This window comes from Dromiciops gliroides, chromosome 3, assembly GCF_019393635.1.
Source record: "Dromiciops gliroides isolate mDroGli1 chromosome 3, mDroGli1.pri, whole genome shotgun sequence".
Lineage (NCBI taxonomy): Eukaryota > Metazoa > Chordata > Mammalia > Microbiotheria > Microbiotheriidae > Dromiciops > Dromiciops gliroides.
Window position 1 is genome coordinate 351,570,285 of NC_057863.1, and position 120,899 is coordinate 351,691,183.

At 37.5% G+C, this 120,899-nt stretch overlaps 3 protein-coding genes and 1 pseudogene across 3 annotated transcripts; all 4 read left to right on the forward strand.

Moving 5' to 3' along the window:
- The first annotated feature begins 11,849 nt into the window (after positions 1 to 11,849).
- On the forward strand, positions 11,850 to 12,800 carry LOC122746057 (olfactory receptor 6T1-like). Its single transcript, XM_043991530.1, has one exon. The coding sequence runs from the start codon at positions 11,850 to 11,852 to the stop codon at positions 12,798 to 12,800; it is 951 nt and encodes a 316-aa protein (XP_043847465.1).
- A 3,786-nt stretch (positions 12,801 to 16,586) lies between these two features.
- Positions 16,587 to 61,290, forward strand: LOC122747594 (annotated as a pseudogene).
- Positions 61,291 to 66,837: 5,547 nt separating this feature from the next.
- Positions 66,838 to 67,788, forward strand: LOC122746027 (olfactory receptor 6T1-like). The gene has a single exon (XM_043991500.1). The coding sequence runs from the start codon at positions 66,838 to 66,840 to the stop codon at positions 67,786 to 67,788; it is 951 nt and encodes a 316-aa protein (XP_043847435.1).
- A 43,778-nt stretch (positions 67,789 to 111,566) lies between these two features.
- Positions 111,567 to 112,517, forward strand: LOC122746058 (olfactory receptor 6T1-like). Its single transcript, XM_043991531.1, has one exon. The coding sequence runs from the start codon at positions 111,567 to 111,569 to the stop codon at positions 112,515 to 112,517; it is 951 nt and encodes a 316-aa protein (XP_043847466.1).
- The last annotated feature ends 8,382 nt before the right edge of the window (positions 112,518 to 120,899 follow it).

Below are 120,899 nucleotides of genomic sequence, written 5' to 3' on the forward strand. Positions count from 1 at the left end.
TCCAAATATATCTCTCCCCTTCTGTTACCCAGCTTATATCTTTTAACAAAGAATAAAAAAGAAAAGGACAAATGTTGAGTTATCAAAACTAATCAACATATCAACCAAATTAGATGGGATATTTCACATCGACAGTCCCCAACTTCTTCAAGGATAAGAGAGATTCATTTTTTATCTCTTCTTTGGGGCCAGATTTGGTCATTATGAGTGTTTGGTTTTGTTATATTTGTTGTTACTCTTTCTATTAATATTGCATTGTGTATATTTATAGCTCCCTTATGCCAAGGAGTTATACATGCTGAAGATGGAAGCCTGCCACTAAAAGTAGAAATCTTTGATTGTTTTGATCCAGTCACTAAAAGGGACTAATTTTTTTTGGGGGGGGGTGAGGCAATTGGGGTTAAGTGACTTGCCCAGGGTCACACAGCTAGTGATTGTTAAGTGTCTGAGGCCAGATTTGAACTCAGGTCCTCCTGACTTCAGGGCTAGTGCTCTATCTACTGCGCCACCTAGCTGCCCCTAAAAGGGACTATTTTAAAAAGAGACAGTATTAACTTCCTTTGAACTGAAAAATAAATCTCTGAGAGGAAAAATGTTCAGCAGCATTGGGCAGAAGGGCAAAGGTTGAACTCAGACACCCTGCAGGAAGGTTTAGAGAGAAATTGGAGGTCTATCACCATTCTTGCATACATCTTGTCTCTTGTAAGACTTCTGCAGTACAGAAAAAGAAATAACAATGTGTGACTGTATCTAAGGTATACTTCTTCTTTAATTAGGAGATCAAGCACAAACTGAACATTTCCTACCTTACCATTAGGTTTCTAACTCCAGCATGTATGTCTCTTTAACAAAGGGTGTTACATATTGCTTTCCTTATTCTTTTTACTTTTCCTGCATCACTTCATATATTAAATTTTTCTGAATTTTTCACATTTATTATCTCATATGACAAAGTAATATTGTGTCACATTCATGTGCTACAATTTGTTTAGCCATTTTCCAAACAATGGTCATTTACTTTGTTTTCAGTTCTTTACTAATACACACATACAAAAATTGTTATGAAAATTTTTGCTCATATGAGACTTTTCTTTCTGTCTTTGACCTCCTTGGTTAATATGCCTACAGTAGGGGCAACTAGGTGGCACAGTGGATAGTGCACCGGCCCTGGAGTCAGGAGTACCTGAGTTCAAATCTGGCCTCAGACACTTAACACTTACTAGCTGTGTGACCCTGGGAAAGTCACTTAACCCCAATTGCCTCACTAAAAAAAAATTTTAAAAATATGCCTGCTGTAGAATCTCTAGATCAAAGGGTAGAAATATTTTGGTCTGTTTTTTAGTAATTCCCAATTGCAAGTGAATGTGTCTTTAGGATGGAAAAGACTTGGTCATATTTATAGGCAAAAAAGAAAGCATAAAAATAGATTAAAGTTAAGAAGAAGAGGGAATTTTGAGGGGATGACTTTTTGGAGAAAGGGAGGAGGGGATGGGATCAAGAACATTGGAAAAGGGTTGGCATTAGCAAGGAGAAGGTCTACATTCTTATCAGACACTGGAGAAAAGGGAAAAGGATGATCAAAAGGGATATTTTGGTGTGTGGAGAGACAAGAAGAGGTAGCTTATGAAGGATAATTCCTATTTTCTCATTTAAGTGAAAGATGAGATTTTCTGCTGAGAGGGAAAGAAAAGGAGGTGATATAGAAGGTTTGAGTAAAGAAGAGGTTTGGGATAGAAGTTCTGGAGAGAGGAATAGTCAGGGAAGATAGAAGAATTGTAGCATAATAGAAAGGTCCCAATGGAGATTAAATAACAAATTTCTAGTGAACCCTGTTGGTGAAGTCGTATGACTTTCTCCAACAGTATTTCATAGAATATAAAGAAGAAGGGTTCAGAAGAAGTACAGACACAATGTCATAAACTAAAATTATATAAGAGAAATCAGCCAAGAAAAGTTGGAAAACCCTCAATAGAGAAATTCTGAAGATATAAATGGAAATAATTCTTATAAGAAGGAAAAACAAGAGCTGTCTAAAGAGACACACGTGATAAAGAAAGATAGTGGCTTTAGGAAGAAGCTTTCAGGAGCAAGACCTCTGTTAGAACAGGAGACTTGATATGGACTCAAGAACTATCCCTGGTAATGAAGAGCTAGACTACAAAGAGAACCATACACGAGAAAGGACTTCCAGGGTCTGAAATTCTTGAGTTGTGAGCTAACGTGCTTTCTACAGATTTGCCTCACTAACACTATACTCTAGGTTTGGACCTTTGTTTCTTATGGATACTATGATTTCTGGGAGAGTGTACCAGGATTCTGTAGAGAGAAAAAATACTCTCAGATGTTGCTTCTTTGCCAATAGGCTTTAACTTTTTTCTTTGTCAAAAGGGAGGATTCAATGGAGGGATTACTATCAGAAATGACTGTGATCAAACAACCAAAAAATCAGTTTTGCAAAAGGGAAAGTGTAAGAAAGTGTGGATGGATAAACCTACCCACTTTACCTTGGTGATAGTTGGATTGACTATGAATACTGTGTATAGAAATCCTAAAGCCTTTGTGATCACCAGTTAGACAAGCCACTTTCTCCCCCTAAGACTGAATCTGCCCTATCATTTCACCATTAGTATCTAGGAATGATCCTAAAATCACAGACCACAGAATGTACTTACAAAATCCTAGGAGTCTCAGCTATGATTAGAGCTGACATTTGGTGCTATGTCACATAGAATTGAAATTCAGAAGATGCTGACAATTTTTGCACTCCTTCAGAGGCATAGGAGCAAACAGTATCTAAAGTAATTAGCAAGAGTAGTTCAAATATAAAGCTAAAGATGACAGGCTTCCTCACTACCCATCCCATTGTAGGAATGGTATCTATCTCAGAGTCTTCTCACAGACTCCAATATCCCAAGATTTCCCCTACCATCAGTGCTAGTGTGCCAGGTTCTCACCAAATTTATTTGAGTTTTTCTTAAAAACCTTAGTTAATAGCAGCATTCAAACTATTTTCAATACATTCCACGTTCCTTTCCCATCTTCTCAAAATTACTAGTTATGGCTCTAATAAGACTGACTCTCTTTATGGGTCAAAAAAGATAGAAGTTATAGCAAAAATGAAGTCACAGCTATCACTTACCTTTCCCCCTAAGAGATTAATTAAAACAGACTTGTTTAATGAGCATGGGTCAAGGTGATTTTCTTTGGGGACCATAGCTTTAAAAAAGTTCTAACAAATTTTAATTAATAGATTTGGGAATGAATTAATTGCATAAAGTTTGGAAAACTTCACCTTCTGTTGCTGAAGAGGTTGTTTCAAATCAGTAGGAGGGAGAAGTCCTAACTACAGGCCAAGCTTTCTATCTGAAATACTTATTTGGCCTTACAGTCAGTTAGGTCTCTGAAGCTGAAATTTGTGAAGGACCAGGGAAAGAAACCCAGGAGAGTGAAGTGTTGGGATGGGTGAATGAATCAGATTATTTTAAAAAGTGGGCACTGTTGGCTCTTTAGACTCAGGCTCTATATTTGATTCTAATTCATACTCTAACCAAAATTCAATTGTGGACCACTTTTTGTGGACTACTGAGGTATAAGGACCAGGGAGACAGAAGACTATGAACCATGGTATGCATATGATTTTCAGTAAGTTGCTTAACTTTTGGGGATTCCATGTAATCATCTGTTCAATGAAGAGGTTAGACAAAATGATTCTTAAGGATGTTTTCATCGCTAAAAATCTATAATTCTAAGATGTTAAAATCTAAGTCATCAATTCTGTGAAGATATGTTGAGTTTTCTCCTTGGATCGCTGGTGATTGGGATCAACCATATAACATTCCCTGACTATTCAAGCCTCTATCATTTCCCTTCTATGTTCTAGGAACTGTTCTAGGTACTGGTCATACAAAGTAAAAGTTCCAGAAGTCTCTTCCCTTGACAAGCTTATATTCTGCCGGGAGAAAATGTACAAAGATAAGTAAGTACAAAATAGTAAAAGTAAATATAATGTGATTTTGGATGGGGAAGGGAAGAGGGTCTAACACCTTGGAGGATCAGGCAAAATACGAAATAAGCCTTTATCCATAGGTTGGAGCAAGATTGTGAGGGGTTTTGAATATCAAACCAAAGATTTCCATTTTATCTGGGAAGGAAAGAAGGGAGAAAGGAAAGAATAAGTATTTATTAAGTATTTGCTGTTAGCCATAAAACTGTACTAAGTGCTAGAGATACAAATTGAAAAAAGAGATAATCCTAGGTTTCAGACAGCCAATTTTCTAATTAAGGGAAAGATCACGTTCATAAAAGCTAATATTTATGTAGTGTTTAAAAATATGTAAAGTACTCTACATATATTCACTCATTTTATCATCACTATAATCCTGTGAGGTAGGTACTTTTATTAACATAACTTTACAAATTAAAAAAAAAAACTAAGTCAGAATTTAAGTGATTTCCCCAGAGTCACCCTACAAATAAGTATCAGAAGCTGAATTAAAACTCAGGTCTTCCTGACTCCAAATCTGACACCCTATCTACTATGTAAATTAGTTGCTCATATGGGAGAATTCAACTCCAGGACAAATGGAAAGGCCTGGTGGTCCTTAGGGTACAGATACAGGACAAGTGGTAAGAACCAGTGGCCTATCATCTTACTGGAAGGATAGTGGTTGGTGAGTCACTGCTCAGTCAAGAGGTTTGAGCAGTCCAGTGTTGAGGGAGGATATACAACTGGAGAGACCTATCCTGTGATTTTTGAGGAAAGAGCACTAGACATGAGGGTCAAAGTAGAGCATAAGTTCAGGGACCCTTAACAAAAGAATGGAAATGGAGTTCGTGGTAGGCATCCAGCTTGGAGGAAGAGTTCAGCACTCATTGGAAAGTGGTTAACAGGGGCTGAAGAAAGAGATAGAAGGGTTTTCTCTCTGTCTACTTTCTCTGGGTCCTGCAGCATCTGTTAGGATTTTTGTATCAGGAGACTAAAGTGCTTTAAAGGCAATAAGGGAACCATAGAAATTTTTTGATCCAGTCAGGTCTGTGCTTTAAGAATATCAGTTTAGGGGCGGCTAGGTGGCGCAGTGGATAGAGCACTGGCCCTGGAGTCAGGAGTACCTGAGTTCAAATCCGGCCTCAGACACTTAACACTTACTAGCCGTGTGACTCTAGGCAAGTCACTTAACCCCAATTGCCTCACTAAAAAGAAAAAAAAAAGAATATCTGTTTAGCATCTTGGGGAGAATAGTCTAGTAGACCAGCATAGATGAAAAAATACACTAATTACCTGTGGGCTCTATCTGGCCCAGGATTTTAAGAATTTTGCATATAAAAGCTTGATTATGGATTTCATATTGGGAAAATGTGTCTTTTCAATGTAGTTTCCTTCCTTTTGGAAGGGGCATGTGATTCCTCTTGTTGGGTAGATTATGTGTAGGTATCTGTCTCACTTTATGGTGGAGAATATAGATGATGTATCAACCACTTTACTGCTTTTTTTGCGTGTGGAACCATCTGATATGAGTAAAGAGATTATGGCCCAAGAATCAGAAAACTTTATTTCCATTCCTGGATCTGACACTAGTCAGCATTGTGAAGTGTAAGGGATGTCATTTAAGCACACTGAGATTTTTTTCCTAATCTCTAAAATGAAGGATTAAGCTAAATGATCTCTCAGGCCCCTCCCATCTCTAACATTCTGTAATCCTATGGAATACCAGGCATCCACTACAGTATCAAGCTCAGGGTGAGTTTTGTAAAAAGTCACTTGAGATGATAATGTAAGAGACCAAAAGGTTGTATTGTGATAAAAATCTTGCTAGCAGATGGATCAATTGATCTCATCCTTGCCTAGGAAAAGGGGAATGTGGGAGTGGAGAGTGGAGTCTCTAGATGTCTGACAAAGCTGATAGGTAGCCCTTTTACCCAATCCCAAGGAGAACAAATAAGTCTTTCTCTATAATGTTAGGAAAGTACAAACCACGATAATAATATATGACAGAATTGTTAGAGGGGCCAAGGAATTTAAGAATTTTGCTTATCTGGTATGAGAAGAGGAAGGATTGTAGGCTTGGTAAAGTTGTTCTTGGCTTCCTCAACTCCTTTTCACAGCCCCCTGTTGGTTCAGGTTGTTTGTTCCATCTCCTCTAAGTTCCTGAGGCTTTCTTTGGTGCATCCGGCTCAACTGTGATGTCCAAATTGTGACTTCCAAATCTTGCTCCTTTCATAATCTTCAATTCTCTCTCTCTTTTTTGCAGGGCAATGAGGGTTAAGTGACTTGCTCAAGGTAGCACAGCTAGTGAGTGTCAAGTATCTGAGACCAGATTTGAACTCAAGTCATCCTGAATCCAGAGCCAGTGCTTTATCCACTGTGCTACCAAGCTGCCCCCCAATTCTCTCTTTTAAGTATTCTACTCTCTCTGGAGGAACATTACTTATCACTGAGCCAATGTCCCAGTACCTTTGCTGGCCACATAACATCTGTACTTCTTGTTCAGGTGTGACTTTCCCAAGGACTCTTAGCTAGTAAGTTTCAGAATTGGATTAGAAACTAGGAGTTCTTATTCAAATCCAAGGCTGTTTCCTTTATGCCATGCTGATTAAATATTCTGATAGAGAGCTACCAAACAGGTTCTCACAAAGTAACTGAGAATAAGACTAATCATAGATCATTATACAGGCTTTTAGGGTAACAAAGTAATTATCTCATTGTAATACTTGTAATAATTGTAATTGTAATCAGGTAGGGAGTTTAAATATTATGATCCCCATTTTACAGATAAGAAAATTGAGGCTCATATACATTAAGCAATCATTCAGAGGCACAAGCTAATAAGTGGCAGAGTAAGGACTCAAATATAGGTGTTTTCTTTTCACTTAAACAACACTGGGGGATCAATAACATTTTGCTGAACTGATTTCAATGGATTACAAATTTCCAAAATATTAGAATATGATAAAATATACTAAGCACATAATTCAATATTTCTTTATAGCATTTAGAGCTGAGAGAAAACTTAGCAAGCATTTATTTCAACCATTCTTTTTCCTCTGTGGAAACGGATGGCTTTTGTGCATTACTATCTATCCCATAATCTTCTCTTGTCCTCAAAAAACACATTACATCTCCCATCCTATCTCCCTGTCTTTGTACTAGCCATTCCTGGCACCAGGAATGCAGGTCTTTCTCTCCTTTACATCATAGAATCAGTCCCCTCATTCAAAATTATCTTTTTAATATGCCAATGCAATTCAGAAGACACTCAAGCATCTTGTGCCTACAATAATCCGGAGCACTTTGTATTCTACTTATAATTGGTATGTAAGTGTATGTGAATATATTAATGACTCAGATACAGAGTTGACTATCCATGTGGCATACATGTAGCCATGAGGCCTGCTGAAGGACCTCCCAGCTAAGAAGTATCACCACATTTTTCTGCAGATGATGATATTTCCTTTTAATTCTATTTCAGAAGATTCCTATTACAAAGGCAGACACAGTAAATATTTTCAAATTCATAGAATCTTAAGGTTTGAAGAAACCTGAGGTAATCTAGTCCTATTCTGACATGAAGTGTGAATATTCCCTTATAATCTCCTTTATTATTATTATTTTTTTTTGCAGGGCAATGAGGGTTAAGTGACTTTCCCAGGGTCACACAGCTAGTAAGTGTCAAGTGTCTGAGCCAGCTTTGAACTCGGGTCATCCTGAATCCAGGGCCAGTGCTTTATCCACTGTGCCACCTAGCTGCCCCCCCCCATAATCTCTTAATGCAACAACTGAACATGTTAAGTCATGTGGAAATCATAGAATTTCATAGTTGGAACTCCACCCCCACCCCTACCTTCATAGACCTGTAGATGTTTGGAATGTGAAGACACTTAGATGGAAAGGACCTTAGCATTTCTCTATTCTGGTTGCCTCAGTTTAAAGGGAAGTAATTAGGGTCCAGAAAAGTAAAGGGACAAGATGAAGGTCACTCAGTGAGTGAATAAGTGAGTGAGTGAGTGAGTGAGTGAGTGAGTGAGTGAGTGAGTGAGTGAGTGAGTGAGGAGTGAGCCAACTATGAAACCCAAGCCCCCTTGTTTCGTTCCTAGTATAGTTAACAATTCAGAGTTGAGGCAAAGATATTTAGAGGTTTGTTGCTGTACCTGAACAGTAATCATGTAGACAAAATCCTTAATGACTTTGAGGTGAAGACCTCCTTTAAAGAGGAAAACCCTCCCTCCAGAGGCAGCTCATTTCCCAGCTCTAATTGTTTGGAAGTGATTCCTTACATTAAGTCTAAAATCTTCCTGTTTTCCACATCTACTTATTGGTTCTAGTTCCCTCTTCTGGGTCCAAACAGAACAAGTTAAAATTTTATCCCATGTGACAACTCATAAATTTGAAGGTGGTATCTTGATTTACCCCCCCCCCCCACCCAAATTCTCTTCTCCTGCCTATTTCCACAATTCTTTTACTTGACCAATGCATGGTAATATCTCCAGTTACTTCACCATCCTGGTTATTATCCTATTGATAGTTTATTAATTTCCTTCCTAAAATATAGATCCCAAAACTGAACTGAGATTTAAATTCAACAAACATTTATTGACATACTATGTTACTGTGTATTATGTTGCAATAAGTTCTGGTTATACAAGGATAAAAACAAACTATTCCTTGCCTTTCAGGAACTTATATTCTATTAGGAAGACATAGGATGTGCAGAGATAAATAAACAAAATAACTTCAGGAAGAAGAGAGTATTAGCAACTGGGGTCAGATAAAACTTCTCATAAGAGGTGGAACCTAGCTGAGCTTTGATGGAAACTAAAAATTCTAAAAGGCAGAAGGGAGAAGAGAATACACTCCAGGTAAGGAAAATGGTCTATACAAAGACAGAGATGTGAGAGATAAAAATTTAAATTTAGAGAAAATATAATTAGGTTATTTTGTCTGGGATATTAAGTGTTGATTAATAATATCTATGAAATGTAGAAAGGCATATGAAAGATAAATTGTTGAGCCCTTTAAAGACCATTCTTAGAATTCTGAATTTTATCCTAGAGGCAACAAAAGGTTACCGATGTTTGTTGGTTAAGGGAGTCATGGTCAAGTTTATTTCTAAAGAATATGAATGAATGAATGAAAATCATTTACTAAATGCTTGTTATGTGTCAGGCCTTGTACTAAGCACTGGAGATATAAATGAAAGCAAGGAAAATAGTTCATGCCCTCAAGAAGCTTATATTCCAATGGGAAAGGTAACACATATAGAAGAAGAAGAGTTGTAAAGGAATGTGGGAGAGATTGGCAGATGCCATGCCTAGAGTGGCATGGCTTGGAGACTGTTAAGGAAGTGTCATTGTGGACATAGGTAGGTAAGATGAATCACAAGTCAGAACCTAGGTCCAAGGAATTGGAATCAAAGTTCAGGTAGAGAAGGAGGAGGAGGATAAAAAGGAGACCACAGTGCAAACAGCATGACTTAGACATAAGTAGGAAGTTCTTAGCATGGTGCCTGGCACAGAGTAGGTGCATAATAAATGTTTATTGACTGACTGACTAATGTAGTTTAGTGGATCAAGGACAGATTCGGATAAGGTGAAAACCTGACAAGGTCCAAGGGAATAGGAGTTCACTTTCAGTGGGAAGATATTAAAGATGTGGCTTCTACATGGAGAAAGAATTGAGAACTCTCAATTTGGAAAACAGGGTGATTGGAAAGATGATGCCCACAACCAAGATAGGGAAGTTTGGGAAAGAGGTGGTTCAGGAGGGAAAATAATGAGTTCTGTTTTGAACATTTGAAGTTTGAAATGCCAGTGGAGCCAGATGTGATCTAACCAGGGAAAAGAATTTTGGAAATAATCAATTCCTTCGTTCTTCTTAATGCAATGTAAGATACCTTTGGCTTTTTTGACTGCCATATCACACTGTTGACTCATCTGGTGACCATAATCAATTGAAACACCCAGGTCAAGGGGCAGCTAGTTGGCACAGTGGATAAAGCAGTGACCCTGGATTCAGGAGGACCTGAGTTCAAATCTAGCCTCAGACACTTGACCCTGGGCAAGTCACTTAGCCCTCATTGCCCCACAAAAAAGAAAGAAAGAAAAGAAAAGAGACTCCCAGGTCTGTGTTTTTTAAAACATTACCTGTTTTCTAGTCATTCTTTTTCTAATTTGGGAAGACTATTTTTGAACCCAGATATAGGATTTTACATTTATTTCTACTAGATTTCATCTTAACGGATTTAGATGTTTTTTTTGCCCTTTTGTCATTGTCTAATTTTTGAGTTGCTTCCTTTGCTGGGCTTCCCTGATTGTCCCAGTTCTCAATGACATCTCCATGTTCTGAATTACCATATACTTATTTGTTACTGCCATGAATTTTTAGTGATCCTTTACGTGTGTTTGTCCTGAAGCTCTGGCATTCAGATTTCTGAGAGGCCAAAAGGGTAACAGATGTGGTAAAAGTTATAATAAGCATAATTTCCTTTAAGAATATGTATAATTGTACATTGATATGCCCAATATATGGTCATTGTTTTTAAACATAGTGAGCTGATTACAAGAGTCATAATCCTGCTTCTCCATTACTACTATTATACACAATCTTCCTAACATCAATCATGTGTTAAACTAGCCAGACCTTTAGGACTTACTTCCTATTCCATTACCACCAACCCAATAGTACATCTTAGCTTGGGCTGGGAGGGAGTTTGGTGGGTTCTGGAAGAGTTCAGGATCTGTAGTCAAAAGATTTAGGTTTGAGTACTAGCTTATTATATGTCCTAGTATTAAAAAGGGATAAATACTGTCTTCTCTAGGTATCTCACAAAATTAGGAAAACTTTTTGTTAACATTTAAGTGCTACATAAGCATGTACCTGTGTCTTGGGTTGTCAGTCTTCTAGGCTGAGTGAAACTGGAAAGGAGCCATAACACTTTACATAAAGTAATGTTTGCAGGTGCTTTACCTGAGGTTTTGGCTTTTATATTAAGGAAGGATGTACTTGAAACACAATAGGCTTATCTTCTAAGTCTTCTATAAAAACATATGGGTGAAAAAATATTTTTCAAGATCTACATTAGCAATAATCATACTGTTTCCCACAGAGGTTTCTTCCAAAGCTCTATATCCCCCAAAAGATTGTAAATCCTTAGAAATTCACAATGCACCTTTCATGTCTTCACAATCTATCCTACTGTCCTAAATATGTTAGGTGATTAAAAATAGTTGATTTGAGGGGCAGCTAGGTGGTGCAGTGGATAGAGCACCGGCCCTGGAGTCAGGAGGACCTGAGTTCAAATCCGTCATCAGACACGTAACACTTACTGTCTGTGTGACCCTGGGCAAGTCACTTAACCCCAATTGCCTCACCAAAAAAAAATAGTTGATTTGAAATGACAAACAGGATGACTTCAGAAAGGCTTGGAAAGACATGTGTGAAATGATGTATTGTGAAGAGAGAAGAACCAAGAGAACGTTGTACACAAAGAAAGCAATATTGTTTGATGAAGAACTGTGAATGAGACTACTCTCAACAATCCAATTATTCAAGACAATCCCAAAGGACTATTGATGAAACATACTATCCACCTCCACTTTCTTTCATTTTTTCTTTTAATCAAGTTTGCTTATACAAAATGACAAATATGGTAATGTTTTACATAATCACAGATGTATAATCCATATCTGATTGCTTACTGCTTCAGGGAGGGAAGAGGGGAGGGAGGGAAAGAGGGATAAAAATTGAAACCCCAAACTAGAAATAAAAAAGTTTATTATTAAAAAAATAGTTGGTTAGTTATCTATCACCAAACCTCAAATGATCTCATATGTTCTGTCCCCACAGATAAAGGGAAATGTATTCAGAGAATTGGACTCAGGTAACAGAATTTGTGCTGATAGGTTTCCCTGAAAGTTGGAGCCTGCAGATCATACTATTCTTGGGGCTTCTGGTGACATATATGGTGACAATCCTGGGTAACTTGCTCATCATTGTGCTTAGCTGGTTGGATCACCGCTTGCAAACCCAGATGTATTTCTTCCTGAGAAATCTGTCCTTTCTAGAGCTGGGGTGGGTTTCTGTTGTAGTCCCCAAGATTCTGGTCAGTATCATGACTAGGGACTACTCTATCTCCTTTGCTGGCTGCATCATGCAGTCCTACCTCTATTTCCTCCTGGGCACCACTGACTTCTTCCTCTTGGCTGTCATGTCCCTGGACCGCTATCTAGCCATCTGCCGTCCTTTACGCTATGAGACATTAATGAATCGTCCCATCTGTATCAGACTAGTAATGGCTTCCTGGATTGCTGGCTTCCTTTGGGTGCTCTGTCCTACCATCCTCATGGCTAGCTTACCTTTCTGTGGCCCAAATGTCATTGACCACTTCTTCTGTGACAGCTGGCCACTTATGCGGCTCTCCTGTGGGGATACCCAACTTCTGGAATTTGTGGCCTTTATACTTTCCACAGCGGCTCTTCTGGGCTCTCTGGCACTGACTTCTATCTCCTATGTCTGCATCTTTGCTACTGTATTCCGAGCTCCAACAGCCAAAGAAAGAAGGAAAGCATTTTCTACCTGTGCTTCACACCTTGCTGTGGTTGTCATCGCCTATGGCAGCTCTATCTTCCTCTATATTCGCACATCAGAGACCCAGTCTATGCTCGTTAAGAAAGGGGCCTCAGCCTTGGCATGTATCATCACTCCACTTCTGAATCCATTCATCTTTAGCCTCCGTAATGATAAGGTGAAGCAGGCCCTAGGGGATGCCCTGAGATGGCACAGGAACATAAGCTCCAGAAGGTTATGATGACCCTGAGAAAGGGAGTGAGCATCTCTTTGTAGTTTGGGAGACAAAACCTCCCAGGTAACAGACTACCATTGTCTCCTGGAGTCAAAGAAGAGCCTTAATTCTTAAACGTTGGGGAAGAGACTTCATCTATAAATAATGAAAGGGTATCTTAATTATTTGCTTATGTTTTTAGCCATAAAGAAGGCAAACATGATTTCTGTGGAGTCACCTATAAACTGGAAGGATGGTATTGTGGTCTAGTACAAAGAGCACGAGGGGGCAGAAAACTTAGAATCCAAGATTTATAATTTACTACCTGTGTAATATAAAGTCATGCGTTTCCATCTCTGAACTTGCTTATTCATTTATTTAATTTTATTAATTTTATTTATTTATTTTTTTGCGGGGCAATGAGGGTTAAGTGACTTGCTCAGGGTCACACAGTTAGTAAGTGTCAAATGTCTGAGGCTGTATTTGAACTCAGGTCCTCCTGAATCCAGAGCTGGTGCTTTATCTACTGTGCCACCTAGCTGCCCCCTTGCTTATTCATTTATAAAATGATCTTTGAGTGAAGGGGAGACATGCTTATGCCTTCCAGAGCTAATATTCAAGTCAATATTAAAACTATATATAGGGGGCAGCTAGATGGCACAGTGGATAGAGCACCGGCCCTGGAGTCAGGAGTACCTGAGTTCAAATCCGGCCTCAGACACTTGACACTTACTAGCTGTGTGACCCTGGGCAAGTCACTTAACCCCAATTGCCTCACTAAAAAAAAAACCAAACTATATATAAAGCTATAAAATTATATATTGTGAGAAGCAGGGCACCACCCCCTGTTGAGAAAGCATGAGATGACCTTTCTCAGGGTCATCCCAGTGTCTGGAAGTCATGTCACAATTCATGGACCACCTTCAAGTCATGTCAATCAATGGACTTGAATGCTACCAGACAATTAACTTGGAACTGTATGTGGGGACCGCCCCTCTTCCAGTCCTGCAGGAAGCTTCCACTCGAACTGACTGAGGAACTCTCTCTTTCGTTGGGGAAGAAACTTGTGGTGGCAGAAGAAGCAGGCCAGGGTACTCAGGTTTCCTATATTTATGAACTTCACGTGTTCTCTCTTTACTCTTTAATAAATGCTTAATGTCCAAAGACTTGTACTAAAGCTTCTAATTTAAGGTGACCACAGATTGAGTTTTATGCATCACAATATAAAGCCATAACTAGAAATTGAGGAAGAGAAAGTAGTTCCATGCAGACAGCAGTTAGGGTAGAGAATACTGTCAGCACTGGAGTATAGTCATAATGACATTAGACATAGAAGAGGGGCAAGCTATCCTATTGAGAGACCTGTACTCCTACAAGTTCATGGTAGTAAAAATATTATTGAGAGAAATGGTGTTATGGTGATGGGATCCTTAGAGTGGGATTGTCCAAGCTAATAGAATGATCCTAAGTTGCTGAGAGTCAGCAACTTAGGGTCAGAAATAAAAATCAGAGCTTTGCTGAATGCTACAAGCTAGGGAAATACTTTAAATAAACTAAATCTGTGATATCTACATGGTATACAAATAAATTTTTCTCAGTGATGGGGCTGAAACATCAGCCTTTTCTCTGAAGAGAAATTGTACATGCTGGAAATTGGCATGCTGTGACAAAAATTCAATTTGCCCCCTGTGGTTATGGTTCTAAATATATACATATATGTACATATATCTAGAATAGAGTTGGCAAGCTTCAAAGTATGCTACAGGGAATGCCTAGCAATGTATGTACTTCAGCTGTCCCATCTATGAAATGAAAAGAGTGGCTAGCTGGTGGAAAAGGGCATATTCAAATGGGAATCAGGGTAGCACCGGATAGTAGAAACAGCCCTGAATTTGGAATGAAGAACCTTTGACAACTATGACATGTAAGACAATGACCACTTAATCTTTCTGAGCCTCAGTTTCTTCATCCATCAAATGGGGATGTACTGCTCACTTCCAACATAGGTGTAGGGATAAAATGAAATAGTATATATAAAGAGCTTTGCAAACCTTAAAAGCCCTGTGCAGATACTAGGTGTTTTTATTACCTGAGGTGGTATAAGAGTTTCTAAAGGGAAAGGACTAACACTGTACCTTGCATAATAACTGCAAAGAAGAACATGATGGACATTTAATAGCTTTTCATTCTTGTTATTAACATTAATAAACACATATTGAATTGAATTAAATCAAAGTAATTTTGGGGATCATGATAATTTGAAGTTTTACAAGGAGAAAGTAGAATCAGTAGTTTTATATTGCAAGGAGCATAGAGAATTGGCCTGTTTCTATGCAGACTTTCTGAATCATTGTATCCTCCAGGACTGATAACTATCAGTGTACACTGGGTACATGACAACCAGCCTCATGTTGTGTGAGACACAAGGGTTACAAGGCATTGTGATGATTTTGCTAAGAGTGATGGGCAAAAATGGTTTACTATTTCACCAAGCCTTGATAATTCTCTCAAATTATGTGCTCTTGGAGAAGCAAATATTCAGAAACAAAATTGACTTAGTTATGGAGTGCTTGGCCCTTCCTCTAAACCCTTTCTTGATTTCTGCTGTTCTTGAAGCATGTCAGAGTGATACATATGGCACTGATCCTGAAACGAACTGCTCCTAACCAAAATCACTGTCATTCTTGGATTTGCACAGTTACTGCCCAGACCCCCTTCTGCCATTATGCATGTAGGATTCAATTTTATAATCACATAGTAGAATAGAACTATTCGGGTACTCAGAAGGCCTGGGTTCATGTCCTGACTATTTCACTACCTAAGTGATCTTGCACAAGTCATTTAAACTCTAAGCCTGTCTCCTTATCTCTGAAATAAGGATAATAATCACATTGCCTACTTCCCTCACTTGCTGCAAGTATCAAATGAGAGAAGTAGGAAGTGCTATATGAACGTGAATCATAATTACCACGAGAGTCAATTGTCAAACAAATGATCTGTTTCCTGCTCCAAATAAGTGTCACTTTGCATTGATTTTTGTACTGTCAAGACAAAACATTTCCATAAGACCCAATATTTATTCTAAGATAACCCCCTTCAAAGTAAGTTTCATATTTTATAGACAAAGAGAGATAGGAGGAAATGATGGTCTATTACCCTTGGAAAGAACTAATTATATTGGAATTTACCCATCCTACTTGGTGAAGCTTTCCCAAACCTTTGCACTGCTCAACAGTACATGGAGATTATTGTTTCTTCTTCTTCTTCTTCTTCTTCTTCTTCTTCTTCTTCTTCTTCTTCTTCTTCTTCTTCTTCTTCTTCTTCTGCTGCTGCTGCTGCTGCTGCTGCTGCTGCTGCTGCTACTACTTGTTCTTATTCTTGTTTTTCTTCATTTTTGTTCTTCTTCCTATTACCTACTACTACTATTTAGGTAGGGTTCCTCAAAATTCTCACCTCTAAATTATTCTGAAAGAGCATGAGGCTTCAATGTAGCTTTCTTTGTAATGATAATGATGATAAGCATTGAGACCTATACTATTCAGGTGGTTTTTGTTTTGAGTTCTCACTGTTTTCATGTATTCATGAAATGTGACCTAAAGGCCTGGTGAATGCCCTTTTCAGGGAATGGGAAATTGGGAATGTGATATTTATTGTACAGTTTGTTGTGCTCATAGAATGGCAATCACGCACAAGGTATAACCTGAATGATGGAGTGAACAAAGTCACCCATCCATGAGCCTGCTATGAATATTCTATATAATGAATGGATAGTGCAATGTTTGGGAGATGACAACATAATAATCCCAATATGACATGGCTGGCAGTAAGGATAAGCCCATTGAAATGAACAATAAATTATTTGAAGCAAACCTCCAAAGGAGACGTTTGGATTGCCTGTGAGTAGACTAGGCATTATCCTAGAGCTATTGATGGAGGAGTAGCAGAAGTCCAAGAAGAAAAACAAGGAAAAGAGTGTGTGCATTAGGTGTAACAATGCTTACATTGACTACATTTCTCACAACTGGCATAAAGGACATGTTGAGGAACAGCAAAAAGGAGTTCCCACATCTAGAAGAGAAGAAAAAGAATACATACTGCAACCTGGGTAAAGTTGTCTTTATTCAACTGTTCAATACAGATCTGGAAATCAGCCTGATGTGGAAAATGTGCTGTCAATAGTTACTCTTCCAATATGTTCTACCAGAAAGATCCTCATGGATCATAATAAATATCAGTGTTAGCAATAATTTGGCTATCTGTGATTAGATTAAGGTGTCATAGTAACTGTACAGTGGATAGATGGAATGAGTACTACTAATAGCAATAGGAATTGCTGTTGGCCTCTTCCTTCTCAGCTTTATTATCTGGAAATTCACCATATGCAAGGTCTCCATTTCCATTAATGCTGTGGGCCAATGATGCATTACTATAAAGAGCTGAGCAAGGACTTCTAGAAAAGAGAAGTAGTTACATGGATTGACAAAATTAGCTTCTAGGCAATGACAGTAATGAAGAAAGTGAATTTCCTGTAAGAGGCAGCTAATCTACCCTTTACACAGTGACAAAAATAAATATTCCTGGGTCTTCTTTCCTCAAGAATCTTCCAACCTCTGTTCCTTTAGGACTAAATTGCCAACAAACAGGCAGATAATCACAAGAGGAATGGCAGCACCTCCCCACCCCTAAGATCATCAGTCCTGATTTCAGCCAAAGCCTTATAGCTTTTATCAAGTGAAGCAACCCCTGTAGAGGAAGAGCCAGTCATCCTCATCAAATGCCAAGTAACTGACACACTCAGAGTAGGCAAGCCACCCTAGCTGTAATAGTGGGGAACCACAAGGGAGAAAGAGAAGGCAACATGTACCAAATAATTCAAAATAAAACCACCATCACTTTGACAATCATTTTCCCTCAGAAACTGATGGAGACAGTGCAGCACCCTGAACCATATAGCCTTGGAAACTACAGTGCTCCCAAACTACCAGACATCATTGAAAAATGACATTATTATGTGGAGGGGGCCTGTCTTCCTCATTGCCCTAAGTAATTACTGAAGAACATCTGTCAGCAGTAAGCAGATAAGCATAAGAGCTTTGGAAATGGCAGAACTTCCCCCATCCCCAGAAGACCAGTTCTGCTTCCAGCCCAAATCCCTCCAATTATCATCCAGGAAAGTAATTCTTATGGAAAAAGTACCATCCATTCCCAGGACTTCCAAACAACTATGGTACAAGGCAGGCAAGCCAGCCTAGCTGAAGTAGCAAGGCACCCTGAGGGAGAGACAAGAGGCAACAGGTGCCAGGCAAGTCAAACTAACTCCACCACTTTGACCACTATCTCCCCTCAGACCATCATTAAGATAACTCAGGACCCTGAGCATTACATGGTTGGGAATAGCAAGGCTTTCAACCCAGTGCCCTCAGCAATCATCTTGGCAGCAACACTTGTAGAGGTGCAGCCCAGCCACTGTTCCTCCCTGTGCTACGGCCTCAGCTACTAAAGACCCAGAAAGACAGTTCTTGCCACCAAGTCTTTAGTATTGTCAAATGGCTTAACAACAGAAACTGATATAAATTTATCAGTGGAAAGGATTTTAAGGAAGAGGCATTATTGTCTGCTTTGCTACTGTACCCTAAAGACCATAGAAGCTGTGATGTTTAAAATCTAAATTGTGGTCACCTTAAATCAGAAGCTTCAGCACTAATCTAGCCTAGAGTTCCAGCCTGGTTGGGTTCTTCCTGAAGTCCTTCTCCATGAGCCTGCTTTAATCAGGAACTCTCTAGCAAGCTGATTGTGGAAGCTTTTTATAGGTCTGGAACAGAGGCGGTCCTTACACACTGCTTCAAGCTGATTAGTTGGCGTCATCCAAATCCATTGGCTTTGAAGGTGCTCTCAAGTTGAGTTCACAGTCTAGTTTCTGAGAACAATACCTTCTTAAGGGCTAGCCAGGTGTGATTACAATCCAGTTAACTTGAAGTTAACTGGCTTAATCAGCAGTCAATCACTCTCACTTGATTCAATCAGTATAGATTAATCTCCAGGTGGGTCTTTGAGTATCTGCTAAATCCCATTATTTCATCACAAAGCTTTACATCTGATTTGTAGCTGAAACCATCCACATATGTTATCTCTGCATTAGACTATGAGCTCCTTGAGATCAGGGTCGGTCTTTTTCATTTGTGTCCCAAGTGCTTAGCACAGTGTTCTGCACATAGTAAGCACTTAATAAATACTTTACTCATTCATCCTTTTATCCTAACCACTATTTGCAATGTAATTTTTTTTTGCAGGGCAATTGGAGTTAAGTGACTTGCCCAGGGTCACACAGCTAGTAAGTGTCAAGTGTCGGAGGCTGGATTTGAACTCAGGTCCTCCTGAATCCAGGGCTGGTGCTCTATCCACTGTGCCACCTAGCTGCCCCCTGCAATGTAATTTTACTTAAGTCCAGATCTAGTTTAACCAACTCCAGTGGCTTCCTACTGCCTCTAGGCTAAACTATAAACTCCTTTGTTTAGCTTTTAGGGTCCTAAGGAACCTTAGTCCAGTCTTTCTCTCCAGCCTCACTGTACATTACTCCCCTTCCCATACTTTGTAATCAGGCCCAAATTCTGGTGTTTTCTCTGTTTCTCATATGCAACACTCCAACTCTGAACTGGCCATCCTCCATACTAGGAATGCACTGCCTCCTTCCCTTCATGTCATATTATTTCTCTTTTTCTTTAAGATGTAGCTTAGGGGAACATTTTCTACACAATTCCTTTCCTGATCTATCCAACTGCTAGTGTCCTCCATCCCAATATTATATTTTATATTAATATATATTTGTATTTATTAACTATCTATATATGCATATAATACATATCTTTTATATGTACACGTTTTCTACCCCCAATTACAATGTAAGCTCATGGCCAATAGAAATTATTTCATTCTTTGCACTTCTATCCCTAGTGACCTAATAGGCACTAAATATTTGTTGAATAATGAGTGATTGATTCTTTTTTCTTTTTTGCAGGATAATGAGGGTTAAGTGACTTGCCCAGGGTCACACAGCTAGTGTCAGTGTCAAGTGTCAGAGGCTGGATTTGAACTAAGGTCTTCCTGAATCCAGGGCTGGTGCTTTAACCACTGTGCCACCTAGCTGCTCCATGGTGTGATTGATTCTTAAAACATGTCTGTCTATATTACTCCCCTTCTCAAGAACCTTAATCAGCTCTCTATTGGTGGTGAATAATTGCCACTGGAGATAAAATAAAAACTTTCCAGCTTGGCATTTGAAGAGCTTTACAAATTGTTTCCAGTTCACCTTTTTTATTTGATATTAGTCTCTCTTGTGTTCTACAATACAATTTGTGTTACCTTAAATTTACATTCTATACCCTGCTTTGTCTTTATACAGGCTTTATATTGAATTACATATCCTATGAAAATGTCTTTTCTGAGCTTTATGGTTGTTTGTACTTTCTCATTCTACACAGACATATATGCATATATGCACATGTATATACAGAAAGGAAGAAGAGACAGACAGAGAGAAACAGAAACAGAGAGATAGACAGAGACAGAGAGAGATTATATATTGTCAGGCTCCCCTTGCCAAGACCATTCCTCTCTTTTTACTATTAGGAAACACCTTGTTTCCAGAGCTAAGACTCAGTAAGCAAGCTGTACCCTGAACTTGACATAACAACAATGATTTGTGCTCACCCTCTGGATGAAATCAGTTGAAGCCTAAAATACAGAATTGATTCAAGCCAGTCCCAGGTGGTCCCTGAGTTTGGACAAGCACCTGCAGTAACCACATTCCAGCCCTGTTATGAAAAAAATTTTTTTTCCCACTAGACAAACTTGCTTCTTTGTTGGTATTACTTCTCACTCCTATGGTTACACCTCACTGCTCAGTTCTTTGTCTATTCATAACTATAAGTATCAAGGCTTGGCTTCACTTCCTTGGGTCTCCTCCTAAAGGAGGCCCTGGCACGTGTCTAGTTTCCTTCTTCCAATGCAATAAAGAAGTCTTTAATATCCTTAAATATCTTTAATATCTGTGACCTCTTTGGTTTTTCTTTTTCTTTTTCAGTTAACAGTTGGTGGACAACCTCTGTGAGCTCTTTGGTATATTTCAGAGTTTAACAGTGCATAATCTCTGTGGTTTTTGGCCATTTATTTTCAGAGTTTGACAATATTTGCATATTTTACATTGCCCCTCTCCCGAACAATGTAAGGTCCTTGAAGGCAGAGGTCATTTTCATTTTTCTTTGTACCTCATGTACCCAACATAGTACTTTATGTATAAAGCATCATTTAGCAAATCTTTCTGGATGAGACTGATTGAGTTGGACTTAAATTTTAGTAAATAAATACAATTCTAACAGGGGAGACTTGACAATGTGGGCTGAATCTGGGGAGCATACAAAGTGCTCTGCTGTTACCCATCCACATGAGGGGTTTAGTGAGCCTGCTTCTTTAAGTTTATAATGACATACAATGGAGAGTTCCTGTGCCTTATTCAGAGAACAGGCAGATATACTGTGACTGTTTCTTTGATGCTTACCACGTGCTGAAGAAATGTTTTATAATTAGCTGCTTAATTGGAAATCAGTATGCATATAAAAGACAATAACTAGCCAAATCATTAATTTTTTAAAATTTTATTTTTTTGGGCGGGGCAATGAGGGTTAAGTGACTTGCCCAGGGTCACACAGCTAGTGAGTGTTAAGTGTCTGAGGCCATATTTGAACTCAGGTCCTCCTGAATCCAGGGCTGGTGCTTTATCCACTGTGCCACCTAGCTGCCCCAATATTGTTAAATTTTTATCCTCATTCTATGTAATTTATACTTCAGTGATCCTGTTTCAAGTGGAGACAGTGAGGGACATCTTTAAAGGTGTAGGATTTCATCACTGTGCTTTAAATCAACACCTTTATTAATTATTCAGCAGTCTGTGTATGTGTTTGTCTGTGTGTTTGAGTGCATGTATTTATGTCACCAGCTATCTACTCTCCCCACTCAGGCTCATAAGTGACCTTGAATACACCATACATATGTCTTTCCTTCTTTGTGTTTGTTTTTTCTACTCTTATGTGAATAAGAGTTGCAGACACAATGAACTAAGCTATGACTTTATCAGCTTTAAAAGGTTTAGAGAACCACCAGTGGTCCAGGAACTGAAATTCATTCAGAATTTCCTAGAAGCTGAGCTCAGTGATCCAGGACATCTCTGAGATGTTATTTGACCCAGCCCAACAATAGATCATCCTCAGACTTTAGGTCCTGCAAGCAAGGAAGCTAATTTGTTTGAGTAAATATTTCTAGTAGTCACTTTAAATTTGAAATAATTCTTCCCTAGGGATTCATGCATTAGATGGAAGGCTATGTCCAAATTTGGAGAGATAGGTTTTTACCTCTAATTCTAGCTATATCTTTTAAATTTTAAGTGATGTTAATTGGACCTAAATGAGCTTTCAGGGGTCAAATGATACAAAAAGAGCAAACAATGGTGAATAATGTTGTGAGTCCTAACTGAAATGGAAAAAACAGCTTTTATAGACCAGAATGTAGAACTGAACCATTGGAATTTAGAGAATTTAGATTGGGATTTAGAAAAAAATACCTCTATAATCCTTTAGAGGGACCTGTCCCACCATGACCCTAAAGGAGAGATATAGCTAGTCATGCTCTAGGAAACTGTCACTAAGTGTACATCTGACTTGAGAAACTAAGTCCACAGCCTCCCTGCACAGTCATAATAGTGCTCTTCAGCTCTTTAGGGTTTACAAAGCAATTTACTCATAATCTTGTTTGAAAACAATATAAACAAGGGACAGCTATGTGGCGCAGTGGATAAAGCACCAGCCCTGGATTCAGGAGGACCTGAGTTCAAATATGACCTTAGACACTTGACACTTATTAGCTGTGTGACCCTGGGCAAGTCACTTAACCCTCATTGCCCACAAAAAAAGAAAAAAAGAAAATAATATAAACACATTTTCCCTCATTTTATACATTCAAACATTAAGATATAGGGAGAAAAAGTAATATGCCCTACTCTTTGAAAATGATGAAGATGAAGAATTAGGTAACTTGAAACTGACTTTATTTTACCCAGATAGATAGGTAGAGGTAGAAGTAAAGATAGAGATAGAGAGATATATAGATAGGTACATACATGCATGCATGTATGTTTATATGTATCCTCTGAGCACTGTTTTTTAAAATAACTGATGTTTCTCCACAGGAATTTGTCTATCATCCAAGTCTGTTAAAAGAATATAGCATAAAGATGATCAGAAAGCTGTTAATTTGCCTACCTCTTTCTAGAAATTCTTCATTTCAAAATTTCAGTCATCTTTTGCACAGATATACCCTATCCAGTACATGATAAAATGAATATATTGATTCTTTGATATATATGGACCTCAGGCCACTTGGTTATTTATACCATGATGCCTGGGGAACTGAACCAACATTTTGTTGCTAAACAGTAGGCAGAGCAGGCCTATTTGAAAGTTTCTAGCAAGGGAAACTGTATCCAAAATATCACTGCTAATCCAAAGGTCATTGTTCCAGATAGTTCATTATTAGAAATATATTTCCTCAATCTAAGAATTATTCTTTTCTGTGGTCCTAACTTATATGGAAAAAAGATCTACATCTGGACATGGAGACACATTATATTATTACAGCAGTGTAAATGATTTATCAGATCATTTTCTATTGTGATTGAGTCAGAATAAAATAGGGCATTATAATCCTATTGTTGTAGTTCTTCCTTCATTTTCAAAGAGAATGATATCAGGAGGGTGATGTCTTGACTTGCTAATGAATTAGATTTAAGTGAGGCAGAGTTGCACAAAGTTGTTAGTCTCTCTTTTCCAGAGTCATCAAAATTCAGTGGCAAGACAAAAATCAAAATGACTGGCCATGGCCCAGGATGCTGTAAATGACCTTGATGTCTTCCATGTCTGACCAAGCTCTAGGCACTCCACAGTGTCTGCTTCAACCACCTTCATGGTTATTGGAAAAAATTGTTTTCATCTGCCCATTCCACCACTAGATTTAAGGCCAGTTGGTTACCTTAAACCTGGTTTAACTCATCTGCCAAGAGTGGAGCCACTACACATGCTACCAATTCTTGGGGTCACAAGTGAGAGTTGAGTGATGGGTGGACATCAAAAGTGGACAAACAGGGGGCTCAGTGGATAAAGCACTGGCCCTGGATTCAGGAGTTCCTGAGTTCAAATCCGGCCTCAGACACTTGACACTTACTAGCTGTGTAACCTTGGGCAAGTCACTTAACCCCCACTGCCCTGCAAAAAAAAAAAAAAAGATAAAAGTGGACAAACAGCCCTGAAAAGGGGTTGGCAAGCACTTACACCAGAGGTAAAAACCCTTCCTGAACACCCCATACACCTCATATTTCTCCTATGGAGGAAATAGAACAGAACAAGTGGGATTTAAAAAAAATGTTGAAATATTTAGTAAGTTTATTTAAAACCAGTTTGAATTCATAGGGCTCTGCCAGATGAATGAATCACATGTTGACTTTGTTGGTTGTGCATTGTACTGAAATGTAAAACTAATAAAAGTAGAGTTAATTTATTGTGTTCTATACTACAGATTTGGACCCAATAAGCAAAGCACATATACTGCTCATTTGTAGTCATCTAAGTGGGATCTGTATACTACTCACTTGGCAGAAATACCATGAAACTAAACTGACAAAGTTCATTTAAAAATTCCTGGTTCTCTACCTGACCTCAGAAAAATCTATTCTGTACAATATGAGCAAGCTATTGTTGTCACCTTCATAAAACTTTGCCTTTACTACCCATTGTCATGGAGATATATGTCCTACTTCTGATCATGTTCCAAGGTTTTGGTTCAGGGGAGGTAACCTTTATGTACTATACTACTGAGAGATCAAGATACCTTAGGAAAGCTAGAAACTACTAGTTGGTATATCTATTTAAAGCTAAAAAATTGGAAGCTCCTGCCAAGCTAATCAAAGCCCCTAGTGAGAACAGTTCACCAGATGTTCATCTAGGTTTGTGCTTGAATTTCAAAGTCCAAAGGTCCTGTCTATATCTACCTTACAAAGAAAAGACTGTGGGAGAAAAGAGAACCTATTAAATCTTCTATAACAGAGGTATAACTTTTCCCCCAATTCTGAATTCAATTTTCCATTCAACTCTTTGCCTTAACTTTTTAAGGACTCCTATCACTGAAATGTGATAAATATTTTTTCCCATTTAACTGATGTGTGTGTATACACATATATTACAGTACAGAGATCTCTGAACTAATTAAGTAAAGGCCTTGATGTAAAACATGGTGATGAAATGCTAGGTGTTTAAACATTCAGACATTTTCTCTCCCTAAAACAAACTCACTAAAGTAGTAGTTATACATAGGATTAGGAAGGTAAAATTCTAATTATATCTAATAATCTGAAGCAATAAAGAGCATCTTTTTAAATTGCTTTGTTCTAAGTCTATAAAATATGTTAGGATGTTAAAGAGAAACAAAAATTTTAAACAATTACTCCCACCATTAGCCAAAGGATTAATCATAATGTCCCCTACAATAAGTAATTACATGAATAGCCTCTAATTTGTGCTCCATGGATTTTGAGAGGGAGCTAACAGGATAATAAACATGAGTATGATATCAACATCTCATTCAAATTAGACAGCACATAGATGGTAAAGATTACATTTCAAACAACTTACCTTTAGCCAACTTTTCACTACCTGGACCCAGGCCAGGTCCTTCTGATAATGACACAATTATTACAATTAGAATGGCAGAATTATAAAACTGGAAGGGACAACAAATGTTAACTAGTCTAGTCCATACCTGAAAAAAATCTTATTAACTTATCTGAAAGCGTTCATCTTACCTCTGCTTAAAGACTTCTATTGGGGTTATAAGTGGGGGAAAACAACCCATTCCACATATAGATAATTGTAAATCTTAGGAAGCTCTTCTTGATATTAGGTCTAAACATAGCCCATTGATGGTCATTGATATAAAGAAAGACTCCATAGTTAATAAAATATTTATAGCAGAGTTCTTTGTAGTAGCAAAGAACTGGAAACACAGTAAATGCCCCTGGGTTTGGGAATGGATGAAGAAATTATAGTATATGAATGTTATGGAATATGACTATGCTATTAAAATAATGAATGTGATGACTACAGAGAAGCTGTATGCAAAGTGAACAGATGCAAAGTGAAACAGAACAAAAATATGACTACAATTAATGGAAAGAACAGCAACCACAAAGCAATCCAAATGAATGGTGCATAATTACAAAGAACAAAATTATCTCTAATGAAGTCTTATTGAAAAGAAAATCTTATCCATTCCTTTGCAGAAATGAGGGATTTTTTCCTATTTCTCATTTTCTTTGAAAAAAGTCTTTGTTATAATGGAAGATACTCTGTTGGGGTGAGGGAAAGCATATAAGAAGAAATTTAAGCACTGTGAACACAAGTGATGTCAAGAAATTTCTCTATAGAAATTTGCCTCGTCTTCCTTCTGGGTCTGCCCTTGGAAAACACACTCAAATATGGACAGCCATTTAAAAATATCATTTTTCTTTTCTGTTGCCAGCATAAACCTCATCCAATATCCAGTCAGTCAACAAATTCTCTACTCTTTTTTTGTAATATTTCTCCTCTTTTTTCATCTTTACAATTTCCACTGTTACTATTCTAGTTGTGGTCTAGACTACCTTGAACCTAATCTTCTGTAATAACCTTCGAAAAAGCTCCTATCTTTTTCTTCCAATTTGTACTGTGCACTGTAACCATAATAACCTTCTAACACTGCTTTTATTTTTTCAGTCCTCTGCTTTAAAACCTTTAGTACTTTTCCATTGTCTAGACAATAAAATAAAAAGTCATGATTCTAGTATTCAGGCCATTTTTGCTTTCAAGACCCTCCATGCTCTGTCCCTAAGTAATATTTCCACCTTTCTTGCCACTGTTCCCAAACATATACCCTACATTTTTGTCCACATGAACTATCTCCCATCCCCCCCAATGCCTATATGCAATGCTACCCATTGTGTTTTTTTATGCCATTCTTTCCACATAAAAGTTATTTCTACTTTATCTCTGCTTATTAAAATTAAAAACCCATTCCCAAGAACTGTAATAACATTGTGTTAATATCTCTTTTATGCCCTTTGTCACAGTCTACTTTTTAAAATAGGGTTATTACTGTACATGTTTCAACTGCCCTAATAGACTGTATTATCCATGAGTTTTGTATCAACCCCAACTCCTAGAACAATGTTTTTCACTTGATAAGACAATAAATATGTTACTTGAAGGAATGGAACACAATATAGGCACACAATCAATTCTTTTTTTGTGTTTCCACCTCTTCTTATACAAAGCCTCAAATTCTTTGGAGAATATAGTGTCCTGTTTCTAAGAGATGAGATTAGTTTGACAAACAAGCTTCTGGGGCACTGATTACTAGAAGATTTCATAAATTGGTCTAAACATTATCATAGATAGAACAAGATGACCAGAAAACCTAACTTTCCTGGATTTACTTGATATTTTTGTTCACATGGTTCTCAATACCTAAAATGCCCCTCCTTTATCTCCACCTGATAAAACATTATCCCTCTTTCAATAAACAACTCAAAAGACTTTTCCTTCATGATATTTAGCTTCCCAAACTTCATTTGGCACTTTATATTTGTCATGTGAATTAAATTAATTTGTCACGTGCTCTTTTTGTGAGACCTGTAATTTAAGTATCTTCATTATTGCATTATTGATTCTTAAAGATGAGGAAGATGCCTTTTTTCTTTTATTTCATCCTAAGTATTGAGCACAATAGTTTGCACTTAATAGTAATTAAGTGATTACTTTTAAATGATGAACAGATGAATGACAGTGATAGAATGCCTAGTTTACATTGGAGCTTAAAGCTTGTCTCTTGCTCCCCAGGAATTCTCAACCCCTTCTAATAAAAGAAAGTCAGATGGTAGAGGAAGAAAACTCAGAAGCAAGTCAACCAGAAGGTAGTTTTTATAATGAACATGGAGAAAGAGGGAAAAATCCTACCTATCTCTGTTAATCTATATACCATAAGCAGTAGAAGGTAATGTATGAAAAGGAAAATAGTAGAGGGAGAAGCAGTAATTAAAAGTCTAAGAAGTGAGACAACAAAAAACTCATGAATTCAAGATGTCTATACATGAATGTACAAAGTATGGATAACAAACTAGAACTCCTATCAAATGTAGATTAATTTTATATAACAGGTATCATCACTAAGGTTTGGAGGTATTGGAATCATGATAATAATATAGCTATAAATGATGTATTTAACTCATTTAAAACAAATATATAAGATAAAAGGGACAGTAAGACTAAGAAGATATACTCCTATTAAGAAAATGAAAACCTCAAGGTGGGGGTAATATTTGTAAATTTATATGAGGAACAGTGTGAGTTCATACAAACTTGGAGGAAAGATGCTAGCAACATGCTCTAAGACTCTTTCCTTGGCCTTAAGCTAGTCTATATTTTTATGGATGACCTGTAAGAAAGTATAGATGGCATGCTTATCATGTTTTCAGGTGATATAAAGCTATAAAGGATAGTAAATAATTTTCATGATCAAGTCAATATCCCAATTTTTTTTTACCAACTACAATGGGCTGAATCTAAGAAAGAAATTTAATAAATATAAATGGAAATTCTTAAACTCAAGTTCAAAAAAATTTGATTCACAAGGTAGAAGTGGCAAAAGAACAGTTTGATTTGGTGGTTATGGTAGGCTAACTGGCTATTTGAGTCAATGATATAATGTGGCAGCCAAGAAACATAATCTAAGCTTATGCTATGATATGGTACATATACCATTTGCAGAGGTATAGCATCCATGACTAGGGAAGTGACAGTACCTGAAGCAACAATCTACCCTGGTTAGACTACATCTGGAGTACCATGTTCTGTTCTGGGAATCACATTTTAGTAAGAACATTGATAACCTGAAATATGCCCAAAGAAGGGCAACCAAAATATTGAAAGACCCCAAGTCTATGCTATATAATAGTTTATTGAAGGAACTGGGGCATTTAGCTTGAAGAATAAAGGATTTCAGGTAAATAAAATGGCTAGTCTTCAAATATTTGAAATGCTAACATCTAGAAGTGGGATTATGCTCGATCTAGTTGGCTCCAGTGTGCAGAACTAAGAACATGAGTTAGAAGTAGCTAAGAGTAAAAGTTAGGTTTGATATAATTTCTAACACTTAGAGTTATGAAAAATGTAATGGAATTCCTCTGGACAAAATGTTTCTCTTTTTAAAAAATAATAAATATTATGGGGGAAGCTAGGTGGAGCAGTGGATAAAACACTGGTCCTGGATTCAGGAGGACCTGAGTTCAAATCCAGCCTCAGACACTTGACACTTACTAGCTGTGTGACACTGGGCAAGTCACTTAACCCTCATTGCCCCCCACAAAAAATCAAAGATCCTGAAAAATAATAAACATTTTTATTTATAGTTTTGAGTTCCAAATTTTATCACTCTTTCCCTCCCTTCCCTCCCCTGTCCCTGAAGCAGTAAGCAATCAGATATGGGTTACATGTATGCGATTATGTAAAACATTATCATATTGGTCATTTTGAACAAGAAAAATTAAATAAAAGAAAAAATGAAACAAAGTGAAAAATGCCATGCTTCAGTCTGTGTTCAATCAATATCAATTCTTTCTTTGGAGGTGGATAGCATATTTCAGAAGTAGTCCTTTGGGATTTTCTTGGATCATTGAGTTGTTGAAAATAGTTAAGTCATTCACAGTTCTTCATCAAACAATATTGCTATCTTTGTGCACAATATTCTCTTGGTTCTGCTCACTTCACTCTAGATTAGTTCATACAATTTTTTCCAGCCTCCTCTTAAATCATCCTGCTTGTCATTTCTTATAGTACAATAATATTCTATCACCATCATATACCATAGGTTGTTTAGCCATTCCCCATTCCTTTGATTTCCATTTCTTAGCCACTACAAAAAGAGCTGCTATAAATATTTTTGTACAAATAGGTCTTTTTCTCCTTTGGGGGATGTCTTTTGGATATATACATAGCAGTGGTATTACTGGATCAAAGGGTATGCACAATTCTATACCCCTGGGGGCAGAGCCAAGATGGCAGAGAGGAATCAGCAAGCTGCCGGACCTCTCCTTCTGTTCTCTCAAAAAGAACATTAAATCAAGCCTCTGGACGGATTCTGAAACTACAGAACCTGCAAAGAGACAGAGAGACACAATATTCCAACCATAGATAATTTAGAAGACTTCAGGAAATGTTGGCCTGACTCGGGCAAAAGGGAGGCCCAGCACAGGGCAGCAGCCCAGCACTGAGGGGGTCGGGGCAAGTCAGCAGGAGCTGTGGGCCACAGCTGAACAACTGAGGCCCCTAGAACCTGGATCAAAAATCTGGTGGCCAAGAAGGACAGTGGAAAAACCTACCTGTACCAGCCGAGAGGGCAAGTTGCCAGCTAGAGGGCCACAAACAGGATAGGCATGACCAGGCACATTGATGTAGTGCGCTTAGACAGGAAGTGCAGGGGGGCAAACTGCACACACTATAAAGGCCTCAGAGTAAAAAGCTGGTCACACAGCACCTATACCCCTGCACAAGAAGCCCAAAACAGGGACCCCGGTGCCCCCAGAGCAGACCTCAACTTAAAAAATAAATAAGCTGCAATAATGAGTAAGAAGCAAAAAAGAGCCCTCTCCATTGAGAGCTTCTGTATCAATAGGGAAGAAGCCAACACAAACGCAGATGAGAACAATACCCTCAAATTGCCAACATGTCAAGCCTCACGAGGGAAGTTGAATTGGTCTCAAGAACAAAAAGCCTTCCTGGAAGAGCTCAAAAAGGATTTCAAAAATCAATTGAGAGAGGTAGAAGAAAAAATGGGGAGAGAAATGAAAGCAAAATAAGAAAAATATGAAAAAAGAATCAGCAGCTTGGAAAAGGAAGCACAAAGATTGACTGCAGAAAACAATTCCTTAAAAAATGCATCTGGCCAAATGGAAAAAAAAGTACATAATCACACTGAAGAAAACAATGCCTTAAAAAATTCATTTGGTCAAATGGAAAAAAAGGTGCATAATCTCATTGAAGAAAACAATGCCTTAAAAATTAAAATTGGACAGTTGGAAGATAAAGAATCCATGAGACAACAGTAATCAGTCAAGCAGAATCAAAAGAATGAAAAAATAGAAGAAAATGTGAAATACCTCATTGGAAAGACAATTGATCTGGAAAACAGATCCAGGAGAGACAATTTGAGAATCACTGGACTGCCTGAAAGCCATGATCAGAAAAAGAATCTAGACACCATATTCCAGGAAATTATTAAGGAGAACTGCTCTGATATCATAGAATCAGAGGATAAAATCATCATCGAAAGAATCCACCGATCACCTCCTGAAAGAGACCCCAAAAGGAAAACTCCAAGGAATATTGTAGCCAAATTCCAGAATTATCAGGTGAAGTAGAAAATACTCCAAGCAGCCAGAAAGAAGCAATTTAAATATCATGGAGCCACAGTCAGGATTGCTCAGGACCTGGCAGCTTCAACATTAAAGGACCGCAAGGCTTGGAATATGATATTCCAGAAAGCAAAGGAGCTTGGATTGCAGCCAAGAATCTATTACCCAGGAAAAATGTTCATTCTCTTTCAGGGGAAAAGATGGACATTTAATGACATTGGTGACTTTCAATCATTCCTGATGAAAAGACCAGAACTAAATAGAAAATTCGATCTTAACATACAAGACTCGAGAGAAGTTTAAAAAGGTAAGCAGAGGGGAAAAAAAGGTTACGCAATTAGGTTAAACTGTTTATATCCCTACACAGGAAGATAATACTCATAACTCTTAAGAACTGTAAATGTATTTGGGCAGAGAGAAGGACTTTACACAGAGGGTATAAATATAAATTGTCTTTGATGTGATGATACAAAGAAAATTAAGGGGTTAAAAAGGGAGTCTATGGGGAGGAGAGAAAAGGGGAGGTGGAATGGGGTGAATTATATCATATGAAGAGGTGGAAAAAAAACCCTATTACAATAGAGGGAAAGAAAGGAGGGGTGAATATTGTTTCAACCCTACTCTCATTAGATTTGGTTCAAAGAGGGAATAACATATATGTTTATTGGGATAAAGAAACTTAGCTCATTCTTTAGGGAAGCAAAAGGAGAAGGGAAAGTGGGGGGGGACTGATAGAAGGGAAGACAAAAGCAAGTGAGAAAAGGGTAAAGAAAAGAGAGAGGGGTGATAAAAAGGGCAGATTGGGGGAGGCAGGGGTAAGAAGTAAAACATCGGTGAGGAGGAATAGGGTGAAAGAAGGGGGGGAAAGTACAAAGTGGTTAAATAGAATGGAGGGGAATAGATAGTAATAATAACTGTGAAGGTGAATGGGATGAACTCTGCTATAAAACGGAAGCGTATTGCAGAATGGATTAAAAACCAGAATCCTACAATATGCTGTTTACAAGATACACATTTGAAGCAGAGAGATACACACAGAGTCAAGGTAAAAGGCTGGAGCAGAATATATTATGCTTCAGCTAAAGTAAAAAAAAGCAGGGGTAGCAATCCTTATCTCAGACAAAGCACAGGCAAAAATAGATCTCTTTAAAAGAGATAAGGAAGGAAATGACATCTTGCTAAAAGGTACTATAGATAATGAATTAATATCAATATTAAACAAGTATGCACCAAGTGGTATAGCATCCAAAGTTTTAGAGGAGAAGTTAAATGAGTTACAAGAGGAATTAGACAGTAATGACCAAACAAGAGATAGAGTATATTATAAAATGCAAAATGGATGATTTTGATTACATTAAAAAATTTTTGTACAAACAGAAGCCATTCTCCAATTTGAGAAATGGTCAAAGGATATGAGCAGGCAGTTTTCTGATGAAGAAACCAAAGCTATCTATTTCCATATGAAAAAATGCTCTAAATCTCTAATGATTAGAGAAATGCAAATTAAAACAACTCTGAGGTACCACCTGACACCTATCAGATTGGCTAATATGACAAAAAAGGAAAATAATAAATGTTGGAGAAGCTGTGGGAAAATTGGAACACTAATGCATTGTTGGTGGAGCTGTGAACTGATCCAACCATTCTGGAGAGCAATTTGGAATTATGCCCAAAGGGTTATAAAATTGTGCATAACCTTTGACCCAGCAATACCACTTTTGGGTCTTTTCCCCAAAGAAATCATGGAAAGGGGAAAAGGACCCACATGTACAAAAATATTTATAGCTGCTCTTTATTTGGTGGCAAGGAATTGGAAGTTGAGGGGATGCCCATCAATTGGGGAATGGCTGGACAAGTTGTGGTATATGAATACAATGGAATACTATTGTGCTGTAAGAAATGATGAGCAGGAGGAGTTCAGAGAAACCTGGAGGGTTTTGCATGGGCTGATGATGAGTGAGATGAGCAGAACCAGAAGAACATTGTACACAGTATCATCAACATTGTGTGTTGATCTACTGTGATGGACTATATTCTTCTCACCAATGCAATGGTACAGAAGAGTTCCAGGGAACTCATGATAGGAGAGGATCTCCAAATCCAGGAAAAAAAAGAACTGTGGAGTATAGATGCTGAATGAACCATACTATTTCTTTTGGTTTTGGTGCTGTTGTTTTTTTATTTTGAGGTTTTTCATCATTGCTCTGATTTTTCTCTTATAACATGACTAATGAAGAAATAGGATTAATGTTATTATGTGTGTATATATATATCAAATATATATATAACCTATATCAGTTTACTTGCTGTCTAGGGGAGGGGGGGAGGGAGGGGAGGGAGAGAGAAAAATCTGAAATTGGAAAGCTTGTATAAACAAAAAGTTGAGAACTATCTTTACATATAATGGGAAAAAATACTTTATTAATTAAAAAAAACCCCAAACCCCAAAAAACAATTCTATACCCCTTCTTTAAAGAAAGAATGGATGGCCACTTGTTAGATATGGTATAGAGGAGATTCTTGATAAGTTATAGGCTAAACTAAATGATGTCTGAGAGTCTGTCAATATTATTCTCTGATTCTGAAATAGTACAAATGAAAACAATTTACATGAAAAAGATCTGGACATTTTAAAAAACTGAAAGCAAAAAGATAATCAACTGCATGACTGGATAGCCAAAATAATTAATGCTATCCTGTAAGAAGCACAGTGTTCAGAATGAGGTAGATTATAGTTTCCATAGTGTTTTGTTCCATCCAATTTCTTTTTCATGAATGTTAAGAGAACACAACCATTTCACGATAGAATAGGAGAAAGAATCTAGATATAATCTTACAAGCTTTTTTTAAGTTTCAAAGAACAGATTTTTAAAAATTAAGACAAATGGCAGGTAGAATACCATAAGCTAAAATCATACAAGAAAGTGAGTCCAAGAAGAAGTAGATCTAAATAATAATATAATATAGCATACAACCATGAACAACAATAACAATTATTCCATTATGGAAGTAAGAAGGAAGGGGCATTCTAAAAAGATATATCTATTTACTAAAGACTCAAAATACAAAGCCCTCACTGACCTATTCAAATATAGATAGATAGATATTCCTAAGCTAACTTTCCTTGATTCCATCCTCTGTGTATGCATGTATGTGTGCATGTATGTATGTATGTGCATACATATGTATGTATGTGCATGGATAGATTCAAGGAAAGTTAGGTAAGAAAAGCACAATAGAGTAGTACAGTCATGTGATAATAGTATAAAAAACTCAAAAGGAATTGGAGCTGGTGATGAATGCTAAGAGAAATAAAAAAGGATTTTTAAAAGCTCTATGTGGATAAAAGAGTAGGAAAAAAAGGAAGCAAGAAGGCTCCTTTTGAGAATAGCTGGCAAAATTATAACTGATGATAGAATGCAGAGCTACTGAATTCTTATGTTGTAAACCCATTGAAGGCAGGGACCATTTGATTTTTGTCTTTGTGTCAGCACCAAGTACTATGTCTTTCATGTAAAAGGTATTTAATAAATGTTTGTCAAAGTGAATTAACTTTGGGATATACCCAATGAAGGATTTCCCTAATATCAAAGTTTCTGGGATTCCTGAAAAGAACATAGGGAAAGTAATTAAGGAGAAGAGAATAATGACCTCCTTACACTGGGATAAAAAAAATCAGTGCCCTATTGAATGACTTTAAATGTTTATTTTCAAATTATGATGTTTTCCCAAAGCATTAAATAAAAAAAATTTCTTATATATTTATGTTTCCTAAAAATTTCAAAAGACATTTTTGCAATCTTAGAACAAATTATAATATAGGGAAGCCATTGTGTTTATATTTTTTAAAAGAAAAAAAAATTTGTTTTGGTGAAAGAAATGTGAATGAAGACACTCCTAAGGTTTCAATCATCATTCAACCCATTATATTGACAAAGATGACAAAAAAAGAATGTTACAAATATTAGAGAGACAGTGAGGAAATAGGCACATTTATACACCATTGGTGGAACTGTTTATGAGTGCCACCATTCTAGAAAGAAATAAGAATTTATATACAAAAATTTAAACAGTGCATGTTTTTTGACCCAGCTATACAACTCCTAGGTCTATAACAGAAAGAGATACAAAAGGGGGAGGGGGAAGGTCCTATATTAATAGAATAAAATATTTATAGCACCATTTTTGCATTGTCAAAAATGAGAAAATAATAGGCTGACCATAAATTGGAGAATGGCTGAAAAAATTTCAGTTATTTGGTATTTGAATGTCATGGAATTCTATTGTTCTATAAAAAATGAAGAAATAGGTGATTTCAAAAAGGATATGGACAGACATAAATGATGTAGAAGGAAGTAAGTAGAACTAGAAAAATAATTTATACAGTAGCATTAACTTTACAAAAATGAACAACTTTGAAGAATTTAGTAAACTAGTGTAGAATAAAATTAGTCACATTAAGAGAACAAGTTATATAATAATGACAACACTATAAAGACAAATGACTTTGAAAGCTAGAAGAACTGTGTTCAATGCAATAATGATTCATGATTCCAGAGTGTAGGTAATAAAGTATTCTATCTACCTCCTTGTAGAGGTGACAGATAGATACAAGGTACAGAATAAGAAAAACACATTTTTTTTATCATGACCATTGAGGAAATTGTTTTTCTTTTCTTTTTTTTGTTGGAAATTGGAGGGAAGAAAAATAATTTCTTAAATAAAAAAATCTATTATTAAAAAAACATTCTGGGACTTTTAAACTATGTGGAAAGGAAGAGTTTTTGCAAAGCTTTTTCATTCATCTTTTGTTTGTAGTCCTCCTACAAAAACTATTTTACCTAATTGGTTTCTTTATCAAAGATAATGGAATCATTAAATTTGGACCCTAACATTGAAGTATCCAAAATGTAAAAATGGCATTAAAAGGAACAGAGGTAAGCAAAGCAACCACATTGAAACAATGACATACAGAAGTGATTTATGCTGGAGGTGATAAAATTGTGTGGGTATTGAAGGATTTGATATGCAAGTTGTTTGAGAGAAAAATTCTTAAGACATGAAAAATATGAGACCAAATTAATTCCAAAAAACAAGGGGCCAGAGAACATAAATAATTATCAATATATATGCCTAGTCTGTCATATATACAAAATCTTGATGAATATCATCTTTACACTAATTATCAATGTGGGTATTAGAAGGGAATAAGTGAACATTTTCAAATGATATTCAACAAAGGAAAATAGTTTTACCATTTCATGACTAATTTAAAATGAGCTAAATTCGACTGTGTAAATTTTTTTAATTTTGAAAACTATTTGATTTGGTAGAAGAAAACTTTGCCTTACATGTTCTTTTTCTTTTTTTTTTTTTGAGGGGCAATGAGGGTTAAGTGACTTGCTTAGGGTCACACAATTAGTAAGTATCAAGTGTGTGAGGCTGGATTTGGACTCAGGTCCTCCCGAATCCAGGGCCGGTGCTTTATTCTCTTCACCACCTAGCTGCCCTTTACATGTTCTTTTACAGCAAGCTATTTCCCATCTATATACCAAGATCATTCAAAATTCTTCAGAATATATAACAGAAAGAACCTTGTTCAATGGAATATTGATAATAAACATCAAGCAAAGTATAAAAAAGGAAATATATTCTGCCAAAGGTGTTTGACATTGTACTGGAGGAGATACAGTATCCAGGTTGGGGGAAGGGATAGTTAGTGAGGTCCTCCAAATGTTCATGATTGCAAGAAAATTAGACTGTATCAACACTCAGAGCTTCCTAGAAAATATCTGTGATTATTCAAGGGAGTTTGGTCTGTCCATACACATAACAAAAAGAACATGTATAAAGAATGTTTATTGCCCAAATTTCAATACGCATTTGGTTGTACATCTGTAGATATCATTCAACTGTCCACATATCCGGGACAGAAATAACAGATAAATAATGAGCAAGACCCAGATTTGGAAAGGAGGACAGAAATTTGGATTGATTTTGGAAAGTTTCAAAATGCTTTTCCTGATCCCAGGTTCCCCAGAAAAGAAAGCACCCACCTTTTCTATACTAAGATTTTACTAGTGTTTCTACATAGAAACAAGACTTGAAATATCACCAGCTCTCAAATATTAAAGATGATCATAACACAAAAAGTGATGGAAAGGTGCATGGTAAGGAGGGTGCAGGATATGAGGAGGTAGAAACATAAAACCAGTGAAGAGTCCCAAAGAACAACAAGAGTAAAAGATGCTATCAAGAATCTGTGGTGGAGAGGGCAGCTAGGTGGTGCAGTAGATAAAGCACCGGCCCTGGATTCAGGAGGACCTGAGTTCAAATCTGGCCTCAGACACTTGACACTTACTAGCTGTGTGACCCTGGGCAAGTCACTTAACCCTCATTGCCCCCCCCCCCAAAAAAAAATTGTGGTGGAAAAAAAACTTTGTGGTGGAACCAAGATGGTAGAGGAAAGGCAGTGACTTCTCAGAGCCAAATAATGCCATAAGACAATTCTTGGAGCAACAGAACTCACAAAAGGATGGGGTGAAATCATTTTACAGCCAAAGACAGCTTATAAGCTTGGTAGAAAAGGTCTGTTGCACCAGGGTGAGAGTGTAGCACAGCCCCACAGCTGCTGCATGCAGATCTAGCCCCTGGCCATGTTGCACAGATCCAGACCCAGGCAGGCCACTCCAGAGGAGCCTTTCAGCTGTGGCTGCAACTGCTTCTGGAACTCAGCCCATAGATGGTGAGGGGGGTTGAGTGGTTAAACAGGGGGAGATTGAAGGGGTCTCTGCTGGTGCTGAGGCAGGACTCTGTTGTTTTGCCCACACTTGGACCCAGGAAGCAGTTAGGTGGCAGCCTACATGGAGGAAGGATGCAGGCATGTTGAAGCTTGAAGCCACAGTGAAACAGGATTGTGTTCCTGAGTTAAAAAGCAAGCAGGCCTGTGGTTGCTTGCAGACCATAGCACAGGCCAGGGGGAGTGGGGAATCTGCCCCTTCTTAAATTGTACCACCTGAGACCCCCTGAAGCTTGGGACAGTGCATCCTGGAAGGAGTTAAAAGTAAAGAAATAGGCTAGGAAAATGAGCAGACAAAAAAAAAGGCAGACCTTAGAAAGTCTCTTTGTTGACAAGGAAGATCAAAATACACCCTCAGAAGAAGATAACAAAGTCAAAGTTCCTACATCCAAAGTTTCCAAGAAAAATGTGAATTGGTCTTAGGCCATAGAAGCGCTCAAAAAGGACTTTGAAGATAAAGCAAGAGAGGTAGAGAGAAAAATGGAAAGAGAAATGAGAGTGATGCAGGAAAGTCATGAAAAAAAGCCAAAAGCTTGAAAAGTCAAATGGAAAAGGAGGTACAAAAACTCTCTGAAGAAGATAATTGCTTAAAAATAAGGATTGAACAAATGGAAGCTAAGGACTTTATGAGAAATCAAGACACAATAAAGCAAATCCAAATGAATGAAAAAATAGAGGGCATTGTGAAATATCTCTTTGGAAAAATAGCTTACCTGGAAAAGAGATCCAAGAGAGATAATTTGAAAATTATTGCACTACCTGAAAGCCATGATCAAAAAAAGAGCTTAGACATCATCTTCCAAGAAATTGTTAGAGAAAATTGCCCAGATATTCTAGAAGCAGAAGGTAAAATAGAAAGGGAAAGAATCCACTGATCACCTCCTGAAAGAGGTCCCAAAATGAAAACTTATAGGAATATTGTAACCAAATTCCAGAGATCCCAGGACAAGCAGAAAAGATTGCAAGCAGCCAGAAAGAAACAATTCAAGTACTATGGAGCCACAGTCAGGATAACACAATATCTAGCAGCTTCTACATTAAAGGATCAGAGGTTTTGGAAAATAAATTTCTAAACAAACAAAAAAAATGGATCAGAAGACATGGAATATGATATTCCTGAGGGCAAAGGGACTGGGATTACATCCAAGAACCACCTACCCAGCAAAACTGTGTATAATTTTTCAGGGGAAAAACAGCAATTCAATGAAAAAGAGGACTTTCAGGCATTTGTGATGAAAAGATTTGAGCTGAATAGAAAGTTTGACTTTCAAATACATGACCCCAGGGAAACATAAGAAGGTAAACAGGAAAAAAACCAATGAGGGATATTAAAAGGTTAAACTGTCTATATTCCTACATGGGAAGATGATACTCCTAATTCATATGTGTGTATATATATATATATATATGTATATATATATATATGAATAAGACCAATAAGAGACAAAGCAAGGATGTTGCTTATTACTACTATTAGTGATAAATTCTGGTAAAAAATGCTAGCTATAGCAATAAAACAAGCAAAAGAAACTGAGGAAAGAACCAAGGCAAAGAGAAAAATGATCACATTTTGAAGATAATATACTTAGAAAACCCTTGAACTCAAAATTAATTGAAATAATTGATCACTTCAGCAAAGTTCCAGGGTAAAAGGTAAATTCACATAAGTCATTATCATTCCTATATTTAACCAACAAAACAGCAGAAATGAGAAAGAGAAATTCTATTTAAAATAACTATGAAATATATAAAATAATTTGAACTACATCTACCAAGATTCACTTAGGGACTATATGAATTTATAAATTGCAAAACATATTACAGAAATATGTGTGTGTTTTAGATATTTTGTTCATGATTCCTACAAATGCTACTTCAAGTTGACTTAGGGACACAGCCATATCTGAGAATATGGGAGGTTTGTCAGTTTGTATATAGCTCTCTCTAAACTTGATATTCTTTAATATTTAGAGTAATACTAAATTAAATAAAGTTGTTATTGGGGATTGTGCTGAAAACTTTGCAAATAATTAATATTTTTACTTTGAAGTCGATCAGCAAATAAAGACTACTTGGAAAGAACAAAAACAAGTTGATTCAAGATTTTACTAATTCTTCTCCCTTCCTTGGCCACTCCATAGCTTCCCTTTCCTTGCCACTTTGAGTCTATGTTGATTTAGTGCATATTATGAACTAGAAGAATGGGCATAGCTGTTCTTATCCAATATAGAGAGTGTTAAGTCACTCAGGTACTATTATTTTAGGAGAGCTGCCCCTTAAAAAAACCCCAAAAAAACAACTCCACTGAACTGTCTATACAGGCATGCTTCCTTGTTCAATGGCCACATCCACAAACCCTCTCCATACTTTTACAGTGGCCAACTGTTCAATGCATTAGAAAAATTAAGGTGTCCTAAGGTGTAGCTCCTCTAGCAGCCACACCCCAGATGAGCATTCACCCTTCCTAAGTACCATTCCTTGTTACCTCTTGCCCCAGGCAGAAAAATCCAAGTTATGGCTCTGAATGTGTACCATGTGAATTTAGATAGAGAAAAATGTAACCTGAGAGATATGTGAGAAAGTGAAAACTGGATGCACCTTCTTTGTCTTGGTAATGGTGCATATAAATAAGTCTGATATCTTTATGAACCCCAGCTAGACAAATTACCTTCTTCCCTCCTCCCCCCTGCAATCACCTATTCTTCCACAACCATGATGTGTCAATAATATTGAAGAAGGAATGATCCTAATCACAGTGGTCAGGGCGAACACACAAAACCCTCAGAATAGCTCTGATGCTCCATCACAAATGTAGCAGTTATGGAAATACTAAAATCATAGTCAATACTCATGTTTTGCCTTCAACAGATGAGTTACACTGTTCATATTGAATGAATGTAGGTCAAAGTGCTTAAAGAATCCCTAAGAAAGGGAAAGTAAATTTTAATTGTTTGAATTGGGAATGAATTAATAGTATACAATTTGGGGGACTTGGGTTATTGCTGCTGAAGAATAGACTCTACTTCAAGTCATTTGGAGAGAGAAGTATTTTCTTAGGTTGGAGCATTCCATGCAAGAGATTAGAACAGTGTCCCTTGTGATTGAAACCTCTAAAATGGCCAAGAGAAACAACCCCAAAGAATAAGACATCAGGCAAGATAAGTGATCAGTTTCTATCAGCTTGATGACCCATTTGCCTTTTCAGACTCATTAACTCTCTTTGGTCCTGGTTCAGACCTTGGTCAAATTTCAATGAATATTGGTTATATGAAACTCTTGTGTATAAATGGCAGAGAGGCATGGTGTTTTTTAGCAGAGTGTAAAGTAGACAAACCACCCACATGGTGTAGTAGTGGGGAAAAACTTTAGACTTGGAGTCAAAGAAATCTGATTTCTTCGTTCTGTAAGTAACTTCCTCTGTTACCTCTAGTAAATTACTTTCCTTCTCTGAGCCTAAATTTCTTTATTATAGATTAAGATGGTCTCTGGTCTTCATTCATATCTCTAGTTATTTGGATCAATGACACTGAAAGACACAAAATTTCAGCTATTATATATACTTGGCTTTTTCAGTTCCTTATCACCTCAAACTATTTAGGATAGCTTGCTTGTTAAAGTTCCTTGTAGGTCTTGAGGCTTTTTTTAGTGCATTCAGCTTACTGGAAGCCTCTAAAGACTGCCAGATTTTGTTCCTTTCATAGTCCTCAATTCTCCCCTGTCTCAGGTTAACTCTTTCTGGAGAATTGTTACCCATTATTAGGTCACTGTTAAAATCCCTCTCTTGGGTTAGTACCATCATCTCTAATTTAAGAGGGATAATCTACCCAAGAAAAAATGGTATCAAAGACACAACTGGAATTAGAACCCAAGTTTCCTAATTCCTAGTCCAATGGTGTCTCTGTAATCTTATACTGATTGGACAAACAAACAAGAACTAGCCTTGGTCCCACACCACACTAAGAAATAATAGCTAACATTGATGACAGCCTTTTATAAACAACAAAGGGTTTCTCTCAAAACAACCCTGTGGTTTAGGCAATGCAAATATTAGTGTCCCTATTCTAAACATGAGGAAGTTGCTCAGTTCTATAAAGACCTACAACATCTTCTAGAAATAATACCCAAACAATATGTCACACTCATCATAGGGGATTGTAATGCTAAAGTAGGAAATCAAAAGGTATTTATTTATTTATTTGTGGGGCAATGGGGGTTAAGTGACTTGTCCAAGGTCACACAGCTAGTAAGTGTCAAGTGTCTGAGGCCGGATTTGAACTCAGGTACTCCTGAATCCAGGGCCGGTGCTTTATCCACTGCACCACCTAGCCACCCCCAAAAGGTATTTATAAAATAACAGACAAGTTTGGCCTTGGAGTACAAAAATGAAGTAAGGTAGAGATTCATAGAGTTTTGTCAAGATAACTCCTGGTCATAGCAAATTCTTTTTCAAAAATCCAAAGAGCAAATCTATACATGGATGTCAATAGATGATCAAAATTGAAATGAGATTGATTATATACTTTGCAGCTAAAGGTGGAGAACTTCTATAGCACCAGTTAAGACAATATTGTGGCTAAGATCATGAATTTCTTATTGCAAAATTCAGACAAGCTGACAAAAGTAGGGGAAATCATCAGACCACATAGGTATGTCCTAAATAATATCCCCTGTGAATATGAAAAGAAAGTGATGAATAGATTTAAGGAATTAGATTTGGTAGATAGAGTGCCTAAAGACCTATAGACAGAGGTTTTCAATATTATACAAGAGACAGCAATTAAAAATTTTTTTTAAAAAAGAGCAACAAAGCAAAATGGATGTCTCATGAGGCTTTACAAATAGTTGAGGAAAGAAGGAAAGGAGAAAGGGAAAGATATCCAACTGAATGCAGATTTCTAGAGAATAGCAGGAGAGATATGAAGGTTTCCTTAAATAAGCAATGCAAAGAAATAAAGAAATAGAATAAAACAGGAAATACAAGATATCTTTTTTTGCTTTGAATGGAATTTTATTTTCCAAAATATATGTAAAAACAAATTTTAACATCAATTTTTAAAAATTTTGTGTTCCAACTTCTCTTCCCCCCTCCATTCTCACCCCCCACCTACAAGAACTCAAGCAATTCAAAATAAGTTATACATGAGTAGTCATGGAAAAATTCCCATATTAGCTAGTTGTGAGAGAAAACAGTAAAAAAAATCCCCAAAACTTTAGATTAAGGAATTGTCAAAGAGGAAAAGAAAAAAAAAATTTAAATGTGTTTCCATCTGTTTTCAGATACTATCAGTTCTTTTCTTGCAGATGGGCTACAATCTTCATAAGTCTTTCAGGGTTATATTGGATCATTGCCTTGTTGAAAATAACCACATGCTTCCCAGCAGATCATCCCCCACTAATGCTGTTATTTTGTATACAGTACATTTCGCTATGCTTCAGTTTATGTAGGTCTTTCCAGGTTTTTCTGATAGTATCCTATTCATCATAACCTGTATATAGTACCTTAAGCTTGACAGAGAATTTTCTTCATAAAAGCCCAGCAAAGTAGGTACCATACGTTTTGCCATCATAATCAATCATCCTAACTATTTTCCTCCATCCCACCTCTTCCCATGACATTTATTCTATCTTCTTTTTACCTATTCCTCCTCAAAAGTGTTTTACTTCTGACTATCCCCTCCCTTGCTCTGCACTCCCCCTTTTCACCCTTCCTTCCTTATCCTCCTTCCCTCCTCCTCTCCTGCAGGGCTAAATAGATTACTCCTCCCAATTGGGTATGAATGCTATTCCCTCCATGAGCCCACTCCGATGAGATCAAGGTCCCTGAGCTAATTCTGTGTTCTAAATTTTTCTTCCTCCCTCCCTCCTCAACCCTCCCTATGAGATCGACCAATTCAATATGTCATACTTGTGCAGTAATTCAGAACATCTTCATCTTCCTTGAAAGTGTTTTGCTTTTTACTACTCTCTCCCCCAATCTGCCCTTCCCTCCTTCCCTTCTCCCCCCCGCTTTATCTCTTTCCCCTCCCTCAGGGCAAAAATATATTACTATACCCACTTGAGTATGTATGTTAGTTCTTCTTTGAGCCAATTCTGATGATATTAAGGTTCACTCACTCCCCAACTCCTTCCCCCTCTTCTCCCTATCCATAATCTTTTTTCTTGTTTCCTTCATGTGAACTACCTCTCCCTAGACCACCTCTTCCCTTCTCCCTCCCCCAGTCTATTCCTCCTACACCTCAACCCTATTTTAATGATGTCATCATGGGTTAGTTAGGTGGCACAGTGGACAAAGCACCAACCCTGGACCCAGGAGGCCCCAAACCCAAATCCAGCCCCAGACATAAGACACCCCACCCTGTCTGCCCTACAAAGAACAAAACATAAATGCTTTACAGATATCATCCCTTCATATTTAGTTCAGACCTGTGTCTTCTGTGAATTTCTTACTGAGATAGTTCTTATGATTTCAAAGTATTATCTTCCCATGTAGTAATGCAAACAGTTTGATCTTTTAATATCTCTCATGAAGTCTTTTTCCTGTTTACCTTTTTATGCTTCTACAGGGTCTCATATTTGAAAGTCAAATTTTCTATTCAGTTCAGATCTTTTCATCACAAATGCCCGAAAGACCTCTTTCTCATTTGAAATCCCATTTTTGCCTCTGAAAAATTATACTCAGTTTTGTCGGGTACATGATTTTTGGCTGTAGTCCCAGTTCCTTTGCCCTCTGAAATATCATATTCCATTCCCTCCAGTCCTTTAGCATAGAAGCTGCTAGATCTTGCTTTATCCTTATTGGAGCTCCACAGTATTTTAATTCCCTTTTTCTAGCTGCTTGCAATATTTTCTCCTCCTTGACCTGGGAGTTCTGGAATTTGGCTATAATATTCCTGGAGGTTTTCCTTTTGAGATCTCTTTCAGGAGGTGATTGGTGGATTCTTTCAATTTCTATTTTAGCTTCTGCTTCTAGAATATCAGAGTAATTTTCCCTCACAATCTCTTGGAGGATGGTGTCAAAGCTTTTGTTTTGGTCATGGTTTTCAGGTAGTCCAATGATTTTCAAATTATCTCTCCTAGATTTATTTTCCAGGTCAGCTGTTTTTCCAAGGAGATATTTCACATTGCCCTCTATTTTTTCATTTAATTGGATTTGCTTTACTGTGTCTTGGTTTCTCATAAGGTCACTAGCTTCTATTTGTTCAATCCTAATTCTTAGGCAGTTTTCATCAGACAGTTTTTTAATCTCCTTTTCCATTTCGCTTTTCAAGAGGTTGACTTTTTTCTCATGATTCTCCTGCATTGCTCTCATTTCTCTTTCCATTCTTTCCTCCCTTTCTCTACATCTTCTTTCTATTTCTCCTACTTTCTCTTCAAAGTCCCTTTTGAGAGCTTCCATGGCCTGAGACCAGTTCATATTTTTCTTGGAAGCTTTGGATGTTGGAGCTTTGACCCTGCTTCTTCTTCTGAGGTTGTATTGTGATCTACCTTACCCCCAAAGAAGTTTTCAATGGTCTTCTGCTTTCTCTGCCTACTCATCCTGGCTTACTATTTCTTGGCTTTTAACTCTTTCTTAAAGTGTGGTTCTCCTTCCAGAACACACTATTCGAGCTACAGCGTGGCCCAGGGGATGAGTGGTCTTCTTCTCAGCCTGCCTGGCCTCACTTTTATTTGATTTTAAACTCTCCACTTGGGGGGGTCGTTGGGGGGGACTGCTTCTTAGCTCCACTCCTGTTCCCAGCTTCAGAGGGTCCCAGGTGTTTTGGTTTGAGGGGGGGCAGGTTTGTTTTTTTTATTTTTTTATTTTTTGGGGGGAGGGGGCAGGTTTTATTCTCACCTGGCCTGTTTTCTGGTCTGGAGATAACCTCAAGCCTCCTTACTAAACAACCAACCAGCAAAGCTTTCTGTGGTGTGGTTCTCAGCTTCCGATGAGACTGCTCCCCTGCTCCCCTCCCCCCACCTAGGCCTTCAGCCACTCAGGATTTCTTCCTGGTTCCCCGCTGGGGTGGGACAGTCTAATCCTTTCCCCCAGTCCACTGGTACCCCTGCACTTACCCCCCTGGGCCAGCCATTCAACACGACTGCGAGCTCGGTTCCAGAAGACGTCAGTGCTGTACCCGATTCAGAGGCACTGGGGCAAATTCCTCTGATGGGTGTCTGGTGTGTCGGCCCAATTGCGGGGTTAGGCTTTATTTGTGGCCCAGCACGGCCCCATGAAGTCTATTTATAGCTGGAGAAAACTCTCAGCCCATATTTTTGTGTGTTTTTCTGCTCCAAGGGTTCTTTTATTGCTATTTTTAGGGTGATTGTATCAGGAGCTCTGTGCATTTAATGCCTTTCCTCCACCATCTTGGCTCCACCAAATACAAGATATCTCTTGAAGAAAATTAGAGATATCAAAGGAACATTTCATGCAAAAATGGGCATGATAAAAGACAAAAATAGAAGGGACTTCACAGAAGTTGAAGTGATTAAAAAGAGGTGATAAGAATACGTACAAAAATTATACAAGAAAGATCTCAGCATCACTAATAACCACAATGGTGTGGTTATCAATCTAGAGCCAGGAGAATCCAAGAGAATCCAGGAGAATGAAGTTAAGTGGGTGTTAGAAAGTATTGCTAACTAGAAGGCTAATAAAGGTGACAAATTCCAGCAGAACTATTTAAAACCCTAAAGAAAATAAATTATTGTTAAAGTGCTACACTCAATATGTCAGCAAATTTGGAAAATTAAACAGTGTCCAACATATTGGGAAAGATTGATTTATTTCCAAATCTTAAAGTAGAACAGTGCCAAAGAATGTTCAAATTAATGAGTGATTGTACTCATTTTACATGACAGCAAAGTTATGCTTAAGATTCTGCAAGCTAGATTCCAGCAATATGGGAACCAAGAATTACCAGAAGAGCAGGTTGGTTTTCAAAGAGCAAAGGAATTAGAGGCCAGATTGAGAATATTTGATGGATTATGGATAAAGTGAGGGAGTTCCAAAAAATATCTACTTCTGCTTCATTACCTATATTAAAACCCTTTATTGTGTAAATCACACCAAAATGTGGCAAGTTCTCAAAAAGAAGGGAGTACTAGATAATCTTACTTGCCTCCTGAACAACGTGTATACAGGCCAAGAAGCAACAGTTAGAACTGAACATGAAACAACTGATTGGTTTAAGATTGGGAAAGGAGTCTGGCAAGGCTGTATATTGTCAGATTATTTATTTAATTTATATACGGAATACATCATGCAAAATGCCAGGCTGAATGAGTCAAAATCTAGAATGAAGATTGCTGGGATAAATATCAACAATCTTAGACATGCAGATGATAAGATTATGATCGCTGAAAGTGAAGAAGAATTAAGAAACTTCTTGATAAGGGTAAAAGAGGGGAGTGTAAAAGCAGCCTTAGACTTTAACATCAAAAAAGCTAAGAGTTTGGCAACTGGTTCCATCATTTTCTGGCAAATAGAGGGAGAAGAAATGGGAGCATGATCAGATTTTATATTTCTGGTTTCAAAGATCACTGCAGATGGTGACTGCAATCATGAAATTAAAAGATGCTTAATCCTTGAAATAAAAAATATGACTAATCTGGACAGTATACTAAAAAGCAGAGACATCACCTAACTGACAAAGGTCTGTATAGTAAATGCTATGGTTTGCTGAGTGCTATCGAATCAACTCTTTTGAATTTGAGAGTCCCTTGGACATTAAGGAGATCAAAGCAGTAAATACCTAAAGGAATTAACTCAGACTGAGCTGAAGCTTAAATACTTTGGCCACATAATGAAAAGACGGCACTCATTAGAAAAAGACCCTGATGTTGAGAAAGATTGAAGGCAAAAGGAAAGAGGGATAGCAGAGGATCAGATATATAGAAAACATCATGGAATCAATGAATATGAACTTGTTCAGACTTTGGGAGATAATGGAGGATCAAAGGGAATGGTACACTCTGATTCATGGAGTCATGAAGAGTTGCACATGACTGAACAACAAATTTCTTAGATATGAGCTTTGCAATTTAATCAAGCTACCATGAAGTGGCCCTGTTTACTGAACTATGTGGTAGAAAGCAAGGGCAAGAGAAAATTGAGGAAGGTGTGGCAGGCAGGAATCTGGTTGGGCCTCTGAAATTTTATGAACAAGTTTGTGATTCATTAATATAATTCCTTAAAGTGAAATACTCCTTCTACACATTGAAAAGTAAAGTGGATTGCCCATAGTCACTATGTGTCATAGACAGAACTTGAACTCATCTCTTCTATCCATTAACTATTCACTATGCCATGCTATCTCTCTAACCTTTATAATTTGAGAACTAACCTTGGTCATAGCTTATTTTTAGAACTTCCTAGTATTTTGCAAGCATTTTATCACAAGAAATAAAGACTCCTTGGACCTAAGATGTATACGGTATGCCTTGAAAATCTAAAGTCTATCATAGAAATGTCAAAATACCAAGTCTTGTGCTGAAGCGAGGAAAACAAGTTACCATGACAACTGAGGTGCCTGTTCTCTTAAACATGGACTGGGCATGCGCAGAATGGTGCCAACATATCTGAAAGAGAGCATAATGGTAGTAAATAACAGTGCCAAGGCACCCTGTGTTTTTATTTGTCTGTTATTTGGGGGGCGGCAATAATCTACATCATGGGATTTGAACAAGAGTGGAATTTATCTAGACGAATTTAAAATTCTCTATTTCCAGAATAGATGGGGATTATTAGCTGTGTTGTACATGGTGAGCCTATCTCATTTAAGTACAAACTAAAACTATATGGGTCAGTAAAGTACTTAAATAAGTCAAACTTTCCTCTATGGTTTTCCTGACCCTGTAAAGCTGTAAGAGGGTGAGGGAAGGGAATAGCAGCACTAGATAATTTAGCATCTATATTGTTATTGAATTCAATTATAAAGGCATTTATAAAGCACAGTGCTTGATAAAACATTTATGCAAGACACAGTGCTAGTCACTGATGACATAAATAAATGGAGTAATCCTTGCCCTCAAGGAACTTATGTTCTATTGGAGAAATATCATATACATATAGCTGAATAAATACAAAGTATGTACGTGCTGTATAAATTATTTTTGAGAGGAGAGAGAGAGAGAGAGAAAGAAAGAGACAGAGAGAAACTAGCAACAGGAAGTATTCATTAAGAAAGGCCTTATGGGGGGCAGCTAGGTGGTGCAGTGGATAAAGTACTGGCTCTGGATTCAGGAGGACCTGAGTTCAAATCTGGTATCAGATACTTGACACTTAGTAGCTGTGTGACCCTGGACGAGTCACTTAACGTTCTGCCTCACAAAAAAAAAAAGAATAGAAAAGAAACGAGGGCATAGAAGAAAACATTTTAGCAAAACTAACCAACATATCTGCTCAATGACAATACATTCCACAGCCATAGTCCCCCACTTCTGCAGTGATGGAGGGAGATGAAATTTATTATCTTTCTCTTGGGGCCAAATTTGATCATTATTACAGGGTTCAGTCTTGGTTTTATTGTTGCTTCATTATCATTGTTTTTTCCATTTATATTTTTGCAATGTGAATATTGTTTCTTCCACCAAAGAGAGAGACATGCTGGAGATGAAAGTTTGATGTTCAGAATGGAAATATTAGAATATTTTTAATCCACTGACTACAGAGAGATTATTCTTTATTTTTTAAATAAAGTATTTTATTTATTTTTTTCCCATTACATGTAAAGATAGTTCTCAACTTTTGTCTATACATACCTTTCAATTTCAGATTTTTCTCCCTCCCTCCGCTAGACAGCAGGTAATCCAATATAGGTTATATATATATAAACATTAAACATATTTCTGCATTAGTCATGTTATAAGAGAAAAATCAGAGCAATGAGGAAAAACCTCAAAATAGAAAAACAACATCACCAAAAACAAAAGAAATAGTATGGTTCATTCAGCATCTATACTCCACAGTTTTGTTTTTTTCTTGGATTTGGAGATCCTCCTCCATCATGAGTTCCCTGGAACTCTTCTGTACCATTGCATTGGTGAGAAGAATATAGTCCATCACAGTAGATCAACACACAATGTTGATGATACTGTGTACAATGTTCTTCTGGTTCTGCTCATCTCACTCATCATCAGCCCATGCAAGACCCTCCAGGTTTCTCTGAACTCCTCCTTCTCATCATTTCTTACAGCACAATAGTATTCCATTACATTTATATACCACAACTTGTCCAGCCATTCCACAATTGATGGGCATCCCCTCAACTTCCAATTCCTTGCTACCACATAAAGAGCAGCTATAAATATTTTCGTGCATGTGGATCCTTTTCCCCTTTCCATGATCTCTTTGGGAAAAAGACCCAAAAGTGGTATTGCTGGATCAAAGGTTATGCACAGCTTTATAGCCCTTTGGCATAATTCCAAATTGCTCTCCAGAATGATTGGATTAGTTCACAGCTCCACCAACAATGCATTAGTGTTCCAATTTTCCCACAGCTTCTCCAACATTTATTATTTTCCATTTTTGTCATTTTAGCCAATCTAATAGGTGTCAGGTGGTACCTCAGAGTTGTTTTAATTTGCATCTCTCTAATCATTAGTGATTTAGAGCATTTTTTTCATATGGGAATAGATAGCTTTGATTTCTTCATCAGAAAACTGCCTGTTCATATCCTTTGACCATTTCTCAATTGGTTAATGACTTGGATTCTTATAAATTTGATTTAGTTAACTATATATTTTAAAAATGAGGCCTTTATCAGAAGTACTGGCCAGAAAAATTGTTTCCCAGCTTTCTGCCTCCCTTCTAATTTTGGATGCATTGCTTCTGTTTGTACAAAACCTTTTTAATTTAATGTAATCAAAATCCATTTTGCATTTCATAATATTCTCTATCTCTTGTTTGGTCATAAACTGTTTTCCTTTCCAAAGATCTGAAAGGAAGACTATTCCTTTCTCTCCTAATTTTCCTATGGTATCACCTCTTATGTCTAAATCATGTACCCATTTTGACCTTCTTTTAGTATAAGGTCTAAGATGTTGGTCTATGCCTAATTTCTGCCATACTATCTTCCAGTTTTCCCAGCAGTTTTTGTCAAATACTGAGTTCCTATCCCAGAAGCTGCAGTCTTTGGGTTTATCAAACACTACATTACTAGTGTCATTTACTACTGTGTTTCCTGTGCCTAGCCTATTCCATTGATCTACCACTCTATTTCTTAGCCAGTACCAGATAGTTTTGATGACTGCTGCTTTATAATAAAGCTCCAGGTTTGGTACTGCTAACCCACATTCCTGTGCATTTTTTTTTTATTATTTCCCTTGATATCCTTGATTTTTTGTTTTTCCAGATGAATTTTGTTATTATTTTTTCTAGCTCTATAAAATAATTTTTAGGTAGTCTGATTGGTATGGCACTGAATAAGTAAATTAATTTAGGTAGTATTGTCATTTTTACTATATTAGCTCTGCCTATCCATGAGCAATTGATATCTTTCCAATTATTTAGATCTGATTTGATTTGTTTGAAAAGTGTTTGGTAATTGTGTTCATAGAGTTCCTGGGTTTGTCTTGGCAAAAAAGACTCCCAAGTATTTTATATTATCTACCATTACTTTAACTGGGATTTCTCTTTCTATCTCTTGCTGCTGGACTTTGTTGGTCATGTATAGAAATGCTGATGATTTATGTGGATTTATTTTGTATCCTGCTACTTTGCTAAAGTTGTTAATTGTTTCCAGTAATTTTTGAGTTGATTCTCTAGGATTCTCTAAGTATACCATCATATCATCTGCAAAGAGTGATAGTTTTGTTTCCTTCTTGCCTATTCTAATTCCTTTAACTCCTTTTTCTTCTCTGATTGCTAAGGCTAACATTTCTAGTACAATATTAAAAAATAGGGGTGATAATGGACATCCCTGTTTTACCCCTGATCTTATGGGGAAGGCCTCTAATTTATCTCCATTGCATATAATGCTTGCTGATGGTTTTAGGTAGATACTTTTTGTTATTTTATTATTTATTCCTAAGCTCTCTAGTGTTTTTATTAGGAATGGGTGCTGTATTTTGTCAAAAGCTTTCTCTGCATCTATTGAGATAATCATAAGATTTTGGTTAGTTTTCTTATTGATGTGGTTGATTATGTTAATAGTTTTCCTAATGTTGAACCAGCCCTGCATTCCTGGTATAAATCCCACCTGGTCATAGTGTATTATCCTGGTGATCACTTGCTGTAATCTCCTTGCTAATATCTTATTTAAGATTTTAGCATCAATATTCATTAGGGAAATTGGTCTATAATTTTCTTTCTCTGTTTTGGCTCTGCCTGGTTTTGGTATGACCACCATATTTGTGTCATAAAATGAATTTGGTAGAACTCCTTCTTCACCTATTTTTCCAAATAATTTGTATGATGTTGGAATTAATTGTTCTTTAAATGTTCGGTAGAATTCACCTGTAAACCCATTTGGCCCTGGGGATTTTTTCTTAGGGAGTTCATTAATGGCTTGTTCAATTTCTTTTTCTAATATGGGTTTATTTAAGGATTTTATTTCCTCTTCAGTTAACCTGGGCAGTTTGTATTTTTGTAAATATTCATCCATTTCATTTAGAATGTCAAATTTATTGGCATACAGTTGGGCACAATAATTCCTAATTATTGATTTAATTTCCACTTCATTGGTGGTAACATCACCCTTTTCATTTTTGATACTGGTAATTTGGTTTTCTTCTTTCTTTTTTTAAATCAAATTAGGGGCAGCTAGGTGGCACAGTGGATAAAGCACCGGCCCTAGATTCAGGAGTACCTGAGTTCAAATTCGGCCTCAGACACTTGACACTTACTAGCTGTGTGACCCTGGGCAAGTCACTTAACCCCAATTGCCTCACTTAAAAAAATCAAATTAACCAATATTTTATCTAGTTTATTGGTTTTTCCATAAAATGAGCTCTCAGTTTTATTGATTAATTCTATAGTTTTCTTGCCTTCAATCTTATTAATTTCTCCTTTAATTTTCAGGATCTCTAGTTTAGGATCTAATTGGGGATTTCTAATTTGTTCTTTTTCTAGCTTTTTAAGTTGCATGCCCAATTCATTAATCTCCTCTTTCTCTTTTTTATTTATGTAAACATTTAGAGCTATAAATTTTCCCCTAAGCACTGCTTTGGCTGCATCCCATAGATTTTGATATGTTGTCTCATTATTGTCATTGCCTTGGATATAGTTATTGATTGTTTCTATGATTGGTTGTTTGACCCATTCATTCTTTAGAATGAAATTATTTAGTTTCCAATTGATTTTCATTCTACTTTTCCATGGCTCTTTCTTACATGTAATTTTTATTGCATCATGATCTGAGAAGGATGCTTTTACTATTTCTGCCTTTCTACATTTGACTATAATGTTTTGTGCCCTAAGACATGGTAAATTTTTGAAAATGTGCCATGTACTGCTGAGAAAAAGGTATATTCCTTTCTATCCCCATTCAATTTTCTCCAGACATCTATCATGTCTAAGTTTTCTAGTAATCTATTCATGTCTTTCACTTATTTCTTATTTATGTTTTGGCTAGATTTATCTAATTCTGAGAGGGGGAGATTCAGATCCCCCACTAGTATAATATTACTGTCTAATCCCTCTTGTAACTCATTTAACTTCTCCTCTAAGAATCTGGATGCTATACCACTTGGTGCATACATATTTCATATTGATATTACTTCATTATCTCTAATACCTTTTAGCAAGATGTAGTTTCCTTCCTTATCTCCTTTAATGAGATCTATTTTTGCCTGTGCTTTGTCTAAGATAAGGATTGCTACCCCTGCTTTTTTTACTTTAGCTGAAGCATTATATATTATACTCCAGCCTTTTACCTTTACTCTGTGTGTATCTCTCTGCTTCAAATGTGTTTCTTGTAAACAGCATATTGTAGGATTCTGGTTTTTAATCCACTCTGCAATACGCTTCCGTTTTATAGCAGAGTTCATCTCATTCACATTCACATTTATTATTACTAACTGTCTATTCCCCTCCATTCTATTTACCTGATTTGTACTTTTTCCCCCTTCTTTCATGCTATTCCTCTTCACTGATGTTTTGCTTCTTACCCCTGCCTCCCCCAATCTGCCCTCCCTTTTTATCACCCCCTCCCTTTTCTTTACCCTTTTCTCCCTTGCTTTTGTCCTCCCTTCTATCAGTCCTCCCCTTTCCCTTCCCCTTTTACTTCCCTAAAGAATGAGCTAAATTCCTTTATCCCAATGAACATATATGTTATTCCCTCTTTGAATCAAACCTAATGAGAGTAGTGTTGAAACAATGTTCACCCCTACTTTCTTTCCCTCTATTGTAATAGGGGTTTTTTCCCCCTCTTCATATGATGTAATTCACCCCATTCCACCTCCCCTTTCCTCTCCTCCCCATAGACTCCCTTTTTAACCCCTTAATTTTCTTTGTATCATCACATCAAAGATAATTTATATTTATACCCTCTGTGTAAAGTCCTTCTCTCTGCCCAAATACATTTACAGTTCTTAAGAGTTATGAGTATTATCTTCCCATGTAGGGATGTAAACAGTTTAACCTAATTGAGTAATTTTTTCCCCTCTGTTTACCTTTTTAAACTTCTCTTGAGTCTTGTATGCTAAGATTGAATTTTCTATTCAGTTCTGGTCTTTTCATCAGGAATGATTGAAAGTCCCCAATGTCATTAAATGTTCATCTTTTCCCCTGAAAGAGAATGAACATTTTTCCTGGGTAATAGATTCTTGGCTGCAATCCAATCTCCTTTGCCTTCTGGAATATCATATTCCAAACCTTGAGGTCCTTTGATGTTGAAGCTGCCAGGTCCTGAGCAATCCTGACTGTGGCTCCATGATATTTAAATTGCTTCTTTCTGGCTGCTTGGAGTATTTTCTACTTCACCTGATAATTCTGGAATTTGGCTACAATATTCCTTGGGGTTTTCCTTTTGGGGTCTCTTTCAGGAGGTGATCGGTGGATTCTTTCAATGATGATTTTATCCTCTGATTCTATAATATCAGGGCAGTTCTCCTTAATAATTTCCTGGAATATGGTGTCTAGATTCTTTTTCTGATCATGGCTTTCAGGCAGTCCAGTGACTCTCAAATTGTCTCTCCTGGATCTGTTTTCCAGATCAGTTGTCTTTCCAATGAGGTATTTCACATTTTTCTTCTATTTTTTCATTCTTTTGATTCTGCTTGACTGATTCCTGGTGTCTCATGGATTCTTTATCTTCCAACTGTCCAATTTTAATTTTTAAGGCATTGTTTTCTTCCATGAGATTATGCACCTTTTTTTTCCCCATTTGGCTAAATTAATTTTTTAAGGCATTGTTTTCTTCAGTGAGATTATGCACCTTTTTTTCCATTTGGCCAGATGAATTTTTTTAAGGTATTGTTTTCTTCAATGAGATTATGCACCTTTTTCCCATTTGGCCAGTTGAAATTTTTAAGGAATTGTTTTCTGCAGTCAATCTTTGTGCTTCCTTTTCCAAGCTGCTGATTGTTTTTTTCATAGTTTTCTTGTTTTACTTTCATTTCTCTTCCCATTTTTCTTCTACCTCTCTCAATTGATTTTTAAAATCCTTTTTGAGCTCTTCCAGGAAGGCTTTTTGTTCTTGAATCCAATTCACTTTCCCTCTTGAGGCTTCACATGTAGGCAATTTGAGGGTATTGTCCTCATCTGAGTTTGTGTTTGCCTCTTCCCTGTTGATACAGAAGCTCTCAATGGAGAGGGCTCTTTTTTGCTTCTTACTCATTATTGCAGCTTATTTATTTATTTTTTAAGTTGAGGTCTGCTCTGGGGGCACCAGGGTCCCTGTTTTGGGCTTCTTGTGTAGGTTTATAGGTGCTGTGTGACTAACTTTTTACACTGAGGCCTTTATAGTGTGTGTAGTTTGCCCCCCTGCACTTCCTGTCTGAGTGTGCTAGATCAGTGGGCCTAGTCACTCCTATCCTGTTTGTGGCCCTCTAGCTGGCAACTTGCCCCCTCGGCTGGCACAGATAGGTTTTTCCACTGTCCTGCTGGGGCACTGGATTTTTTTTTTTGTTTGTTTGTTTTGTTTTGTTTTGTTTGCGGGGCAATGGGGGTTAAGTGACTTACCCAGGGTCACACAGCTAGTAAATGTTAAGTGTCTGAAGCTGGATTTGAACTCAGGTACTCCTGAATCCAGGGCCAGCGCTTTAACCACTGTGCCATCTAGCTGCCCCCTGGGGCACTGGATTTTTGAGCCAGGATCCAGGGGCTTCAGTTGTTTGGCTGTGGCCCCAGCTTCCTACTGATTTGCCCCCACCCCCTCGGCACTGGGTTGCTGCTTTGCGCTGCACCTCCCTTTTGCCCGAGTCAGACTGACCTTTCCTGAAGTCTTCTAAATTATCTCTGATTGGAAGACTGTGTCTCTCTGTCTTTTTGCAGGTTCTGTAGTTTCAGAATCCATCCAGAGGCTTGATTTAATGTTATTTTTGAGGGAACAGAAGGAGAGCTCAGGCAGCTTGCTGATTCCTCTCCGCCATCTTGGCTCCGCCCCCTTGCCTTTATTTTACTTGACTTTTAGTTCCTTATGTGGGCCACTGTTTCAAGGCTGCACTAACCCAAGCTTCAGGAGGTCCCAAGTGGCATGATTTCAGAAGGAGCAGCTTCTTCATTCACCTGGCCTGTTCCCTGGTCCATAGATGGCCCCAGACCAACTTGCTAATCAACCAGCTTTGTCTGTTGTGGCTGTCAGCTCTGATGAGCCTGTGCCCCTCCCCCACCTGGGCCACTGCTACTCAAGCCTACCTCCTGGTTCCCAGCAGGGGTGAAAAACCCACGTTCTGCCTCAGGACCAGCAGAGACCCCTGTAATCTCCCCCTTGCCAAGGGCTCAGCCCTCTCACCAGACTGTGAGTTTAGTTCCTGAAGACACTGCTGCTGCAGCTGATTCAGAGGCTCTGGTGGGTCTCCTTCTCTGGTGAGGCTTTACTGGGCCTGGATCTGTGTCAGGGTGACTGTGGGGTTGGGCTCCACTCCTGTCTCAGCACTGCAGCTCCCTCCTTTTGATGTTCCAAGCCATCCTTGGTTGGAACATTATCTCAGCACATTCTTCTGTGGATTTTGCCGCTCCAGGAATTGTCCTATGGCATTATTTGGATGTTTTTTTGGAGAGATTATGTTGTGAATTCGAGAACTCACTGCCTTTCCTCTGCCATTTTGGCTTGGCCCTGAGGGCATCTTTCATATTTCTTATTCTCACTACATTCAGTGTCTCTTTCCCAATTTGCCAAATTTGTTTATTATAGCTGTAAGAATACTAGATCTCTTTTGGGGTCAAAAACATGGCAGTAACAGCATCACTGAAGTAAGGCAAAGCCAACACTTCCCTCTTCCCTCAGGAGGTTAATTACAGCATTCTTGTTTAATGAACATCGGTCAAGATGCTTTTCTTTGGGGATCATAGCTCCAAAAAAGTTAAAACAAATTTTAATTGATGAATTGGGAATGAGTTAACTGTGTAAAGGTTAAGAACTTTACCTTCTGCTGCAAATGAGCAGCTTCCTCAAGTCAGTAGGAGAGAGAAATCCTAGCTACAGCTCCTTCTGTCTGCTTGGGAAGCTCATTTGACCCTAGAACCAGTTGGGTCCTTTGAAGCTGAAACTTCAGAATGACCAGGGGAATAAACTCAGGGGAATGAAATGTTGGGATGCGTAAGTGAATCAAAATCTTTTACCCCATGGACACTGATGGTTTTTCAAACTCAGTGCCTATATTTGATCCTAATTTAGATTTTACTAAAGTCCAATTGATTATGTGAACCTCTGAGCCAAAAGAACTAGAGAGACAGAAGACTATGAAGCATGGGACCTATGTAATTTTGAATGTTACTTAATCCCTTTTAGACTCCATGAAATCATTTGTACTATGCAGTTAAACTAAATCACCCTGAAGGATCCTTCAGTATCCAGGATTTTATGCTTCTGAGATATCAAACAATAAGTCATCAGGTCTGTGAGGATATATTAAGGGTTTTCCATTTAGTTCCCTTATGATTGGAATCAAGTATTTAACATTCATTTATTCATTCACTAAACCCCTATTATGCCCCAAATTTGTTCCAGGGACTATTCTAGGGATAGTTTTAAGCACTATATTATGGTAGCTATCATTTTGTCTTTAACTCCCCTAATTAGAAGATGGGCTTGAGAGCTAGTACTAGTTATACAGAAACAGAATTCCAACAGTCTCTTCCCTTAAGAAGCTTATATTCTACTGGGGAAAATGTACATAAATAAGTAAGTACAAAATAATAAAAGTAAATACAATGTAATTTTCTTGAGGGGGGAACAGAAGATAATACTAACATCTGGGAAGATCAGAAAAGGTCTTGGGTATCAGTGGCACTTGAACTGAGCTCTGAAGGAATCTAAGGATTCCAATAGGAAAATATGAGAAAGGAAGGCATTCCAGGAAGGGGGAATAGACAATAAAAACTTAGAGATAAGGAATGAATTGTGATAGATGTAAAATAGCAAGCAAATCAGCTTAGCTAAAACTTTTTTTTTGTTGTTATTATTTTTTTATTTTTTGGTGAGGCATTTGGGGTTAAGTGACTTGCCTAGGCTCACACAGCTAGTAAGTGTTAAGTGTCTGAGGCTGGATTTGAACTCAGATCCTCCTGAATCCAGGGCCAGTGCTCTATCCACTTAGCTAAAACTTTGAATCTGTGAGGGGGAATACAATGAAATAAGCCTTGACCAATAGGTTAGAGCAAAACTGTGAAGGACTTTGAATGTGAAATGAAAGTATTTTTATTTTGTCCAGAAAGAAAAAAGGAAAGGCATGCTTGAATGAACAAATGAAGGAATAAAGTAATTAATGTTGATTAAACATTGATTGTTTGCCAAGAACTGTACTAAGTACTAGGGCTAAAAATTTTTTTAAATTAAAAAAAATATTTTGGGGGGATAAAAATTTAAAAGGAAAATACTACTAGCTTTCAAGCACATCTTCTAATTAGGGGAGTTAAGACATATTGATAGCTACCATTTATATAGTGCTTAAAACTATGCTAAGTGCTTTGCATTTGTTATCTTAGTTCAGTCTTAGGGGATATAGATATTATTATTCTCATTATAGATATAACGAAAATGAGGCTGATAAATTTAAGTAATTTACTCACGGTCTCCCTGCAAGTAAGTATCTGAGGCAGGTTTCAAACTCAGGTCTCTCCAACTCCATGTCTGGCTCTTTAGCTATTATATCATCTAGTAGCTCTTATGGAAGAATTCAGCTCCAGGGCATATGGAAACATCTAATGGTCTACCATCTTAGTGGAAGGATAGCCATTGGTGATTCACCGAACATCTAAGAGTTGTGAGAAATCAATATCCTCCCATTTGGGTGAGGTAAGGGGTACAACTGGAGAGATATACTGTGATTTTTGAGAAAAGAGAACTGGATATGAGAGTCAGAGTAGAGCATGAGTTCAAGGGCCCTTTACATAGGATTGTGAATAGAATGAGTGGTCAACATCCAGCTTAGTGTGAGAGTCTAGAATTCATTAGAAAATGGTTAATGGAGTGAAGTAAGAGAAAAGCAGTGCTCCTTACTGCCTACTCTGACTGCACCCTTCAACATCTGTTGGGATCTTGGCATCAGGTAGGCAAGCATACTTTAGAAACAAAAGGGAGCTAGAGAAACTTTTTTATCTAGTTAAATCTGTGCTTTAAGAATTTCAGTTTGATTTTCAGCAATGCAATTATCCAAGACAATCCCAAAGGTGTAATGCAGAAGCATACTATCCACCTTCAAAGAAAGAACTGATATTGATTGAACACAGACTGAAGCATGCTTTTTTCAATTTATTTCTTACATCTTTTTCTTTTATTTAAGTTTTCTTATACAAAATGACCAATGTGGTAACGTTTCACATAATTGTAAATGCGTAACATATATCTGATTGCTTATTGCCTTAGGGAGGGGGAAGGAGAGGGAAAGAAAAAGGGATAGAATTTGGAACTCAAAACTTTAATTTAAAATGCTTATTATAAAAAAAGAATATCAGTTTGGCAATTTGTGAAGAATGGCCAAATTGGGCAATTTAAGATGAAATATATGCTATTTACTTTAGGTTCCATCTATCCCAGGGCTTCAAGAATTCTGCAAATCAAGATTTGTTTATGGATTTCGTATTAAAAAAGGTGTCTTTTCAATGTAGCTTCCTTCCATTTGGAAGTGATGTTTGATTGCTGTTGTTAGGTAGAACATGTTTGTATGTAGGCATCTATCTCACTTTATAGTGAAGAATATGGATGATGTATCAGTCATGTTACTGCTTGTTTTGGTATGAGTGAAGAGAGTATGGCAACAGGAATCAGAACACTTGATTTCCATTCCTGAGTCTGACACTAACTAGCACTGTGAGGCCCAGAGGATTTCATTTAACCACTTTGAACTTTATCTTCCTCATCTTTAAGATAAAGGACTAAACTAAAAAAATCTCTAAGGTTCCTCCCATCTCTAACATTGTGCAGTCTTAAGGGGTACCAGGCATCATCTTCAATATCAAGCTCAGAGTGAATTTTATAGGGAGTTGGAGTCACTTGAGATGATAATGTAAGAGGTCAAAAGTTTCTGTGGTGATTAAAAAAACCCTTACCAACAGATGGATCAATTGGTCTCATCCTAGGCTGGAAAAAGGGGACAATTCTGGAGTGGAGAGAGGAGTCTCTGGATGTCTGCTAAGTCTGGCAGGTAACTCTTTTGCTCAATCCCAAGAGAACAAGCAAGCCTCCCTCTATATGTTATAAAAGTACAAACCAGAATAATAATATATGACAGAATTGTTAGAGCATCCAGGGAATTTAAGAATTTTGCTTATATGACTTCTCTGAGCATCTACACTTAAGGTGTGGGGAGAGGAAGGACTGTAGGCTTCCTAAAGTTGTCCTTGGCTTTCTCAGTTCCTTTTCACAGCCCCCTGATGGTTCAGGTTGTTCCATCTCCCCTAAGTTCCTGAGGCTTTCTTTAGTGCATTTTGCTTAATTATGACTTCCAAATTGTGACTTCCAAGTCTTGCTCCTTTCATAATCTCCAATTTTCTCTTTTAATAGTATTCCACTCTCTCTGGAAGAGCATTACTTATTATTGAGCCCAGTACCTTTGCTGGCCACATAACATCTGTATTTCCTGCTCAGGCATAACTTTCCCAAGGACTCTTAGCTAGTAAGTTTCAGAATTGGATTAGAAGTCAGGAGTCCTTATTCAAATTCAAGGCTGCTTCCTTTATGCCATGCTGATTAAATATTTTGATAGAGAGCTACCAAAGATATGCTCTCACAAAGTAACTGAGAATAAGAGTAATCATAGATCATTATACAGGCCTTCAGAGTAACAAAGTGATTATCTCACTGTAATAATATCAGGTAGGGAGTATAAATATTCCAATCCTCATTTTGCAGAGGAGGAAACTGAGGTTCACATACATTGAGCAATTGTTTACAGGAACAAACTAGTAAGTGGCAGAGCAAGGACTCAAATCTAAGTGTTTTATTTTTAGTTCCAAGGTTCTTAAAAAGAACAATAATAAACAACAATAGTGACTCAAAACTTTTTCCTGAATTTATTTCAATGGATTACACATTGTCAAGGAATTGAAATATGATAAAATATGCTAAGCATTTAATTTAATATTTCTTTATGACATCTAAAGCAGAGAGAAAACACAAACAATTTCATTCAACTACTCCATGTTTCCTTTATGGAAACTGATGGCTATTACACATTACAATCTGTCCCATATCAGTGTTCTCTTCTTCCCACACAAAACACTATATCTCCCAACCCATCTCCCTGTCTGTACTAGCCATCCTTGGTGCCAGGAATGCAGGTCTTTCTTTCCTCTACATCATGGAATCCAGCCCTTCATTCAAAATTATCTTTCCACTGTACATAAGCAATTCAGAACACACTTCAGAATGTTGTGCCTACAAGAATCAGGAGTATTTCATACTCTTGTAAATAGTATGCTAATGTTGTAAATATGCAAATGAATCAGATATAAAGGGCTAAATATATATAATGCATGTGGCCATGAGGCCTGCTGACACTACCAGCTAAGAAGTCCCACCATCTTTTTTTTTTTTTCCTACAAAGGATGGCATTTCCTTTTAATCCTATTTCAGAACACTCCTATTACAGAAGAAGACAATAAATCTTTTAAAATTTATAGAACCTTAGGGTTGGAAGAAAACTAAGAAGTAATCTAGCCTATTCTGTTTTTGTTTTTATATTTTTTTTCTGGGGCAATGGGAGTTAAGTGACTTGCCCAGGGTCACACAGCTAGTAAGTGTCAAGTGTCTGAGGGACGGATTTGAACTCAGGTCCTCCTAAATTCATGGCTGGTGCTTTATCCACTGCGCCACCTAGCTGCCCCTCTATCTAGCCTATTCTGATATGGAACATGAGTGTCCCCTTATAACCCCTTAATGCAACAACTGATTGATTAAGCTATACAGAAATCATAGAACTTCATAGTTGGAACCTGCCCCTTGTCTTGCTGTCTTCATCAATGATATGCACTTTATAGACTTGTAGATGTTCAGAATGTGGAGACAACTAGATGAAAAAGACCTTAGCATTTCTCTAGTCTTATTGCCTCAGTCTAAAGGGAAGAAATGGAGTTCTAGAAAAATAAAGGAGCTAGATAAAGGTCACTCAGTGATTGGGTAAACCAATTATGAAAGCCAAGCCTCCTTGTTTGGTTCCTAATACAGTTACAATTCAAAGTTGAGGCAAAGACATTTAGAGGTATGTTGCTGCACCTGAACAGTAATCACTTAGACAACATCTCCAACAACTTTGAGGTGAAGACATCCAATGAGGAGCAAACTTCTCCCTCCAGAGAATGTTTACTTCCAAGCTCTCATTTTTTGGAAGTGATTCCTTAAATTAAGTCTAACATCTACCTCTTTGACACTTCTACATATTGCGCCTAGTTCCCTCTTCTGGGACCAAACAGAACAAGTTTAAATTTTATCCCATGTGACAACCCACAAATTTGAAGGTGGTATCTTGACTTACCCCCCCTCCCAATTTCTCTTATCAGGGCTATTTCAACAATTCTTTTACTTGATCATTGCATGGTATGATCTCTAGTTACTTCACCATCCTGGTTGTTATACTGTTGATAGCTTATTAATTTCCTTCCTAAAATATGGATCCCAGAACTCAACTTACATTCATATTAAAAATACTCATTGACACATTAGGTTACACTGTATTTACTATGTATTATATTGCAATAAGTGCTGGTTATACAAAGATAAAAACAAACTACCTCTTGACTTTCAGGAACTTATATTCTACTAGGAAGATATAGGATGTGCAGAGATAAGTAAACAAAATTACTTCATGAAGAAGACAGTACTAGCAACTGGGGTCAGTTAAAATAGAGATGCCACCTAGCTGGACTTTTTTTTTGCAGGGCAATGAGGGCTAAGTGACTTGCCCAGGGTCACACAGCTAGTAAGTGTCAAGTGTCTGAGGCTGGATTTGAACTCAGTTCCTCCTCAATCTAGGGCCAGTGCTTTATCCACTGCACCACCTAGCTGCCCCCCTTTTTTTGCAGCACCTAGCTGAACTTTGACAGAAACTAAAGATTCAATGAAGCAGAAGGGAGGAAATAATACATTCCAGGTAAAGAAAATAACCTAAACAAAGGCAAAGATGTGAGAGGTGAAATAGCAAATGTAGAAAAAAACTAATTAGGTTAGTTTGTCTGGGACATCAAATGTTGAAGAATAATATCTAGTAAGTCTAGAAAGATAGACAGAAGCTAAATTGTTAAGCCCCTTAAATACCATTCTTAGGATTCTGTATTTTACTCTAGAGGCAATGAGGAGCCAGTGAAGTTTGTTGATTAAAGGACTGACATGCTCAAGCCTGTTTCTAGGAGTATGAATGAATGAATGGATGGATGGATGGATGGATGGATGGACAGATGGATGAAAATCATTTACTAAATGCTTCTTATGTGCCAGGCCCTGTACTAAGCATTGGAGATACAAATGAAAGCAAAGAAAACAGTCCAAGCCCCAAGGAGCTTATATTCTAATTGGGAAGGCAACACATATAGAAGAGGAAGAATCGAAAAGGAATGTGGGAGAGATTGGCAGATGCTATGCCTGGTGTGGCTTAGCTTGGAGAATGTCAAGGAAGAATCACTGTGGACACAGGTAAATGATATTCATTATTACCAATAAGAACCTGTATCCAAGGAATAGGAGTCCAAATTCAAGTGGAAAAGGAGAAGGAAGAGACTGCAAAAAGCATGGCTTAGACATAACTAGGAAGTTCTTTAGCATAGTGCCTGGCACAGAGTTGGTGCTTAATAAATGTTTATTGACTAATGTAGCACAGTGGGCCCATGACAGGTTGGAATAGGGTGAAAGCTTACCAAGGTCCAAGTGAATAAGAATTTAGTTTCAGTGGGAGAACAATGAGGATGTGGATTCTACATGAAAGAAGAATCAAGGGTGACTTTCAAGTTGTAAAATGGGATGACTGAAAAGATGATGATGCCTACAATCAAAATAGGGAAGTTTGGGAAAGTGCTGGTTCAGGAGAGAAAATAATGAATGTTGTATGAGAAATTTTGAGTTTGAAATGCCAATGGAGCCAGATGGGATCTAGACAGGACAGAGTAGTAGTAGTAGGCCTCCACTAGTCGCGGACGACCATGGATCAGCGCCTTGAAGAGCCACAGGCCACAGTGTGGCTGTGTAGTCCAATATGGGAGCCACAGCTCCTGAGTGACTTAAAACTGGTAGCTGCCACATCCCGTGTTGTATCTACCCCATAAGGAGTAGCTGGAGTGTCCTCTCCAGGGTGCTGGCCTGGGCAGATCAATATGGAAAACAAGCTGTTGCCCATGATATTGGTGGATCCAAAGGAGAGGCAGAGCCAATGCAGTTTGGCACCAGTGCTGCCGCAGGAGTTGCCAGAGGGATGTGATGTTCAACATCCAACTGCCTGATTTTTCCTCGGGGTTAACTCCCGAAGCCTTTACCATATATGGGTATAGCCACAAGGCAGCAGAGGTTTAAAATCAGGGTTCCTTCCCCTAGGCGGGTTGCCTGCCCAGGCTAACGAGCCCCACCTGCCCAAAGCAACTGGTTTTAAGGCACCAATGACTCACCTTCGCCCCTTCTCCTGTTAGTGGAAACAGTTCCACCATGAGAAGGCCAGGAGTTGGGCTTCAGTTGTCAGGACAGAGTATTTTGGAAATATCAATTCCCTCCCTGTAGATACTACTTCTCTTAATGTAACCTACGATACCATTGAGTTTTTTGATTGCCATATCATACTGATGACTCATCTGGTAACCATGATCCATTTAAATACCCAACTTTGTGGTTTTTAAATATTACCTATTTTCTAGTTATTCTTTTTTTCTAATTTGGGAAGTTTATTTTTGACTCCAAGTGTAGGACTCTACATTCATTGATATTCGATTTCATCTTATTATATTTGGATTTATGTTGTCCTTCCTTCAAGGTCTAGTTGATGAATTGCTTCTTCTCCTGGGCTTCCCTACTTGTCCCAGATCCCAATAATACCTCCATGTTCTGAATTCCCATATAATTAATTGCATATGCCACTCACTTTGAACTTAATTTTTGCTGCCTTGTATTTTTAGTGATCCTTTAAGTGTGTTTGCTCTGAATTCTTGGCATTGATGAGATTGCAGAGGGGCCAGAAGGGTAAAAACACATGGGCAAAAATCATAAAAGTTCCTTTTTGAATAGCTTCAATAGTAAATCTCTATGTCTAATATATGGCTCACCATTTTTAAACATAGTGAGCTGATTACAAAGATGATAACCCTGATTCTCCATTACTAGTATTATACACACTCATCCTAACTTCAGTCATGTGATAAACTAGTCAGACTGTTAGCACTTCCTTCATATTCCTCCCAATAGTGCATCTTATCTTGGGCTTGGAGGCATGTTGGGAGGCTCTAGAAGAGTTCAGGATCTGGGATAAAAATTTTTTTTTGTTTGAGTATTAGCTTATTTCATGTTGTAGATGTGGGATTTTGAAATTGGCATTGATATCTTCTCTAGGTATCTCACAAGATTAGGAAAGCACTTTGTAAACATTTAAGTGCTACATAAGATATCTATTGGATTGTCAGTCTTCCAGGCTGAGTGAAACTGAAAAGGAGCCTTAACACTTTAACAAAAAGTAATGGGGCAGCTAGGTGGCACAGTGGATAAAGCACCGGCCCTGGAGTCAGGAGTACCTGAGTTCAAATCTGGTCTTAGACACTAACTAGCTTTGTGACCCTGGGCAAGTCACTTAACCCCAATTGCCTCACCAAAAAAAAAAAAAAAGTAATGGTAGCAGGTGCTTTATCTGAGGATTTGGTTTTCTGTTAAGGGAGGCTGTACATTTACCACAATAGGATTATCTATACAAAACATATGGGTGAAAATTTCTTCAATATTCAAATGAGCAATAATAATCACAGGTTCCCATAGAAATTTCTTCCAAAAACTCTATGTACCCAGCAAAATAGTAAATCCTTTGAAATTCAAGACATTGTTTTACACCTCTCATTTCTTAACAGTGTATCCCAGTGTGCTACATATATTTGGGGATCAAGAAATACTTGATTGATTAATTATCTGTTACCAAATCTCAAATGATCTCACATGTCCTTCTATCCCCTCAGGTAAAGGGAAATGTATTCAGAGAACTGGACACAGGTAACAGAATTTGTGCTGATAGGTTTTCCTGGAAGCTGGAGCCTGCAGATCATACTATTCTTGGGGCTTCTGGTGACATATATAGTGACAATCCTGGGTAACTTGCTCATCATTGTGCTTAGCTGGTCTGACCACCGCCTGCAAACCCAGATGTATTTCTTCCTGAGAAATCTGTCCCTCCTAGAGCTGGGGTGGGTCTCTGTTGTGGTCCCCAAGATGTTGGTTAGTATCCTTACCAGGGACTACTCTATCTCCTTTGTTGGCTGCATCATGCAGTCCTACCTCTATTTCCTCCTGGCCACTGCTGACTATTTCCTCTTAGCTGTCATGTCCTTGGACCGCTACCTGGCCATCTGCCGTCCATTACACTATGAGACTCTGATGAATGGTCCCATCTGTATCAGACTAGTAATGGCTTCCTGGATTGCTGGCTTCCTTTGGGTACTCTGTCCTACCATCCTCATGGCTAGCTTACCTTTCTGTGGCCCCAATATCATTGACCACTTCTTTTGTGATAGCTGGCCATTGATGCAACTGTCTTGTGGGGATACTCAACTTCTAAAGTTAGTAGCCTTTATACTTTCCACAGCTGCTCTTCTGGGCTCTCTGGGACTGACTTCTGTCTCCTATGTCTGCATCTTTGCTACTGTATTCCGAGCTCCAACAGCCAAAGAAAGAAGGAAAGCATTTTCTACCTGTGCTTCACACCTTGTCGTGGTTGTCATTGCCTATGGAGGCTCCATCTTCCTCTATATTCGCACATCAGAGAGCCAGTCTATGTCACTTAAGAAAGGAGCCTCAGCCTTAGTATGCATCGTCACCCCACTTCTGAATCCATTCATCTTTAGCCTCCGTAATGATAAGGTGAAGCAGGCCCTAGGGGATGCCCTGAGATGGCACAGGAACATAAGCTCCAGAAAGTTATGAGGACCCTGAGAAAGGGAGTGAGAATCTTTTTGGAGTTTGAGAGACAAAACCTCCCAGGTAACAGACTACTACTGTCCCCTGGATTTAAGGAACCTTAATTCTTAAACATTGGAAAAAAGACTTAATCCATAAGTGATGAAAGGGCATGCTGATGCCTTGCTTATGTTTTTAGCCACAAAGAAGGGAAAGACAATTTCTATGGAGTCACTTTTAAATTGGAAGGATGTCATTGTGGTCTAGTTCAAAGAGCACCAGGGGCAGAAAACTTAGAATCCAAGATTTTTCAATTACTATCTGTGTATCATAAAATCAAGTAAGTTTTCCACCTCTAAACATGAGTCAATTTGGTAGGTGGGGTCACCCTTGTGCCTTCCAGAGCTAATATGTAATTCTGCAATTCTGATCTTAAAACTACATGTAGAGCCATAACTAGAAATTGGGGAAGAGAAAGTAGATGCCATGAAGACAGTAGTTGGAATGGACTGTGCTCTCAGGACCATGGTAGAGGATGGTCAAAATGGCATTGAACTTGGAAAAGGGGCAATACATCCTATAGAGATAACGTCTGTGCCCCCACAAAGGTCATGGTGGTAAAAATATTATCAAGAGAAATGGTGTTATGGCCATGGGATCCTGATAGTGGGGTGTTCCAAACAAATGGGGTTGTGCTGTGTTGCTGGAAACCTGTGACAATGGTCAGAAAAAAATCAGAATAGAACTGAATATTACAAGCTGGTGGAAAACTTTAAAAAATATACCTGTGATGTCTACATGGCATACATATGGATTTTTTTGAGTGATAGGGAAGAAATAACACCCTTCCTTTTATAGAGAAATTGTTCACACTAGGTGTTGTCATGCTGTAACAAAAACTCTATTTGCTTCACTGTAGCTATGGCTTAAAGTATAAGCAAAGTAAAATTTTAATGTGCATAGATCTAGAATAGAGTTGAAATGCTTTAAAATACACTACAGCAAATGTGTAGCAATCTGTGTACTTTAGCTAATCCATCTATGAGATGAAAAGAGTGTATTTCTGGTGGGTAAGGGCATGTTCAAATTGGAATCAGGGTAGCACTGAGTAGTAGAAACAGCCCTGAATTTGGAATGAAGAAGCTTTGAAAACTATGACCTGTGAGATAATGGCCACTTAATCTGAGTCTCAGTTTCTTCATCCATCAAATGGGGATAATATTACTTGTACTATCCACTTCCAATATAAGTATGAGGACCAAATGAAATAGTGTATATAAAGAGGTTTGTAAACCTTAAAGCCCCATATAAATACTAGGTATTTTTATTCTTTCTATTTATTTATTTGTTTATTTGTTTATTTATTTATTTATTCACTTATTTATTTATTTATTCATTCATTCACTCATTTATTTATTTATTTATTTGTTTGTTTATTTGTTTATTTGGGGGGGGAGCAATGAGGGTTGTGACTTGCCCAGGGTCACACAGCTAGTGTCAAGTTTCTGAGGCTGGATTTGAACTCAGGTCCTCCTGATTCCAAGGCCAGTGCTTTATCCACTGTGCCACCGAGCTGCCCCCACTAGCTATTTTTATTGACCATGGGGATATATGAGCTTATAAAGGGAAAGGATTGTTTTGTCTTCATATATCTAGTTTTTAACACTATACCTTGTATAATGGCTGCAAAAAAGGAACATGATGGACATTTAATAGCTTCTCATTCTTATTATTATCATTAATAAGCATATATTGAATTGAATTAAATCAAAGTAATTTGGTGGATCCATGGCCATTTGAAGTTTTACAAGGAGAGAGTAGAATCAGTAGCTTTGCATTGCAAGTAGCATAGAGAATTGGCCTGTTTCCACGTAGACTTTCTGAATCATTGTATCCTCTAGGACCAATAACTGTCAGTGTACACATGGTACATGCCACTCAGGCTGATGTTGTATGGGACACAAAGGATATAAGACATTAACATGATTTTGCTAAGAATGATGGGCAAAAATGATTTACTATTTCACCAATCCTTCTTGATAATTCTCTCAAATGATGTACTTTTGGAGAAGCAAATATGAAGAAACAATTGACTTAGTAAGTTATGGAGTGCTTGGCCCTCCCTCTGAAACCGTTCTTGATTTCTGCTATTCTTGAAGCACATTAGAGTGATACATATGGCACTGATCCTGAAACAAACTGTTCTTGACCAAAATCACTGTCATTCTTAGATTCTCAGTTACTTCCCAGACCTCCTTCTGCCATTATGCATGTAGTATACAATTTTATATTTACATAGTGAAATGGCACTACTCAGGGATTCAAAAAGGCCTGGGTTCAAGTCTTGCCCAGATTTTTTACTTTCTAAGTGATCCTGAACAAGTTATTTAATCTCTGAACATGTCTCCTTATCTAAGAAATAAGGATAATAATCAAATTGTCTACTTCACTCAGTTGTTTCATGTATCAAGTGAGATAGCCAGAAAGTGCTATATAAACAGGAAGTATAATTACTATGAGAGCCAATTGTCAGAAAATGATCCTCACCTGTGTCCAAATAGATGTCACTTTGGATTCATTTTTGTACTGAGTCATGAGAAAAGACTGTCAAAGGACCCAATATTTATTCTGGGAAACCACCCTCCTCAAAATAACTTGCACATTTTGTAGACAAAGAGAGATAGGATAAAATAATGATGGTTTATTACCCTTGGAATTTACTGGAATTTATCTATTTACTATTTACTACTTGGTGAAGCTTTTTCAACCCTTTGCAGTGCTCAACAATACTACTACTTCTACTACAGTAGAGTTCCTCAAAATTCTCATTTCCAGATTGTTCTGAAAGATCATGTGCATTCCTCATGTAGCTTTTTAAAAAAATGATAATGATGATGAATATAGAGCCTATATTATTCAGCTGATTGTCATTTTGAATTCTCACTGTTTTCATGTATCCATGAAATGTGACCTAAAGGACTGGTGAACACCCTTTTCAAGAAATGGGAAATTGATATACATTGTACAGTTGTTGGATTTATAGAATGGCAGTCATATACTCAGTGTAACTTGATTCATGGAGCAGACAAAGCCACCCACACAGGAGCCTGGAGATTACAACATAGGTTCCAATGTCACATGGTTGGCAACAGGATAAGCCCATTGAAATGAACAAAAAAATTATTTGAAGCAAATTTCCAAAGGAGATGTTTGGGTTGTTTGTGAGTAGACTAGCCATTATCCTAGAGCTATTGATGGAGGAGTAGCAAAAATCCAAGAAGGAAAAAGAGGAAAAGGAGTGTGTCTGGCATCTGGCACAAGAGGGTTCATATTGAATACATTTCTCATAATGGTCATGAAGTAGACAATGAGGGACACTTAAAAAGAGGAGTTCCCACATCTAGGAGAGGAGAAAAAGAATACATAATACCGCCTGTGTAAAGTTGTCTGGATTCAACTATTCAATACAGAACTGGAGATGAGCCTGGTGTGGGAAATGTGCTAATTCAATAGCGACTCTTTCAATATACTCTCTACCAGAGAGATCCTCAGGGATCGCAATAAATACCAGTATTAGCAATACTGTGGCTATCTCTGATTAGATAGAAGTGTCAAAGTCTTTGTGCAGTAGATAGACAAGATGGCCATTACTAGTAGTGATAGGAATTAGGGTTGGCCTCTTCCTTCTCAGCTTTATTATCTGAAAATTCATTTTATGGAAGGCCTGTTTCCATTAAAGCTATGTGCTAATGCTCTGTTACTGTAAAGAGCTGACCAAGGCCTTCTAGAAAAGAAAAAATACATGGATTGACAAAGTAGCTTTAGGAAATTACAATAATGAAGAAAGTGACTTTCCTGTAAGGGCAAGCCAATATACCTTTCACACAGTGAAAAAAAATAATCTTGTGTGATCTTCTTGACACAAGTATCTTCCAACTTTACATCCTTCAAAACCAAATTGCCACTAAGCAACTGATAATCACTAGATGAATGGCAGTACCTCCCCACCCCAAGACCATCAGTCCTACTTTCAGCCTAGGCTTCATAGCTATCATCCAGTGAAGCAACTCCTATAGAGAAGAAGCCAGCCAGTCTTACCAAATGCCAAGGAACTATCATACTAAGGGTAGGCAAGCAATCTAGTTAAAATAGAGGCAAATTATGAAAGAGAACTAGGAAACAGCATTTGCCAGATAAGTCAAAATACCACCACCACTTTGACCATCATTCTCCCTCACACCCTGATGGAGATAGATCAGGACCCTGAACCCAACAACCTTGATAACTACAGCGCCCCCAAACTACCAGACATCATTCAGGAAGGACATTATTGTATAGAGGGAGCCAATTTTCCTTATCACCCTAAGCAATTATTGCAAAACTGTCAGCAGTAAGCAGTTAAGCACAGGGGCTTAGGGAATGGCAGAACTTCCCTTATCCCCAGAAGACCAGTTCTGCTTCCAGCCCAATCTCTACAATTATCATCCAGGAAAGTAACTGTTATGCCTAGCTGAAGTAGCAAGGCACCCTGAGGGAGAGACAAGAGGCAACAGGTGCCAGGCAAGTCAAACTAACTCCACCACTTTGACCACTATCTCCCCTCAGACCATCATTAAGATAACTCAGGACCCTGAGCATTACATGGTTGGGAATAGCAAGGCTTTCAGCCCAGTGCCCTCAGCAATCATCTTGGCAGCAACCCTTGTAGAAGTGCAGCCCAGCCACTGTTCCTCCCTGTGCTACGGCCTCAGCTACTAAAGACCCAGAAAGACAGTTCTTGCCACCAAGTCTTTAGTACTGTCAAATGGCTCAACATCAGAAACTGATATGAATTTATCAGTGGAAGGGATTTTAAGGAAGAGGCATTACCATCTGCTTTGCTACTGCACCCTAAAGATCATAGAACCTTTACATCTGACTTGCAGTTGAAACCTTCCATGTATATTATCTCTGCATTAGACTATGAGCTCCTTGAGATCAGGGTCTGTCTTACTTTCCCATTTGTGTCCCAAGTGCTTAGCACAGTGTTCTGCATGTGGTAAGCACTTAATAAATACTTTGCTCATTCATCCCTTTATCCTAACCACTATTTGCAATGTAATTTTACTTAAGTCCAGATCTGGTTTAACCAACTCCAGTGGCTTCCTACTGCCTCTAAGGCAGTTTTGTTTATCTTCTAGGGCCCTAAGGAACCTTAGCCCAAACTTTCTTTCCAGCTTCAATGTATATTACTCCCTTTCCCATACTTGGGTGTTTTTTTTTCAACAAACATTTATTTTATTTTTTCCAGTTATATGTAAGGGTAGTTTTCAACATTAATTTTCATAGGATTTAGAGTTCCAAATTTTTTTCCCTCCCACCCTCCTTTTCCTCCTCTCTCCACAAGACAGCAACCAGGTTATATATGTATAATCCACAAGTGCTCTTTTTATCAGTTCTTTCTATGGGGGTAGATAGTATGCTTTGTCCCTTGGGATTGTGTTGGATCATTGTATTGCTGAAAGTAGTTAAGTCGTTCACAATTGCTCATTGAACAATACTGCTGTCACTATGTACAATGTCCTCCCAGTTCTGCTCACTTCAGTATACATAAGTTCTTGAGTCTTTCCAGGTTTTTCTGGGATCATCCTGTTTGTCATTTCCTATAGTACAATATCATTCCACTACAATCATATACCACAGCTTCTTCAATCATTCCTCAATTGATGGACATTCCCTTGATTCTCAATTCTTAGCCACCACAGAATTGCTATAAATATTTTTTGTCCAATTTTTCCCCTTTTTTCTTTTTCATGATTACTATTGTTAGCTGTTTCTCTTCCATCCATTCCCTTCCCCATGATATTTATTCTATTATCCATCTTCTTTCATCCTATCCATCTTCAAAAGGAATTTGCTTCTGTCTGTCCTCTCCCCCAATCTGCCCTCCTTTCCTTTGCCCCTGCTAATGCAGTCCCTCCTAAACTCCCTTGTTTTAAATAACTTTTTACATTTTTGTATTTGTTAACCTTGTATTATACACATACTTACATATTTCCTTTTTTCCCCCCATTACAATGTAAGCTCACTGCCAGCAGGAATAATTTCACACTTTTTATTGTATCTCTAGAACCTGGTATATAGTAGGCACTAAATATTTTTGAGTGACTGATTTCTAAAACATGTCTGTCTATAACATTACCCTTCCCAAGAACTTTGGGTGCCTCTCTATTGCCATGGAATAATTGCTACTAGGGATAAAATGCAAACTTTCCAACTTGGCCTTTGAAGTCCTCCACAAACTGGTTCACCTTTTTTTACTTAATATTAGTATCTTTCTTTTGTTCTGTATTACAAAGAAAGTGGATTATGTGTGTTTTCCCCAATTGATAATACATCTGCTGCTTCTCTCTCTGCACAGGCTCTTTAACATGTGCATCATGCTTTTCTTTCTTACCAAGTTTCTGAAAATTCATACTCTCATTCAAGGATCATATTAAATGATATCTCAGACCTTTAATGATCCTCTAGCTTGTTTGTGCTTTCTTATACTTCATATATATAATATATTTATGTATCTCTGTATGTATGCATATATACACAATACATATATACTGGCATATATATATATATCAAAAGAGATTTGCATATTTTACACTACTTATCCCCAGAATAATATAAGGCCCTTGACAGCAGAAGCCATTTTTCATTTTTCTTCGTACTTTGTGTACCAAACATAGTACTCAGGGTACAGAACATTATCTGGCAAATTTTTCTGGATCAGAATAAATTGAATTGAACAGAATTTGTAGGAAATAATACAATTGCCATAGGTGAGACTAAACGATGAGGGTTGAATCTGGGGAACATACAGAGTGCTCGGTCTACTGCTGTCCATCCACATGAGGGGTTTGGTGAGCCTGCTTCTTTAAGTTTATAATGACATATAAGGGAGAGTTCCTATCCCTGATTCAGAGAGTAGGCAGGTATTCTGTGGCTGTTTCTTAGCTACTTACTGGGTGGTGAAGAAACGTCTTGTAATTAGCTGCTCAACTGGAAATGAGTATGCATATAAAAGGCAATAACTAGGCAAATTATAGATTTCAACTAGAATTTTATCCTAATTCTATTTATATTATGCTTCAGTGATCCTATTTCAAGTGGAGAAAGTGAGGGAAATGTTTAAAGGCCTAGCATTTCATCACTGTGCTCTACATCAACACCTTTATTCATTATTTAGAAATATTTCTATGTATTTGTCTGTATTTGAATGTATGTGTATGTGTTTATTTCCATTAAAGGTGAAAACATCCTCATTGCACTTCATTGAGCAAGAACCATAAGCCTCAAAATGGGAAGAAAAGAATTATTAGTTATTTATTCTTTCAACTCAGGTTGATATGTGACCTTGAATATATCATCCATATGTTCTTCCCTCTTTGTTTGTTCCTTCTACTCCTTGGTGAATTGGGGTTGGAGACAAATTGAAATAGGCCATGCTTTTATCAGCTTTAAAAGGTTGAGACATGGGGCAGCTAGATGGCGCAGTGGTTAAAGCACCGGCCCTGGATTCAGGAGTACCTGAGTTCAAATCCGGCCTCAGACACTTGACACTTACTAGCTGTGTGACTCTGGGCAAGTCACTTAACCCCCATTGCCTAAAAAAAAAAAAAAAAAAAAAGGTTGAGAGACTCATCAGTGGTCCAAGAACTGAAGTTTATTCAGAATTTCCTAGAAGCTGAGCTCAGTGATCCAGGACATCTCTGAGATATTATTTGACCCAGCCCAAAAATAGATCATTTTACCCTCAGACTTCAGGTCCTACAAGCAAGGAAGGTCATTTGTTTGGGTAAATGTTTCTAGTAGTTACTTTAAATTTGAGACCACTTTTCCCTAGGGATTCAGACATTAGAGGGAAGGCCATGTCCAAGTTTGGAGGGATGTATTTTTACCTCCATTTCTAGCTATATCTATTAAGTGCTAAGTGATGTTCATTGGTTCTAAATGAGCTTTCAAGGGGTTAAATGATAAAAAAGAGCAAACAACATTAAATGATATTGTGAGGCTAGACCAGAATGGAGAACTGGAATTTAGAGAATTTAGGGAAAAAAATCCTCTATAATGCTCTAGGGGGACTTATACCATCCTGACCCTGAGGGAGAGATAAAGCTAGCCATGTCTAGAAAATTGCCTAGCAATTGCCCAGAGAGACAGTCCAGAGCCTCACTACACAATGACAATAATGCTCTTTATTCTTCTCTTTATAGTTTACAAAGCAATTTACTCATAATTTTAGGAAAACGGTATAAACCTATTTTTCCCCATTTTATATATCCAAACATTAAAATATAGGGAGGGTAAGTAATGTCCTCTACTCTTTGAAAATAATGGAGACAGGGGGCAGTTAGGTGGCACAGTGGATAAAGCACTGGCCTTGGATTCAGGGGGACCTGATTTCAAATCCAGCCTCAGACACTTGACACTTACTTCCTGTGTGACCCTGGGCAAGTCACTTAACCCTCATTGCCTTGCAAAAAGAAAAATAAAATAATGAAGAGAAACAGGTAACTTGAAACTGACTTTATTTTACTCATACACACACATGTATATATCCATGTATGTGGGACTTTAAGGTGTTAGCAACAGTATAGTGATAGTTTGACAACTGGCTCTCCAGCAGAGAAAATGTAGTCAAAACACATATTTAAGTTTAAGCTTCATTATTAACATTTCTCCATCACTTTATGAAGTCGAAACCATCAACAAAATAGTATAACATGCTGAAAATTTAACAATCACCTCTCATAAAGAATAATTACAAAGTTAGGTACCTGATGGAATGGAACAACAGTGGTCCTCACAAGAGGAAAATGAAGAGTTTGTAGGAGAGATGGATTTGGAGGAAAGTGAAAAATTGCGTTTGGAAAGTATTAAGATATGCATGGGACAGCCATGTTCACTTGACCATCAGGTAGTTAGCATTATAGGAGGCAGCTTCCCATGAAGGAAGCAAGGTCTATTAAGGAAATCTCACTTAAGTCTTCAAGTGAGGTAATGGTTTTAAGAGCAGAGAAGAGGATAAAGATTTTAGGCATCATAAAATGACTGTTCAAAGATACACAGTCAGGAGACAAGATATAATATATGGAAAACAGCAATAGTTTGGTTGAAATAGTCCAGTCTGTCTGGAACACAATGTGTGTGTGTGTGTGTGTGTGTGTGTGTGTGTGTGTGTGTGTGTGTGTGTGTGTCTAAGTGTTTCTGTGTTGGCAGGGTGGGGGACATGTGTAATAAGCCTGGAAAGATAGGCAAAATCTAGCTTTAGAAGGGCTTATAATGTCAAAAAGATGATTTTGTATTCTATCTTACAGGCAATAGGGAGCCATTGAAGATTCTTGAATAAATGAGTGACATGGTCAAATATGTGTCTTAGGAATATCAGGTTGGCAGCTGTATGAAAGATGAATTAGAGAAGAGAGAGGCTAGACATAGGGAAATTGGTTAAAAAGTTCTTTAAGCAGTACACTAACAAATAAATGAATGAATGAATGATAATTTGAAGAATAGAATATTAAAAAATTGGGAGGTGTAGAATAGTCTTCCCATAGGAAATATTACCTGAACTGAGCCTTGAAGGATACTAGAGATTCTCAGAGGCAGAGATAAGCAGGGAAAAAATCAACAGAACTTATGGGTATTACCTAAAAAGACATCCCTTGTGTATATGAAGTGGAAGTGATAAATAGATTTAAGGAATTAGATCTTATAGAGAGGATACCTGACAAACTATGGAAACTACAGAAAGAGATTTGCAATATCATATAGGAGTTAGCAAAAAAAAGCATTCAAAAGAAAAAGAGCAAGAAAGCAAAATGACTGTTTGATAAGGCTTTACAAATAGCTTAGGAAAGGAAAACAAAACAGAAAGAAGGAAGTGAAAGATATTCCCAATGAAATGCAGAATTCCAGAGAATAGCAAAGAGAGATAAGAAGATTTTATTAAATGAGCAATGCAAAAAAAGATAGAATGAAACAATAGAAGAAAACAATAGAATGGGAAAGACAAAAGATTTCTTCAATATCTGATCACTTGCCACCTCAGGGAAGGGGAAGAGGAGGGAGGGAATGAGGTATAAAAATTGGAACCCCAACCTATAAATAAAAATATTTATTACTTTTTAAAAAAGGAAAAAAAGAAAATAGAGATATCAAGCAAAGGTTTCATGCAAAAGTGGGCACGATGAAACACAAAAATGGTAGGGACTTAATAAAAATAGGAGAAATTAAGAAGAGGCAGCCAGAATATACAGAAAAACCTTCTAAGAAAGATCTTTACATCACTGATAACTACAAAAATGTGATTACTGAGCTAGAACCAGACATCCTGGAGAACAAAATCAAGTGGGCTAACAAGAAAGCTAGTGGAAGTGACAGAGTACTAGCTGAACTATTTAAAATCCTATAAGAGGATACTGTTAAGGTGTTGCCTTCAGTATGCCTACAAATTTGGAAAACTCAACCATGGCCACCATATCAGAAAAGATCAGTGTATGGGCAATTCCTAAAAAAAGGAAATGGGAAATAATGTTCATACTGCTGAACAGCTTTGATCATTTCACATTCCAGAAAGGTTATTATTAATATTCTGTAAGCTAGGCTCCAGTAACTTGTAACCAAGAATCATCAGAAGAGCAGACTGGTTTTCAGAGGGAGAGAAATCAGAAGGCCAAATTGAAAACATTCATTGAATTATGGAGAAAGCAAGGGAGTTCCAGAAAAACATCTACTTCTACTTCATTGACTAAACTGTGTGGATCACAACAAAATGTGACAAGTCCTCAAAAAGAGGGGAGTACCAGATAATCTCTTTTTTATTAAAATTTTTTATCATATATTTATAATTTTCCCCCACCTTACATGTAAAAACAAATAGTAACTGATTTTTATAACTTCATGTTTCAAATTCTCTTCCTCCCTCCCTACCTCCCCCTTAAGAACTCAAGCAATTCAACATAAGCTATTCATGTACAGTCATGCAAAACATCAGAAAAACAAATTCTTAGAAATAGGAACTAACAACAACAACAAAATATACTTCCATCTGTATTCAGATACCATGAGTTCTTTCTCTGTAGATGAATTAAATTTTTTTTTCATAAGTGCTTCAGAGTTGTCTTGGATCACTTCACCGCTGAAAAAACCAGCCATTCACAGCAGTGCATACTATAATATTGCTGTTATTTTGTATACAGTACATTTCATTTTGCTTCAGCTCATGTAAGTCTTTCCAGGTTTTTCTGATAGCATCCTGCTCATCTTTTTTTTTTTTAATAGTAAACTATATATAGTACTTTAAAGGGAAATTTCCTTACAAAACACCCATTAGGTTGATTATTGCAACAACAATATTAATCAACATCTATACAGTACCTTACACCTGACAATTTTCTTCACAATAGCCCAGGAAAGTAAGTACCATCCTCTTCCTCCTCCTCCTCCTCCTCCTCCTCCTCTTTCTGCTCATATTTTAGCGTTCTTGCCTCTGCTTCAATTTTTTCCTGTTACTATTGCTGTTTCCCTCCATCCTATTCTCTCCTAATCATATTCCATTTCTATCTTCTTTTACCCTATCCCTCCTCAATGGTGTTTTGCTTCTGATTTCCCCTCCTTCAATCTGCCCTTCCTTCTTTCCCCCCTCCCCGCCTCATCCCCTTCCCCTCCCACTTTCCTGCAGGGCAAGATAAATTACTATACCCACTTGAGTGTGTATGTTATTTCCTCTTTGAGACAATTCTGATGAGTGTGAGGCTCATTCACTTCCCTACTGCTCCCCCAACTTTCCCTCCACTCCATAAGCTTTTTCTTGCTTCTTTTATGTAAGATATTTTACCCCATTTCACCTCTCCCTTTCCCTTTCTCCCCATGCAATCCTCTCATCCCTTAATTCTATTTTAAAGATGTCATCATGGGGCAGCTAGGTTACATACTGGACAAAGCACCCACCCTGGACCCAGGAGTACCTGAGCAGCTGCATGACCCTGGGCATACTACCCACCTCTGACTGCCCCCCAAAAGATAAACAAAAAATGCTTTACAGATATCATCCCTTCATAATCAATTCCCACCTGTAGCCTCTGTCTAAATTGATTCCTATCATCTGCCTTAATACTGAGAGAGTTCTTATGAGTTAGACGTATCATCTTCCCATGTAGGAAAGTTAACAGTTTAACCTTGTAACATCCTTCATTATTTCTTTTTCCTGTTTACCTTTTTATGCTTCTCTAGGGTCTTATATTTGAAAATCAAAATTTCTATTCAGTTCAGGTCTTTTTGTCACAAATGCCTGAAAATCCTTTTTTCCATTGAAGTCCCATTTTTACCTCTAAAAGATTACACTCAGTTTTGCTGAGTAGGTGATTCTTGGTTGCAATACCAATTCCTTTGCCCTCCAGAATATCATATTCCATGCCCTTCTATTCTTTAATGTAGAAGCTGCTAGATTTTGTGCTATCCTGACTGGGGCTCCACAATACTTGAATTGTTTCTTTCTGGCTGTTTGCAATATTTTCTCCTTGACCTGGGAACTCTAGAATTTGGCTATAATATTCCTGAAAGTTTTAATTTTGGGATCTTTTTCAGGAGGTCATCAGTGGATTCTTTCAATTTCTATTTTACCTTCTGCTTCTAGAATATCAGGGCAATTTTCCCTGACAATCTCTTGGAAGATATCTAAGCTCTTATTTTTATCATGGTTTTCAGGTAGTCTGATAATTTTCAAAATGATCTCTCCTGGATCTATTTTCCAGGTAAGCTATTTTTCCAAAGAGATATTTCACACTGCCCTCTATTTTTTCATTCATTTGGATTTGCTTTATTGTGTCTTGGTTTCTCATAAAGTAATTTGCTTCCATTTGTTCAATCCTAATACTTAGCAATGGTTTTCTTCAGAGAGCTTTTCCATTTGGGTTTTCAAACCATTGACTTTTTCATGACTTTCCTGCATCACTCTCATTTCTCTTTCTATTTTTTCCTCTACCTCTCTAACTTTATCTTCAAAGTCCTTTTTGAGCACTTCTATGTCCTGAGACCAATTTATGTTTTTCTTGGAAGCTTTGGATGTAGGAGCCCTGACGTTGCTATCCTCTTTTAAGGGTATACCTCAATCTTCCTTGTCAGCAAAGAAACCTTGTATGGTCTGCACTTTTTTGCTGCCTGCTCATCTTGTCAGCCTATTTCTTGAGTTTTGACTCCTTCTTAAAGTGAAGCACTGCTTCCTGGATGTACTATCCCAAGCTTCAGGGGGTCCCAGGTGATAATATTTAAGGAGAGGCATGTTCTCACTCACCTGTCCTGTGCTCTGATCTGTAAGTAATCACAGGCTGCCTGCTCTTTAACCTAGAAACAAATCTGGTTCACTTTGGTTGCAAGCATGGGTGTGCCTATGTCCCTCTGCTACCTTGGACTGCCACCCAAGACTATGTCCTGTATATGAGTTTGGGGAAAACATCAGAGTTCTGCCTCAGTGCCTTCAGAGACCCCTGTAATCTCCCCTGGCTAACTGCTAAATCCTCTCACCAGACTTTGAGCTGAGTTAGCCTCAGCTGCAGCCAATTCAGAGGCTCTGGAAGTCCCTTTCTCTGGAGTAGCCTGGGGCTGGATCTGTGTCAGCATGGGTTCGGGGCTGGGCTCCACTCCCACCACAGTACAACTGACGTTCCCTGCCACCTTTCTAAGCTGTCCTTGGCTGGAAAATGATCTCACTCCATTCTTTTGTGGGTTCTGCTGCTCTAGGAATTGGCTTATGGTATTATTTGGAGGTTTTTGGTGTGATCATGTTGGGAGCCACAGGAGCTTACTGCCTTTACTTTGCCATCTTGGCTCTGCCCCCAGAAGTACCAGATAATCTTACTTGCCTCCTGAGCAACCTGTTTACAGACCAAGAAGCAATTGTTAGAACTGAACATGGAAAAATTTATTGGTTTAAAATTGGAAAAGAAGTATGATGGGGCAGCTAGATGGTGCAGTGGATAGAGCACCGGCCCTGGAGTCAGGAGTAACTGAGTTCAAATCCGGCCTCAGACACTTAATACTTACTAGCTGTGTGACCCTGGGCAAGTCACTTAACCCCCATTGCCTCACTAAAAAATTAAAAAATAATTAAAAAATAAAAAGAAGTATGACAAGGTTGCAAGTTTTTACCTTATTAATTTGAATTATATGCAGAACACATGATGTGAAATGTTAATCTGGATGAATTAAAAGCCAGAAATAAGGTTGCCAAGAGAAATATCAACAATCTCAGATATATAGATTTTTTTGCATTTAAAAATGTTATTGTTATCTCCCATTTTTATACCACAGTTATTTCTCTTTAATCTCTACCCACTGCACCCCTTCCACCTAATTGAACCCTTCTTTATAAAAAGAACATTTAACTAAATCCAACAAACACTATGATCATGCCTGACAGTATATACCTCATGCCATATCTGCAGTCACTAACATGTCTACAAAAAGAAAAACATGATTTAATTCTAAATTGTTCATCAGAGTTCAACTGCTTCTTTTTAGCATTGTTAGCATTGTTATTGCTTACACCTTTTTATCCCCTGTGTATATTGTTGTCAAGGTCTACTTCTTTCCTTCTACTTCATTTCATTAAAGCTTTCCTATGCTACTCTGCATTTTTTTGTCATTTTTTTTTTACGGTGAAATAATCTTCCATTCCTTTTATATTAAGGTAAGGCAATGAGGCATAATGTATAGGTAACTGGACTCAGGAAACCTGGGGTTCAAGTATTGCCCCTTCACACCTGGCACAGAGTAAGTGCTTAAAATGTTCATTTATTGGTTGATTGACACATTTGGTCTATGTGACCCCAGGCAAGTAATTTCCCTTTTTTATCATAAAAGTATTTTATTATTTTCCAGTTACATGTAAAGATAATTTTCAACATTTGTTTTAATAGGATTTTTAGCTCCATATTTTTCTCCCCCTTCCTTCTCTCCCCCCTCTCCCAAGGTGGAAAGCAATCAGCTATATAGATTGATACCACTCTGATGTTAGAAAATGAAGAAGAATTAAGAAGTCTCTTGATGAGGGTAAAAAAGGAGAATGTAAAAGCTGGCTTGAAGCTTAATATAAAAAAAAAACTAAGACACTGCCAACTGGACTAATTACTTCCTGGCACACAGAGGTAGAAGAGATAGAAGCAGTGTCAGATTTTATATTCTTTGTCTCAAAGATCACTGCAAATAGACACTGCAGCCATAAAATTAAAAGACACTTGCTCTTTGGAAGGAAAGCTATGGTTAATCTGGACAGCATACTGAAAACAGAGATGTCACCTTGCCAACAAAGGTCCATGTAGTCAAAGTTATGGTCTGCTGCACACTGCAGAATTTACTTTTTTTTAATTGTGGTGCTAGAGAAATTTTTTTGAGAGTCTCTTGGACAGTAAGGAGATCAAAACAGTCAATACTTAAAGAAACTAATTAAGACTATTTACTAGAAGGTCAAATACTGAAGCTGAAGCTTAAATACTTTGGCCACATAATGAGAAGACAGGACTCACTGGTAAAGACCCTCATGTTGGAAAAATTGAAGGCAAAGGGGGTTGGAAGATGATCTCATGTATAGATAGTTATGGAAGAAATTAATATGAACTTGGACAGATCTTGAGAGATAATGGAGAATCAAAAGGCATGGCACACTATGATCCATGGAGTCATGAAGAGTTGGACATGATTGAATGACTGAACAACAAATTTATTATATATAAACTATGTAATTCAAGCAAGCTACCACCAAGTGGCCCTGTTTACTGAACTATGTGGCAGAAAGCAAGAGTAAGAGAAAATTGAGCAAGGTGTGGCAGGCAGGAAGCTGGTTGGGCCTCTGAAATTTTATGAACAAGCTTGTGATTCATTAATATAATTTCTTCAAGTGAGATACCTCCTCTACACACTGAAAAGTAAAGTGGATTGCCCACAGCCAATATATGTCAGAGACAGGACTTGAGTCCTTGTCTTTTAGACTCTGAGGCTAACTATCCACTATGCCTTGCTATCCCTCTAACCATTATAATTAGAAAATTAACCTTAGTTATAGCTTATCTTCAGAACTGTCTAGGATTTTGCAAGCATTTTATCACAAAAAGAATCCTTAGACCTAAGATGTATACAGGATGCATTGAATATCTAAAGCCTATCATAGGAATGTCAGAATATCAAGCCCTGTGTTGAACCGAGGAAAGCAAGTTACCATGACAACCGAGGTGCCTGTTCTCCTAAACTTCAATTGGGCATGTGCAAAATGGTGCCAACATATCTGAAAGAGAGCATAATGGGAGTAAATAACAGAGCCAAGGTACCCTGTATCTTTATTTGTCTTGTATTGGGGGAGAGGGGCAGAGAAGCAATTCTTTCTACATCATAGAAATTGAACAAGTGGGATGTATCTAGAAGAATTTTAAGTCCTCTATTTCTAGAAAAGATGGAGATTATTAACAATGTTGTATATAGTGACTCTGTCCCATTTAAAAGCAGTCTAGAATTATATGAGTGTCAATCCCTGGGAAACTCTGGGACCCCTAGACTGTTATGACTAGCAATTTCTAATTGTCCCCTACATCCAAGGTGAACTCCTGGGAATTTCTGCTGTGATCAGCAGATAGATAGCTCCAAGGACACTTCTGTAACCTCATTCTTCCTACAGTTCAGTTATTTTGCTGATCCGTATAGGTGATTTGCTAAGGGCATGGTCAGCGGCCTGCACCTTCTGGCTATAAGTGGCCTAAACCAATCCTGTGGTTTTTCTAGGAATGTGCTATCACCTGGCAATAAATAACTTGTAACCCATCCACTGTTCCATCTATCTACCTACCTGTCCCTCATGACTATATATAACTTCTATTCATAACTCTCTTCACTGGACTTCCCAGTCTTAATAAGACAAGGCATTGTTATGGATTGACCCTGAATAAATGCCTTACTTTTTTATTATTACCTTCTTGGCTTGATTTTTATACAGGTTTGACAAATTGGTGTCAAGAAATGGGATCTGAAGAAGGATATCCATGGATAGCCACCAGACTCAGCCCTGTGAATTTGGAACCAATAGGGACCCATTGTGTCCACCCAGGGCCCAAGATTAGTACTATCCTTGGTAAATCCCTTTTCAGATCTCTGAGCTCCTGCTTTGGCTGAGTTTTCTGAAGATTTATATAAGTCTTTGGTGATTAGTTACTTTGGGAAACCATTGGTTATTTGGAGACACCAGTTATATGGGGTCGTTGGTTATTTGGTTGCAATTGCAGATACCTGCAATAATGACAGGGAATTACAGAATCTCGCATTTGAGATCATGCCTAGACAAGGTGGAGTGCTCTATCAAAAACTCCTAATGGAATATATTCTTTCTTTGGTATCTAGAAATGTGAGTGAGAATATGAATATATATATATACATATATATATACATACATATACACACACACATACACGTATATATGTGTGTATGTATGTATATGTGTGTGTCCCAGAATTTGACCTGGAAAAGGACTTTCTTTTTTGCATACTAAATTATTTTTAAGTAAGCTGAAGCCTTTTATCTTTGTGGAGTGTTAAGTGTGCTATATTTATATGCATTTTAGCATGATGTTTAAAGTCAAGCTAGTTTTTCCTGAAGCCACTATAACACACCTTTGTATGTAGTTTGTCTACTTTCTCACAGCTGATGATCTATTTGTGTGTCTTTCTGAGCATGTGTTTGTGTGTCTCTGTGTGAATGCAGTTGTGTACAAAGAGCTTAGAAGGAAAAATTTTTCTGGCACATCTCTCTCTCTCTGTCTTACTAACCATTCTGGGAAACTCAATAAATTTTCAAAATAGATCTTTCCTTTCTCTTTATTCTCCTGAACTATGGGGAATGTGAGGATTAGATTAATATTTTTAAGAAATTGTTTTAAGGGAGATAAGAGCATCCCCTCTCCATAATGATTGGTTTATTGCTTTATAGGTAGAAGAGAAAGGTCTAGCTTTACAGCTAGAAGAGAAAAGCAATCTTTTAAGAAGTATTAGACAATCTAATTGAATACTTGGGAGTTTTACAAATTGAAGTAAGAATCAATTTAGGAATAACTTTTGAATTGTGATATGTGTTGAACTTAGAAAGTTTGCTGTAAATAATATACTCCTATTCATTTTTATAATAGATTATATATTTGAATATTAAGAATTATCTTGGGGCAGCTAGGTGGTGCAATGGATAAAGCAACGGCCCTGGATTCAGAAGTACCTGAGTTCAAATCCAGCCTCAGACACTTGACACTTACTAGCTGTGTGACACTGGGCAAGTCACTTAACCCCCATTGCCCCACCAAAAAAAAAAAAAAAGAATTATCTTGCTTCTTACACATACAAGAGGATCTTATTTTAAAAAGCAACTTGAAAATGCTATGTGACACTTCTATGAATAATATACCAGAATTTAATTGTTATTAGAATAGACCAAGTTTTTGTAAAGCTGTAAAAATTTTTATAATCATTAAGAACCTCTTAATGGGTTTTTGGTGACTCCATCTTTTACAGATACCTAAAGTGTAGCAAATCACAAGAAAGAATTAAAGCATAATAGGTAAATTAGTGGAAAAGGTAATTTGAGTTATAAAATTATAAAGAAATATTAAATGGACTAAATATGGTTTAGAATAAGGTTGAAATGTAGAATTCAAGCAAGCAAAAGAAAATTTGTGTAGTCTGTGTAAAGGGTTTTGGCTATTTGGAAAAAGAGACATAAGACAAGTGTTGTTTTTCATCATGAATACCTGAAAGCCCTCTTTTTCATTGAAGTCCCATTTTTCCTACTGAAAGATTATATTCAGTTTTGCTGGGTAGGTGATTTTTGGTTGTAGTCCCAGGTCCTTTGCCCTCCAGAATATCATATTCCATACCATCCAGTCCTTTAATGTAGAAGCTACTAGATCTTGTGTTAGCCTTACTTTAGCTCCACAGTATTTGAATTCCTTTTTTCTAACTGCTTGCAATATTTTCTCCTTGACCTGGGAGTTCTGGAATTTGGCTATAATATTCCTGGGAGTTTTCCTTTTGGGATCTCTTTCTGGAGGTGATAGGTGGATTCTTTCAATTTCTATTTTACCTTCTGAGTCTAGAATATCAGGGCAATTTTCCCTGACAATTTCTTGGAAGATGATGTCTAAACTCTTATTTTGATCATGGCTTTCAGGTAGGTAATCCAATGATTTTCAAATTCTCTCTTCTGGATCTGTTTTCCAGGTCAGCTGTTTTTCCAAGGAGATATTTCATATTGCCCTCTATTTTTTATTCATTAGGATTTGCTTTATTGTGTTTTGTTTTCTCATAAAGTCACTAGCTTCTATTTGTTCAATACTAACTCTTAGGCAATTATTTTCTTTTGTATCTCCTTTTCCATTTGGCTTTTCAAGCTGTTGACTTTTTCCTCATGACTTTCCTGCATTGCTCTCATTTCTCTTTCCTTTTTTTCCTGTACCTAAGTCTTCCCTCTATCTCTCTTACTTTCTTTTCAAAGTCCTTTTTGAGAACTTCCTTGACCTGAGACCAATTCATATTTTTCTTGGAAGCTTTGGATGTAAGAGCTTTAACTTTGTTATTATTTTCTTCTGAGGGTGTATTCTGGTCTACATTTCCCCCAAAGAAGCCTTCTATGGCCCACTGTTTTCTCTGCCTACTCATCTTGACCATCTATTTCTTAGCTTTTAACTCCTTCTTATCATGTAGTGCTGCTTCCAGGATGGACTGTATTTAGTTACAGCATGGCCCAGGGGGTGATTAGGCTTTTTCTCAGCCTGTCTGGCCTGTAAGTAATCATGGCTTGCTTTCTCTTTGACCTGGAAACAGATGTCTGATTGAAATCTGATTCTCTATGGTCAGAAGTTTGGTGTGCCTGTGCCCCTCCCCCACTGGGTGGCTGCTGCTCAAATTTGCTTGTTGTTTCAGAACATGGGCACCCCACCTCAGTTCCAGCAGAAACTGCAGCTATTCCCCCCAACTGCTGAACCCCCTTAGCAGTCTGCAAGTCAGTCTTCAGAAGAAACATCTCAAGAATCCAAGGCTCTAGAGGCACAGCCTGCCTGACTCTCCTTCTGCTCTGCATGCTATGCTCCTCTCTCAGCCTGAATAGCAGGTGATCCCAGTCCCTAATTAAGTCATTTTTGGCTGGAAAAGAGTCTCACTCTGTTTTTTGTGGGGGTTATGCTGCTCCAGGAGTTGGATTATGGCATTATTTTTGGAGTATGTGGATGGATTTGTTGGGAGTGGGGAGAGTCACAGCCTTTCCTCTGCCATCTTGGCTCTGCCCCTTAAGAAAAGTCTTGTTTTTAAGACCACTAGAGGAATAGATAGATAGATAATAGACACATAGATACATACAAAGATAGATATATAGATATTAAAGTATAAGTGATGTTTGTTTTCAAACCATGAATAAAAATGAAAAGGAGGTTTAAGTATGTTGAAAAGGTTTGAGGAAGTTTTGGCTTTGTTTAAGTGGGTTATGAGAAACTATATTTTATGGAAACTATAGTAGTAATAAAAATATTACAGCTTAATCTGAAAGTCAACAGATAAAAAGTTATAGAGGACTAGGGACAAATGGATTTAAAAAATTAGTTCTTTCTGCTATTATAGATCCCAGATTTGAACTAAATTACAATGTGATAATTGGGGGTAGATTAAATATTAATATCAGACTGACACTTTAAAAATCTTTGGCAGTGGATTGACTGGAAGAAATGTACCCCATAATATGAAATCCTGGAATAAATAGCCCTTGCATAAAATATAATACTAAATAATTAAAATTATAAATTGAGATTCTGTGTGATACCATTTGGAAAGTAGATACAGGTATAATTTAATTTATTTTGGTTTCATTTTAAGTGAAACGTGTGTCTCTTAATACAATGTTTATGATAAGTCAAAATTTATTATGCTATTTGGCATTAAGATAAACTGGGAAAATACATAGATCCAAAAATTTGTTAATTGGGTAATATTGTTTTCATTTTTTGGTGGGGCAATGAGGGTTAAGTGACTTGCCCAGGGTCACACAGTAAATGTCAAGTGTTTGAAACTGGATTTGAACTCAGGTCCTCCTGAATCCAGGGCTGGTGCTCTATCCACTGCACCACCTAGCTGACCCTAACTGGGTAATCTTAAGCCAAGTTACCTCAGTTATTATTATCCATAATGTGGATAAAGACTTTGATTTGATAATTCATTATATTAAGACTATTGATAAAATGGTAAATTCCTTTTAGATCAGTATTCATTTGAGTTATAGGGCTGTTAAAAGGTTGATGTTAAATATTTAAAATTGTACTAGAAATTCAATAGATATTTATAATTTTTACTATGAATTTTAGCTATTCTGTTTAGTTCTAATATTTTATACGTCAAGAATCATTGCATAAATATATCTGCCTGAGGAAAAAGGGGGCCTCACCGTGCCAGCACAAAAGTCAATCATCTAGAATTCTAGAGTAAGAAATTCTAAAGCCATTATGGCCTATAACATTTAGCCTAGCATTCTTTAAGCTAACCTAATAATGAAAGGTATCAATTCAAACTAACAAAGCAATAACTTATTCATTGCTTAATCTGATAGAATGTTTAGGATCTGATATTAGGAATCTGTTTCATCTCTGCTGGTGGCATGATATAAAGTCCTATAATGCTTAAAACCTGAGAGCTACAAGACTTACAGGTGAAAGCACCATCTTCACACCTACATAGATTAAGAAAATTTCAGCTTTTGTTAAGAAAATAAGTTCCATCTAAATTTGTTTAGTTGTATCAAAGCTATGTGTTGTAGTATCAATGTTTTTCTGTATAAAGCTAATTTGTAAATGTATTTCACTAAATTAATTTTATCTGATGTAATGATTAGAATGATGCCACCTGCTTTAGACTTACTGTAGGAAAGCCCCCCTCCCCCATGAGGAGAAGGCCTCTGAGGGCAAGGCCATGCGGCTTTTCTTTGGTGTCAGGAAGTGATGTTTGCTTGTGGGGGGAAGAGAGGGTGAGGCTGGTGCTCTTGCTCTCTTTCCTCAGGATTTGGGTGGAGAAGGGAGCTAGAAATGTACTCTCCCTTTAATAGATAAATGAATCTAGGCCTTTCTCTTTCTGTTCACCAAATTCTTATTTTCCTTAATAAATGCTTAAAAGTCTAACTCTTGCTAAAGCTTATAATTTATTGGTGACCACTCATTAGATATTTTAGACAGACTAGCTAGAATTTTATCCCCTTACAGATGGCTGACCATGAAGAGGAAAGCTGAATCTCCATCTTCTGATCTTCCGGTTGGGCAAGATTTCCCCTACTCTGTCCCCTTAAATTGGAAAGTAGTGCTAAGTATCGGCTGTTTTCACTTTAAATTTTCAAATGGATCTTTTAAACTCCCTAAGTACCCTGTTCCTGATTTTAGTCTGTTTAACCAGACAAATGAGGGATAAGATCATGTTAATGCTTTGTTTTTGTGGATTTTCTATTTTTATTTTTATTTTTGTTAGAAGATCCAGCAAAGTGCTCACACAAGGGAATACAAATATTCCCCCCCCTCTCCCAACCATACCTTTTCAGAGAAACCTCTGACTCCTGCAGCTTTTCCAAATTCTAACACTAATTGTTGCTCTAATTTTGCATGCCTGGAGGCAATGACCCAGCCTCTAAAAGCTTTTCATCCCCTAGAAGCAGGGGAAGGGGAACCCAGGCTTGAATTCAAAACCAAGCCTGATTCAAATTGCCCTTCCCTTCCTCTCAGGACCCCACTCCCTCCCCCTCCTCTGGTGCCACCTCCTACTCCTCCCATGGCCAAGCCCCTTTAATCGTCCTGCCAGGGAAGTCCAGAGATCTAAGCATGCACAGCCTGCACTTGCAGCTTCTACTCAGTTACCAGAGCAGTCAGGCTCAGCCCTTCCCCAGCCTGGCTATGATTCTGATTCGGCCTGCTGTGGTTCTCCCAAGCCAACTTTAGAAAACCCTTTAAATTCCAGATATGCTTGTTTTGTTCATAATTTTGTTAACCTGCTTTTGTCTTTGATTAGTAACCTTATAAAGCATTTATATTATGAAAGGACTGACAGAGAAAATAGAGGGGTTAAAGAAGACAAACTTAAGCTGAATAAAAATGACAATTATCATCATATTTCAAGAAGACATATTTTACAGAAATGTAGAAGTAAGCAGCAAGGTATTGATATGAGTATTGGGGATTTTAGATATCAGAATCAAAAGTGTTCTAAATTCGCTCAGAGAAATGATGTCAGTTCAGAGGTTACATAGGATTTCTATGCTTCACATCTACATTTTGAAATTAATGCTATGGGTTTATTTTCATAGATAATTCCATGCTTTTAAGATTGTGTTTTATACTTAGTTAAAAAGGGGAGGGGAGAATATTTGTAAAAGCTTTTTATAGTCATATGATCAAGTTTATATTTTGTAATACTCTTATTAATGTTAAGTTCATATTCATTTAGATTTCCCTAGTTTGAATTTCATTGTCTTTCATTCTTCCATGTGTATTTTGTTTGTTTATCACTATTTTAAAGCAATGCAAGATGGTTTTGATTTCATAATACAATGTTAATTCTGGGAGTATTGTGTTCCCATATTCTGAGTTAAATTTTTTTTTTTTTGGTGAGGCAATTGGGGTTAAGTGACTTGCCCAGGGTCACACAGCTGGTAAGTGTCAAGTGTCTGAGGCCACATTTGAACTCAGGTCCTCCTGAATCTAGGGCCAGTGCTCTATCCACTCTGCCACCTAGGTGCCCCCGAGTTTGTTTTTGTTATTTTTTTCTCTCAATTGATTATTTGATTGAACTCTATAAAGCATTTCCCTGGCAAATTGGTTGCCATGGCAAGTATAAATTGATTTTAGAAGTATTATTTTTGATAAACATATTCAAAAAAAGAGGGTAACATTTGTAAATGTTTTCTTTTTTCTTCTTTTTTTGTTTTGTTTTGTTTGTTTTGGTTTTGCAGGGCAATGGGGGTTAAGTGATTTGCCCAGGGTCACACAGCTAGTAAGTGTCAAGTGTCTGAGGCCGGATTTGAACTCAGGTCCTCCTGAATCCAGGGCCAGTTCTTTATCCACTGCACCACCTAACTGCCCCTTAAAGTTTTCTTTTTTTTAAAAAAAGTTTTCTTTAAGATTGTGTTGTGCTTTAACTTGTATTTAAATATGTTTGATTCTTCACACAAGTAATTGTATACTTAGTAAAAAAAAGAGGTATTATTTGAAATTATTGCATAATTGTATATTATATTCTGAGTCGAGGTATATTCACATTTTTTTGTGATCATTTATTATCCTCAATTTTTAAATCCATATGAGACTTGGATTATGGGAACTTATCATTTAAGACATCAATTGCTTTTATTCTGAGCTATCAGAAGCCAGTTGGCCAAGATGCCATCCAATTGGAAGAGGAATACATGCAAGAGCAGACATTGAACTGTCACATGAGGGGAGACATGCATGAAGTCAAGGTATGGCTGAGGGAAAGGCTTTTGACAAACGTCGAGGTTGGTTTCTCTTGGTTTAATTTTTTTCCCCACAATATTGTACAGATGGCTGAAGTTTTCATCCTACCTATCTCATTCTATATCTAGCTTCTACGCCCCCTCCTATATGACTGATGCCATGGACTTCTCAATCCAATGTATCTGATTAATTCTGACTCAGTTTCCTCCAATATGTTTGGTGGCATGGATGTATATCCCATCCACCTATTTTAAGCCTAGCATACTGCATGAGCAGTATATATTACTCAAGTGTGGGAATGCTCATATCCCATCATTTCTCTGTTCTTTTATGGTAACCCCCATAATTATCTCAGGTTTCATGATAAATACAGTGTTGCATTTGGCCTTGACATCTGTTACCAGTTATATTAGATTCTTTAATTTCTCATAATGGCATGAGGATAATTAGGCAGATGATGCAAAAAGTGATGAAACAAAGGTAAAAATTATTTTTAAAATTAATATTGCAGCAATTATCTTTTCAATTTACCCTCCACAAGGGGGGACTATAGTAATGTTAAGTTTTAGAGAATGCTTCAATTTTTGTTTTCTTATATGTTTCATGTGTAACAACTAAGATTCTGAATTCCCTTAGACATGTTTTTGAGAATTCTCATTGTTTGATTTGATTATCGACAAAGCTATTTTAAAGTTGTGTTAAGATCAATCTTGTAGGAAATTTTCCTGTCTGATTACCAACATCCATACATCAAACCCTGAAAAGATTTTCATTCCACAACTATACCCAGAGGAAATCCCAAGAATTATCTGAGAAAAGACTTTCAAAGACTTTGAATGAACAGTTTTGTTTTGTTGATTTGTATTCCCTTCTGTCGTTATGTACACCATTTGTAGTATGTATTCTCTGCAGAGGCCCTCCCTCTGCAGGCCAGTGTCAAAGCACTGGTTCATGAGGGAATGCCACCTGGACAAAACTTTCCTTTCTCCTTTTTCTATATTTTTATTAACATATTGTTTTTTATCATAGGGTATTATATTCTGTCATTTATGACTGTTTCATCAAGGAAACACCCCATGTTTCTTGAAGAAACAAAGGGGGGACTGTAACAATTGGAATGACACTACCTCCTGGAAACTTACTATAGGAAAGCCCCGTTGCCTCTGAGGGCAAGGCCATGTGGCTTTTCTTTGGCATCAGGAAGTGATGTTTACTTGGGGTGGGGGGAAGAGAGGGCGAGGCTGGTGCTCTCACTCTCTTTCCTCAGGACTTGGGTAGAGAAGGGAGCTAGAAATGTGCTCTCCCTTTAATAGATAGATGAATCTAGGCCTTTCTCTTTCTGTCCATCAAATTCTTATTCTCCTTAATAAATGCTTAAAAGTCTAACTCTTGCTAAAGCTTATAATTTATTGGCGACCACTCATTAGATATTTTAGATAGACTAGCTAGAATTTTAGCCCCTTACACTGATTAGTAATAATTCTTGTTCTATGATATTGTATTGTAGAGGTCCTTATATTCTAAATTCTGAAAAAACATTGTATAAGAAATATTGTTTGAAAAGTAACTTCTTTTTTAATATGGATGTTATTAGATTATGATCTGCACTATTAAAAGAAGGTGGAAAATTTTCCAACCCTGCTAACCATGCTTTGTAGTATTGCAATTTAAGGAGTTGAAAATTTCCATCTTTGCCTATAATTAAGAGGAAGTTACAGCTAAAACTACTTGGCTATCACTTATGAAAGATATGTTTGTTAGCTAAGTTAATAAGGATTACTGTCATGATGTTAAAACATACATTTTAAAAGGGAATATTGATATTTACTATGTGGGAAAAGGCACAAAAAAAAGGATCTTGTAAAATCTTCTTGTTTGCTTGAGACCATCTGTTTGAGCAGAGCCATAAACTCATCAACCCTGGGCAAGAGCTGCTGCTGTTTGAAAGTCCTATTCCTTCCCCCACTGGCAAATACTTTTTAATGAGGTGGGAGGTGGTAATTAAAATTTTACGGTAATTAGGAATTGATTTGCATCTGGGGTATTTTATTCAGAAGTTACATTTTAATCAACTTAGCCTTAACAAACTCCAGTTTTAAAGATTTATTTTTGTTTTAAGGGTTGAATAAGAGCTAGACATCTGTCAGAGTTTTATAACTATCATATATATTCATTATCTATGTGCATTTACAGAATGTTGTCACTTCATTATATTGCAATTTTAAGCTGTTTTTCAGAAGGAGAAATACTAGTAAAAAGGAATGTGAGTAAATATTTTTGTGTGTGATTTTTTAGAAGGCCTAATAAAATTTTATTTGTTAGCTAATTTAGTACAACAACTTTAAATTATTAATAATTGTGTCCAGACCTACTATGATCAATGAGATTTTGCTGTTTAGGGTGAAACCTTTTGGGACTCTGAGTATTATTTTTGAGCTTAATTTCTAGGTTTGTCACAATGTTTCAGCACTTTGAAAAAGAAAAACACCAGTAGCTCAGTGGAAGATATCTGAGATCTAAGGCCAGTGGATATCTATACCTAGGAATAAGGTTGGCAGAGTGAACTTGAGAAGATTGAGGTTGTACTCTGAATTCATTTTTCCATCCAAGAAATCTGCCCACCTGGTTAATTCTGGGCCTAGCTATTATATCCTACCATATACCTGGCTGCTTTTATTGATTCTGAGCCTTAGGCATGGAGGACCAGTAGTGATGCTGTTATATTCATGTCCCCAGTTCTTCCTCTCATAGCAAATCTCTCTAACTAGGACAAGTTAATCTGTAATTTTTATGATGAATCTCTTACTGTTTTCAAACTGAAACTATAGCCAGTACTTGTTCCCAACAATATGGGATACTTAATAACTGAATCTACCCAAAGCTATGATTCTTAGAATTTGCTATTTAAGATTAGACCTTATGGGACTTTAATTGATAGTATTTTTAGTCTGATTCCAGGTGTGATCATCAAGAAATGCTATTGAGCTAATGCTCCATGATGCCAGTAATGCTATGGGGTTGACACGTATGAATTGCAGGTGGAGTTCTCATGGGGAAGGCTGGGAGAATTACTCTTGGCATGGACTATGGTAGGGTTCTCCTCATTCAATTTTCCCAGTATAAAATTTTATCTTCAATGGAAAGTTTCCCATCTGGCTGACTCCTGACTCTGACATTTTCTCAATACAATTGACTGCCAATGTGATTCTAGCCTGGAATTGACATCAAGATAGGAGAACATTTCCCTTTATTATAACTATGTCCCTATTTCCCTTTTTATGGCAAATTTCTATAATCTTGCAGATAATTAATTCTATAATCATGGCAGGTAATCAGTATAAAGACAATATTAAATCTTCATTTGATAAGTAATACTGGACCACATCTGAGCTACTATGAGCTATTAAGCCAAGAATTATCATTCTTTTTATATCCTAAACAACTAAGTAGATGAGTATTTGGCTTTGTCATCTGCCTGTTACTAGTTATATATAATTGTGTATACAATGAGGTCCTTAAATATTTCAAAATAATCTAAGAATAATTGGGTATTTATGCAACAGTTTATGGAACCAAGCCATTATCTTATTAATTGTTAATATTAAATTGGAAACATCTTCAGTTTTGTTTTGAAGAAAAGAATTTTAGTGCAATCAGTTTTCTCAGAGGAAAGTAACTTACAAAATATTTTGTGTTACCTCAATGGAAAAGTCAATTTTATTTAGGTTTATAATTTAATGTGGAAATAACACCTGTTTTATAGCATGTCCTATGGTACAAACATATTTTATTATAAACAACTAATTTTATATGCACTGTTTTAAAATTGATTACTAAGTGTATTTACATATCCCATCCAAGGACATTTTACTAAGTGAATTCATTTATGTATTAGAGATAATCTTATAAAAAAGTGTTGTTACCCATGTTTTATAGGAGGATTAGAGGTTTAGCAGTCTCTATACCTCCTAAGGAAATTTATGAGTTAATCATAATCAATTTAATAGCTGTGTGACCCTAGGCAAGTGACAACCCCAATTGCTTCAAACATCTGGGGCCATCTCCAGACATCCTGATATATCTTGCCACTGGACCCAGATGGCTCTGAAAGAGAGAGGTTGGTGACTTTGCACAGCCTTTGTTCACTTAAATCCAATGCGCTGCAAATCATGATATCACCCTAATTCCTCTTCAAGAATGAAGGACAAACAACAATAACAACAACTGGAATTAACTGGAATTCTAAAAAATTAAGTAAAACCTTTGAGAAAACAAGATAAAATGAATATATGTAATTTAAAATATTATAAAAGTTTTACCTTCTCTGGTATCTTAAATTGTTTGAATTTTGAGTTTTTAGTTGTATTTAAATATTTAACATATATCAATGTTAACAGGTTGCTAAATTTACTAATTTCATAGAAACCAGAATTATAATGGAGCCAATGCTTAGAAAAGTACCTTTATCCCTAGCTTATATGTTGACTTTAGTAAATATTAAATGTTTAATAAAAAAGAATCATTTTCAAGTAAAGTTCTCATAGATTTTTAAGATTTGTCAACTTATTGATACTGATGTTTATATCAAGTACAGGATTTTGAAAACCATAGAAAGAACAGGGGTAATTTAAGAAGTTAAATTCTCTTAAGGTTCAAGTGACCTATGGATTTCTAATTTAACATTTTTCTCTGTTAAAAAGAGCAGAACCACAAGGTTGACATCATATAACCTAATTATTGGAGAAGTAATGTTTAAGAGGTTGTACTAAATAGTACTGTGATATATTTCATAAAAGATTTTAAGAAAAACATCTATGGAGTGGCAACAAATATGGAACCAGAGGGGCAAACCTACTAAAAGAAGAGTCTCCTTAAGAGCTTCCCCAAGGGAAGATGGTTCCTGAAGACCAGAGACATCTGAGAATCAAGATGAAATGTACTGCTTGAATAGACATTAAGAGTAGGTCACTTCCAACCCTTAACCCCTTGGTGAAAGACCTGACTTTTGGTATTCCTGGATTAGAGGTTTCTTTCCATGCTAGGGTTAAGTTCTGTGCCTTCCACCAATTGATGGCCATTTTGGCCTTAAGGATGTTATCCATTTCCTCTTTTTTCAGGGATACCTCACTCTCCTTCTCCTTATTCCCCCTTTTCAGAATTAAACATTACCTAAATGTCTCTTTTCATATTGGGGTCTGTGTTACTGATACTATTATTGTTCAGTAGCACTTAAAAGCAACCCAAAACCTAGTGTTGGTCTAGGAGGGAATACTAGTCTTCCACCCAACGAAAAGGGCAAAGTGTTGATCACTGGAAAACTCTGGGTCCCCTACCCTGTTCTGACTAGCAATTTCTAGTAAACTCCTGGGGATGTCAGCTGTGATCAGCAGTTTCTAACTGTCATTGTTGCCAGACAGAGATAATTCCAAGGACCCTTCTACAATCCCATTCTTCATGTAGTTCAGCTATTCCATTGATCCTACAGGCGACCCTGGCATGGTCAGCAGGCTGCCTCTGTTGGGTAGAAAAAGCATAAACCAATCCTGTGTTTTTTCTAGAAATGTGCTATCACCCTGCAATAAATAACTTGTAACCCACCAATTATTCCATCTACCTACCTAGCCACTTTTCCTGAGTGTATATATCCTGTTCTTGACTCCCCTCCCTGAATTTTTCTAAGACAAGGCATTGTTTCAGATTGTAATTCTTTGACCCTCAATAAACGTCTTACTTTATTGATTCCCTTGTTGGTCTGATTTTATACAGTTTTGACATAGGCCAGTAAAACATTTAAATAAATCCAGCTTTCCTTTATGGCTTTCCTGACCGGTAAAGTTGTGACAGGGTAAGGGGTGGGAAATATACTAGATATTTTAGCATTCATATTAATGTTGAGTTCAATTCAACAAACATTTATTAAATACTTACTACATGCAAGACACAGTACTAGTCACTGGTGATACAAAGACATAAATAGGATCATCCTTGCCCTAAAAGAATTTATGTTCTACTACAGATACACCACATGCATGCATCTAACTAAATACAAATTATGTATACAGTTATACAAATGAATCTTGAGAGAAGAGAGAGGAGAGAGGAGAGGGGGGGGGTATTTATCAAGGATTGATCCTGAACTGTGCTTTCTAGGAAGCCAGGGATTTACCAGGTAGAAGTGAAGAAGGGTTACAATCCAAATATGGGGGGACCTATGTCATGAAATTTTTGAAGTCTGACAAAGAAAAGAAACAGAAGTCTCCAAACCATAGGGAAATAGGTTTATTGAGAGAGGGCTAGCTCACAATAAAACCGGTCTCAGGCAGGGGTAGGATCTGCCAGACCCTGAGCCTGGGGCTAGGCAGGGTTTTATACCCCTAAGGGTTTCTAAGTATTTATACACTACTATTTTTAGACAATTCTCTCCCACATATACTACAGATAAAACACTCATGGACAGTAAGACAGAAATCATGAACTAGTGTAGGATGCAGTCCCTTGTCCCAAGTTGTGATCATTGTTACACATTCTCTTGACCTGCTCTTGACCTCTTTCAATCTCTAATGCTGATTGGTTCTGCTCCAAGGAAGTTCTGACCTCATGTGGGTTTCTGACAAAACATGTAAGTCCCTTTAGAACAGTTGATTTTGGTCTGATAGTGGTCCTTCTTTCTCTGAAGCTGATTGGTTACTTCAGCTTAGAAGATACTATTTTGGGGGCCTTGGTTAACCACAATGAATCACAATGAACATAATAAAAGGGATTTAGTTATCCAGACCAAGAGCAAGTTTACAATTCATTGATACCTAAGAGCACATTATTGCATTGGTTTAAGCTGCTAAGGAATATTTTAGAGTATGTGAAGAATAATTGCATAATATCTGCACTCTATGCTATAGTATTATTAACTTAAGAGACAAGAGAACACTTAAAAATGAGTGAATCACCATTTGTAGTTTTTTATACTGATTACTATCACAGTTAATTACTTATGTTTAAGGGATGGGGAAAATCTCACTCATGCCACCTAAGTAAAGGCACAGAGGCAAGACAGGGAAGATCACAAAAGTGATTCCTCCCTCCTCAAATTCCTCACAAGCATTCTGTCTGAATCCTTCCTTTCCACTTTTTTTTTTTTTGCAGGGCAATGAGGGTTAAGTGACTTGCCCAGGGTCACACAGCTAGTAACTGTCAAGTGTCTGAGGTCGGATTTGAATTCAGGTCCTTCTGAATTCAGGGCTGGTGCTTTATCCATGGCACCACCTAGCTGTCCTCCTCCTTTGCACTTACCTCACCTAACATTGTATCATAATTATTTTTAAACTTGTCATTCTCCATCCCCCTACCACATCGACTCTAAGCTCCTTGAGAGCAAGGACTGTGTCACATGTCTCATTACATCTTCCTTGTTGAGGTCAGTAGGGTGTCTCACAAACTCTTTCAGATTCAACATTCCCAAAACCAAGTTCTTCCTCTTATCTCTAAAACTTGCCTTTCCCCATAACTTCACCATTTCTGTTGAGTGCACCTCATCTTCCCAGTCATCAAACTCTCAAGTCATTCTTGATTATTTCTTGTCCCCTCTACTCCCTGCATCCAATCACTTTCCATGTCCTGATTGATGATCTTGCCTACGAAATATCTTTTCCAACCACCCTTTCATTTCTACTTCCACTAAGACCACCCAAATTTAGGTCTTTGTTATCCTTTGCCTTGACTATTTGAATTGGCTTCTAAGTAGTCTTGTGGTATTTAGTTTTTCCCTTCTACAATCCAGTCTTCACACAGATTTACATGTATAAAAACCTAATGTGTAATTCAATTTAATTTAATCCTTACTGAGCGTTTACTATGTGTATAAGGTGCTGAAACTGAAAGACAAAAGATGAAATACTCCTTGCCCTTTAAGACTATGCATTCTTTTTTTTTTTTTTTTGGGCGAGGCAATTGGGGTTAAGTGATTTGCCCAGGGTCACACAGCTAGTAAGTGTCAAGGGTCTGAGGCCAGATTTGAACTCAGGTCCTCCTGAATCAGGACTGGTGCTCTATCCATTGCACCACCCAGCTGTCCCCAAGAGTATGCATTCTAATGAGACAATACAATATGTACATGAGTAAATAAATTAAAGGAATATACTGAGTTACAAAATGATTCCAAGAAGGTAGAGCACTAACTAATAAGGCTATTAGGAAAGACCTTGCATAGAAAGAGGCACCTGAGTTGTACTAAGAAGGAAGCTGGGGATTCTGTGGGGAATGGGATTTCATGTATAAAAAAGTCATCAGGCCATTATAAGTAAAACAGAATTCTTAAATGGAAATGATCTGAAATAAGACCAGAAAGATACATATAAACCATTTTGTTGAAGGCTTTAAAGGTCAGAGTAAGGATTTTGTATTTTATCCTAAAGGAAATAGGGAGTTATTGCAGATTTTTAGAAAAGAGTGTAACATCCTGACAGGGATGATGGACTCAGAGTGTAGACTGAGGCATCTTCCTCTTGTGCATGGCCAATGTGGGAATTCCCTTGCCTAACCATATTTACAACAGATGTTTTGTTTTTGTTTCTTTTTCAATGGGGTGAAGTGGGCAAGAGGAAGAGAAGGAAGATTTTTTAAATTCATTTAAAAATTCATTAAAAAGAGATAAGTAGAGACATGGACATTTTATGTTTTATGTTTATGTATGTATGTTTATGTGTACCCATTTGATGGCTTTCTAGAGAATGACTTAGATGGGAGAAATACTTAAAAATAAGAACCTATTACATTAACCTAGGTACAGGTGCTTGAACTAGTGTGCAAGTTATGTGAGTGAAGTGGATGAGAAAGCTGTATAGATGTTGTGGGGACAATATTGGCAAGACTAGGCAATTGATTGGAAATGTTTGGGAGAAGGAGTATGAAATTAAGGAAAGATTCAATTGCAGGGACAGCTAGGTGGCACAGTGGATAGAGCACCGGCCCTGGATTCAGGAAGACCTGAGTTCAAATCCAACCTCAGACACTTGACACTTACTAGCTGTATGACTTTGGGCAAGTCACTTAACCCCAATTGCCTCACCAACAAAAAAAAAGATTCAATTGCAGTAGTGTTGTGAACCTAGGTAACAAAAAGGATGGTGATGCTCTCAAGAAAAAAGAAGAGAAAGTTTGGAAGAGGAATCAATTTGAGGGAAAATATAGAGAGTTCAGTTTTGGACATGTTAAGTTTGAGATTATACTGCAATATCCATATGAGAATGCCCATTTGGCCATTGTTAATGTGGTACTAAAGCCCAGGAGAGAGATTAAAGCTACATATATAGATTTGGAAGTCATCTATATAGAAATGATTATTGAATCTATGGAAACTAATGAGATCATTAATGTAGAAAGTGTAGAGAAGACCCAGGAAAGGATCTTGAAGATTCCTCGAATCTAGTGGGTAGGAAGAAGATGGCTATACTGAAAAAGAGATTGAGAAAGAACACTCAAGGAGGTAGAAGTGGAGTCAAGAGAGGAATATCTTGGAAGACAAGAAAGAATGTGTCCAGGGGGAGGGGATGAGCTATAGAGTCAAAGGGATAGAAAAGTCAAGTAGAACAACAAAAGAGAAAAGGCCATTGGATATAGCAGTGCATCAATCTTTGATATTGCAGGAGACAACTATTTCAATCAAACATTAGGACAGAGAAGCATATTTCAAGGGAATAAAAATAAAGTGAAAAGGAAGAATAGAAGTAATGAGTGTAAGCAAAATGTCTAAAAGACGTGTGAAAGACATGTATCATGATAGTTTGAAAGAACAGTAGAGTCACACAAAGGTTTCTTTTGTAATTGATATCTTTTGTTTTCATATCACATTTATTCCCACATATATGCAAATATAGAATTACATGCATATATATATATATATATATATATATATATATAGCCTTATCCTATTTGCTATTCCTTGAAAAATAATGAATGTAAAGGAGGTGGAAAAACATTTTAGCAAAACTAAACACATCAACCCAATGACACAATATATTTCATACCCATAGTCTCCCACTTCTGGCAAAGATGGAAGGAGATGTAATTTCCCAACTTTCCTTTGGGGCCAAATTTGATCATTATTACAGGATTCAGTCTTGGTTTTATTGTTGTTTCATTATTATTATTCTGTCCATTTATATTATTCCATTGTGTATATGTTTTTCTTCTGCCAAGGAGATTGACTTGCAGGATATGAAAGTCTGCTGGTGAGAATGGAAATTTTATTTAATTTTTGATCCACTGACTACAGAGACTGTTCTTTAAAGAGATACTATTACCTTACCCTGAACTGGAGGATGTCTCTGTTTTGTACCATCCTCTGGTGATCTGATTCATTTGAAACCTTTTTAAGTAGGGGGAAGGCATGGGGAAAACTGGCTGTATCACTTGTGAAAGATCTTTCTGTTTTCTATCCCCTTCCCCATCCTTCTCCCCTTTTCCTTCTGCCTCCCCACTGACTTTATAAATGCAGTGGGTCAGGAGAATAGTCAGATGTTTATTTGGTTACAGTAAACATTTGCTGTGGTGATGTAATATTAAAGGGAAGCTTCTTTTCTACATAAGTGAGATCAGGTGCACTGACAAAAGTGGAATTTCAGTGACAGACAGGAAGACAGGGAAAGGTAATTATTAGGCATAGAGAATTTCAAGGAGGGCAGACCTATGCATTATTATGTCCCACTCTAAGCACTGACCATATTAGAGTAATTAGAAAAGAAATGAGATTGCAGAAAAATGGTAGAAAGTCAACAAAGAGACATTTCATCTTAAGAAAGTCATGCTGACATAATAGCACTGAAAAGAACATAGTATAATATTATAATATCTAGCATTGGGAAAGCTAGGTGGCGCAGTGGATAGAGCACTGGCCCTGGAGTCAGGCGGACCTGAGTTCAGGTCCAGCCTCAGACACTTTACACTTATTAGCTGTGTGACCTTGGGCAAGTCACTTGACCCCAATTGCCTCACCAAAAAAAAAATTAATATTTAGCATTTATACAGTACTTTGAGGTTTATAAGGTGCTCTACATACTTTATCTCACTGGATGCTCACAACTCTGAAGCTGAAGTGCTATTTTTATACTCATTTTACAGATGAGAAAACTAAGGCTAACATAGGTTTACTGACTTGCCCAAATTCATAAAGTGACTGAGACAAGATTTTGTGGAAATTTATTTTGATTTGGAGACCCTACCTTTGGGCTGAGAATAGAAAGCCTTAGGCGCTCAGGGTCTCTTCTGTGTGGGAGGTGCTGGTGCCCCTCCCCCTCTGCTTAGCTAAGCCAAAAAGCTCCATGGGCTGTACAAAATGCCAGGTCAGACAGCTGGGGGAGAGAGCCCCAGCTCCCTCCACCCTGAGAGGATCTATCCAAGAGATCCCGGGCTCGTCCAGGCCAGGCTCTGGAGTAGCCCATGCCGAGGTCCCTAGGTGTGCAGCAGGGGGCACGGGCCCCTGGAGCCCTGGGTATAGTATGTATGAGACACTCGAGCGTCCCTGTTCCCCCAGCTGCAGCCCGGGCTGTCGGATTAGCTTGGGGTCTGTGGGTGTGCAAAAAGCCCCAAAATTTGAGTGGAAAGAAGTAAGATACATATAGACCTGGGAGTTAGATGGAAGGGAGTCCAGCAGACAAGATTAAGAGGGGGCTGATGAGATTAGGAGAGCAGAAAGGCTGGAGCACTAAGAGAAGGGAGAAGGAGAAAAAGCTAAGAGCAAAAAGGAAAGGAGAGGCCAGTGGACAAGATTAAAGGGGGGGTGGGGCTGATGAGATTAAGAGAGCAGAAAGGCTGGAGCACTAAGAAACAGGGAAGGAGAAAAAGCTAAAAGCAAGAAGGAAAGGAGGCCGAAGGACAAGATTAAGGAGGACTCTGGAGACTAGAGACAGCAGGGGGGCTGATGAGATGGAGACAAATGGAACAGAGGACACTGGTGCACTAGGAAAACAGAAGGAGAGGTCGGTGAGAGAGAAACACAGGGGTTCAGCAGTGGCAGTACAGAGAGGAAAGTCAAACAGCTAGGGGGATCCACAAAGTGAAAGGGGCTCAGAGTTAGTGAAAGGACCTGAGCAGTGAAAGTGGAACATACCCTAAGGCAAGAGGTGGCAAAGGCCCTTATTGTATTAAAAAACTTCCAGGCCCAGCAAGTAGAAAGAGACACTGCATGCAGTCAGGTTGTGCATTTTATTTCCCTGTATTTTTATGTTTAAATTGTATCTCATAAATAAACTCTGCTTTGTTTATTTAGTTAAGAGGCTTCTTTTTATTTTTTAATTTTTTATTTTTTTAGTGAGGCAATTGGGGTTAAGTGACTTGCCCAGGGTCACACAGCTAGTAAGTGTTAAGTGTCTGAAGCTGTATTTGAACTCAGGTCCTCCTGAATCCAGGGCCAGTGCTCTATCCACTGTGCCACCTAGCTGACCCAGTTAAGAGGCTTCTTAATCTTTAGCTCATCAATTTTGGGAGTGGAGCAGTGTGGTGGAACTTTATAAATGGCTCACATTAAATTAATAGTAGTCAGATAGCCAGTTAGTCAGATTAGGCCCCCCAAATTAGCCTAGTCAGTAAAATATTTCTACATTTGAATGGCGACCATGGCAGGACTTACAGCCCAATTATACTTTTTCTAAACTTATAATTTTTCATATAGTTATAATTTTTTGTAAGTCCAATTATAAAATTTTTTCAGATTAGATTAATTAGATAATTTTTTTTTTTTTTTTACAATTTGAAGTTGGGTCTTCCTGATTCCAGGTCCAGTGACCTCTCCATCATACCATAAAGCTGACTATAATGTAGAAAGGTTGGAGACTAGTGGTTCAAAATATTACATATTACTCATTTTCATTGTCATAAGGGAGAATTCAATGGAGGAGATATTTTGGAAAATGTGATGAAAAAAATCTTTGCAAAAAATTTACCATGCAGGAAAGTATGAGGAAATACATATGCACTTTGTGTATCTAAAGGCTGAAGCATTCATGAGCACTAGTTAGACAAACCACCTTCTTTTTCCCTAAGATGAATATGTCTTACTGTTTCACTGTCAGTGTCTAGGAATAAATCTCATATCATATAACCCAAGTTATATTCACAGAACCCTAGGATTCACAGCCATAATTTGAGGCGGGCATTTGGAGCCACAGAAAACCAAAATTTAGAAGTTACTATACTTCTTCAGAGGGATAGAAGCAAACAGCATCGAAAATAGCTAGCAAGAATAGTTGAGGGGGCAGCTAGGTGGCGCAGTGGATAAAGCACCGGCCCTGGATTCAGGAGTACCTGAGTTCAAATCCGGCCTCAGACACTTGACACACTTACTAGTTGTGTGACCCTGGGCAAGTCACTTAACCCTCATTGCCCTGCAAAAAAAAAAAAAAGAATAGTTGAAAAATAAAATTCTAATATGACATTGTTCTTCACTATGCACCCTAATGAAGATGAATTTCTCTAAACTCAAACTCCCTTCAATGACCTGATATCCCAGAGTCTTCTCTCATAAGCACCAATATCCCCGGATTGCATGGATCCTGGTGTACCAGTTTCTCACCACCATCAACTGAATTTATCTTAAAATCTTAATTGAGGGTACCTTTCATAATGATTACTCTCACTGTATTCAGTGTCCTTTCCCCAATTTGCCAAACTTGCTTGTTATAGTTCTAACAACACCTGCTCTCTTTATGGGTCAAAAAGATAACAGTAATAGCAACAGTGAAGTCAAAGTTAATACTTCCTTCTTCTCTCAAGAGATTAATTATAGAATTTTTGTTTAATGAACATTGGTCAAGACCATTTTCTTTGGGGATTATAGCTCCAAGAAAGTTAAAACAAATTTTAATTGATAGACTTGGGAATGAATTAACTGTGTAAAGTTTAAAGAACTTCACCTTCTGCTCCAAGTGAGCATCTGCTTCAAGTCACTAGGAGAGAAGTCCTAGCTATAGCTCCTTTTGTCTGCTTGGAATGCTCACTTGATCCTAGAACCAGTTGGGTCCTCTGAAGTAGAAACTTTAGAATGACCAGGAGAAGAAACCCAGGGGAATGAAATGGGATGGGTAAGTGAATCAAATTCTTTCACCCCATGGGCACTGTCCAGCATTTCAAAGTCAGTGCCTATATTTAATCCTAATTCAGATTTCATTAAAGTTCAATTAATTGGTTATGTGGACCTCTGAGGCAGAAGGACTAGGGAGACAGAAGACTATGAACCATGGAACCTATGTAATTTTGAATAAGTTACTTAATCCCTCTGAGACTCCATGAAATCATTTGTACTATGAAGTTGAACTAAATCATCCTGAAGGATCATTCAGTATCTAGGATTTTATGCTTCTGAAATACCAAACAATAAGTCATCAGGTCTGTGAGGATATTTTAAGAGTTTTCCATTTAGATCTCTTGTGATTGGGTTCAACCATTTAACATTCATTTATTCATTCACCAAACTTCTATTATGCCCCAACTTTGTTCTAGGGACTTTTCTAGGCACTGGTTATACAGAAACAAACTTCCAACAGTCTTATCCCTTAAGAAGCTTATATTCTACTGGGGAAAATGTACATTAAATAAGTAAGTACAAAATAATAAAAGTAAATACAATGTAATTTTCTTGAGAGGGAGTACAAGAGAGTACTAATATCTGGGAAGATCAGAAAAGGTCTTGGGTATCAGTGGCACTTGAACTGAGCTCTGAAGGAAGCTAGGGATTCCAATAGGAGTAGGTGATGAAGGAAGGCATTACAGGAAGGGGTAAAAGACTGAACAAGAACCTGAAGACAAGCAATGACTGTAATGGATGTGAGATAGCAAGCAAGTCAGCTTAGCTAAAATTTTGAATCTGTGAGAGAGAATACAATGAAATCAGTCAAGACCAGTAGGTTAGAGCAAAACTATGAAGGGCTTTAAACATCAAATCAAAGTATTTGTATTTTACCCAGGAAGAGAGAAAGGAAAGAAGGACTGAATGAACAAATGAAGGAATAAAGAAATCAGCATTGATTAAACATTTATTGTTTGCCAAGAACCATACTAAGTACTAGGGATAAAAATTTAAAAGGGAAATAGTACTAGCTTTCAAGGAGCATATCTTCTAATTAGGAGAGAAAAGACATAATGATATGTATATTTGTATAGTGCTTGAAACTATGCAAAGTGCTTTGCATTTGACATTTAACTTTAACCTTAGAAGATAAGCATTATTATTATCCTCATTACATGAAACAAAGAAAATGAGGCAGATAAATTTAAGTGATCTACCTGGGTCACCCTGCAAATAAGTATCGGTGGAAGGTTTCTTTTCTTCTTTTTTTTGTGTGGAGCAATGAGGGTTAAGTGATTTGCCCAGGGTCACACAGCTAGTAAGTGTCAAGTGTCTGAGGAAGGATTTGAATTCAGGTCCTCCTGCATGCATGGCTGGTGCTTTGTCCATTGCACCACCTAGTTGCTCCCCTGTGGCAGGTTTCAAAATCATGTCTCCCTGAGTCCATGTCTGGCACTTTATCCACTATGTCATCTAGTTGCTCATATAGGAAAATTCAGCTCCAGGGCAGATAGAAATGCCTAGTGGTCATTAGGATACAAATAGAGTGAAGATTATAAGAAGTAATAGTCTTCCATCTTATTGGAAGGATAATGATTTTAATTCACTGCTCAGCCAAGTTATATGAGCAGTCATTTCCTCCCATTTGGGAGGAATTGGGGGTATAGCTGAAGAGACTCTGTGATTTTTGAAGGAAAAGGACTTGATATGATGGTTTGAGTAGAGTGTGAGCTCTGGGACTCTTCTCACAGTGGTAGGAATGGAGTGAGTGGTCAGCATCCAGCTTTGAGGGAGAGTATAGAACTCAGAAAATGGCTAATAGAGGCTGAAGAAAGAGAAATGAAGTACTCTGCACTGCCTGCTCTGACTGGGCCCTCTAGCATCTGTTGGGATCTTGGCATCAGGTAGGCAAGAGTACTTTAGAAGCAATGGGAATCCATAGAAATTTTTAATCTAGTCAAATCTGTGCTTTAAGAATATCAGTTTGGCAGCTTGTGGAAAATGGACCAGTGGGCCAATGCAGATGAAATGGATGCTAATTACCTGAAGGCTCCATCTGGCCTAGGGCTTCAAGAATTCTGCAAATCAAGATTTGATCAAGGATTTCATGTTGGAAAAGGTGTCTTTTCAATGTAACTTCTTTCCATTTGAAAGTTATATGTCATTGTTGTTGTTGGATAGATTATATATTTATATCTAGACATCTATCTCATTTTTTTTTGCAGGGCAATGAGGGTTAATTGACTTGCCCAGGGTCACATAGCTAGTAAGTTTCAAGTGTTTAAGGCTGGATTTGAACTCAGGCCCTCCTGAATCCAGGGCTGGTGCTTTATCCACTGTGTCATCTAACTGCCCCATCTGTCTCACTTTATAATGGAGAATATAAATGATGTACCAACCACTTTACTCCTTTTTTTGTGAAGCTATCTGGTTTGAGTGAAAAGACTATGGCACCAGAAATCAGAAAACTTGATTTCCACTTCTGATTCTGACACTAACTAACATTGTGATGTTAGGGATATTTTGTTTAACCACTCTGAGCTTTAGTTTCCTCATCTCTAAAATAAAGGGATATGTTAAATGATCTCTCAGGTCTCTCCAATCTCTAACATTCTGCAAATCTATGTAGTACCAGGCACCTACTGCAGTATCATGCTCAGGGTGAGTTTTATAAAAAGGTGGAGTCACTTAATATGGTGATGTAAGAGGCCAAAAGGTTGTGTGGTGATAAAAGAAGACCTTGCCAACAGATGGTTTAATTAGTTTCATCCCCAGCTTGGAAAAGGGGACAATACTGAAGCGGAGAGTAGACTCTCTGCATACCTGCTAAGTCTGGCAGGCAACCCTTATGCCCAATACCGAGGAGAATAAGCAAGTCTCACTCTACATGTTATGAAAGTACAAATCACAATAATGATATATGACAGAATTGTTAGGGGATCCAGGGAATTTAAGAATTTTGCTTATCTGGTTTTTCTGAATATCGGCACTTAAGGTATAGGGAGAGGAAGAATTGTAGGCTTGCTAAAGTTGTCCTTGGCTTCCTCAATTCCTTCTCACAGCCTCCTGCTGGTCCAGGTTATTTTCCCATCTTCTCCTGTGGCTTTCTTTGGTTCATCCAACTTAATTGTGACTTCCAAATTATGGCTACCAAGTCTTGCTCCTTTCTCTTTTTTTTTTCTTTTTGGTGAGGCAATTGGGGTTAAGTGACTTGCCCAGGGTCACACAGCTAGTAAGTGTCAAGTGTCTGAGGTCAGATTTGAACTCAGGTCCTCCTGAATCCAGGGCCAGTGCTCTATCCACTGCACCATCTACCTGCCCCTTGCTCCTTTCTTAATCTCCAATTCTCTCTTTTAATAGTATTCTCCTCTCTCTGAAAGGACATTACTTATCACTCAGTCAATGTCTCAGTATCTTAGCTGGTCACATAACATCTGTACTTCTGTTCAGTCATGACTTTTCCAAGGTCTCTTACCAGGTGAGTTTCAGAATTGGATTAGAAGACAGGAATCCTTATGAAAAATCCAAGGGTGTTTCCTTTATGCCATACTGATTAAACATTCTGATAGAGAAATACCAAACATATGCTCTTACAATGTAACAAATAATAAGAGCAATCATAGATCATTTATACAGCCTTTTACAGGTAACAAAGTGCTTTTCTTGGTGCAATACTATCGAATAGAGATTACAAATACTATGATTCCCTTTCATACATTAAGGAATTGTTCATAGGCACAAGCAGAGTAAGGACTCAAATCTATGTGTTTTAATTTAAATTCCATTGTTCTTTTCACTAAATAACACTAGGGATCAAGAATTATTTTTTTGCTAAATTGAATTTAATGGGTTACCAATTTTCTTTTTCTTTGTTTTTTGAGGGGCAATGAGGGTTAAGTGACTTGCCCAAGGTCACACAGCTAGCAATTGTCAAGTGTCTGAGGCCATATTTGAACTCAGGTCCTCCTGCATCTAGGGCTGGTTCTTTATCCACTGCACCACCTAGCTGCCCCTGGGTTACCAATTTTCAAAGAATTAAAGTATGATAAAATTACTTAATGTGATAAGTATATAATTTAACATTTTACATAGGATATAGTGCTGAATGCTTAGCCTTCATCTAGTTTAACTTCCTCATTTAATACATAAGGAAATCAATATCCAATACACACTCATTTCCATGCACAATTTCATTTCTGAATACCTACAGTCATACATTTATATGCTGAATATATGGTTCATTGCCTTTAAACAATAAGCCCAATTAGTAAGTTACTATTATTACACACATTCATTCTAACTTCAGTCATGTATTAAATTAGTCAGACCTTCAGTCCTTATTTACTATTTACCCAGAAGTGTATCTTATCTTGAATGGGAGGTAGGTTGGCAAGCCCCAGAAGAGCTCTGGATTTTTAATCAGAAGATTTGGATTTATTTGATTCTTAGCTTTAATATGTCCTAGTTGTTTGACTCTAAGTCCCTTTAGTCATTCATCTTTTTCATTCATAAAATAGGGATAAAATAGTCTTACTATGTATCTAATGGTATTGCTCTGGGGAAAGCACTTTGTAAACATTTGGGTCATATATATATATATATATATATGCATGTCCCTATCAGTTGGGTTAACAGTCTACCAAGTTGAGAGGAGCTGGGAAAGACTTAAGTTTTTTTTTGTTTGTTTGTTTGTTTGTTTTTGGTGAGGCAATTGGGGTTAAGTGACTTGCCTAGAGTCACACAGCTAGTAAGTGTGTAAAGTGTAAAGTGTCTGAGGCCGGATTTGAACTCAGGTCCTCCTGAATCCAGGGCCAGTGCTCTATCCACTGCGCCACCTAGCTGCCCCAAAGACTTAAGTTTTAACATAAAATTATTGGAGTAATTTTACCAGAGTGTTTGGCTTTATCTTAAAGAAGGATATGTATGCAGCACAATGGTTTTGTCCCCTCTAGATCTTCCTAGAAAATATGGGAAGAAACATACAGAGACTTTATCAGTACCTAGGTTAGAAATAATAAGAATGTTTCTCAAAATAGTTCTTCTCGAAACCTTATGTTTACAGCTACATGAAAGTTGGAAATTATATCTTGCATCCTTTTTGTTCCCACAGTCTAGCCTGGGGTCCTTCATATGGTAGGTGAAAAATTAAAAGTTGTTTGATTAATTATATATTACCTAATCTCAAATCATCTCTAATGTCCTTTTCCCACACACAGATAGAGGGAAATGTATCCAGAGAACTGGACTCGGGTAACAGAATTTGTGCTAATGGGTTTCCCTGGTAGCTGGACCCTACAGCTCATGCTGTTCCTGGGGCTTCTGGTGACATATATGGTGACAATCCTGGGTAACTTGCTCATCATTGTGCTTAGCTGGTTGGATCACCGCCTGCACACCCAGATGTATTTCTTCCTGAGAAATCTGTCCCTCCTGGAGCTAGTGTTAGTCTCTGTTGTTGTCCCTAAGATCCTGGTCAGCATCTTCACCAGGGACTACTCTATCTCTTTTGCTGGCTGCATCATGCAGTCCTACCTCTATTTCCTCCTGGGAACCACTGACTTCTTCCTCTTGGCTGTCATGTCCCTGGACCGCTATCTAGCCATCTGCCGTCCTTTACACTATGAGACCCTAATGAATCGGCCCATCTGTGTCAGACTAGTAATAGCTTCCTGGATTGCTGGTTTCCTTTGGGTGCTCTGTCCTACTATCCTCATGGTTAACTTGCCTTTCTGTGGCCCTAATGTCATTGACCACTTCTTCTGTGACAGTTGGCCACTTATTCAACTCTCTTGTGGGGATACTCAACTTCTGGAATTTGTAGCCTTTATACTTTCCACAGCTGTTCTTCTGAGCTCCCTGACACTGACCTCTGTCTCCTATGCCTGTATTCTTGCTACTGTCCTCCGGACTCCAACAGCCACAGAACGGAGGAAAGCCTTTTCTACCTGTGCTTCACATCTCACCATGGTTGTCATTGTCTATGGAAGCTCCATCTTCCTTTATATCCGCACATCAGAGGCCCAGTCTATGCTTCTTAACAAAGGGGTCTCAGTCCTGGGTTGCATTATCACCCCACTTCTGAATCCATTCATCTTTAGCCTCCGTAATGATAAGGTGAAGCAGGCCCTCATGGATGCCCTGGGATGGCACAGGAACATGGATGCCAGAAAGCTGTAAGGACCTTGGGAAATGGAGGGAGAGGGAATCTCCTTGTAGTTTTTGAGGCAAAAAGTCCCAGGTGACAGGCTATTGTTATCTCTTGGAATCAAAGAAGAGACTTCATCCATAAGCAATGAAAAGGATTCTTGGTGATTTAGGCATGTTTTAGCCACAGATAAGGCAAACACCATCATTAGAGTCATCTTTAAACTGGAGGGATGGCATTGTGGTCTAGTAGAAAGAGCACTGGGCTTAGACTCAAAAGGCTTAGATTTGAGTCCTAGTTCTTCCACTTAATATTTTGTGAAATAAGGTCAAGTAAACTTCAATCTGAAACTATTTATTTATAAAATGAGGGAGTTTGGTCTCATACAGAGTTGAGATTCTGTGGCTCCTCAATTCCGATATAAAAGCTTTATAAATCACATAAAGAACTTAACTAGCAATCATTACTTATAGGGGGAAGAATGATGACTCTGTGCAAATATCAGTTGTGGTACACAGCATTATCCACAGTGGGGTAAAACATATTCTAGAAAGAGTGGAATTTAGAAAACATTTCCTCCTGAGAGAACCTAAAGTGCTCCATATGGTTCACTATAGTAAAGATACTATCCAAGGTAAGCTTCTGGTGGACAGAGCCAAGATATCAGATTGGGGTAACCACCCAGTTGAACTCTCCCAACACCCCCAAAAAACAAGTTTAAAATAACACCTAAAATCAAATTGCAGACCAGAATAGCCAAAAAAAGATTGAGATGAGACATTTTTCTGGCCAAAGAAAATTTAAGAAGTTGGCAGAAGTCTGTGTCACTGGAGCCCATACACATCGTAGTGGTAACAATGGCCTCAGCAACAACAGCAGCTTTGAGAACTCTCAGCCCAGAAACAGAAATAGGTTCATAACTGGTCAGAAAGAGATTATAGAAAGAGATTTGCTGGCATTGGGGACAGATGGTACTAATTGGCAACTCTATTGTCTGTATGTAGTTCTGGGTCACAGTTGCAGGAGAGAAGTGCTGGTGGACAGTCAAAAGGGAGCAGGGACCCTGCTCACAGTACCAAAGCAGAAAGAAGTGCTGGCTTTTGAGGCTGCAGGGAACTAGAGACCCTTCCTAGAGAAAGTCCAGACTGCAGAGGAAAGCAGTGACCATAACTTTTCCAAGATCACACCTCCTTGGAAGCACCAAAAACTTGCACACCCCCCAGAACTAGCTCTGAAAACAATAAGACAAAAAAACTTGAAGCTTGGGACAGTGCTCCCAGCCCCAGGTGAGCAGAGCCCAATTAACATAAAGTTTAAAGTAAAAAAAAAAAAGGCAGAAAAATGAGCAAACAACAATAAAAAGAATTTACTAAGCTAACAGGGAAGAGCAAGACAAACTCAGAAGAAGACATCAGTGTGAAAACAGCTACCAAAAAAGAAAGTCTCAAATAAAAAGGCTAATTGGACCCAAAAAGAGTTCTTGGAAGAGTTAAAGAAAGAGATAAAAGTGGTAAAGGAAAAACTGGGAAAAGAAATGAGAATTATGCAAGAGAATTATGAAAAGAGAATTAACAACTTGATAAAAAAGGCTTCAAAATACTGAATAAAATAATACCTTAAAAACAAAATTATAGCAGCTACATGGCGCAGTGGATAGAGCACTGGCTCTGGAGTCAGGAGTATCTGCGTTCAAATCCGGCCTCAGACACTTGACAACTTACTAGCCGTGTGACCCTGGCCAAGTTGCTTAACCCCAATTGCCTCACACACACACACACAAAAAATGGCCAAATTATAAAAGAGGCACAAAAATCTATGGAAGAAAAGAACTCCTTAAAAAGCAGAATTGGCCAAATGGAAAAGGAGGCACAATATCTCACTGTAGAAAGTAATTCCTTAAAAATTAGAATTGAGCAATTGGAAGTAAATGACTCCATGAGACATCAAGAAAGAATAAAACAAATTCAAAAGAATGAAAAAATGGAAACAATGGAAAATGTCCTTATTGGAAAAACAACTGACCTGGAAAATAGATCGAGGATGGACTACCTGAAAGTCATGATCAAAGAAAGAGCTTAACAGCATATTTCAAGAAATTATCAAGGAAAACTGCCCCAATATCTTACTCCAGAGGGTAAAATAGAAATTGAAAGAATCCACTGATCAACTCCTAAAAGTTATCTCCAAATTTAAACTCCCAGTAATATTAAAGTCAAACTCCAGACCTCCCAGATCAAAAAGAAAATACTTCAAGTAATCAGAAAGAAACAATTCCTATACTATGGAGTTAGTCAGGATTACACAAGATATGGAGACTTCCATGTTAAAGGAGCAGAAGGCTTGGAATATGATATTCTAAAAGACAAAAGAGCTAGGATAACAACCAACAATAATCTACCCAGTAAAACTGAGTGTGATCCTTCAGGGAGGAAAGGAATATTTAATATTATAGCAGATTTTCAAGCATTCCTGATGAAAAGAAAATTGAATAGAAAATTTGACATTCAAACATAAGACTCGAGAGAAGCAGAAAAAGAAAAACATAAAAGAGTAAACAACAAAGGACTCAATAAAGTTACACTGTTTACATTCTTATATGAGAAGATGATACAGGTAACTCCTGAGAACTTTATCATTATTAGGGGAGTTAAAAGGAGTATATATATATATATATGTGTGTGTGTGTGTGTGTGTGTGTGTGTGTGTGTAGAGAGAGAGAGAGAGAGAAGACATGGGTGTGAGTCAATTATGTTGGAATGATTATCCCCCAAAATGAGAGGATGAGAAAGTGAGATGCACTGAAAGAAGGGTGAAGGGAAAGAAAAACACAAAAAATATCTCATAAAAGAGGCACACAAGGAAAAGCTTTTACAATAGAAGGGGAAAATGGGGGTGGCAATTTTTGAACATTACTCTCATCTAAACTGATTCAAAGAGGAAATTATACACACATATATGTATGTATTTATACACACATTCTCAGTGTGTATAGAAATGTAACTTAATAGGGAAATAGGAGAGGAAGGGGATAATAGGGTGAAAAAGGGGAGGCAGTAGTTAGGAACAAAATAGGTGGTGGGGGGGGTTGTTTTCTGGTGAGGCAATTGGGGTTAAGTGACTTGCCCAGGTTCACACAGCTAGTAAGTGTAAAGTGTCTGAGGCTGTATTTGAACTCAGGTCCTCCTGAATCCAAGGCCAGTGCTCTATCCACTGTGCCACCTAGCTGCCCCACAAAATAGGTTTTAAGGAGGGATATGATAAAAAGAGAGAAAGGAAGAAACAGAAGAAAATAGGATAGAGGGAAACCCATAGTTAGTAATCATAATTGTGAATGTGAATGGGATGAGCTCACCCATAAAATGAAAGCAGACAGCAAAATCGATTAGAAAACAGAATCCAACAATATGTTGTTTGCAAGAGACACACTTGAAATGGAAAGACAGAGTTAAAATAAAGGGCTGGAGGGGCAGCTATGTGGAGCAGTGGATAAAGCACCGGCCCTGGATTCAGGAGGACCTGAGTTAAAATTTGGCCTTAAACACTTGACACTTACTAGTTGTGTGCCCCTGGGCAAGTCACTTAACCCTCATTGCCCTGCAAAAAAATAAGGGGTGGGGCTGAGCATAATCTAATATGCTTCAGCTGAAGTAAAAAAAAAGGCAGGGTTAATGATAATGATCTCAGACAAAGCAAAAACGAAAATAGACCTAATTAAAAGAGATAATCAGGAAAACTACATTATGCTGAAAGGTACCAAAGATAATGGAGTAACATCAGAATTTTTTACAATAAGTTTTTCTGATAAAGGCCTCATTTATCAAATATATTCTGAGTCAAATTTATAAAAATAAGAGCCATTTCCCAGTTGATAAATGGTCAAAGATTATAAACAAACAGTTTTCAGAAGAAATCAAAACCATTTATAGTAATATGAAAAAAATTATCTAAATCACTATTGATTAGAAAAATTAAAATGAAAACAATTATAAGGTACCACCACACACCTAACAGAAATTACAAATGTTAGAGGGGGTGAAGGTACACAGAAGGTACAAATAAGTACACAAATGAACTACTAGTAGAGTAGCGAACTGGTCCAATCATCCCGGAAAACAATTTGGAACTTTGCCCAAAGGACAATAAAACTGTGCATACCCTTTGTACCAGAAATACAACTACTAGGTCTGTATTCCAAAGAAGTCAAAGAAAAAGTTGTGTTTTTTTAAACTTCTACATGCAAAAATATTTCTAGCAGCTCTTTTTTTGTGGTGGCAAAGAATCAAAATCAAAAGGCTGTTCATCAATTGGGAAATGGCTGAACAAGTTGTGGCATATAATTGTGATGGAGTACTATTGTGCTGTGGGAAATGACAAGGGGTGGGTGGTTTCAGAAAAAACAATTCAAGATGTACATAAATTGATGCAAAGAGAGATAAGTAGGAAACCATTGTACACAGTAATAGCAAAGTTGTAATGATCATCTGTAAAAGACTTGGCTATTCAATACTTTTGTCCAAGGCAATTCCAAAGGACTCAAGATGAAAAAAAAATGCTATCCACTTTTAGAGAGAGAACTGATAAACTCTGTATTTAGATTTTATTTTCCCAAATTACATGTAAAATACAAATTTTGATATCAATTTTTAAACATTTTGTGTTCTAAATTCTCTTCCTCCCTCGCTCCGCAGCCCCCCAAGAAATCAAGCAATTCAGTACAAGCTATACATGAGCATGAGAACTGATAAACTCTGATTGCAAATTGAAGTATATTTTTTCTTTATTTTTCTTACTTTTTTGAAATATGGCTAACACAGACATATGTTTTTCATGATTTCTCATGTATAATTGATATCATATTACTTGCCTTCTCAGTGGATGGGGGATGAGGTGGGAAGGAGGGAGAGATTTGGAACTCAAAATTTAAAAAGAAAAGAATGCTAAAAATAAATAAATAACAAATATTATTTTTAAGGTGGTAGGGATTCTATGGCAATAAGACCCTATGAGTGGGGTTAAGCAAAAAAGCAAATTGAGTCTAATTGCTGAGACCCAGGAAAAGAAACAGCATTGTACCAAGTGGGAGGTGTAGGGCCTTAAAAACCTAGAACTGTACTTCTAGACATGGGGATGAATGTTTCTGAGTGATGGCAGGAGTACTTTATAGAATGGTTGTGAAAATCAAATGAAATAATAAAATATTTTTAATTTATGGAATAAAACAAGTATTTTGTTTTTAAGCTAACAATTACTAGTTTCCTGCAGAATTATCTTAAATGGAAAAATAAAAACATTTGTGTACAGAAACACATCATATTATTAGAACAGTATAAATGATTTGTCAGATAACTTTCTATTGTGATTGAAGGACTCAGTATAAGTAAGTGGCATTAGATGTTAATTATAATATTCAGTTGTTTCAGTCATGTCTAGCTCTTCATGACCCCATTTAGAGTTTTCTTGCAAAGATACTGTAGTAGTTTGTCATTTCCTTCTCTGGTTCATTTTACAGATGAAGAAACTGAGGCAAACAGTGTTAAGTGACTTGTCCAGGGTCACATAGCTAGTAAGTATCTGAAGTCAGATTTGAACTCAGGAAGAGATTTTTTCCTAACTCCAGGCCTGACACTCTATTCACTATACCATCTAACTGCCCCTATAATGATAATAATGATAGCCAGTATTTATATAATGCCTACTATATTCCAGGTACTGTGCAAAGTCTTTTATTAAATTCATCACATTTGATCCTCACAACAATTCTATGAGTTAGGTGTTATTATTATCCCCATTTTACAGTTGAGGTAATTGAGGCAAACAGAGGCTAAGTGACTTGCCAATGATCACACAGCTAGTAAGTGTCTGAGGTCATATTTGAACTCAGGTCTTCCTAACTTTAGGACAAGCACTGCATACACAACCCTAACCCTAACCCTATCCCCTGTAACAGTGGAAAGAGAAGTAGAGGAGAGGAGGAAGAAAATTTTCTGTAAGCAATTTATACCTACTTAATAATGTTACCTGGAAACACCATGAATGAATGGAGCTCTGGAGAAGCAGCATCATCTTTGTTGGCAATGTGGGGCTGTCTGAAATGCTGAAAAGGAAGACTGTTAAAAGAGCTAGTTCATTGTGTACTGGAGTATACATTTGGAATTTTTGAGCAAAGCACTCATGTTACCATGTTTGCAGTCACCTAAATGGTGACAGTGTTCTGTTGATCTGGCAAGAAGATCATGCAACTGTGCTGACAAGGCTGTGAAAAAATTTCTGGTTTTCTGCTTGATCTTAGGGAAATTTCTTCTGTGTGGGGATGAGCTGCTGTTTTAAGCCTTCTTCAGCTTCTTTAGACTTTTCCTTTACTGCCCATTGTCATGGAGTATTATAATACTTCTGACCAGGTCCTAGGGCTTTAGTTCAGGGTTGGGGGGTAACCTTTACCCATTATATTACTAGGAGAACACTGAGCAAACTTAGACCCTTCTGATAACTTATATGTATTAATGTCATCACTATGGCTATCAGAATGATAGAATTATAGAGTTGGAAAGGACCTCATCATTCATCTTACCTAGGCTATGCCTGAAAAAGACCCTCCATTATGACACACCTTAAAGTGGTCAGCTAGTATCTGTTTGGATTTGGAGTAGGGGAAACTTCTTCCTAAAGCAGCTTATCCCACTTATGTATAGCTCTAATTCTTAGGAAGTTTTTCTTGATGTTAAGTCTAAACATAATCATTTGATGGTCATTGATATAAAAAAAGGCTCTGTGTGCAACAAAATATTTATGGCAACTCTTTACGTAGGAGAAAAGAACTGGAAATAAAATAATTGTCCATGGATTGGGGAATAGCTAAACAAATTGTGGAATATGAATTGATCGAATATTCCTGGTCTATAGGAAACAACAAATGATGAATAAGGGAAAACATGAATAAATGTCCATATGCTCGTGCAAAGTGAAACAAAACAAAAATATGTGACTATAACAACTAAACTGAAAGGATGACAATCTCAATACAATTTAAAATTAAAAAAATTGGACCTGAAAAAGAGTTATGAGAAGCCAATATCCCTCCCCATCTCTATGTTTATATGGGGAATTCATGAGGGTAGAACATTGTATATATTGAAAAAAAGTGTTAATCATTTTTGTTGAATTTTTCTCTTCTTTTTTTTTCTTCTTTTAAATTATTTTCCATAATATGACTCTCTCAGATGCAAGAAGATGACTACAGGAGCAAATAAAGGGATTGTAAAATTTTTTTTAAATTTAATTTACCTCATAACTTCCACCCCTTACTACTGCATTTTCTCTTAGAAGCTATACTCAAACCTACAGCTGTGTTTGAATCATCCATCTTTTTGCTGATGCCAGCACAACTTTCATCCAGTTTCCAATTACTCATCAAATCCTATACTCTTATATTATTTCTCCATTTTGTTTGATCTTTACCATTTTCGCTGCCACTATACTAAATGCAGTCTAGATGACCTTGAACCTGATCTTTTATACAGTCTCCTAATTTCCTCCAATCTGTGCTCCATACCACTACCATAATAATCTTCCTGTAATGCTGGCTTTACCATATCACTCATCTGATTAAAAACCTTTAGTGATCTTCTATTGTCTAGCAAATAAAATACAAGATCATGAGTGTTAGCATTCAAGTAAGTTTTGTTTTCAATTGTTTCCATGCTTTGGCACTAAATTACCTTTCCACCTGTGGGGACCAATTTTTAATTGGGGAGTGTTAGCTAAGCGGCTCACTGCAATATTGGGGCAAGGAAGGAGACAGACAGCCTCCCTCAAAACAGAGCATAATTTATTTAACAAGAACAAACTTAAAAAAACACACACACAAACAGGATCAGTAGGATCAAGGGAAAGGAAATAAAATGGGGAAAGGGAAATTATACAACCTGAACAGCACCACTGCCCAGGAATCAGCTGAGAACACACAGCAGCTTAAAGCTGGACGCTTATACTTTTCCCAAATTGTTCTCTATACCTAGAATACCCTTCTTCCTATTCTTCTTAGAACTGTACCCCATCTTTCAACACCCACCCAGCTCAAAAGATACTTCCTTTGTGAAGATGTCCCTGATTTTTCTGGTTGTAAATGGAATTTCCCTTCTCAGGCCTCATTTGGCACTTTATACTTGTCTTGTGAATTAATTACATTCTTTTTTTGCATGATAGCTATTATATACATGTCTTATCTCCATTACTGGATTATGAATTTTTAAAAATATGTCATTTGGGGGGGGGTATCATTCTCAGCACTTAGCACAGTGGTTTGTGCTTAACTGTGCTTCAAGTCATTGAGTAAATGGTTTTTGGAATGGTGAATAAGTGAATAACAATAATTGGCTACCTCGTTTACATTGGAACTTGGTGCTTGAGTCTTGTTG

Bases quoted from the DNA above. Each gene is read 5' to 3' on its own strand.
- LOC122746057 (XM_043991530.1), top strand. From the start codon at position 11,850: ATGTATTCAGAGAATTGGACTCAGGTAACAGAATTTGTGCTGATAGGT.
- LOC122746027 (XM_043991500.1), top strand. From the start codon at position 66,838: ATGTATTCAGAGAACTGGACACAGGTAACAGAATTTGTGCTGATAGGT.
- LOC122746058 (XM_043991531.1), top strand. From the start codon at position 111,567: ATGTATCCAGAGAACTGGACTCGGGTAACAGAATTTGTGCTAATGGGT.